The sequence below is a fragment of the Phalacrocorax aristotelis genome, chromosome 2 (assembly GCF_949628215.1).
Source record: "Phalacrocorax aristotelis chromosome 2, bGulAri2.1, whole genome shotgun sequence".
Taxonomy (NCBI): domain Eukaryota; kingdom Metazoa; phylum Chordata; class Aves; order Suliformes; family Phalacrocoracidae; genus Phalacrocorax; species Phalacrocorax aristotelis.
The window spans coordinates 95,890,928-96,026,224 of NC_134277.1; the positions used below are offsets into that span (position 1 = coordinate 95,890,928).

The 135,297-nt window shown below is 39.7% G+C and overlaps 2 protein-coding genes across 2 annotated transcripts; both read right to left on the reverse strand.

Annotated features, from left to right (window-relative positions):
• Positions 1-13,097: 13,097 nt before the first annotated feature.
• TMEM245 (transmembrane protein 245) lies at positions 13,098-101,711 on the reverse strand. The gene is made up of 17 exons (XM_075084409.1): positions 100,965-101,711; positions 89,904-90,021; positions 88,582-88,683; positions 87,521-87,628; positions 80,000-80,212; positions 74,063-74,232; positions 62,664-62,768; positions 61,279-61,361; positions 58,999-59,089; positions 58,111-58,209; positions 54,652-54,783; positions 47,139-47,261; positions 40,299-40,444; positions 22,060-22,160; positions 20,037-20,211; positions 17,025-17,219; positions 13,098-16,083 (listed from the first exon to the last, which is right to left on the reverse strand). Exons 1-17 carry the CDS (start codon positions 101,583-101,585, stop codon positions 16,038-16,040), a joined length of 2,628 nt encoding a protein of 875 aa, XP_074940510.1. The 5' UTR covers positions 101,586-101,711; the 3' UTR covers positions 13,098-16,037.
• Positions 101,712-113,221: 11,510 nt separating this feature from the next.
• Positions 113,222-121,463, reverse strand: FRRS1L (ferric chelate reductase 1 like). Its single transcript, XM_075084410.1, has 5 exons — positions 121,256-121,463; positions 119,405-119,489; positions 118,783-118,921; positions 115,381-115,627; positions 113,222-114,910 (listed from the first exon to the last, which is right to left on the reverse strand). The coding sequence occupies exons 1-5, from the start codon at positions 121,461-121,463 to the stop codon at positions 114,738-114,740; spliced, it is 852 nt and encodes a 283-aa protein (XP_074940511.1). The 3' UTR covers positions 113,222-114,737.
• Between the last annotated feature and the right edge of the window lie 13,834 nt (positions 121,464-135,297).

Genomic DNA, 135,297 nt, shown 5'->3' on the forward strand with positions numbered 1-135,297 from the left:
TCGGGGAGATGGCAAACACTGTTTAGGGTGTCGGAGGTGGCTGGGAGTGAGAAAGGCGTGTTGCAGGAGGCCTCATCCGGTTACACCTAGAGGGCTCCTTCAACCCCTGTTAACGCATCTACCCAAATCACTCAGCTTCACCTTTACACAAATCCATGTTATCCGTTGGAGAGGTAACATCCCAAAGTCTGTTTCAGGTAAAGTGGCCTTGGCCTTGTAGCAGGTACACGTAGACGTAGCAGACATGTGACAAGTGGAGTGCATAGGAAACCAAAATCCCTGATCCCTTCTACCACTGCACCACCGGCTCCCTCCATCTTCAAAGTGAACCGTGCAGGGTGGGATTTCTGAAAATCACTCAGTACATTGGTTTGACTCTGATGCCACTGAAGTACCCGACTAACCCCCCACTATTTGTAGTGGAAAGCACAGTTATATCAGCACTGTTTATCTCACCCAGAATTTCCCACTACCTAATTTTATTGGTGAAAAATAAACAATTACCAACAGCCTCCCACTTCTTGGTAGACTGCGATGTACTGTTAACAAGTTACCCAAACATCCTCATCTGGAAAGAAATAAAAGAAAAAGAACTGTCTAGCCGTAGGAATATCCATCTTTTTCCACAAAGGACTCCATACATCAGAAAAAATATTGTAATTTTTTTTTGTAAAGTACTTGAATTATGAGGGGAAAATGGTTTTAAAGATAAGAATTGAAGTCATTACTCTTGCTTGAAACATATGCAAACAGTATGTGAAGAGAGTCAGTCCCCTTACAAAGATAGCACCAATGCCTGTCTCACTTAACCATGATAAAGTGGCTGCAGCCAGCAACAGTTTACCCCATTCCTCTTATGAACTGGATTTCATAGGGAGAAAAAAACCAAAGCCAACAACAAAAAAAACCAACCACACAACAAAAATCAGTCTGTGCCAGTGGGACTTTCCTATACTTTTATCAACTTGGCAAAGCTACAAGGTCATTCTTGTGCACCCTAGAGCATTATGGATTAGACTGCTCCTTTGCTAAAGAAAAATTAATACTTGGTGGATACTACATGTCATTCCAGAAAATGTACTGGAAAACGAAGCAACACCTAAGCAAGCCAGAAAACTTGACAGTATTTTCCAGCACCACAAGAAACAAACACTGCTATTAGGAGAGATCAAGGCAAGGCATCATTTTTTTAAAAACAAGACAAAAAAAGCAGAATGTTTTTTCACTCAACACCACAGATATTTATTTGGAAAACATAAAAGTCAACAAGCTAACATTAAAGCCACACAGAGCTGAAAAATTTATCTGGCTTCAGCATGACTCGTGAACCTGTTTCCAATCCTAAATCCCCAGTAAAATGCCTTCTTGCAGCCACAGTTTTTGTGTCATAATAAAAAGATACATTAAAGGACAAAGATCAGTAGAATGCAAGGAATTATCACAAAATTTCAGGTGGTGATCCTGCAGCTGCCAAGACAGCAGATGTTGCTTATCTTTGCAGACAACTACAGATGCTTTAAGTACATGAGGGGGTTTAACTGAATGAAACATTCCCTGTTTTAAGCATTCACAGAATTTTGTGACAAAGGAATTGTTCTAGCCCCTATTTCCCATCCTACACAACAATCCTATACAATAGAGGGCATAGGATTTTTTCATTCAGAAACTCATTTGTCCTAGACAGTGTAATGAATGATTTTAAATCCTCATGGATGATTAATACCTTCATCAGTGAGATTTCTCCATTGGTTAATTAGTGTTAAAACATGTGCCTTAACTCTAGTCCAAATTTATTTAGAATCAACTTCCAGCCATCTGATATTGACATTTTTTCCTACTTCAAAGAAGGACCCTTTGATTTTTAAATTTGCTTTTACTCAGAGTTTGATCAGTTCACTATCAATAACCACTTTCTCGGCTGAACTCCAGAGATTGAGTTTCTTTAATCTCTCATTAGAGGGAAAATTTGTCAGGCCTGAATCAACATTTTCTGTTGTTTCAGAACTTCTACTATTCAACCTCCTTTTCAATGCATGAGCCTCATGTCTAGCCCAATTATTTTCTCAGTTCTCCTGTTAATGTCACAGACATATACCTGGTGCTTTTTTACACGTCCAAGGATCATATTTGTTTTAACCATCATACAACACCAGGAATTTGCAACCTGTCAGATATCTAAGGTGGACCATAAACACTTTAAGGAGGCACTTGTTTCCAACATATAATCCTCATAACAGATGTATAATTTTGAATGCATCACCTTGCTTTTCACTCTATTAACTTATACGTTGTTAAAAGTAGACCAGTTTGGCAAGAAAGCAAGATTTCTCAGAAGGTATTTCTACCCATCATTACAAATGTTGCGTGTTTTTACATTTAACCTTCAAATAATTACAATTTTTCTTCCTATCTTGATATACATCAACAATATTGTGATAGACCAAGAACAGTTTTTCACAGGAACCTATTGCAATGCTTTCTAGAACAAGTATTCTCATTTATGTTTTCTACAGTCACTCAACTAGTGTATAATCCATCTACTTTTCACGTGTGTTACCAATTCTTTTATTCTTGATGTTATTTTTGACCTGGTGTTTGTCAGCTCTCACAGGAGTCTGCCAGGTCAACAAAATTCTTCAGGGTCAATCAAAAGGAAAGTGTTTCCTTAGGCAAGACCTGCCATGTGCATGACGGCCCAGAAGACAGGAACCCCTTTATCAAAGGATCATTTCAGTTTAGCAAAGAAAATAATTTTTCATATTTTATTTAATTCATATGAACATCCAGAGCACATCTACTTCAAAAGATAGGACATAACTGTAGAAATAAGCTGCTGTATCTAGGAAGAAGTGAGTGTCTATGCTCTGTGGCCATGGATATGGTGGATTTTTCCCAGCTGGGAGAACTTAAACTCAGAATAATCATCTTCAAGTATTTATTCCTGAGAGATAGAGTGAGTAACAACACTTGAAAGTGCACAGGCAAATCTGATGTTCTCATACAGACACTGAGAACTTTCCACTTAGCTGCTTAATAACTATCAGTGCAAGGTAGTTCATTCTGACCAGAAAATGAAATATATTGCAAGTTTTTGTCACCACAAGACATTCATTTGTTCTCATAAGAGAGCAGAAGTGCTTTGAAGGCAAGCTTTTTAATGCTTGTAAACCAGTGGTGATGGCAAGCAGAGAGTTCAAATTAATTGCCATCTCCATAGTTCTATTAGGAACACATAGGCATAAGGCTGACACACTCTCAGACAAATATGGCTAGGAAAATATATAGGACTTCATCAATTTGCAATAATTGGCAATACTCCAAAGAGAAAATTAAATTTATTTCATCCTCAAGACAAAAAAAAAATCTTTAGTTTCAATGTCCATAATGAAACTGGCTTTACAGTGTACAGGCAGCTTATGGTTTGTCAGGACGGATTAAAAAAAATGGGAGTAGACTAACCACCTTTAGAACGATTGCAATAGTACAGCAGTGACAGTCTAGCTACAACTATCTAACTGTATTTCATAAAGCAAAGAAATAACTTATTACATGTCAGTTACAGACCACTGAGAAGCATACAAGAAAAATATTTGACATTCCCAGTGTGTAAGCTTCTAAATTTCCCTGCCACTGTCTCAGTTCTTGAAAATCTATAGCAAAACCAGCATTTGATGAAAGCCAGTAGCCTTGCTCTTCACAGAACAGAATTTCTTTTAAAATTCTGTAGATTATTACCTTAAAGAAAAAAAAAAAAAAAATCTATCTAAAGAACAGGCAACTGTGATTTTTACTTGGCTGAGTTGAAATGAATACAATTGAACTGTCTTGACCAAGAAAGTTTCAAAACACCTCAAGAAAAGATGATTGCTTTTAGGATCTTTCTTTGCCAGGGATCTAAGCAACTACTTCCTCTGATAAAAATCAGATCTAGATTCCCCTTCTGAATTGCACAGAATGTTTTTTTGGAAATGCATCACATTTAAGCAAAATCTTATAAGAGAAGCCCAAACCACGTAGTCCTCTTGGAGCATCATACTGTTCTCACTGCAAGACCAATCACCCCATTACCACAAAATACTGCAGCAAACTCCCAACCAGCAAACATAAAATAATGAAGTTACCCTTTAATTATCAATCAATATTATTTAACTATTCTGTCCTATTTTTGGAGATCCACAGGCTTGTAACCTGTGTGGAGACCCTGCCTTGACGCCCACCAGATGTGGTATCATGACATTTAGCCTATAAAGCCTTTCTGTCATCAATCCAATGCCGAAATCCCTGGGATGGTTCTGGCTGGCAGGGTTGCCATCTCCTAGCTTTCCCATCATTACTTTGAGCACTAATGGTTCTGAGGGTAGGTCCTTTCAAGAAAGTTCAATAAACCTGGATAAGTCTCCCTTAAGCAGTACTTATAAACATATATATCATTACAACTCATTGACTGCGGCATCTTAGAAAAGAGGCATTATTTAAACTGCAGCAGGTAGTTACCTCTGCTGGTAAAACACGGGTAGAAGACAATTATATGGAAATACTTTTTTGCCACGATGCTTCTTTTTAATCTGGCAATCATTAAGCTGTTTGTACCATTAGTTTACATAATGAGTAAAAGTTATTTTTATTTCCAAAAAAGTTACTCGTTAATTTCCAAATCTCTGTATCAAATGCTCTTGGCTTTTCAAACCATAATCCCAGACTGGGGGCAGCAATTTTAACTCACCAGCATAAGGGTGAAGAAGTGGTTTCTTCTCCCCAGGAAACTGCTGAAGTTCAAACAAGCCAAAATAACCAAAGTATGTCTTTTCTAAACAAGCCAACTTATACTCACAATGAAGAGAATTTTATTTCTCCAGAAAACTGAGAAACACAGACTAAGGTGCAAGTCTTGCAACCTCTCCCCAGTTCTTAGAGAGATCAGTGTGTAGTCAGCAATGGCAGCGCTGTAAAAAGGCTGTGCTCAGTAGGGTCATGCACAGGTTTTCAATTAAACTTTTTTTTCTCCCATAAAAAAAACCAAGAAGGCCTTAAGGCAGGCCAGCCAAGATTATGTGCGAGTTTCCCTAAAACTTGTCAAACAACTTCAGCTGAAATACATTTACCAACAAATTACAAAAGCACCAAAGGTTCTTACAAGTGCTAGCACACTGGTCTTTTCTTTGCTGTTCATCTTCTTAAGTAAATAAAAGCCAGCGTGTTTGCCCCCCAAAATTTGTCTTTATTTTTTATTAATAAAAAAACCTAGATTCTTGTAAGAAAGGCAAAATTGAAGCAAAAAGCCTGTTGCAGTTATCTAAGACATACGGATTTGATTCCACCTGTGAACCAGAATGCAAGTGTGCGCACACTGTTCTAGGTCTACGAGAAAAAAGCCAAACAAAACCCACAAACCCCACCCTGCACAGCTGCTGGCACTTACCTGGCCCCCAGCTTTCACCTGCATGCATTGCAAGTGTCTGCAGTGTTTAAAACCGAGTTATACTGAATGGAGAAGGAAGTAGCTGAGGGAACGGATGGAGTTTTTTTTATACTTGTTGCTGCAACAAAGAACCATGTAGAAACAGTGGAAGAGTCCAGTGTGCTTCATTTTGGTTGTGCCTCACCCAGGGGACTGATGCAGGGCTCCTGCCAGGCAGACCATCAGCTCTATTGCGTTACGGTCACAAACACAGTTTTGGACAGGGTGACAGTGAGAGCGATGTCTCCACAAGCAGCTTTCAATAATTGTTGCTGCTTCCAGGCTTTTCCAGATACACTGCCTGGTCTTGGTGCTACTCATGCATATTCTTAGCTTCCCGCTGCGCTTTGGTACTGTGCTCCTAACCTACACACCTATGCTCAAGTTTATTCTAGTCTTAGCACTGGGGAAGAAGGTGCAAATCAAGAACATGAAATAAGGAGCCTAAGAGACCAGTAGGGAGTTTGGGAAACAAATACAAATTATATTATTCCTTTGCTTCATGGCTCTCGTCCTATCCCTTTCTCTGCTCTTCTCCACCCCAAGACAACAGAAGCCTATGCAACACATTACAAGGCATAGCTCTAGAGAGCCTAGAACTGTTGGGATTTTGTTTACTTAAGACAAGCACAGTTTCAGCCCTACACGAGGCTATGCGCTCCACTGCTGCCACCAAATCAGTAACCCTCATGGCAGGTTGTAACTTCCAGAAATACACCCCTCTTTAGTCAAGCAGAGCCATGAGTTTGCTGTTCCCTGCCATTATGCTCCTGCTAAGCGCATTTCTTGTGTCTTCCTTGAAGCACCTGGTATTCACCAACTTGTCCAAAAGGCTTGCAAGCGTGCACGCTCAGAACTTCAGGGAAGTGGAGCCGGGTCCTCAAAGAAGTCATCAGGGTCCATGACAGCACAAATGATGACACCATTACTGTAATTTCAAAGATTACCTCATTTAAAGAAAAAAAGCCAACCCTAACTACTTGCTGTGACGTGAAAAGTGAACTTCTTTGTGAAAAGTAATTGGCACATAGTAGTTTCTGATTTGGGACAGTAGAAGAAAGCTATTCATTGTTTGATACAAAGCTATGTCAAAGGATTTAAACATCCTCAGACAAAGGTGAGAATAAACAATGCTCAAAAAGGAAGCTCAATTCTTTTTACATTTGGTGTGTTAGGATTACATATTTCAGTTGTAGCATGAGATTTTATATGGCAGCATGAGAGACCATCTCGGTGTTTTTCTGAACCGCTTTCATTCATCATACTATTTTCTTTGTTATCATTCATTGTGTGTCACCTAGAGGTACTTGAAAGTCCAGGGTATTTTTTTTCTCCAAATGCTAATTGCTATTTTTATGACTGGTAAAGCCGAAAGACTGCAACTGCCTTGTGAACAAGGGACTTCAATGTTCATGAGATTAAAAAAAAAAGTCTTACCAACTATTACTTTTCAGTGCTGTTTAATCAAAGATCAAAACTTCAGCGTATCACTACAGTCTTCTGAAGCAATAAGAACAGTTGAAAGGAGCCTCTGGAAAATTTACCAGTGGTCAGTGAAAGTTTCAATCTGATTGATTTTTCAAATGGAAGGCATTGGCTGTGTCTATTCACTGTCTAGGAAAAGATACTCCCAACCTTATAAAGCAAACATCTTCACAGCTAGCTGTCCACACCTGAAGCTTCATAAAATGGTCTCTTGCCAAAATCAATCTTCACAAAACAAATGCACCTGAACTATATGCTTTGAGTGTACATAAATGTCCACGGACATACAGGAGAGTGCATTTTGATACAGGCAGACATGGCGTTTAGTACTGCAGTCACTTGCTTCTGCCTCACTGACCAGGGAGAGGAAATTCATGTGTCACTACCCACTTGAAAAACTTTGAAAGAGAAATTAGAAATCAACCTAAGATAAAATTTTGTTCCAATGTAGAACACTTACAATAATTATTTCCAAATGGATGAGAAAATGCAGTACATGATTCAGTTTTAGTCCCCACCAGTCCCCAAAACCCGACAGATTTATCTGGCAAGTAGCAACTAGCTACTTGCCACAGATTTCTTCTCACATTTTAATTAAGTGCTAACAGCTGAAACCATCTGATGGAGGGGCTTTTATCACCCCTTCCCCAGCAATTAGTTTTTAATGCTAAACAAACTGCAAAACGCAGAACCGAGGAGGGAACCAAGAAGGTGTAAGGCCTTCGCAAGGTTACATATGTTTAGTGCACGTCCTCCTCAAAAGCAACAGAGGCGTTGTAACAAACGCTGTGGTCCTGAGTAGGCAAAGCTGACTCTGTTCTGAGGTTAAAGACAGGTTTTAAAACCAAAAACAAAACAAAAGCCAGCAGCATGAGAGATAGCTCAATCTCCAAGGAAATCTACTACAGTATAAACTACTAAATATTTGCTCAGATTAACAAACCAATTGAATTCTCCAAATAATAAATTTGTAGTTTGGAAGCGATGATGACTTCTTACAATGAAACAATTATCTTTCAAATTTATCTCCAGATAAGCTCAAAATACATCGATAACATAGTTCTTCAGGCACATTTTTTGCCTATGTATCTGCCTGATAACTTTTCCATGTTCTGTACCCTCCCACCCCCAAAATATTAATGAACTGTACTGGACATATACCTCCTGAACTACTTTGAAGGAACAGTTGAGACTGAGCAAATAGGCTGCTTCACCGGTGCTACATCATTATAAAGCCTTCTTTGCTATGGGTTCTGAACAGAAATACCTTTTTTCCCTTAATAAAAACAAACACCATATCTGAACATTAAAACCGCTAAATAACACAAATGAGAGCTAAGGAGCTCAGGGAAGTGCACATGTGCTTGGGGCTGCCTGATCACAGACACATTTGTCTTTGTTCCAAATCAACAGAAATTCTGAGCATCCTGGAAGACGTGCCCCAATTTTCAAAAAAAATCATTATTACGTTACTAGCATCAACTGCTACAAAACCCACCTTGTGTGGACTACACTAAACAAGGTTTGACCACTTCGGAGAACCAAAGAGAAATTAGCTAAAATTGACTGTGCTTTATGAATTACTTCAAGGCAATGAGTCTGGTCATGGAACAGTGAGAGGGATGAGAAGTGGAACATCAGCCATCTCTCTTTTAAAAAGGTGTGAGCAGTCACGCAGGGAGGATTTGATCACTTTTGCTCTATAGTCAATAGAATGATCTAAATTTATGCTTAGACACTAAACATCCATTTCCATTTCAGAGAGTAAGCTGTAATGGAAGTAACTTGAATTACCTACAGCTGCTGAACGCAAGCTTTTGCAGGGTCTGGACGCGTGGTTGTGTTACTGCAGGCAGCGTAGCAAGTTGCCAGATGCCAGCTGAACCCTAGTTACTGCTGAGGCACGTCCTTCCTTTCACCGCAGAAAATGTGAAGAAAAAAAAAGCATTGCTTCTCTCAGTGAAATGAAGTTATGCTCCGGGGCTGCAGATCCACTGCTGTATTTGTACGTTGCCTCCAGCAAACCTGTTAGTTCACCGTATTAACCGTCGGCTTTGTGGCTCATTCCAAAGATCCCATCATACAAATCGAACTCAGCTTTCTTTACATGAACAGCAATTTATTTCAAAATATATTAACCACTCTGTGCTTACAAAGGACTGCAGTGTGAATACAGTATTAAGTTAAAAGCTTCTTAAACCTGCTACAAAAAACTTTATTAGGAAGAGGACGGGTGCATACAATCAAAATTGTTTAGTTTAAATACCTCTGCAGTCTACACAAGTACTTCTCAATCTTAACTCACACATTTTTTCCTGCCACAGATGGACACAGGGATTATATTTTCAATATTATACATGCAAAACCAGGTACTGTACCAAAACCAATTATGGTAACATTATTTTTGAACATAGTTCAAGATGTATCACACATACAGACAAAATTTGTGTCAACAGACAACAGAAGTTATTGCTCCAAATCCCCACTGGGTAGGAATGCATCCTTTAGAACAACCCGCACGTCATACTGCAAGAGATCTGCTGTTAAGTTTGAGTAGGGTCTAGCCAGTCTTAGGGCCTAATGTCAAAAGTTTCTTGGATTTGGTGTGGTGAAATTTACCAGAGGGGAAAAAAAACCTTCCCTAGTCTTCTGACCAAAACATCAAACACTAGTTAACATATATATGCGTGTGTGTGTATATATATATATATATGTAGGTAAACACCTAACCATTAGTATAAAAAATTGGTTTCCAGCCATCACTGAAGCATCGAAAATTTGTTTTTAAAGGTAACAATGTGAACAAATATTATGCTTGCAGAATATACCACTGATGACAATGGAAACTGAAAACATTGATCTACACAGCCAGTAAGTTATAAACACCACAAAAAAAATATCTTTTTTTACTGATAGTTCTTGAAAAAGCTTCAGTTTTGGGCTGAGACTAGCAGAAAGGAGGCCAAAAATTTGGATTTATTGTTTCCAACCTTCTGGCCTCGATGTCAGTTCTTAAGCTTAATAAACTTCTGTTCGGTGGCTACTTTTTAGCTTTGCGATGCCTCTCTACACCAATACCATGAAAAGTTACTTTGACTTTAGGTCCTCATTGGATCACTGTATACAACAGTCAAGTGGCAAAAAGTGAGGCTAGCAAAAGAAACCAATATTTTTGCATTGAAATCATGGTGTTGAAAATTCTTCAGAGATATACATGGATGCTAGAACACTTACTCTACCTTTATTAGCCTGCAAATGCATCCTGCTGCAAGCAAATATGCCCTGCTTCTAACTCAAACCTAGCTTTGGTATCGCTACATAATGCTACATTCAAAGAATAATCTCTAATTCAATGCAACATGAATTATGTTTGTCCAAGTCCATCCATATGCAGAGCACATCAAGGATGCATTTACTTGCCAATTAGCAATCCCTTCCTGAACTGGACATACTATTTCAGCATGGACTTGCAAAGCATGCCTTTCGGGTCCTGGACTGGATCCCAAAGGAGGATGAAGCAATACTCTCATGTGTTAAAACAGATTCAAAACAAGGTACCAGAGAAGGCATGAAAGAGGTTAAGAGATGGGGGAGCTGAGGACATATTCATTTTGGCAGCTCTTTAGTGCATGTGTGCAAAGACTTCCAGGAACAGTAATCTCTTAGCAATGGATTACTAGGTGGAAGAACAGCTTTTCCCAATTTAATATTAACTACAGCAAAACAGTTCTAGTCACCCTACCAGTATTTGCTTGGTTCTTCCCTGACATTTATCAAGTAAACATTAAGTCTAGAAAATGTTGCTTGTTTTCACTACATACAGGCACTGTTTTGTTTTCAGATATCTTAAAATAAAAAGATAGGACAAAATTTCAGTTAAAATCTGAATAGGGCAGACACTGCTCATATTTATATATTGCTGCATGTCAATATATACATTTACAAACCCAATGGAGAATCCCTGAAAATGCTCATCACTTCTGGTATTGTTTCTGGTTTCAAAATACTAAGTTCATCTTCCACATTGCAATTGTTTTTTTATTTCCAATTTTATCACTTAAAAGCAATTTTGGAAAATTTTACCATAAAGCATTAAGGTGTTTTCCTAATAGTGACAGATAAACTGTATTGGGTTAAAGATGAAACCTCCCTAACATTTGTTAAGAGTTTTAGGCAATTCTAGTTTTGTAGAAATAGAAATAAGAAGGGAAATGCCAGAGTACGCTTCAACAAAAGGTGTAAGAAATAATAACAAGAAGAAACCCTTTGAAATACAAGCCAAGATAGTTTATAAAGATGACACATCCAGGGAGTTAAGAGATGCCAGCTGTCACTCAGTGAAAATTATTTAATTGAGAAACTAAGTTTCTCTTGTAAAATTGCAAACTTCAAGGCAAATCACTGCACCTCTAAAAGAACGCTACCTCTATTATTAAGTGTAATGAATACTAACTCCAATCCCAACAGCTTTCAGCACCTTCTGAAGGAAGTTGTAGCTGTTTTCAGAGGTAGTATCCATAAAGGTGGCACTATCTGTAGTCACAATCTTAAGCCAATATAGTATGAACACTGTGTTTGAATAAAGGCATCTCTGGGAGCATCTTCTACCACTGATGCAAAGCCAAAGAGCGTCAGTAGAATAATGATATTTTCCCATCTTGAGTGCATCAGGTCTGTAGGAAAGGCAGCAGTCTTTGCAGTAGTCTGTCACCAGTACTAGGGGCTAGCAGCATAGCAATTCCGCTGCTGCTTTTACTGGAGAACAATTTTATCCAGTTTTGTATTGTCAGGCTTTCTGAAAAGCAATGCTTAACACTCAAGCCATACACCTGTTTCGGAAGTTACACTGATACCCACAATGTATAATACTGGAGACAGCATCCCATTTTCCCTACACGCTTTCTCTCTTATTTAATTAAGCAGATTACGGATTTCTTAATCCAGTAATCACTGACAAAATACACATCTTCCTCCCCTAAGTCTTGAACAGAAGCCATATAGTCTTTGAAATCAGACAAGCCTATATGTGTACCCTAGATGAGATGCAAATACATACCATTGCACATGGAAATATCTGACTGCTGTCTCCATTGTTAGATACATGGGTATCACCTTAATTTCTGAAAAATGTATATTCTATACATGACTATAGTGTTAAACTTAAAAAAAAAAAAGGCAGTCTCTCAAAATAAGTCATTACTGCTCCAAGTTGGTCATGGTGCATCTGTGCTGAAATTCACCATATTGTAGTAAGGCTGGCAAAATGAACGTGTGCCAGATTCTCATCCATTGCAATTTCTTGCTTCATGTATCTAATTAAGCCAGTATTTACACTGACCTGAAGTCAACATGCTGGGCTGTGCACTGGCACACATTCACTTCTACCAGCTCTGCTACAGCACAGTAACATTCAGCTACGGTACAGGAAGGGGAGGAAGGGCTCACTTAGTGCAAAGAACAGTTACCACTAGCCCTTTGGCACTACGCTTATTTGTAACAAGCCTGATTTGCTAGAAAAGAATGATAAAAACCAGCACAGTTGTACTTTACAACCCTATGACAGCACATTGTATTAGTTTAACTACAGGCATTCCCTTCTGAATTCTGAATTGTTTTCCCTTCAAACCGAATACTAAATGTACTAAATACAAGTAAGTACCTGCTCCTGGAATGACTGTTTACAGGAACGTTAAGGTCCATCAACTTCCTGCCCATAAGCATTATGAAAAAGATGGTCACTCCTAAGAAAACTGTAATTTAATGCCACTACAGAAAAGGCTGTGTGAGAAGTTCCTCCCTCGCCCCTTCCCCCCCCACCCCGAAACCCACAAGCCATCTAAAAGCTTATACCAGAGAGCTGCTGCTTGCTTTTGCGGGTGAGGTAACATAACCTGGAACTGGTGCGTTACAATGACGAGACGTCAAAATGACTAGTTTGATTATTTTCACATTAATGTGAGATTGATCTAAACAAAACTGTTCTTAAAGAGGCCAAGTCTCTGCAGAAAAGAATATGGATTGTTAAATACGCAAGGGTAAGTTTTTCTATTTCTACTGGTAACTAAACACTAAAGATAAACCCTAAATAAACAAGGTGTGCTCTTCCATAAGGCGGTGTCCTTTGCTTTGGGTTGTTTTTTTTTTTTTTTTTTTTAACATGGCAAAATTCAGTGTATATTTCATATCATAAGAAGATATTATTGGAGGTTTTGTTTCTTTTTTTCTTTTCTTTTTGGCAGTATACTGTGACCGCACCACCACTGAACCATACAATTGTTTCTTCAATCAGGTATGGCACATAGCATGAACTCCTTCAGCTACATTTAGCAAGAAAGACTATACTATGGATGGTTCTTCATGAATTCTTCCAAATTCGATGAATTTGGAACAGGAAGCATCAATATGAAGCCTTGTTTAAGAGAAGGGCAAACTAACAAGACTACATCAGATATGAATTCTCTATACAAAATAATTTTTCTTCACATTGGCAAAGGAACATTTCAAAATAGCAACATATCTTCTTAGCTGCTTTTACTGATTTGCCATTATTGAAGATAACTGTGTGTGAAATACCATTTTAATCTCCAAAGCAGAGACCATTCTTTGATCTAAGGAGTCTGGGTGAAGGGGGAGAGAGAGAGAAGAGGAAAACTTCAAAACAAACAAAAGAATGCTTTAAAATGACTCTTTAAAGTGACTTTGTTGAGTACCACAGGAATCTGAAAGATTATCTCAGAAATAACTGGGATAGCAAATGTGGACAATGTACATATGATGACCAGTGAGTAAAGAGGAGCTATGGAAAACGGGAAATATATTAAAGATGCATATTGCTTGCGAGCAATCTTTAAATGCTGCCTACAAGAAGCCATAATGAGAACAAAACATTTCAGTGCAAAATTCCAAACTAAAAAGTAATATAATAAAGAAGTTTCCTACGCATCATGGTGGTCTCATTCGAGCTAGCTAGAATGTTGGGGGAATAGTCAGGGACAGCCTCAGGTTCTTTGTCATCCTCCACCCTAGCCAGCAACAATTATAAAAATGTGTTTCATTAAAGATTTTAAATGATCCACAAAACCAAGGAAATTAAACCACTGGACAGTTACTTAATTCAAGCAATACATGCTTCCTATTCAGTTAGTTGGAACTGATGTGTAGGTGTTCCAGAATTTAAAATGTTCAAATAGGATGTTTCTGTATTTCAATGAACTTGAGTCAAAATGCTAAATTAAGCCTGAGTCTGCCCTCCACACCTGCAAGTTTGCAAGTGCAAGACCAGCATGCTTGAAACCCTCCATTTAAGCATAAAATTTCATCAGTAAAATTGCAGCAGCTAATTTCAAGAATCTGAGGACTAGGCTATTTGTGTCTTAATAGGCAGCCTGTTTATTGCAAACCTATACCAGGAACTTTCTTGCTTAGTAAGTATCAGAGTACTTTCCAATCACTTTCTATGGCAACATAGTTTTAGAAACAACACAAAAATACATGCAATATCATGAAAATAGGAGCCTTCCAAATCTATCGGCATTTCTGCAACTCAAGTAAAACAAACTTCTAAGTTACTGCGAGCTGTTTGCACACAAATCTTAGGTATCCTTATCCCTAGGTAAGAACAGGTTTTTGTTCCAACAGTTGCATTACCATCAACAATAAATGCAAGGCATGCCTGTATTTTGTTTAACTCAATAATCAAACTCTGAAATAAATGCAAGAGAAGTTACTAGAAACTGAAAGGTGGTTCTTTGGTTAAGCATGTGCATCTGCTACTGTGTACCTAGGGCCTCGCTGTATTTGTGGAAAAGCTGTTCAAGTATGAAATTTCTACCAAAAACCCACACTTCCTATTTATAAAAAGCATCTGTTTATAAAGATTCATTGTGTCCAAATATTTCAACAATCAATACAAAAGGCCTTAATTGTCACCAAAACTGCAATTTAAGCAAAAGTATGTATGGAAGAAAAGCACTAGAGTGGTTTGATGCTGTGACCTAGGCAACACACCATTTCAGGAATTTAAGAACTCTGTTTACCAAGATATATCTTAATATATATGATATATCTTGTATCTTATTAAGATATCTGACCAGAAGCTTACGGGGGCAAAAAACCCCAAACTAACCTAAAACAAAATCCATGAACTCTCCCCTTCCTCTTCGGAAATACATTTAGATTTGTTTCAAAAGTTAACTGAACTCAGCCACAGCATTTGAAACATTAAACAATCCCCATTCAACTTCTTCCTATTACTGGAAGCAGACATTACAACCGTACATTACCTCTGCCTGAAAACACTTAAGGCCTTTGATTAAATTTAGTTGACGACTCCACTGGGATGGTGGGTGAACAGCAAAATACTATCAGATTTCACTGCAAATGAGGGCAAGATTTAAACTACTTAAACAGCTCCTCCTATTTCAATATGAGGAAAACCCACACTTACCAATCTGCATGTCTACTAATTTCAGGAATATATTAGAAATGCCAGTCTCCAACAACATTAAATTTCAGTGTGTATAAGAGGATAATATTTACATGTTATTATAAGTTCCAGACAATGGTCAAAGCCTCTAAAGAAATACTTTGAGGAGCAGCAAATAATTATATTCTACTTTCATTTAACGATGAGTGGTTTACACCTTTTTTGTCACCAGATTAACCGAGAATAAATATTTTGGAATTAGCTTTCCTTAAAGCTACTACAATTTAATAACACAAATAACCCAATAAATAAAAGCCAAGTTAGTCATTTCAGCAGATAAGATAATGACTCCAGTGGATATACCTGTCCTCTTAACCCATTCTTCTTATGAAGGCAGAAGGTCTTCAAGGTCTTCAACAAGGCAGCTGAACTGTGTGTTCGTATGCAAAGCCATGGGAAGTAGACATTCTCTCCTGAAGTGGCAAAGTGCACAATAATGTAAGGCCAGCAGATGTTCGAGAAGCGGTTTCTCCTAAAAACCCAAGCTGTGCTTCCCTGTGAGCTGCCCCTAGGCACAGCTAGAAAAGGACACAAGGCCATGGCTGTTGTGAACTCAAGACAGAAGACAGCGACTCGCTCGTGTTGAATAGGTGCAGCACACCACCTTCATCACTCTTCAGCTGTTTTCGTCTCCTCAGGACTCTCTCTAGATGACCTGGGGGGCAGGGAGGGAAAACAAAAAGTAAGACTCAGATCTGTTGAGTGATTACAAATGCCTAGTTTCCTACAAATGAAGCCGGAAACAAACACACATGCAGATTTTTGTGCGTGCTGTGGGAAGCTCTCTCTATGCCGGAAGTCTTGGAACACAACTTCTACAAGTCAGAGACTACAGACAGGTCCAATTAGTGGTTTTTCTCCTAAGTACCCATATGAAAGACGACAACATTACTCATGTGAATGAAGCAAAGGATTATTTCTGACAAGCACAGAATCCTCTTTAAGGTATCTGTATAATGAGCTAACCTATATAATTGAACAAGACAGTAGAGACCTTAAAATGGCTACTGCCATTAATAACTTCACAATATGACTTCTAACGCTAATTAAGTACTCAATTAGGAGTTTATTCATCCCATTCCTTACCTGTACAGTTTAAAGATACATTTCTATATTCCATGTTGGTAACTTCAACACTTTTAATGGAATAATGGCATATAATGTTATCTTATTTTTTAAATCAAGAATGCTTATTTATAGTTTGCAGTATTGTACAGTAACACATAAAAATGCAGTTTTTGCAGGCAGACTTCTTAAGGACAATGAACACTGACTATTATATATCCATGAATAATAGTTTTACACACAAAAAAGGATGTTCAATCATTTCCTAGCACAATGGCAACATAGAAATTATAGGATACAAAGGTATTATCAGTGAATTTTCTAAGAGCCTTCTGTAAGAAGCTGAGAGACATTAAGCAAACATGTCAGTGAATATTTTACTTTACCATAATCTTCATTTCTAGAATACAAGATAGCTGTATGTATGCACGCTCACACATAAAACTCAAGCACACATTCTCTATACCTATATGTACATACACTGATCCATGTAAAAACATAATGCATACACATGGGACACTTACAACTTACCGGTAAATCTGTAATGGCCATGCTGCTTGTGATGGAGTGGGCACTGAATTTGTTGGACTCACCAACATGGCACTATATATGTTGGAAGCAACCACAAGTATACAAAGTAGAATTGGTCCTATGATGGCTCCTTCCAGTCCCAGGTAATATGCTCCACCAGCTACTGCAAGACCTGTCAGGTAAGGATGACCACCTCTGGAATTATGGCACAAGCAGAATAAAATTAAATTAAGAACAACAAACAAGACTACTATCAATTATGAAACGTGAATAAATCATAAAGTTTCATTAAGCTTAGAAAATGACATACCTAGCTACAGATACCCATATTTACACTACAAACTGCTGTTTGAATGACTGCACATATATCCCAAGCTGTATTCTGTGCTGCATTTGCACAACAGATCAAACAATGTTTTATAGCATATAAAGCTGGTAATATCCACAATGGAGTAGCTACTTTATAGACATCTGCTGAAGAGTGTCTGAAGGAGTCAACGGCAAAAACACTTCCATTTTGAAAATGGAAAGATGATTGATGGCAAAGAGCATTCATGCTTTATGATCAAAAAGTGTTAAATTTTAAGACAATTAGCAACATGTACTATGAGTGCCCCTGGGCAAAGACATGTATTTACACAATGATAGCAACTTGCATTGCATCTTTCAAAGAGTGGTTAGCATATATTCTTTAAATGAACAGTCGTGTCTTCTCATTTTGTTACAAAACAACCTCTGACATTATTTGCTATCATTAGCTTTTAATGCTTTCTGATGAAAAACAAAACCAGATTTTTATGAGCATATTAATATTTACTGGGAAGTTGGAGACAATGGAGCTTTCAGTAAGAGCTATTACGGCAGGAAGTAAGCCACACCATTGTTCTTTTCCACATTTCAGTTCAGATGCACGACACTAATCCTATCAACAGCATTTATACAAAACTTGCTCATCATGCTTTATCTTTATGTCTAAAATAACAATGGTAATATGGAATTATGTAAGAAAAGCTACAGTTGAAACTTAGCACCCAATTTTCAGGAAGTTGCTCTAAATTCTGAGTGTACTGGAATGAAGATACCACAGCTAGTCAGTTTAGAGCCCTACCTGTTTCTGCCAGGTTTCTACCGTGGTCCTGACTTCTACCCAACTCCCACATTGGCAATCTTTGCCTTCATCACAACTGTGTGCAGAATGAGACTATGAAACATGACCTAGTACATCACACACACCTCGATCATGTCTCACCTAGATCATTTGACCTACTGGTAGAGCCAGATTTTTTTTTGAGGGGACAGACTTGACCTTAAAGTTTTATGTTTCTCCAACAGTAGACACATGATTTATGTCTAAACCTTTAAAAACTTCAAAGAGTTTTTTATTCCAGCATTTGCATCAGTCTAAATGTTCTTCTGGCTAGTTTGCAAAATTAAGCAACAGATCACCTGATGAAATAGGACTGCAGTATAAATTTAATGCATTTGGAAAACCCTGCATAACCTAATTATAGTTATTTCAAATAGATTTAATCTAATCTGCGAGACAGCATGGTGCTTACTGTTCTATTTAATGGGAAGAATACAATTTTGCTCCACCATCAGAAAAATCTATTCCTGCCACATATATTTTCTGGACAGTAAACAGAACCTGCATCCCCTACAGTCAAAAAAATGTATTCTAATAAGTAGAAGAATTATTGGCTGGTTAAATAGCTACCAGCCTTAAATCTAGCCACGATTTACTGTTGGAAAAAAAAAGGTAATTTGATTATACTTCACCTGTTAGCTTTAAATCATGCAAAATAACTTGTGCCACAGCCTACAAAAATTATTATTAATATTGTGCATATTATCATTATGTTCTCTCTGTTCAGTGTAATTATATTTGGTGATCAAAAATATTAATTTCTAACTTAACACAGAACTGAAACACTTAATGTCCATTTTCTACATTAACTCCACTATAATAAAAATCAGCACAAATAAGGGACTTGTACCAGCACGTACCTAAGTCTGAACCATGAAGCTCTCAATTCAAATGGTTTACCAGGATCGTTTCTGATGATCAAGACTGAATTAGTAACTAGAGGAGTACAACTTTACAGCTATTTTGTACATAGTTGTGAACACGTCTTGCACATACGGAACTTGACAGTTCATATCTCTGCCAGCTCTGTTAAACAGCACTGCTTTATCTTCTAACCTGAATTGCATAAAGGGATTCACTATATATTTCAGCAGCAGAAAATTACAGTGGACATTTCAGTTGTGCTCCAGAGATAACTGCAGACGTTGACTTTGTCTCCAAAGATTGGAGTTTCTCTGTGTGCAAACTCCAGGCTGAAACCAGGAGATAAGTCAACAGAGGCAGCCAAACACCTAAAAAGATTCTTCACAAAATCTGTGCCCACCTCCCCCAACAGGAAACCTGCACTGGCTACTGTCTCAGTAAGAGCTTATCTCCAGTTTTGCAATTTCACCTGTCTCAACACATTTAAAGATCAATCCATAATCAACAGATTTTTACACTGGGATATGGTGACATAACACAAAGGCTGGCTTCAAAAAAGTCCTCGAAATTCTCACAATCCATTCTGAAAAATTAAGGTGGTTTTTTTTTCAGGTCACTATGTAGCTCATAGATTTCTTGTTTATTCTGCAGCATCATCCGGCATTAGGTGATGTAAAGGAAAATGCTACATGTCTTCAGTCAATGATTAGATAAATAGCAAAGGTATTCTTAGAATTACTCTAGCAGCCAAAACAGTTGATTTTGCTGACTTTGCGAACAAGTTCAAGACCTGTGAAGTGACAAAGTTCACAGAAAAGAAGCTGGGAAATAAAGGCACTTAGGCCAGTAAGACTTCTGACTATGAGGTGGTATCACTACACCTATTCCTACGCTTGAAGATACTTTTCTGAAGCATGCAGAAGAGTAAGTTTAATTGAAGGCGCTGATGATCGTTACGCATTTTTACAATACTAACTTTAAAAAGTCTTCAGTGTACTTACCCTGATATATCTGAATAAATTGCTGTATCTACAAAGTAGGTTGGCAAGAGGTGAAAAACCAAGAGCAAAATGGCTTTGCATCCCTGTCCTTGCACAAGCCACAAATCTAGGACCGCAGGGATGGCTGCCCAGTACGTCCCCAGAAATGGCACTGCTCCAAGGATTGCTGCTAATGCTAGAGCACGCAAAAGCAGAGGTGAGAAAAAGACCAGAGAAACTTATTTCACAAATATATTGACAGTTAAATTCTGACGCTTTTCCCACACCAGTACTCCCACTTCTATCAACTGTTGTAAATAAGACACTGAAGAAGTGCCACAAAAGACTCTTGGTGTTTTATAGCTGTGGTTTAGATGAAAAAAGATTACATTATTCCCCGTACAGAAAAGCTCATAAGGTGTTACTTCCAAAAGAGGAATCAGGTCAGAAGAATTTAAAGTTATACCAATCATGCACATTTCAAAATTTTATGTAACTACAAATTAGCAACTGTGAGCAAGAAAGTATATGAGCAAAGTCTCATTGTAACTTACTGGATCTCCTGCAGTCAACCATAATAATGTAGGTAGTACTGTGAGAAACCAGGCAAATATAAAATCCATTACCTTTGTATTTCTGTATGCACACATGTACATACAAGCGTACACCCTTCTGACTATGCAAATACCTGTTGCAAACTAAAGTGATGCAGTACAACTTTCTAATTTAATGCAACAAGAATGAATATAATATAACAAGGAAAAAGTAATTGGTGGGGACTTTTTCCCCTCTTTTTTGGTCTCATTAACCAGAAAGCAAAAACTTTTAATATTTTGCATGTAGTTGAAAGAACAAGAATTACTACCTTCTAAGCAGGTCTAACGACAACCAATGACTTTATGGTAGTTGCACTTTATAATACAGCCAGTTCCTATTCTATTAGGTTTTGTTGCTTTATTATGGTTTATGTTTCACCCTTTTGTTCCCTTGTACATGCAGGTACAACTTTTTTTTTTTTTATTACTACTATTATTACTATTTTTAGGGGAAGAGAGGCAAAAGAGGAACAGGTGAGAAGATTTTTCAGTGAAAACTGTTCAGCTGCTTCCAAAGCTAATATTAAAGAACACCAGAAAACCAGAGGCTGGTAATACAGACAGGCAACAGTACTGAGAATAAGAAGCACGCCTGTTGTGCATTTTCATGATACCACATCTTCCTGCATTATAGCATCTTGAAAAATCAGCACCTGTCAACTGTGGAAGAACTGAAAGCCAAGGCAGGCAGAATGAAGTTAGGACCTGCAAAGACTTGGACTGAATAGAAGGGAGAAAGAATTACATCCAGCAAAATAAACAGACATGACAAGTAAAACAGCTGTCAGGGGATGTGTTGTGAAAACAGAAAAAGGCAAGGCTCAGAGATAAGACAGCAATCAGGGGCTTCTCTCCACCCTACCCACGGCCATCCTGAAACACCCCTGGAATAAGTTTTCAGCAGTATTACATACATTCACAAGGTTTTGAAACTAAGAGCTATGAAAAGCTGTACAGTCTTCATAGAATAATTAGATCTATGGTAGTTTAAATTAAACTTGGAAGAATCAATCAATGCTAAGAAGTTCTTTGGAATCACAATGCATAGCACAAAAGTATTAAACTCATAGTATTTTCATAGTGGGGTTTGAACAATAAACAGGAAATAAAGATGAAGTTACATAATGAACAGGGAATACAGAAAAAAAAATCTGAATAGCTACTCATTAAGTTCATACCACATGCTGAGTTCATCAGTAGACTCAGGCGTTATGATTAAAAAAAGTAGCCAATCCTGTAATTAGAAACTGTCTTAAGACATTTGCACAAATCAACTGTATTAAGGTTGTCTATGCAACTCTAATTCTGATAGTTGCCAGCTTCTGATTTAATGTTCTCTAACAATAACTTCAAGACTAATCTTATCAGCAACATTTAATCCTACTGATCTTGTACAATAAATAATTAGGTAATATTATCTATAAATAGATAATTGTTCAAATTCTTACCAGATGGTATGAAGACTATGTTAATCCCAAATACAGTGTGAGTCAGCCAAGTGTAGAGTCCATAGAACCCAGCCATTTTGAGGGAAGCATCAAATACACCTCTAAAACAATCAAAGAAACTCTGTTAAAATTTATTGGCAACAGGATTCTGGGTACTATAAAGATATACACAAGCTGCTTTCAAAAACTGCAAAGCCATTAGTGCCACAAATAAAATATCTCAAAATATAACACTAAACTCTTTGTGCATTTGTTTCCTATCAAAAGAATAAGCATCCATCACATCTGTCATTTAGTGTATTTAGACGCTAAAAAACCCAGACTGTTCTTTACTGCACAATGGGTTCCAGGGATAAACTCCTTGAAAGAAACTGCTCAAGCATCAGACCACATCCTCTATCAAAAGTAACCTTTAATCTATATGAAGCAGTAGCATTCAACGTGTGAACCACTTTTTCTTTGCCCTTTTCCACTTCTACCTGTTCATTTACTTTCTTTATCTGCTTACAATTTTATACTGCTCATTCTCATTGGATTAAAACCACTGATCTGTGAAGTGAAACAGGATGCATAAACTCTTACTTTTCTACATACTTACATGGCTTTCCAGATGAAAATAAATGAGCACCTCACCTCATATTGAGGCTAAAATTCGGTAACAAATACCTTTATATTCCTAGCTTTTAGGCTGCTTACTAAAAACCAAATAGAAAGTCTGGTAATCTAATTCAGTCCTCCTGAATCTACATCCAACAATCTGGCCACAAAACAAAGTTCTCATCTCTTAAGTGTGACCACAGCTTCAGGAGACAGCAGACAGACAGCTAAGTACTGTATAATTTTTACAGCACTAGCGCACTTATGCGCGTGGAGTATTCTGTAACTGAACACCTCTGCCTTCGGAGTACAATCACAAAAATTATACTCTAAAACTGGTATATCTTGGCACTGTATTATGCCAGTCTTTCACTGTTATTTGTGAAAGGCATGAAGTTTCTAAAACCCACTATTTTAGCTTGGATCTAAGTAACTAAATTATCCCTGAGTGCCTCTCCTCAGAACAGTCCTAACAGTTGCATCACTGCAGAAGTGGTGGCACACACACCCTCTTAAGAAAGATAAATGCAAAGCTTGCTGATGTTAACTTCCCATTTTGCATTTCATGCTTTCAGTCACACTGCTTGTGTCTTTGAAGTTTTGGGAACTCTGGCAGGAAGGCAGAGAGGACAGGACAACATGCAACAGAAGTCACTGAGCCAGATGACTAGTGGAAAGGTTTTCATTGCGTTTTGAAGAGGAACACTGTCTGCACAAAAAATGGCCCTTTCTGGAACTAAATACTGTAGGAGTACAGTTTCTTTCCTCTGTTGAGTGGAGAAGGCCTTCTAGAAAATAAGCCTCTGCTATTAAACTAGTAGGTAGAATCTTCTCTTCTGAACTACCAGCAAGAATTCCAAGACTCCCAGTTTTTGCTTCTTTGGGCACTACCTTCATTATTATTTCTGTGGGAAGTTTGCATATTTTTGCCCTCCTTTCCCACCTAAAGGCACACATAAATTCCCAAATGACTGCTAAATCAAAATTATCTTATTTAAAATATACCTACTGGAAGTTATGAGTGCATAATAAACCTCACACATCAACACTGTTGTTCAAAATGTGAGAATATCTTAACAGATTAACCAGGAACAGCTGTTGTCAGCCATTCCCATTCCCCCCCCCCCACACACCCCCAAAAAAAAAAAAAAAGAGGGAAAGGGGAACATGGAAAATGACCTGAAATAGGAAATCCAACCTTTGACAGACAAATATGTGGGGCGTGAAGAAGGGGAAAGAATATTTACAAATATGAAGTGTCCTCAGTGAAAAGAGCCTGAATACTTCACAGTTTAGATAAACTTCTACAATATTAAAATGTGAAATCACAGACAAAATATATAGAATCTACAGATTTTGAAGAGTGAAATACTCACCTGTATTTTAGTTATAAGAAAAGTAAGCTTCTGGCATAAAAAAATTTGGCAAGGAGAGAAGACTCCGAAACCAAAGCCACGGTAAGAATGCTAAACGTGAGTTCACATAAAAAACTCAAGACGTTTTCATACTTCAGCTAGTCAAAAGTCTTGATTTTCTGCATTTTCTGTGACATTTAATTAATGTCTGCTCTTTCTGATATCAAAGGAGTATAATATTTTTGTAACAAGAACCTGTTTATTAGTTGAAACTGATTCTGTCAACCATCAAGTATAAACATCATATAAAAAGTGGGGAAAATAATCCATCTATCAACATTTTATTTAAGGATACCTTACAAAAACTGAGGGCTAAATACCAATTTAATCCATACATGCAAATTATCTGTGGTTGGATTTTAAGAAATTAGAACATGAACAGTTACAACATGGTCTTTGACAATGATCACAAGGGTGCAACAGAAAAAGCCCATCACTTCTCCTGGTTGCACCCAAGGTACGTTTGTTCCCAATAAACCCTTATGCTTTTGTCAGGCCAACTTCCTCAGCCTTGTTGGTCTCTTAAATCTTAGACCTGTCCCATAGAAACCTCTTTGCACTATAAGGAAGGTATCTCAGTTTCTGAAACTCTTCATCGGTGACACAAAGTTTTCAACTTTTTTTAATGCAATTTGTCAGGTCCTTCCAAAACAAAACAGAAAGAAAACCAAACCAAACATACCCAGAACAATTTGTTAGAACGAAACATTAACTCTAAATATTTAGTAGCATCTATGAGAACACAGATTTCAACATGCTAGAATTAAATCTTCGAGTAAATCTTTTTCCTATCAATCAAACAGGAACTGTGGCACAAATATATCTCAGTTGTCAAAAATATTTTAAAACTGTCCTTGAAGTATCTCCTTATTTTTCCCATAAAGAAGTTTTCTGTACTGTGGTAAAATTAACGAAGTATTAAATTCTGTAACTATGCCCCAAAATTACATTTCAGCATACAGGAGGCGAGGCAGGCCTCTGGCTTGAGGCAGTATCTGAAGTATCAACTTCACTTGAAATTAAAATATCCATCTGCAACTACAAGACAGACTTACTTTTTAGACAAGCAATCATTTTAGATTTTCCCACAGAGACTACAAAAGAAGGGAAGACAGTCTTATTATGGTAACCAAAAGAAAGACAACAAACCAGAAAAATTATTCAAACAGCCAGAATGAATTGCTGTGAATTTAACTAAGATAGGGAGTAACTGCAAAACCGCTTCTCATTCATAAGGAAGCATCCAAAACTGCCATTCTAATTTACACAGTTTTCACATTTCAGTTCATCCTCAGATTAATTTTATTCAAATTTAAATTCAAGTTCTGCCATGCCTTCTGCTGATGTAGTCATGCAGCTTATAAGAAAATTTTACACTGTTAACTCCATTACTCATTATAGATGCACTAGCAGAATAACAGAAAAGTCCATCATGGACCCACATGTCCTGGTCTGATGCCATTCTGCAAGTTGACATGTAATTTGTTTCAATAGCAAAATAGCATATACCTCTAAAAGACTGTAGAACAGTAGGGCATCTCTATAGCTCCTTGCATGTAGCGCACACAACTAAAAAGCTGAAAGGAGAAGACATCACACAGTGCTGAGAAGCCGTGAGGTGCCAGTGGTCAAGCAGGAAGCGAGAGGAGGCTATACTTGATTTCATTCTCCTCCTCTCCTTCACCTTTCTTTGTGACGGCCTCAATTAGTCAGAAAAAAATGCACAGGGTACCCTACTTTGTGGCAACTGTGGCCAAGGAGAATTCTGAAGTCTCTGAAGGCTTATGTTTGTTACTCCTGTCAGAAAAACTAAGAATCAGATCTTAAAGGCTCTAGAAATTCATATCCATTTGACTTCATGGTTAAAGCAGCTAAAAAAATTATGCTGAAAACACTAACCAGAATCTTCATCAACAGTATGCTTCAGCTTCTCTGCAACTGTGATACCAGATCTTAAAGATAATGCGGTATGCTAGTGCAAATGCTAATGAACTTATTACCATCTGTAAAATGCAGCCCTTCCTGATGAAATTATGACAGTAAATTAATTTCACCTCTTAATATGTTATTTGCACACATACAGTTTCCTTTTATATACAAAAGTAATTGTATGCTTCAGAAATCAGAAAATCCAATTGCTGCTCATGTCTCACTTTGGAACTGTATCTGGATGAACCACTTTACCTGCAAGAGCTGTCATCTGCAAATGTGCAATTTATGAGCACTCCATGGCATTTTGGTGTAAGGCATACTTAGACACACACACTCCATTTTACTAAGCTTTGAAAAACATGTAAAATTAAAAAAAATCCCAAGGACGTGGGTCATACTTGACATTATTCAGATTAAAAATGAAGAAACTTCTGTCAAATTGTCAAGTGTTTCTGCACAGCTGGCCTAAATTTTTTTTGTGAAGTTCTTTCTACTTCACTGAAAAGCTAGGGAATCTGCTTGTAGATATCACAAGCGAAAATGCCACCTTTTCATTTTATGGGTTTTGTGGATTTTAGTGTGTATTTTTTCACTTTTACTGATTTGCCATAAAAAGGCTACAGCTTCCCCTTTGCTTCTAATGAATTTTACCTTAAATCTACGTCCAACTGAATTCAGGTTCAATTCACAGAGCTTGCAGGTAAGGTCTGTTCACCATTAGTGACATGATGAAATCTCAAAAATGTCAGCCTAATGCTGCAACAACCCCAGTTCAAAGGAAAGAGGCAGAAAAGTGAAGACTCCTGCGATGCAGAACATACCTCAGAGCATTCATTTTTCGACCTCAGAGTTAATTTGATTTTCTAGATGTGTCTGTTCCCAGAGCACTGGAGGAAAGAAGAGCATAGGGGCTGAAATTATGAGAAAATGGAGTTTCCAGAAAGATAAGGGTAAGCATATAATAAGTTCAGATGAGAGGTTTTCTGGTTACTATACTAAATTTACAATGAAGGCATATTTACCCTGGCCGCTGAATGGGCATAAGAGTAAAAACCAGACAAAAGTGACATTTGTCTTTGGAAACGTTTGCAAGAATTAGCATTTCCCTAACAAAACACTTCACAAGACTTACAGTAGTTTACAATCCAGTTAGAACACAAGTTTGCTAACAGGAACACCCTAACCCAAAAATACTATCAGAAACAGAATTTCACTCTTTCATCATCTTCGTTACACCACTGATGTTTGGTATCTTCCCACATTCTCTAAGCAGACATTACAGGGACTGTACTGTATCTTTGTTGCAAAATATTCCTGTATACAGAGCTGACAAATTCAAAATTATGCTTTAAGAAACTCCAGCTGTTCAATTTCTTTTGAGAATACAACCTTTACATCTTAAAAGTAGAGGGTTCAAGGTACAAAAACAGATGCAGTGCATTCCAAACTTCACAGCACAGTTTCACAGTTTATTTCAAACCAGGTTAACTCAACACTACCACAGGAAAAGAGCCCTCCCATTCCCCTGTTCTCAAGCATTCATTTCTGCCCCAGGCTACCCTTCCTCAGCCTACCTGCCAGCAGAGTCTCTTTTGTGTGCCATGACAGTTTCTACAACTAATTCAGCCAATAATTTTTTTTTTTTTTTGCACTAGGTCAGTTTTAACTAACTAGCTCAGATCTCTGCTAGCCATCCAACTCATAGAGCAGTGGCATAAACAGCTGTGTTCCGACCAGGAAAGAAGCCAGCAGGCTCACGGCTGGAGGGCAGGAACTCTTCTTTGCACAGTAGTGCTGTCTTATCCCAGCTGAAACGAAGAGCCGCTGTCACCAGAACTTCAAAACCAAATAATGCATTTTCTTCCCTCAGACACCACCAAGATGCATTGTAAAAGACAAGCTACCACTGACAATCAAAGGGAAGCTATTATCTTAAAAAGACTGAAGTATTACTCTTCTACAATGATCCCCCAAATTTCAAGGGATCACCAGGAGAACACTGAAGAATGAAATGACTCAAAGAAGTCCTTTTGCAAAAAACCTCTTAAGCTGTTCTTTGACTTTCTTTAAGGGTTCTGTTCTTTTAGGAATAAAAAAAGACCCTCATTATTTTTCAGTTTCAAATGACACAGGAAAATAAGCAAAGAGCACCAAGATATATTCCTGCTATGAATAAAGCAGAAGTGGCAGTAAGTGTTTCTTGACAGAGTAAGATCATCTCAGGAGCAATACAAACATACAAATGATTCAGAGATGACTCCTTGACAAGTTTTCAACAGTTTTTGCCGTTGAAATGAATTTCTCCGTAAGAATGACAGAACTGAACAAATAGAGGTAACAGCTCCAACATATGAAAGCTAGTAATGACACTAATCAGATAAAGTGATATAGTTTTGAATAAAGCATAGGTCCTTGAGATGGTGTAACTGATGCAAATATTATACCTCTCAAGGTAAGATGGTGACTGTATCAAAACTTCAGACTTTTAAACGATGACAACTAGCCCAAAAGACAGAGTGGCAAACTGACTTTCTTCTCTAACAGAGAAATGTCTATATTCTCTGGAAAAGAACAATTAACATGTAGTCCAACCTGTAAGGAATTCTACATCTGATTATTTCTTTGCAATGCTTTCATATTCATAATATTCTTAATTATTTTCTAATTACTATTTTGGCCTGTTTTAGTCACACATAAACTTACAATTATTCTGAGAAGCGTACTTTTGAAAGCATTAGTTATTCCTGAATCGAACTATTTCTAACATTTCCAGATTTTTATCATGAGACGACCACGACGCTTACTAAGGTACAACACCTAACTCTTCTTAAAATGGATCTTGGAACAGAACATACAAAAGCGCCAAACTAGTACAGACCAAAGGTCTGTCTACCCAGCATCCCATCCCCAGTAGAGGCCAGAAGCAGATGCTAAGGGAACAAAAGAAACAGAACACACACACTTAATCCCCCTGAAGATTTTTCCAGCCTCTATTTCCACCTCGGGGATATCACGAACGTGATGCAGGCTGTCTATTTAGTAATCCTCAATTAATATCTGCTCTTAGCTCTGTCCAATTCTGCAAGTTGCTGCAACTCCAACATTCTTTGGCAAGACCTTCCCCATGTCTACTGTGTGTTGCATAAACCAACACACCTTTCTTGTTTTTTGAAACTGCCTGCTTGCTTTTTGACAATCCCAAGATCTTATGTTGGAAGAGACCATGAGCACCCCAACACCAGTCGTCCTTTACACATGGGTTCTGATTTTGCAAGCCTCAATTGTGTAACATCCTTTTTCCAGGCTGAAGGGTCCTAACCAGCTGAGTCATTCCTCGTACAGAAACTGATGCATACCTTAATTCCCCTAGTCAGTCTTACTGCCCTCCTAGCTTTCTGAGATGCAGGAAGCAGAAAGGTGCACAGTAATTCAGGGTATAGGCAAACCATAGATTCATACAACGGGAGTAACATTTTGTGTTTCTATGTCTGTTGTAACAAATCTTATTGTTTGATACGCCTGGCAGATGTCTCTAAGCGTTACCAAGCACTGAGCTAGCATGCCTACCTGAAAATATAGCTCCCAGGTGGTAAAAGTCAGCACAGAGGCCCTCAGTTTATGTGTGAAGTTACGACTGGTTTTCACCTGCATGCATCACTTTCATTTACACTGCTTTTCATCGGCCATTTTGTTCCCCAGACACTGCTGTCTTCTGAGGTTATCTACAATCCTGCTGCAATTGCATAATCAGTCCTCATTCTTACTAGCTCAAATAGTTTTGCAGCATCAGTATGGTGTCCCTTTCTAATTCTTTCCCAGGACAATTATGAATAGATGATAGTAGAGGTCCCTACCTCAACACTATCATTTATTCTTGCCCTCTTTTTCTTATCTTTTTAACTGACTATTTATTCATGCAGAAACCTTCTCTATTATCACTACTTAATTTCCTTGAAAGTCTTTGGAAAGACATGCTGTAAAAAGCCTTTATGAAACTTCAGTAGAACATAGCAGTCTGATCAACTTAATGGCCTTGCTTGCTGACCACTTCAAAAGACATGAGATTAAGGCAGAACTTGTCTCTGTGAAAACTCCATCGATTCTCTGCAACTAAATAATATTCTCCAGGTGCTGATATGTCCTTAACTTCAATTCCTACTAAGCTGCACAGTACTGACGTCCAACCCACATGCCTGCACTTCCTGGAACTTTTTTTTAATTTTGCCTTTGAGTTTTCTTTGGTGAGTTAATATAATCCACCCTCAGCAATTTGCTGTTGCTCATTTCATCTGTTTCTTCTACAACGTCTTCTACAGTCACTGTAATTTCTGAGAGATCCTGCTGCAGCTCACCCAAAAGAAGGGTTTTACAATGTGACTCCCTCCACTTACCTTCACAGCAATGAACAACACAGCATCAATTTACCTCCCCCCACAACAGCCTGCAGCAGCCTTGTTGTTGCTGAGTACTCCTTGTCATCCCTCAGCCCCCAAGTGCTTCTTGCTTCTGCTGCATACGAAAAATGTTATTTTGGTTTAATAGCATTTACTGGAGCTTTGAGCAAATGAATCAAACTCCCCCCTTCCCTCCTTAGGCCTATTTCTAATCTGCTAAAGTTTATGATCCTTCTGTTTTCTTCATTTAGCTAAAAATTCAGCTTTGGAAAGGACAGTTTTTCATTTCCTGTGGCTTTTGTTACTTTGCTGTTCCACCATGCGGTCTTCCCTTTAGCCTTACTCAAGCCTTTCTTAGCTGTTACTGTACATTGAACATTTATTATTCTCCACACTACTTGTAAGGATGTAATTCTTTTAGATCCCTGTTTTAGCTTGAAAAGTTCGTGAATGAGAGCAACAGCTAGCTGGACTCAATAAAGCTCAAAATCCATTGCAGTCTTTTATTAAGAAACTCCCATTCTGTTCAGATTATTACTATTATAAAATTATGAATCACAAGCACAGAGAAGAGGGTAGTTTGACTGCTTATGCTGGTAGAGAGAACTGACCTTATAATTCGACCTAATATGACAAAAAAGCAAAGAGCTAAAGCTGCGATGTGAAATCTTTGAGATGTCAGGAAATCCTTTTTTATATCAGACTTCATGCTGCCTTCTTAGACAACAATAAATCTGTATTTTGAATAGCAGAAATCTAACTAAGGTTATAATAATATATACTGCAACCTTAACTACACACATAAAGAATTATTAGACACGCAAGCATAGACTCCTGCAATATGTTATATTAAAATTAATTCTTACAGTATCCCTTTATTCTTAGAAATGCCTGATAATAAATATATAGGGAAAAGATCTAATTCCTTCAGCAATCCTTGTCCTTCCATCCCTCCCAGTTAGCTACTAGGCCTGCCTTAGAGGCAAAGAGAAAAACTAACTGGCTGAACTGAATTCCAGGTGCAAGTTAAGTGTCACTGTTCTTAATGATACAGTCTGTGTCACATACCAACTAAACTTTCATTCAAATAAAGATTGTAAGTCCTGACATACAAATAACTGTTTTTAAAAGTTGATGTTGTAGAAAAAGCAGCCTATATGTGTAATTGCGTTATGTGCAATATGTAATTAAAAGACTAGTATCTAAGATGCGGTGTAGTTACATTATTCTTAAAGATTGCATGCAAATCGGCCGATGTGTTTAGAAGTGCACACACAGACACACACAATAACCCACATCCTCTACACATTTACAGATACCTTCAGTCTTAAACAAAATGTACAGTCACAGAATTATAAACTACAAAAAAGGCACTAAGAGAAACTGCTGTTATAACATACAAAATGTGCCATCTGGAATATGAAAGAAGCAAATGGCAGAATATTGGCACTGCCTGATATAAAACAAGGAAGCCCTCAATAACCAGTCAATGCGTTTCAAAATACACTATATCAGTCTGCATGGTGTACAGAACAGAACTGTGTGCTTCAGCATCACATTATGCACTTATATAACCTTGTGAATTCAGGGTAGTAAACTCTAAAATTCCTACAGACTTTGTAACATGCATGACCCAAATTATGTGTGTACAATAACAAACATTTTTTCACAGTTTCAGGTAAATTGGGAAAAAGAGTAAAGATTAAGCATGAGCAAATCAATTATTTTCTAAAATTTTCTTTGGATACCTGTTTTTCTTTGAATTATTGTTTGAATAACATTTTAAAGTCGTGTACATAAAGCAATATACAGACAGCTGTGTTTAATAAGAACAAGTATTTTCAATATAAAAGAAAATACACACACCCCGAATACACACAGGTTGGAAAAGACCCTTAAGATCATTGAGTCCAACTGTAAACCTATCACTGCCAAGTGCACCACTAAAACCATGTCCCTAAGCACCACATCTACACGTCTTTTAAATACCTCCAGGGATGGTGACTCAACCACTTCCCTGGGCAGCCTGTTCCAATCCCTGACAACCCTTTCAATAGTAGTATTGAAATATTGACAACAATAGTAGTATTTCCTAATATCCAGTCTGAACCTCCCCTGACACAGCTTGAAGCCATTTTCTCTTGTCCTATCACTAGTGATTTGGGAGAAGAGATGAACACCCACCTCGCTACAACCTCCTTGCAGGTAGTTGTAGAGAGCAATAAGGTCTCCCCTCAGCCTCCTCTTCTTCAGACTAAACAACCCCAGTTCCTCTCCACCTCTTCTCATAACACCTGATCTCCGGAACCTTCACCCTTCTCTGGACACGCTCCAGGACCTCAATGTCCTTCTTGTACTGAGGGGCCCCAACACAGTACTCAAGGTGCAGCCTCACCAGTGCCAAGTACAGGGGCACGATCACCTCCCTGCTCCTGCTGGCCACACTGTTCCTGATACAAGCCAGGATGCTGTTGGCCTTCTTGGCCACCTGGGCACACTGCTGGCTCATGTTCAGCTGCCTGTCAACCAACACCCCCAGGTCCTTTTCCGCCAGGCAGCTCTCCAGCCACTCCTCCCCAAGCCTGTAGCATTGCATGGGGTTGTGACTGAAGTGCAGGACCCAGCACTTGGCCTTGTTTAACTCCATACAGTTGGTACGTGTACATACAAGTAAAGACAAATTTTTTTTTTTTTTGGCTTATAGGAGAATATTTAAGACTAAAATAGTGGTATGAGCAAGTCGTGGTTATTGCTACTGAAACAATCAGCTTATAAATACTGCTGTCTATCCCACTAGGATAATCAGGTTACAGTTACTGTCAGTTTGGTTCTGCAAACATGCTGAAATATTGCAGGACCTCTTCTATATTTATAGACAACATACTTTTTTTGTCAGTAACTCAACCGAAGCTTTCCTTTCCTCCATGTAATTTAAAAAAAGTATCTGTTATTCCCAGTTTTAGACTAGAAAATTATTCCATTAAGACAGAATAATTTTCAATCCTATTCTTATCTCGTAAAATATACCATGAGTAAAGCCTATAACATTTCAGTAAGGTCTTATTAAATGCATTCTTGAGACAAGAGATTTCTGCAAGAGATACTCCTGCTCCTAAAGAACATACGTTGCATGCAAAAATTCAGTCAGAACGTGATCAGTTAACAGTTGTCTTTAAAAAATTAATCTGAAAGACATAATTAATGTTGCAGTAAAACAAACAAGATCGCACATTTTGCTTTTTCTAAGCATTAGCTTAACATGCTGGAAGATTATTGTTTTCTGTGGGAATTGTATCACCACCTCATTTTCTCCATCATTACTGCTGGGATGCCACAGCAAACCAGCTAGATGCTTAAACAGCTGAGATTTTTTTACTTGTTTGTTTGCATGGTAGCTCATTTCCGATCTCTTTAAATGTTAATAAATAAAAGTTGAAAAACCCATAAGAACCTATTTCAGCCATCAAGGCACTGTAGCTTTTCTTCAAAATCTCTCTTTGACTTTCCGGTAAACTTCAATTAAGGATATGATTACTATTTCCTCTTTAGAAATACCTAATATTTTAAGTAACTTTTATATAACCAATGAAAAATCTGATCAAATTTGAGGTGCACATGGCAAATGAAGAAAATGAAGCAAATAATGATAGCCCTTCTCAAACTGAAAACAAACAGTACTCATCTTCCTGGCATTACAGAACAAACTTCCACTAACACGTTTCAAGGCATTACTCAAAATACTGATCTGATTTTAAGGCCATTTTACAATGTAATTAGGCCCCACCAAAATTGAAAGCTGCAGTAGCTTTAAGCCACAGCCATACCCGTGTGCATGCACTCATGTGAAAGTATCGCACACACTAAATTGCACTGAGGCCGTGACAACATGCAACTTAGTAATGTGCAATATCTCCACCAGAGCAAGCAGAATGGGAGCTTCAGGGAAGAAGGGTATGGTGCATTCAGGAAGAGAACGACATGCTGCTCAGGGAAAGGAAAATGGTTCAGGCAAAGGTGTGCATGCCACTACTTTGGATACCTGTGAATTGGAGACTTACTACTTCATCCATTTGGGGGGTGGGGGGTATAAAAAAAGGAAGGAAGGAAGAAAAAAAAAGATCCAGACAAGAACACCACCTCCCTATTTCAGGGGTAAAGGACAATTTTCCTACTTATGCAGTGAGGTAGGTGACTTATGAACTAACTTGATTTTACAGAACCATTCTGAACAAAGCAAATTTCACACTGATATGTGCAGCTAACAATTTCCCACCAACCCTCAAAATACTACATTGTTGATATAATTATAATTACAATGAAAAATTTCACTAACTAGTATTGAGAACTAAGATTAGCTAAATCCACTAAACCGGTCCACATGGTTCTCACATTCCTAAAGCAAGTAAACTTGCTAGCCCTGACCAAGAGTGCTGCTGAAAATTCCTGTGGCTCAACCTACTCTGGCATAACCCTTCTGCCACAGTCGCCAGTCGCCTCCCTATTCCCCTTTCTCCACTGCTTCCTGTAGATGACTTTTAGTAGTTTTAGTGAAAGAAAATCACGTATTTACTATATTCACAGGCTGCTAAACACCACTGCCAGTTCAAGGGAGACTTCTGCACACCATGACAGTGCAACACTACTGTCACAATTCTTTGCATTCTTGTGCTGATACTCACTTACGTGTTATGGAAAACAGGAAAAAATAAAAATTAAGAAGGAAAAGAGGGACAGAACATCAGGAGAGACAAAAGGCAAAGGGCAAACAGAGAGTTTATGAAGGAGAAATAGCAGAGTGTAGCCACACCAGGAGAGTTAAAATTGGACTGAGAAAGACCCGAGATTGATTGCAAACCAAAGAAAAAGAGAGATAAACCAGCTCAGCGTGAAAGACCAAAACTATTAGAGAACAGAAACTGTATTGCTACTGAGACATTAGCAGTATTCAGGATTATTAACGTTTTCCTAAATTTTTATTTCCCACCTCATTTGCGGGCAATGGCACATCAAATTCCTGCATGGAATTTGGCATTGTGAATTCTGAGTTGCTTTATTTGAAGTAGCACCAGTACTTCACACATGAGTCAGAAAACTGTGCGGTCACAGGTGCCTTTGGCAGTGATCCTCCTCTCAGGCTTTTTACTGTTTTTTATGGAATCATCACAGAAATATTGATCTTCTCTCTCCCCACACAGATTAAGTGCTGCTTTCCCCAACACACAAGCGATCAGGAGGAACAAAGGTGGCACATGGCAGCAAAGCACAAGTGTTTACTCTAAAATAATAGGAGCATTTTCATCGTGCAAGTTACTCAAAATTGGGAATTTATGAACAGTTTGCAAAACAGCATTCGTTCTGTAGTCCAAACACTGTTGGTCCCCTCCCAGAGGGTTGTTTGGAGGCCAGCAGGACTTACCTGTGATAACTGGGACAACTCCATCAAAGGCAGATATCTGGGGTAAAGGCAAATGCCCGGCTTACAAACAGAATCATATTCACTCGCAATGTGGGGCAAGACCAAACCAGCAACAGGCCATCCCTTCCATTTCCCTTTGCCTCCTTGTCCTGGGAAAAGCCTAAAAAAACTGAATTATGCTCCCAAGTGGAGAAGCTCACCCTGAGCAAAGGCACTTCTTGCATCCCTCCCTTTCCTCTGCCTGTCTAAAGTCTTAGAGGAGCAATAGGTTCTTGAAGATGAAGCCAGGCACTCCGTGGCAGTGCACAAAGAGTAGCAACAGATCAAGCAAAGATGTTAGAGAGACAGCTGTTGCTTTGGAAAAGCAAACTAGGGCTCTGCCAGGAAGAAGTGCTGACTTCACCCTTAAGGTACCTTCTAGGTGTTTCATTAGGAATTCTTTCCAAGACTGGACGATAAAGAAAAAAACTCTGAAAAATTAAACCAACAACAGAAAGAGTAAAAATGCCTCCTCTCTTACTTGGCACTTTGGAAACTTCATCTGGACTCCTTTGTACCCTCCTGGGTCTCTCCACAGTCCAGGAGAGATTTGTTATGGGCCCAGCCCAAGGCCTTTGAGATGGTGAGGGGCACACAAGGGCAGACAGAAGGAGCTGCCTCTGGTCTGCATGAAGAAGGGAAGGCTTTGGCCTGGACCCGACTGGTGACTATGGCTGAACAAGTGGCACTAGCCCCAGGAGAAACCCCAGCTAGACAAAAAGAAGAGATTGTCACCATGAGGCTGCTCAGGCCTGGCACAGAGGCCCAGAGAGAATGTGGAGCCACCGTCCTTGAGGGTATATAAACATGACTGAACAAAGTCCTGAGCCACAGGATCCAACTGGGCTGCTCTGAGCAAGAGCTTGGACTGGAGACCTCCAAGCATCAATCCCAACCTCTGTGCTTCTTTAAAAATGAGCTGTCCTGCCTTCCCCAGACACGAAGGGACACCCACAAGCTTGCAGAAGGTGGCCTGTCCCACTACCACCCAGGCCCTTACTTCAGACCATCACCAGCATCAGCCCTACCACTGACCTGAGGCACACCACCACAACCAGCTGCCCCATAGGTGGGATTTGTCCTGCGGAGCACAAGGCAGTGGCCCTTCCACTGTGCAGTCCCCTTCTCCTGTCCACGCCTCACCCATCTGGATACCACAGAGGCTGCTGTGTCACAGGCCTTCCTAAAGTCAGAGTAAATGGCAGTCACTGCTCTCCCCCATCCTGCTCGGGCAGTCACCTCCTCAAAACAAGGCTCATGTTCATCCCAGCACAACTTGTCCTTGGTGAAGCTGTGCTGGGTGTTCCCTGATGTCACCTTGTCCTTCCTGTGCCTCCAAGTGATCTGTCATTCACTGCTCTGCCCCTGTACTGCTAGGCTAGCAAAGCAAGCTCTCGGGTCAGGCAAGGCATGACTTGCCCTTGGCTAACCCCTGCTGGTTCCCACCACCTGATTCGTGCCACTGGCATTTTGCCTCCCTTGTGTCCTGGGTGAACAGATTTCCCATCAGGAAATGCCAGGAGGGCATTCCATCCCATGGCTTGCAGCAGGTAACCCTTAGATGTCCTTCAACTTCTTTAAAACTCCTGCAGCGTCACCACAGCTGCATCATTTTTCTCCCACTACTTAAGTGCAAATTTAACACAGGTATTGTGATAGAAACAGTCAGATTCAACACTTGGCTCAAAATAGGCTGGAAACTGTTCTTACCCCAACACAGCTCACAAATCAATCCGTGTGAACAGAGAACTGTCACTGCCTTTGCAAACTCAACACCAAGGGAGTTAGAAAAATATTTACAAAATCCATAGCTACTTATATTCAGGACAACAAAAGTCACAACACAGCTCCGATGAGAGAAACTGCAGTGGGAAAAGGTCTTAGTTTCATTAGGTGCTTGTTGGATAACAGCTTCAAGTTAAGGGATTACTTGAGCTACAGAAACCATTTGCTGTTTGTCCTCCTCTTCTTTCCCCCTTGCTCTTTTATTCTCACAAATAAATGGCAAAGGACACAAAAGGAACAGACTTCCTTGATTGTACCCAAATTCCTATTGCTTTGCATGAACACATTTTAAGTGAAAGAGCAACAGAAGTGACTGACAACATAGAAGAAGAGTATTTGTGTCATTTGGTCCATGAACAACAGAGATTTAAGTGCATCTCTTGCCAGGAAGATCCCCTGCACTCTTAGCTTTGTGCACATGCTATGCCCTGCTGAAGAGTGATGCAAGCTGGAACACAGCTGCTGACTTTCAAGATTTATAACCTTATCTTTCTACTTTTGGTCAACTTGAATGCGTGAGTATTTTGAGGCTGAATTCATGTTGTGTAATGATGTCATAGTTTAATGATTAAAGTGTCTATAGTATTTTCATTATTTGATAATTCATAATACAAATAGAGCATCTTCCTCCCATCCTACCACCAAGCATTAACATCCATTTTGCATATCTTTTATAGATGAGGTGAACAAGCCATTTTTAGGTTCCTACCCCTCTAGCAACAACTCATCTTCAAAGACGAAGGATAGCTGCTAATTTGTGACAAAAGAAATGGCTTGCAGTAGCAATTCTTTTTCATATGGTAACAAATTGGGCATGCATAAACTCAAGGGCATTTGTTACTATACTCTTCATATTTACATACTGAAGATCACAGTGAGTGTTGAGTGGGAATGCAAGCTAATCTAGAAGCATTATGATAAATCCTTAGGTACAACTAAGCAAGAGAGAGGAACTTCTGCAAATCTCAGAAGAAGCATTCCAAATAATTCATCAAATAAGGCACCAAGTACAGGCTATTCCAAACAAACAAATATGGATGATTGATTCAGGCTACCTTAGCATGCTGGCTCTTTCCTACTCATTTTCCTATGGCTTCTCTAACATTATTTTCTTTCTTTCTTTCCACCATTTTAACGCTGACAAATATCTTGGGATCACATGTCCCAGGCCTATAAACTTAAAATTGCATTTAATACAATCCTCCTTGCAGAGTATCCATGCCCAGAGAAGCCATATCCTATTTTTTGACACTGTTCCCCTCTGCCATGGGCTGGAGAGAACGATTTGTGAGACAAGTTTCAGTTTTAAAATCTGCTCGCATTCTTCAGAAGAGACAGATATTAACCACATGATCAATGAAAACTCAATAGCAGTCACTCAAGAAAAGGGTTTTATTAACTTTTTGGCAGAATTCCGAATTTGTTGCTTTTTACCTGGATTGTCCCTTCATTTCAAACAACTACAGTGGTTATCCCTCTTCTTCAAGATCTTACATAGCATGACATGACCCTCTCATTCTTAAAATGTACCCAGAAACAGCTTAATTCCGGCAACAGATAACAACGCTCACTTGTGAAGTACACCTAAGAATGAACAATGGCAAATATTTTGGCAATGAGTTTAGAAAGCAGTTTTAATACAGCACCGGTTTAAAGTCTATTCATGTTTTGTATGTATGCACACGATGACACAAAACACAGTGGTGTAAGAGACAATGGCTATACAAAATTTAGCATGGAGTCTGTTGACTTTGCCCAGTCCACCTGGTTTGTTTTTTTTAAAAAAATGAGCTATGACTTAAATACCTTATTTAAAATCAATTTATTATGTTACCAACACGTGAGAGTTTCAAGCTTCTAACAGGTGAAAGCTGACAGTTTCATTCATCTGTGATGAATGAAATACATTACTGTACCACCCCAAAAATTGCTTTTTTTGTGAAATCTCAGCGAACCATACTTAAACACACAAAAAAATCCTCCTTCAGTTACTGTAGTAGTTTAGAGGTGGAACATAAGAATGGTAACTAAGCATGAAACACTGTGGATGAACTCTGGAGGTGCAGTACAGTAGTGTTTTAAGTGGGATAAGGAGAGCGCGCCCCTGTTGTTCCCGTCGGTGTAATTTGGTTCATGGAGATCATGAACTAGATTTCTCTGATGAAACTGAACTGGAAAATGCACTCCAGGAACATATGTAATACACTCCAGCTGAAAATGGCTACTTAGTCCCCAGGATTAGACTAAAAATAGTTCAAACTAAATAACTCTGAAATAAGTACAGAACAGGTGTCAGGTCCTCCATTTCAACTGTTTGCTGTATGAATCTGCTCCTACTGAGCTGCACTAGCTGTTAATACCAACATAGCTGCAAAAACACTGCTTCCTGGTGGGTTAGGGATGTGATGGGTGTGTCAGTTTTATAAAATACTAGTATTCACTACAGCACAGACCTCTGAATTTTTTTAGGTGAGTACAATCAAATTGCTATTTCAACAATCAAGGGGAAAAAAATCATCAATGATAGGTTCTTGGAAATCTTTGAGATTTGCAACTCACCTCTGAAACATGAGCTGTTACAATTGTTAAATGTTTGTAGTCGAACACAAAATTTAAAAAAGAATTTTCCAGACAGTGGAAAAAAAAAAGTCAACAACATACCTTATTGCTTCCTCCACAGATTGGCCAACTATATTTGAGGAAGGACCTGGCTGAGACAAAGGTGTCAGGCTTATCACCCACTTTACTGGCTTGTAGTACTCATCACTGGAACTCAATAGGTAGAACAGTGTGGTCAGAAAAATCACCTACAAAACAAATTGGAGTTTTAATTTAAAAGGCAATAAATACTTTCCAGAACTATGGTATGAAGCTATGCTTCAGATACTGAACTTCCTTGGAAATGCACAAAATACTATTCCACAAGCTTGGATTTAGAGAAATACACAGAGCTAGAAGAATAGTTTTCTCTTCTGCTCCACAAAGGACTTAACAGTTACAGCTAAACATTAAGACTTCTAGCCCCGTTCAGCCTCTTCCCGAAGTCACATCTAGATCAAACAACTAGAATGTTGATCTGGATCAACATTCTCATTGGTTTTTTTCCCAACATGCTTAGCAGATCAAGGAACTGAATAGTATTATCTATTCTTAAAAAAAAAAAAAAGAAAAGAAAAGAAAAAGAGAAATCTGAGCTGTCTCAAGAGTCATTATGCAGCTAGATAGGAATTAAACAAGAACTCATAAACAGTAAATTTATAATATTTATTAGGCTAGCAATCCTGACTGAAAACTCCTCTGGAGTTTGAGGATGAGACTCAGCAGAAGTGATGGCAATTCCATCTCTTCAGTTTAAAGACCAAAAACATACAATCAGATTGTATTAGTCTCCTGTATGTTGCAGTCTACTATGTTTTCCTTTTTTTCATGTTAATGGGCTCACCATCTTCTTAGGCTAAGCATACATCACAGAAACACATCCAGCTTGAAACAATACCTCAAACAAGGAAAATCCATTCTATACACTCCAGTGGTAAACTATGGCTTATATTTGCTTCATCTGCAAGCCTTAGATCCTCCTTTCTACCCGAGATGAAAAATAATTCTTTCACTTTCTTCTTTCCCACCTACCCGTATGCTAGAATAAACCACATCTTAATCTTTTTATAAGCCAAACAGCCCGACCTCTATAAATCCCTTAATTTCAAGCATTTTATGGAGTCTCCAGACACCTCATGCCCTTTTCCTGTATTCTTTCTGAACACACTCGGGGGGGGAGCAGCCAGCACAATATGCAGTATTCCATTAGCAGTCTCAAGAATGCCATCCATTTGTGTCTGTTCCCAATTCCTTTCTACTCTATTCCTTACTTTTTACAGTGAAATGTTACTACTACTTCTCCCTACCCTTCCAGCCTTTAACTTGGAAGTCACATGCAGCTGTTTACCTACTGTGACCCCTTTCCAAAATTACATATATAGGTGTAGGCTGTATTCCATCTTCCCAGGTGTTTAACTTCTGCCCTGGGTGACAAACCAATCTATCAACTAAAACAAGTCATTACATCAGCACATTTAAACAGCAAATTGTTAACATTCTTTTTGAGATCATTGGTTTAATGAGAAACAATCCAGTGCCAGTAGCAATATCAGCTATGTTTTGTTGCAATTTCAGATGAGTAAATCTTAAAACCTGAACCAGATTTTAGCATCCTCTGTAATGCTGCAAGTGTGGTTATTTTCTCCTTGATAGGGCCTGCCATTTCTCCTAAGTTACTGCAATATTTCCTGATTTCACTACAAAACTCCCTACACTGAAGCAGGCATCCAGGTGGTGTTTTGTCTTCCCTTCACTGGGAACCACCTACAGATCCTTCTTGCGGTGCAGTTTTCAACGCAGAAAGCAGCATATTGCTCTAAGTACAATATCTGCTCATCCTGACACTTACAAAGAGCAAAGTGAAAAACTGCTCCACTGGATCTTGTTTTATTAGGACAGCCTCAGTTAACTTCTGAGGATATTTCTTTTGAAAAGATTATGGCAGCCAGCGAACAAGCAAATTAACTGCAGCAAACAGGCAAAGTTTGATTCCCTGTGGTATGAGAAACATATAGGGCTGACTTGAGGCAGGCTATGAATAAGAGCTGGGGATTAGTTCAAGTGGCAACGCACACGGCACCTGTACAGACTGGAAAAGCTGTTCTTCCCCAGTGTTTACGGAAGAAACTTGATTTCTTAGGGAGTAACAAGACTCCAACATACACAGACCCACCTGAACTGGAAAAGCCAAAGTGACAGCTGAGGATGAACAGCAATGGAGTCCAAGGTTCTGAGCATCCTGACCTAGTTGAAGATGTCCCTGCTCAATGCAGTGGGGTTGGACTAGATGACCTCTAAAGGTCCCTTCCAGCCCAAACCATTCTATGAAAACACTGTTAAATTGAACTACAAGCTAGACTAGGAAAAGATACAAACCTAACTAAATGCCTGTTAAAACAAGATGCATGTAACCACAGCACCATACAAAAATCAACTGAATTTTAGATTATCGGCATTTTGGAAAATTAACATATTTGCTTTAGCTCAATAGGTACAGAAATGCAAAGAAGCAATAAATAATTTATTACCAAGTAGCTTGCTGACTCTTCAAACAAGTAGAATAGCCTCAACATTCAGCAGCAAAAAGATATGTCCTACCCTATATGAACTGGAGTCTGAAAGTTTTCAGACCTCTTTTATAGGATATCTGAATTTTCAGACATTACCTAAATTGTTTCCTAAGCAACAATTCAAGATCCTCCTGATGACTATACAGGGAGGAATTCACCAAAGATAAAACAGTAAGATCTTTCCATTGTTAAATAATTGCTGAATTACTATTTCTTGATGTAGAATTTGTTCTGTAGCCCAAAACATTAAATACTCTAATTTGAGGGGGGGATAGACTGAATTGAGAAAGCTATGGGTAAACACTCGTATACTAAAAGGATAATTCAGCATTTCCACATATATCAAGAAACATATGACTTAATTGCTTTTGCATCAGGTCCATAGAGATGGGAAATATTTTTGTATCTGCCTTTCATATTCAATTTTCTGCCCAAAAGCTTTGTTCCTGATGGTTTAGTTTTGTGGTTTGTGGTTTTTTTTTTATTACAGCATCAGCAATTTGCATATTCCCTGCAAGACTGTAGATGCCCATCACCCAAATGGAGCTTTTCTGTTCCAATCTTAGTAAAAGTAGGAGTAGTGTGTGTGTGTGCGCACACACGCATGTGTGAGCGTACGTGTGTGCCTATATATAGACACATACACAAAGGCATATACATACATCCACGTGCATGCGTGTACAGACAGGAACTTGTATTCAGAAGTGAAGTAGAAGTGGTACTCTTGTAAATAATGATCGGTTTTCAAACATCTGTTGAAGATGTGAATAGAGTCTTATTGGATCATGGATGGATATGCTACACAGACTACTTCCTACTGAATGTTTTGATGGAAGATGTACTTTTCAAAACAGAGGTTCTGAACAAAGTGTCTGTTATTTCTGTGTTTTAAAGCACAACTTTTTAAACCATTTATCAAAATAAAATTCACTATTTTAGTTTTTATTCAAGATGACTAAAACGGGACTGAATTGTAGTCAGTTGAAAAGCTAACCACTTCATTAATTATCTTGTTGGAAAAATTTAAATTAATTTGTGCCACTTCAAACTAGTAAAAACTCTTCTGTAGCAACTAAGAATCCTGCAAAATGAAAAAGTAAGAATACAGTTAAAGCTGGAAGAGTGCTTTCTTTCAAACACAGCTCTACCTAGGCATAATTTGAAAGAATTCCTTCTGTTTCACATTTAGGAAAAAATCTCCCTCAGTTGCCCATTAAACATATCTTGTCAGAAATGGCATTTTCAAGAGAGTCAGCTTTTTCAGCTGATACTGCTGGCTGGACCACAGCAACACACAACTTGTGCTCAGATGCTGCCTACCTACCTTTGGGGTTCAGTGCATTCAAAACGTAGAAATTGCATTCCAAAACTGCATTTAAAAATAATTAAGAAGGAGATGGCCCAAAGCATATTGGGCCAGGTATCAGTCAGATGCAGAAACTAAACTAGAACAATCAAAAACTGTGAAATTATTCACATTCAAAATAACTCTATACAAAAGCTCTGTCTCCTTACTGCAGAATAGTGAAAATTTTCCCAGGAAACCATGAACTTCTTAATTCAAGACTTTCCAAAAGAGAGCAGAAGGCAGATCACACTGAGATCTCAGCTTACAGAAAAACTAAATTGTAAAGATACCCACCCTTGGAAAGCAAATTATTTAAAAAAAAAAAAATCACTACAGCTGAAGATGCAAGTATGCCTTGAGACCCCAGAAGAACAAGAACACTGTTACGGTCACTTCTGGTCATCATCTCCTCACTTGGAGAGTGGTTTTCTTTAGCTCTGAAGGAAGGAACGTGAATAGCAGGCAAATCTAACAATGACATAATACCAAATGGGATTCAGTAACACTGGACAGCACAAAAGTTAAGAAAGCGGCAGTGATTTATCCTAGGTCCACATCTGGATTTTTTCTGCTTATTGCATTAAGTTGCAGCAGGGAAAGAGGAAAAGAAAAAGAACAAGGAAAAATTAAGAAGCAGTTATATTACTTCTACATGGACTCCACAACAGTTAAGTTATCCTAAAAATTACTTTAAGGCTCAACTAAATTCTCACAACTAGCATTTTAATTTACTTATTGCCCCAAATAATGGCCTGTATTAATCTTTATTTAGTGCAGGCTATTTACTGAATATCCTAAATTTAAGTCCTTTCTCTTTCAGTCATAAGCTGTTAACAAACTCACACTAAACATTATTAAAACAAGTTCCATTAATCTATCTTTTTGCGCTTTAAGAAAATCTGTTTGGTTTTTTTAAGGAAGAACCTTTGCAAAAGACTTCCATAAAGATGAGAAACCACGCCTCCAAATAGACACAACAGCCTTTGAAATGTACAGTGCAAACAAGTCTAAGTTATAGCACTCTCCCACAGCGTTTACCAGCATTAATAACCACTCTTCAGGTAGGCATGCAAATACTGAATGCCTTCAAAAGAGGTAGTTCATACAGGTACAAGAACACCAATGCTTATACACAACATCATCTGTGCATAGAAATGGAGGCAAGCATATCCCTTTACCCTGGCATATTTAAAGTACAGTTAACAGGACAAAGTTGTTCAGCGACTTTTTGCCTTATTTCTTAGAAGTTGAAGTATTTCTAATTCATCAGTTCTTCTGCTTGCATTTCAAAGGTATGACTCTCAAGAATCTGCAGAAAGAACTTACACATGTATTAAAACAAATCTTTCCTATAGATGTAAGATCACCAGGAGTGCAAAATGGAAGCTTATGGTCAAATTCAAAAAACCAAGAGCACCTGACTGATGTGTTTTGGTGGGGAAAGCTTTATATGACCATTTTAAGTTACATGTTCAACCTACAACAGAAGTGGAGGGAACAGAGTAGCCTTTATGGCATCTAATCTTTAAGAGAATTCCAGCACAGCGATATCCCAACGAGCTGTGCTAAACCAGCTGACTGCACAGTGCCCCAGCAAGTGGCAGGACCCTGCTGACAGACAAAAGGCAGGATCACGCATCACAGCAACAGCGTGTAATGAACTTGGTATAAGCCATTATGCACCTAGAGTGAAATTTTGTGTCTGAGCAATGAGTGCATTGAAATTCTCTGCGATTATTATCCAAACTTGTAATTTTTAAGCATACTAACTTCTCAGATGCTGTTTTCAATGTGTCATCATGGGTGAAGTTGTGAACTAAGAAGAAAAGAAATTAAATACCCCCGTGCAGTCTTTTCTTTACTAACTGAAAGATAACTGGAGAACAACAAAATTAAGTGGCACTGATTTTCTTCAGTTCAAGATAGCCATTTGATTAAGTCTTATTGGGATTTGTTCTTTCTTAAATATTGAAGAGAATCCACACAGCTGCCTTGAAATGCTGTTAAACATTGCTTCAGTTCTGCAGCTTTGTCTACAACAACCTCTCTCCTGAGCAAGCATCAAGGAAGGCAATAAAGTTAAACTGGCAAAACACTTCGCTTTCTAATAAATGTTTTTGAATCCTGAACTAAAAACCACTACATGGATTTTGGTCAAGCTTCCAAGATCAGTATTTGTTTAGTTAAAACAGGAGAAAGTCTCAGGCCAGTGTTTTAGGAGATTTTGATCTTTATTTTCAGTAACAGCTGTCACAGCAAATATGATGAAAGAAGTTACTTCAACCATTATAAATTACTCCGCACAGCTGTGGCACTTTGAAACAAAAGAAACTATAAACAACTACCTCACATAATACACTAAAAGGTAATACATCCTTTAAAGAAAACACCTTTAATAAAAAGGTTTCAGAGACTACTACTCAGCACAGGCAATAACATTAATAAGAACTAACTTTGTGCAGGAAGCATTCTGCAATTAAGAGCTCACAGAGGTTAAATAAAAACAATGCAACAACCCCCTCTCACAGATTTGCTGAAGATACTTCATTAAAAGATGGAATATAAAGTAATCCTGAGAAACTAATACTTATGCTGACATTTCCCTGTAACAATTCTTCCCCTCTTCTGAGAGCATCGGCTTGTTTAAGGATATGCATATGAGGACGTGCCATACGTTTTCAGTAGTTATGTAGGATATCACAAGTTACAGCTCGGTATCTTCAAGGCCAGAAACAAGAGTTTCCCATGAACAGAATAATAGGAAGACTGCCAGCTCCTTAATGTGGAAGCTACACAAATCTTGCATTTTACCTAGAATATCCCCAAACAACAGATTTGAAAGTTCCAAAATCTTAAACAATTTTGGTAATAGATAAGGTTAGATGATGTTTTCTATTCTTCAGGTTTGAGTTTTCATTGTTTGAACATGTCCAATTTGTTTCCTTCAGTAAAACTGACCACGTAAACTGATGACATACTACTTACCACTGAAAGCACAAAATTGAGTAGAGCTGTCCCGCTATGGAAGAGGATTGTCACTAATGTTGTAACTGTAGTAAACAAGAGGCTCACATTGCGACTCATCACTATCCACAGAGACTCCAGGATCTGGAAAACGAGAGGGAAGAGAAGACAAAGTCAGGCATTGGATGGTATTAGCTAGGACAGAGAACTGCTTACAGAGTGAGTCATCTCCATCACAGCATACAAAGACAACATTTGAAAAAAAAAAAAAAAATCTTGCCTCACTCCTAAATTACAGCAGGTAATACCAGGTGAAAACATCTACTTTACCCACAACAAATTTCTAGGTAGATTATTTAGTAGGTAGGTAGTTATTAGGTAGGTAGATACACGGTTTTAGAATTTTTCTCCCAATGCTCAAAATTATTCCATTAGGCAAAATTGCAAAAAAACCTAGATGCAGTGACAATTGTTTATTGCGATTAACATCATCAATTGCAAGCAGATCTTATCTTGGGGGAGAAAACTCATCTTTTTAAAAGTAGAAATGCTAAACCACAAAGAACAAGGAGTAACATCACAAGGTAAAAATAAGTCTGAAGACAGCTTCAAATAAAAAAAAAAATAGAATTATTACTTTAATAAATCTGTTTTAAAATATTTGATGGTAATGAGATGCATGATTTTTATAATGTCTGCAGACAACTATGCAAGTTGTGATTTTGAGTAGGGATGCATCAGTTAGTCAAGCAATTATGGAAAATAAATCAAACAATGCTAGACAATCTATTAAATCTTGTACTGGCTTGGGGAACTGATTGCTTATTAGTTACAGATAGTAAAGAGTAGTTTTGAGACATGCCTTTAAACACTACAGCCAAATTAGTTTATGTCTGAATTATTATCATCTGAATAGGGTAGCAACAGCAACCTCATGAGACGTTAAGGACATAAAGGCATGGCACAACATGCACATGGAGGCATCCTAAACACAATGCACAGTAGTTTCATAACAAATATTTCATTCAGAAGGCATACAGTAAGAATGTATTTGCCAAAGTGATTCAAACATACAAAAGAAGCAGGGTTACAAACAAAAGCCGTACCTTCTTTCAGACTAACTAATATAACTAGAAAAACGGTAAAAGCTCTGACACAAAAGCTCTTCTCCAGGTTCAAAGCAGTAAGTGAAGACTTCAAAACTAGCAACAGTTACTCTTGGTTTAATGAATATATTAATCATTAGACTGAATTAAAACTAAACAAAACAAAATAAAACCCAAAACCCCAAACCAAAAAAACCCCCAGTAGTTGGCATTTGTAGCGCAGTCAAAGGAGTGAGCCATGTGATTGCCTTTCCTTTTGAATAGAATGAAACATATAGAAGATAATTTATTAAGCATAAACTTGGGAGAGAATAAGTGCTGGGGGAAGTGACAGAGAATTACAGCACATAGTGAAAACAGAAAGATCTACTTAGTTCATGCTTCTTACAATTTAATGGGAATTATGAATGTTAAGGCTCATCTTTTGAACAGATTTTATTAGTCCCTCTTGAGAATTCAAATGAGGTTAGAGGTGAAGATGACATTCTGCTGAAAAATACTCTCCCACTGGTATCCATCCCTTCCTTTCTTCTACGGATTAAGAATTCCTTCTGGGAGTGCAGCAGTGGTACAAGTTCAGGCAGCCGCCAGGTAACTTTATTAAACGTACATTACACTATGAGGGCTGTAAACACAGAGGACAGTGATTTTTGTGGGAACAGTTTGTAGCTAAAGCAGAGGCCCTTCAGTTGGTATTCAGTAAAAATTGACTACCATTGCTAATAACAGACCATAAGTCGTATGCTAATCGTGCAAGGCTCCAATCCCAGATGTTACCAGAACTTTGTGCGTGAACAGGAACTTGGTGCGACAGGTCTCCTGTTATGATGTGGAGTTCAATCACAGAACAGCAGCAAAGGCCTTGAAAAAAGCAACACAGGTTGAAAACAAAGGCCCCTGAACCACAAGCAGTTCATTGAGGAAGAAGGTGTTGAAGATGCACAACCTTAAGAGCTAGGAAAAGACTGCTTTTGCTTTAATAAAATGTGGTAGTAACTAAGGGATGGGGGAAGCCAAAGAGGCAAGCAACTGGATATGGCCATGATCTGAAAAAGCCATGGCATATAGCATACAGTCCAGGGCGGAGGTCAAGGGGTGGGAGCTGTCCAGAAACAAAAACACGTTATAAAAGGACAAGGTCCTTAATTTGAGGGAAGACGATGTCCATTTCAGTTCCGGCTTTGTTTAAGAGCTCTTGAGCCTGCTCACTTTGACTTCTGTGGCTCAGACCATCAAGAATAGTGGCCATTGGCGCCAACTAGACAGTGCCACCGAGACGGTATTCTATCCTCACAGCTCATGTAGAATCACATCCTGTTAAGGACTGACCACTTTGAATACATAACATAACAATTAATAGATTATAAAACAAACCATTAGCATGAAGTGCATTGTTAATGAAAGTTGGTCTAGTAAAGTTTTGATTTAAAAATTAAAACTAGCCTGATTTATCAGCCTTCTAAAATACTAATCGCAGCAATTTTTAATTCCCTCCCTCACACACCCTCCCTTGCAACACATCAGCTAAGCTGATAACAGGGAGCAGTTCACAAGGAGATGGGCTTGGTCCATCTGCTACAAGACAGCATACATCTAGTGCAAGCTGTGAAAATTTCCTTCGGTATAGTTATGCTACTCCAGCATAGGTCATATTTGTTTAATACTTTCCCTAGAAGCTTTAGCCTATAACCAGGTGTCATGGCTAGGATGAGAAGACAGACATAGCAGACATTAATCATAACTAAATACAGTATCAGAAAGTGCTCAAATATTTCACTAACGGTGACAAAAATCTGAATACATGCACCTGCACCTAACAGTTCATAATGCTGTTTGATTCCCAGAGCATACTGCAGCTGAGTTAATGAGCTCGGTTACTATGCATAGGCAATTTCTAACACCTTGCCAGCTGAGACCAGTTCTCAAAAACACAACTATGTGTGAACAGTTATACAATAATGATACTTTTAACATTAGATATTAAATAACTGAAAAACACACCTCCTTCCCCAAAATACTGCTTTGTAAGTAGTCTTAAGAGATCTGTGTTTAAAAGAGCTACAAAGCTGCACAGAATTCAAGAGTCCCTGTGCATCACACCGTGATGTGTCACCATCAGCATTGGCTGCTGTGCCTTTCTAATCTGTAACAGACAAGAAATCAAAATTGCACTTAATGTTCTTAGCCATCAAAGGTGTCCCACTGGCCACTTAACCTTTGCTTTCAGGTACTGGTCAGTTTAAAAGGCACTTGACCAAAAAAAGTTATTTGCTGAGAACTCCAACTCAACAGACTTCTGGAAGCCAGGTAAATTAATATACCTAATTTGACTATAGAGATCATTCACAGATTTATAAAGGGAATAAAAATGGACACAAAAAGGTATTAGGAAAAAAAACTTGTCCTTCTGTATGCTTTTAATTTTTTTCTGTTCAGAAAGATGTATCATTCTGACAACTCAAAAATTACAGCAACAGAACAAGTCAATAAACCTTTAAGGTGAAAGACAAGTAATGGACTTTGTGAAGAATAATACAGTATGCACAAGATCACAGGCTTTCTGCTCCAATTAAAAGCTGATTTCCAAATAAATATTTACCCATAAAGTTCTGGGCTAACCCTTCAGGGCTCAACAGCTTATTTTTAAAAACATCTTTGCTTGACCTTTACATGAAATGGAGACAAAATGGCAACAGAGAAAGGACTGTCCTCCAGCATCGTGCCTTTGACTTTCTGACTGTAAAGAAATCCACTCCTCCTCTACAAATATATATCAGGTTGAATGTCACCTACCCTGAAAAAACCAACACCCGTTGTGAAGAAGAGAACATCAAATCTCTGAACGCCTACCTTACTAGAAACAAAAATTCAGTGGTAGCTGAATTATATACTGAAGAATGGACTGTATTAGCTATAAACTTAGGACACTACTTGAAATTCTCAGGACCAGAGAAAACATTAGGATATGTAGTAACTCACTGAAACATTTGAGAAACTGACTTGATTTGGAACACAGATCAGTCATGCTAAAGGCATGGATACAGAAGGCTAACTAAGCTGAAGCTCACTGTGTATGTCTTAATGGAAGGTCTTTTGTCTTCCCATCTGGGAATCTCTGAACGACATACAGGCTGCTGGTGGAATGATGACTATTCTTGTGCAAGAAGCAAAAAGATCAATTTAAGGAGACATTAGCAATGTCTCATATACCATCAAGGGAGTTCTGAGTCATCACTCACAGATTTAGCCAGCAGTAATTTACTTTTTCAAGGTTTCAAGCCTTTGAGAAATGGAGGAAAAGGGTATGTATTGTATATTTCATTCACCTGAAAAACTACCTTAGAATAGAGCATGGGGTGCAAAATTTGAGGCAAGGCATAAGTGAGGATCCGCTCTAGCTCTCTCCCCAAACTAAGAATAGGATGAAATAAACCCCACTTCAGAAGCATATCACTGGATAAACTAGTTTATAACACTACTGCTTCTGAACAATACTGGAAAAATCTGAAACTGAAAGGCAGCAGTGCTGCTAACACCAAAGCTTTCAGAAAAAAGCAAACTGATGATTTGGAAGAGCTTATCTCCATATTAAATCTTCAGGCAATTTACATGTTTATATAGTGAATTACTTTAAAATAATTAAGGTCTGTCTATATCAAACTAGAGCTAAGTACAACTGCTACAATGAAAAGCACATTTTGAGGGGGGTACAGAAGCCTTCTGTGCTTTATCTGATCCTCATAGTTAAAGCACTGAATCAATGCATATTGTTACAAGATAAATGAATGCCAGTAATTCCCTAGTATAGCTATACCAGTGATTTAATTACATGCTTTCAGCTCTAATATGAAAGCTCCTTCCAGTATGGGAAGAGCCTGAAGTGGAACACTTGCATCTATCTTCTTTTAACATTTTTCTTACAGCAAATGTTCCTTCTTTTACTAAAAAGAATGAACACCTTCTATGACTTCCATCAACAGAAAAGAGGTTTTCTGCTTATGATTGCAATATGACACTGTCAAATAGCTGTATTTTCAGAGAATGCAGAGTCACCTGAACTATTGCAAAGCATAGTGTAATCTTATTCTTTTCCAAAGGTGGAGGAGGTCTCACTATAGCTGCATATTCACACACACAGTTCTTTACAGTTATTTGTCTTTAAATGGTTTGTGTTTAAAAAAAAAGAAAAAAAAAACCACCAAACAAACAACTGTCAAGGCAGTTTTGGGACATACTGTGTCTTGCTATATTCTTAAGAATTGCAGGTTAGCATTGATTTCAAGCATCCAAATGCTGAAACATCCAACAGTTTGAATTAGAGCTAACCTATTTAAACTCCCCCACCAACTACCCCTACAGCCCCCCACCGTACATGACACACAAGAAACACCTACCCAAACTCCCACAAAACACAACAAAAAAAACCCCAAGAAAAACCAAAACTAAAACACAAAATACACCCCAACAAACAAGCCACCTCAAAAGCACCCACATAATTTAAAACATTGATCTTTCCCAATTCAACATGCCATTCTAATAACTCATTGTTCCTTTTCAAAATACCACGAGAAAGATTTTCATTCTCTGATAAAAACATAAATCCTGAATACAGTAAGCTTCTGTTGTATCCTAGGGTAGGTAAACAACTTGCTTAGAAACACCAGGCTTAAGTCAAAACTATTCTTATTTTCATCATCTCCAAGTTTAAATGACCTAGACAGGCAGAGAAATCAGGTTTTCATCAATTTTAATTTGAAATATCAGTGTGAGTAATATTTACGCAACGCATTGTAGATCAGCAAGCCAACAAAGAAAACACTGCCCAGTAAGGATGTGAAATCAGGATTTATAGCTATATACTACGCTGACTGGTTTACAGTCTGTCATTAAAGATGAGTGAATGGAGAAAAAAGACAGGTGTTTCCCCACAGTTGATGAGTAATGAGTTCATGGAAATAAACAGGAAAGCAAGTCAGCTGCTGGCACTTCTTCCCTTAACTTCTAAACTGGATTTCAGAAGTAAAGCAAAGCATGCTAGCTAAATGAAAGTTTTAATATTACATGTATTTCAGTCTTAAATATTTATTCTCTTTACACTATTTCCTGCATTATTCTAGCCTATTTAGATTACTGAAGTAATCATCATGGTTTCTGAGCACTGTGCAGCATTTTTGTAAATGACGGGGATAGCACCTATCATGCAGTTTCTCCTCATTCTCTCCCTCTTGCCTAGAAGGAAACTCCAAATTGATTTTAAGTGATGATGTGGTGTGCATTTTTGTAACTCTGCCTCAAGCATGCATGGTCAACTTCGAGAAATTATTACGTAAATTTCACTATTAATTGAAAAAAGGTTCACTACAATAACAAGTTTCAGCTTTTCCTTGTCTCACATCATCGTCTATGACAGAAACTGTAACCATTTAAGCAGCGGTTGAGGGAGGACAGAAAAAGCACACATGCCCATCAGTCTAAACCAAGAACTGCCTCGAGGCAAATACTAGCTTAAATTGCATCCACAGAAATGTTATGTTGTGAGTTACATATAAATAATGTTCTTCCAAAACAGGTAAATAGTAACCTGAAGATACTTCTGGCTTATGACAACAGCTCAAGTCAAAGATGAACTATATTAGGGATTGACTCTGTATATTAAGCATTTCAGACTTAACATCACTTTTTAGAGGTAGGTAGTTGCTTCAGTCTGGATTGCTTTCAGTACTTTTTCTCCTCATGAGGTGAAAGGTCCAGTGTATTGGATTCAGGAATTCACACAGTATAAAATATTAATTTCATTCTCCCCAGGACTTTCATAAAGTAAGAGAGAAATAAGCTGCTTTCAACTCAATGAATAATAATTTGAGGGAAAAAAGACTACAAAAAAATATTTGGTTTTCACAACCTCTTGGTCAATAGTTTCCTCAGTTATAACTCAGACAAATTGGTCCCTTTTTTAAAAAGAAAAGCCACTAACCCCACACTTGCCAAGCATTTTCAGAAAAACAAGCCTGAAGCAAATTAATATTTAGCAAACACCACAATTTTCTAGATAACACAGATGAAGTGAAAGAAATTCCAAACAAATGACCTCCAAGAGCAGACTACATCATATGAAGCATTTAAAACCAGCTTGCAAGTGACACAGGTAATCGTACAGTAATAACCCCTCTCAGGAGGAAGTCTGGAAAGCTAGTATTAATGAAGATGCTGAAATCAGGACAGTTTCTTCACCTCAACCAGTTCTGTCTGTAGTATGGTTATATCCTTAGTAGGCTTAAAATAATTGCTTAGGTAATTGTAAGTAACACTAACAATGTTTCCATTATTTTCCATGTACTTGAAATCCATACCCTTACTGGTAGTCCAAGGAGGAATCATCAGCAGTGAAAACTAAGACCAATTTGGTAATAAGGGCAAAAAATACATACCGAAAGAAATGTTTCAATGTTATCATGAACAAATGATGCAACATCTTGCCAATCCAGAATATCACCAAGCCAGCTGTTTTGACGGTTTATGTGCCATTTGTGTCCTTTGTGTCTTCCAGAATGTGTTACATTCTTAAAAAGAGAGACAAAGATGTAAAGAAACCAGACATTTTAATAACTTACAGAAATGAGACAGCTGAAGACTACTGTTTCCTTAATGAGGAACAGATTCAACATGCACCCAAATACTTAGAGCTGCTTTAATTGGCATCCTCAAAAATACCTGGAATTACTCTGTCCACTGGAAAAATTAAAACCTGACAGCAAACCATGGTTAACTATCCCATATAATTAACAGTTCTGCATATTGTACTATTCACCTCAGTTAAACATTAGCTTTACTGCTTGACTGATACAATGGTATCTATCTTGCTCTTTATGAAAGCACAGAAGAAAGAGGTAATGACTTCAGTTACTGCCTACAGAATTTACCGTTCACAACATACAACTTTTCCCAGTGCAATTCACAAAGGAAAATACAAGCAGAAGCCAAAACAACTAGTTTTCTCACAATTAGTGTCTATTTTTCCACTGGTAATGCTCAGTCACGTAAAATCTAAAAGCTAAACTGGAAGCATGGAGGATTTCTTCTGACCGCACAGCTTTGCAACTGCAACACAACAAGACAACAGGAAATGGCCATAACCACAACTGCTGTTCCCTTAAGTGGCTTCACCCTAATGATGAAGTTGCCTATTGTCTAACTGAATCACACCTCATCACCATCTAGCATGAGAGTATTTGACTCAGTCTGGTGCTGTGACAAGTGTTTCAGAGAAGCATGCCGAAATTCCAATGTAAGCAAGTCTAAGCAAACCCTTTGACTACAACAGATCTCATCTTAATCTTTAATAGCAAGAAACTTCTCAAGTTCTCAGCTCTGATATTTATAAGCGTCCCACTACTTCTGTTAGGATTTTCCAAAAACTTTTAACCTTACCAGCCTGCATTCAAAATGCCAGCATCTTTTTTTGGCATACATAGCAAGTAGTATTCCAAGTGAAGTCCATGCACTGATTTATCCAAGAGCATTACATTTTCTGCTTATTACCAGTTCTCCCTGGATGCACTGTTACACTTTATGATGCGCAATTTGCAATATTCTTTAACAATCCACAGCAACATGGAGATCTTTCTTCTGAGCTGGCAGTTTATTTATAGCAGAAACATGAGTAGTCAAAAATTTCCCTCCAATAGGCCTTTTGTATTTGTAAACTGTATCAAGAATCTATTTTCTGTTCATCTAGTTCTACTTTCAAAGACAGCTCTCGCTATTAGCTGCAGAATTAGGTATCACTTGCAAATTTTGTAATCTTGCTATTCCTACACATTTCAAGTTCGTTGTTATTCAGCGACCATACCGTTATAGCACCTAAGGTCTCAGGTATTGATAAATCAGGGATTCAAAGAAAGTGTCCACTGTTTCCTCCTCAACAAATTCACTAGATCTTAAAAACAAAAACAAACCCCACACTTGAATGGACTGGGAAGAGGAGATTCTTGTCCTTGAAAAGACACATTGATTGCAGAGTTATGCCATCATCTTCCAATGTTCTGTTCTATTTTACTTCATTGAGTACATAGACGCAATGGGAACTGATCTATTGCAACATCTCTAGAACCTTCTGAAATATACACCATTTGGTACTGGTGATCTTCTCAGAAAGTAGCAGTTAACGACTGAATCCATATTTCATTGGCAATTCTTCCTCAATTCTACAGCTTTCATGGAAGAGTATCACCTGAGCCTGGGTTCTTCAGTCACCTACAGACTAGAGCTACACTATGCAGGCCTCAAACTGAGGTGTAATTATTACGTTCATACAACTGAAATAGCGAGGAGCTGAAAGCTGTACTGAGAAAGTTAGACATAATTGCAGTGTGGAGGACATCTGTACATCACCTAGTTTACCAGTCTTCAGATACACTGGAGAACCACGCAAGCCTATTGTAATATTAGAGGAGGAAATAGCCAGGTGGAAAGTGCTCAGATGCGACATTTACGTGGATATGGAGTGTGACAGAAGGGGCAAGATTAGAAATAGACTCTGGAGAAGTTACCCACAGCCCACAGATTTTTGGTTGCAGCCCAGCACGCCAATGGTAACGTAGGGAGTCTAGTATGCAAACAGCAACCAGGGGAACAGACTTCAAGACTGCAGGCAGTGAGCATCAGTGTGTGCTCCTGAAGCTCCTTCTGCCGTTTTAATTGTTAGGAAAGCTATTTCTTACCCTACAAGAAGAGCATCTACGAGAAAGAAGCCTCATAGTATTCCCTCAAGTAACAGCTGCAAGAAAGAAATCACGTAACACAACAGACGGACACAATCTGTGCTGCATACTGCAGCAACAAAAGTACTGATACAGCACGTGCAGCAACCCAGAGCCCTGCTGAACAATACAGTGCCACGAACCATCTGACACACAGGTTGTATTAGTAAAAGCAACAGGTTTATCAGTATAACTGTATCACAAGTAGGTGCTTTTCTTGGTCAAGCATTTAACACGGAATACTCCCAAGTGCTTAAGGCCAGCAAAATCTATTGTAGATAACAGCTTTAACTCCTCCTCACTGGGCCCATATGCCTCAACAGCATTGTGTTATCTCTCCACATGCTCTTCTACAGCATTATCTGGTCAGAAGAAGAAACTGATTCTTTCCCCTTCTATTTTGACTACTATACTGAAACTCTTACTTCTTTTAATACAGAGATTTTGGAACTTCAGAGGTACTTTAAACATGACCGTATGAAGAAAAGTGTTAATACACTAAAGTTGTAATTATTTAAATACACAGAAGTATTTCAAGGGTATGCCTTTTGGGTTTTGATATTTCCATTGCACCACGACTAATGAATTGCTTTTTCCTTTAAAAGGCAAACAGCATTGGCAGCATGGAAATGATTTAACTCTTAGGAATTTCTCAAGATTCATTGTGCAGAACCCATTATAGGAATGCTAGCAGAGTTGGCAAAAATGCATTGTAAGAAACTTTGTGAAAGGACAATTTCTTTGTCGTAATTTCAAATTAATAAAAATTACACAAATTGTGCAGAATACTACTTTCCTTTTCTTAACTCCTCAAGGTCACAAAAATTCAACAGAAAGCTCTAAACTATGAAACACCAAATATAAAAAGCGAGCAAAGTGTAAATTAAATGGCAAACATAAAACCACACATAACTACTTAGGTGAAGCATATAGGTCTGGCTGTACTCAAACAGCGACTGTGGAATGATCTATCTTATCCACTTGAAAATTTTACCAGCTTTTTATTAAAGACCTTTACGCAGCATCCCAACTTTCTGCTAATCTTTCTCAGAAATGCATACTCAGCATAATTATCTCAAAGCACTAAGTGACAGTTTATATAAATACCATTTAAATGAAGTCACCCACCTTCACAAACCAGGAGTGATAGAGCCTGTCCCAGAGTTCCAGCACTTGTTTTTCAATCACAGCGGTGTTATTCACTTTTTCTCCTAAGATCTTATGGAGCTAAAACATATAGAAATCTTTTATTATACAGGACAGAATGAAGCCGGCATCTACTGATGAACTCCAAGCTAGATGAATCACCTACGATTGTCAGTAAAGGCATGCCTCAAACCCAAAAGATTAGAAAAGCTGAGAATCAGTATGGAATACACACTTCAGACAACATGGCTCACAACATGAGAAGTTTTTCTGTAAATAAACCTATTCTGTTGCACTAAGCTGAGAACTTCTTTCTGCACTGAAAAGCCATCTCCAAAAGGCTTAATCTGAAAGCCTTGATCATCTTTAGAATAAGTATTTCCAATAACTTGAGATGTGTGCTAGATATAAAAAACGTATAAATAAGAACCTTGGCAAATCCTCTTGAAGAAAGTTAACTTAAATTATAATTTAAAAAAAACCTCCAATCTACCACATAGAAATTAGAATACCAGGGCAGGGGGGACTGGTGGGGTGTGTATGTTTCTACATTGTCTAAAATTGGACAGCTAGAGCCAAACAAAAAAACCTACTCATCTTTATTTGATGCATTTTCACTGGCAACCTTATTAAAATGACGACAGATTTTTCAGCTCTTAAAAATAAATACTCCTCTGAGCAGAACAGACTACTGAAATCACTCCCACCCTTCCTCCAACTCACAAACTAGAGAGTGGAAAGAATAGATCTGTCAACAAAACAGTTAACCAATCAGAAGTAAAAAGAAGTTCAAAGATACTTGTCAGTGATTTTCTTTTATGAAGTACAAGAAATGAAAACATTAAAAAAGGTGGGGGAGCTCACTCTTACCTTATGTGTAATCCATTCTCGGCCATATTGGTATACATTATTAGCTGCTGAATTGAGTGCCTTCTGAATAACCTGGGCTTCTGGGAGCCAGCTAGGTTTTTTTTTTTTAAAGAAGGAAAACAAAAGTTAACTGCTACGTATTTTACCCATTTCATTACACCCAAAACACATTACAAATTAACATTTGAAACAACAACAAACAGTTAAGGTAAAATACATACAAACTTCCTACAACTAAAATGTTTCCCTTTACATATCAGGGAACAGAATTTCTCACAAGCAAAGCACAATTAAATCTAGGGCACGTCACTGCATTTGGAATTCTCCAAGGTTCCTGTCCAAGGTTCCTGAAACCTTAGTTAAATTGGTATCTCAACTTTTGAAAAGAGATCTGCTCTTCAATCAGTATGCATGCTATTCACACTACATTCTTAGAAATTTTCCTAGCATTCCAGTTTTCCGAGTACACTCTATGAAGCAGTCTTGTCTAGCTGCAAAGGCAACCTTCTGAATTACAAGCTGAATGTAAATTGTTAACATAGTTTCCCTGAAAGAGCAATAAGTTTGGGCACCAGTCATTTCTAAGTCCCCGTGAAACTATCTGCTCAAGAATTTCTTCAGGTATTCAGGTAACTTTCAAGAAATGTACCTAGTTAGTTGACAGCATATCAAACACTTGTGAATACAGGGCACACATTCTCTGCTTTGACTTTCTACATCTTGATTCAATGGCACATGTTGGAGCCCTTCCAAAACAAGAAAGCATTCAGGAAATAAAACTGCTGCATTTGTTCACCTGACTGAAGATCAACGTGGAAGCTTTTCTGTCTGTACAACCCTTCAGAAATGTCCTGCACTGGAATTCCAAGACATTTCAGTCACTCACCTCTAAACACAATGTGAGCATCAAGCTCTGAAAGCTGCTGAAGCCTGATGGATTTGGCAAGAGGTATACTTCTAAAAAATTAAAGGATAGTGCTTTGGATGCTTCATATCTGGATGCAAACACTGGAAGTAAAAATTTTAGCTAAAATTCTGCTAATTACCTAACTCGTAATCCAGTATTTTCATCATGTGAATGAGCTCCTGGCAGTCAAATTTCCCTTTTCATTAATCCTACTTATTTCCATCTTACAGCAAAATGGAAAGGCCAAACAACACAAGAGATGCCATGAAGGAATAAACAACACATTTTTAAGTGGTTTCTGTTCTCTTGTTTGTGATTACTTAAGTATTGCTAAAGCACATATTACTACAGCATTTATTAACTATGTCATTTTAGTTCTGTTTTTGAAAATTTCTCTTGCTCTTATAATGCAGCATGCACTTTGTTTCAATTCTGTTACACCATCATCACTTCTGTTTAGAAAGTGCCCTCGAAAAAAGTCAACAACCTTATCCAGGTGACAATTCTTTTTTCCTGGGAAGTGTCTGGACTCACCTTTACTCAGTGTCTGTTTAGCTGAAGCAGAATGAAAGCAAACTGGGATGCTCTCCCCGCCCCCCCCCAAAAAAAAAAAAAAAAAAAAAAAATCACACTCTTCAGTCTCACCTATTCCCCCCTGTGCTCTTCATGCAATCACTTCTTTGCTCACCACTGTGCCCTTGTTTTTCTCTACAGGCATTTCTCTCAAAATCTTCTCTCTCCCTTAATATTTGCCTTGGTGCTTGCTTTAATCATTACATAGACCATATCTTACAATCTTCCCCACTGTGTACATTATACACACTTGCTCTTGATGGGAACAGGTCTTCCCCACTGATTCATACCAATCTCTCCCCACCCAGCATTCTTTTCACTCTCAAACTCTTCTTCAGTTCATTCCAAAAACATTTTCTTCAACAACTATTCCCTCAAAGGCATTCTGCAGCCAGCTCCCCACACTGAAAAAATAATTGAGCTCACATCTCGCAACCTTCTACAGAGAGCATGCTTTGCCATTACTTTTCTTTCACAGGTAAAAGGGAAAAGAATAAGGACCTCTTTATTCTCTGCAGTACGCAAGCTTTTCTGTAAAACTGTAACTAGAGAATGTTATAGAGCTGTCCTCCTCCTCCAAAGTTCAACCAGTCCTTAAATATGAGATACCACATTGACCGCCCTCCAGAGTAATGCATAAACACCACTGCTGCTGAGAGTTTAGCTTTTATATCTGCCTGCAATGGTCGCTCCCATTTCTGTTCACCTAGGGGATTTTTTTGAATTAAAAACTATGCATAAGAGCACCTGGAAGCTTGTTCATCCACCCTATACTATTCGCTTAACTTCAGCATTCTTACTTTGCCCATTCTGGGTGACTGGCAACTGTCTCATTGATCAAGCTGCTTGTGACTTGTATCATGTGAACACTCTCTTGATGTACCTAAATTAAATATAGAGAGGAGAAATGTTAGGCAATGCAAACGAGAACTCTTCCTACGTTCACAAAGGCTTGGGGGGGGTGGGAGGGGGAAGGGCGGGAATGGGGCGGGGACAGGACATGGACATGGGAACACCAGTTTAGACATTTAAAGAATAATTCTTCCAATGCAGACAACCCATTATGAAGAACGAAGTGCTGTTAACCCAAAAAAGCAGTCAATAAAATAATCTTCAGTCTGTTCTGAGCATTTTGGTCACACACTGTGTGACTAGTAACAGCAAATGGAAATTTAAACCTTATCTCATCAGTGGAAAACATTCTAACAATACAGCAGTTCTGTCAAGGGAAGCACTAAAATACAAAGCACAGTTTCAGATATATCTTTTTAAGCCATGGATCAAATAAATGTAAAAATTAATGAATGCTCAAATCTTAACATGACCAACCATGCTATGAAGTGCCTCACCAAATTAATTCTTCAATAAGAATGATAAAAGACACCTTTTATAAGCATCTTAATGTTCCTCTTATGAATATAAGGAAGCTTTAGGCAGGAATGGTTGCACAACTTTTAAAGCTTTCGATTTTAAGTACTCAACATTGTATACGCCTATATTCTGGAGAAAGGAGACTGACATCAGAACCCACTGATTTTTGTTCCGTAACTGTATTCAAAGCTAAACATTCAATCTCCATTCATTGTTTCAAGTATGAATACAGCTCCATTAAAAAAAAAAGTTTAAAAAAGTACATGAGTGACCTCTTCTGGTGAGCAAAAAAAAAAACCCAACCACAAACCAAAAATCAGTTTCAAAGAACATGTGATATGAATCTCAGCACATTTAAACTCAGAACAGGATACCATGAGGTTATTATAGGCAATTACACAAACAAACTGACAAATACACCTTAAGCATTTTGCAAATACATTTCCGATGCAAGGTAAATCAAAAAGAAAAAATTCTACGTGGCTCTACTGTTGAGAGGAAAAGTGTAACAGGATGCAAACCAAATCTGTTTCTGTAACATAAGCTAGTAATTCTTTTACTAAATTTTGTATTTCCGAACATCTCTATATTAGGTTTGTCATATAGGTAAATAAACATACAAATACAAATAAATATAAATATATAGATTTTTATATATCAAAGTCTTGGAATGGTATCAAGTTCAACTACAGAGCATTTAGCTGCTAAACTTTTCAAAAAATTCTTTAAGCTACACAATTTTAATTATATACCAATAACTTTCATTCAGCAATTAAAAATGAGCTCTATGATTACATTCCTTAGCACACTGTACCTTTGCAGTAAGGAGCAGGGCTAGTAGAAGGGTTCCTATCACTAGCAAAAATATTATGAAAATGCTGATTATTTTATCTAGCATTTTCTCCAACCACACGATCATCTGTGCAGAAGAAAAAAAAAAAACAAATCAAAGCATATAAATCAATCTTTAATGAAAGCAATGCTACATGACAGTATTGTTATCTTTATTTACAACCAGAGTGCAAAAACAGGCTCTAATCAAACAGCATTTATGCCCAAGCTTGGAGATGAACAATTAACAAGCGATGTTAGCATGATTAAGGCCATGGTATGACATGTGATTTTGCAAACAACATTTACACGCTACCACAAGACACAGCAAGCTCTCTGCAAAGCAAGCAATAATTCAACATTTACTCACTAGACCTAAAGAAGCTAGCGTTTGTGTCAGCTATGAACCTAGATACTTGTCTTTGTTTCTTGTCCTTCAGCAACTTGGAAACTTAGATACTATCTGCCCAGGACTTGGAAGCTATCAAGGTACACCCTAAAGTACAACCATGACTTTCGAATTTGAATAGCTAATGGCTGTCTAAATTACAAACGACTTATTTCTGCAAGGGACCAAGTTTTTAAAGCTGCTTGTCACCTTCTGAACTGAAATGGGGTTGGTGGTTTTCTGCGTTATTGAACATCAGGCCAATTATTCAGCACCGGCTATTTCTATCCTCTCTCAATCTTGAAAGGATGCTCAGCATTAAAGATGCATGAGCTGAACCTACTGATACAGGAAACAGGCATGTATATTGTTCTGTGGGTTTATGGAAAGGCCCATTCTATACATATCCACAAACAGATGATGACACCACTTAAGATTAAAGAAATTCTGATAACGTCATTCAAAATAATAAAACTGCTCAGCCACGTGCCTATGCAGAGTGCTCTAGAATAATGCAAGCTGAGCTTCATCTCATACACAAATTGATTGTTTACATAAAAAGCTGTGAAAGCCTATGCAAGTATGACCAAACAAATTTTCCTAGCTTCTACGGTTCAAATACCAAGGCTATTTCTTCTCCCTCTGGCATTACTGCAGGAAAAAGCAGCAGCAGAAGTCCAGCTGTAAAATCTGTGCTTTAAGAGAACTGAGGTCAAAGCCAACGTGCAGTAGATGAACTGTTTCCAAGTGAGTACAACTTATGTATTCGGAGATTAGGCTGGTAACTTCTTAGAGATCTTTCAAAACTACTAATATGCTTGCAGGTTGTTTACATTAGTTCTTTCTTCATTATTTACCCTATCCTTACATGTGAAAATTGCCCTGGAACAACTAACTTCTACGGACAGCTGTGTGACAACTGAAATGGGTAACACTGAAGCTATATCCCCTATCTGAAAAAAAATAGTAGTAAGGATTTTTTTTTTTTTGGCTGCTCATCCTGTATCATCTGAGCAGGTAATGTACGTTAAGCGATTACTTTTAACCTTCAAGTTCTTTTACAACCAGGTCCTTGTCTGATCTAAATTAACACAAGAATCATATCCAGCATTTTAGAACTGTTCAGAATTATGAAGAAAACTGGAGGGAAGCAAAATCCTTTTAAAAGAAGCAAGTGTTGAGCCAGTAAGTTTTATTTGTAACGAAATCTGTATTATGACCTGCAAAAAGGAATTCATAGAACCTGGAACGACCTGCAAAATCTTTTGTCTTAGATATTTTTAACACTGCTGAAATATTTCAGCCGTCAGAAATGCCTTGCCAGTGCTAGAGGGAGGCTGGCTACCTGCCTGCAGCACTACTGCAGCTTTCTTGAGTAGCCTCTATGTAGGGCTGTTACCTCTTTAGAAATAAGACTGAAAACAGGGTTTGCTGTGCCCTTCCAAGCCTCACATACATCTAAGGATTATGCAAGAGAAGCATGAAACGTAAGTCCCTGTTTTAAAGGTCAGAAATGAAAACTACCACTGAAAAACACTGGATGGCCAGGGGATAGAAATTTCATAGCATGGGCTTCAAAATGAAGCTATTAAAAATTAAATCTGCCCTTGTTATTTCTTAGTTAAAGTTCAAACTAATTGTTATTTACTTTCTAAGTTAGAGATAAAAGAAATCTGCCAGCCAGTCTTACATATAGCACCTTAATCAGACCAACTGAATCCAAGAAATTGGAGGTACTGTCAGAGATTTCAAAAAAAGCTAGCCTCAATGATTGTGTGAGTGGTATCCAATAGATGAAACCTCAGTGCAGCTGAAGCTGGATGCTTTAGGTGTTTCACCGTGGTACCAACTAATGGAAGATCAAGCTCCAAAAGATCAGGATGAGGACTCTCTCTGAAATGGAACATGACCAACAGGGGATCTTTTCTTGGCACTCTTACTGTGCGTTGGAGTATGCCTACAATACCATCAAGGTGCGGCTGCAGTACACGAAAAGCCTGAATTACCTTTAATCTAGTTAGTAAACTACTGGCAGCACTGATGTTGTCCCAGTACAGGCAGCAGCCTCAGCCACCCAAGCCCACCTTGTGTTTATTTACTTGGGCAGGTAGCCCAAGCAAGACAGACTAAAGCCAACTCTGGTATGCCTACAGGTACTGCAATTAGATCTCTCACCACAGTCTTAGAGAAATCCAAGTTATACCACTGGTACAGACAAATCACAGGAGAAGACTGAATTGGATTGAGCATTGTAAAAGTAAAAGCAGGTTCACAACTTTCATTTAGGGCTATATTTACTCCCTTCCCTTTATTTTGCTTGCTATAAACCTCCCTTCCTCCTTCTACGTTTACCCACAATACTTCCTTAGGAAGCACTCACCTTTGCACGCTCCTGCTAAATAACGCATAGGTGCTCTCTTACTGCAGGTAAGCTAGACTGTTAAATCCCTGTGTGCTCGTACTTACCGCTGAATCAGGTCCAGACTTTGTTCTTACCCCAACCCTGTCAGACCTCCCTTTACATCCTTCCTGTAAACCATGGGCATGCACACAGACAAACATATACTGACTAAACACTAGTGATTAGCCAGAGATCATGAAGTTTTAAGTTCAGTTCCAAGCTTCTAGTCTAAAGGTTAGTCAACAGCGGGAAGCTGATGCTGCCACAACATCCAAAATTACGCAAAGGTAAAGGAAAGCCAGGCTCCTAAGCTACAGAAGGTCACACTTGTAAAACCAAACCAAAACATTACTGACTTGTGATAGGCTGTCCACAAAAAACTATCCATAATGGTCACAGTTGTGAAGGGAAAGTTATTAACTTTTTTAAAATTTTTAAAATTTAGTTCACTGTAGGAAGCAAGTTTTTAGAGATGAGTTGCATTCTGTTAAAATGCTTCTCAATAATTTGCAAGTACTCCCTGCTTTCAACTTTTGGGTGATGATACAAACCGTATCATGCCGAGCTGTAACAGAACTACAGCTCATGCTTAACAATCAGGAATCCTGCTATCTAGACAGGTTCTCCACATTATGCAGTAAGACATATTCATATTTTCAGATGTTTCACACAGCATTGCCATCAGAACACTAGTTTTTCTAGTATGTTTTATCTTCTGCATTACCCACACAGTGAAGCATACCTGGACATTTACTTCATTTTCAATTAAATCTACGTGAAATTACCAGAAGGGACCACTACTTTTATTTTTTTTTCTTTAAACAGCTTCAGTATCTATCAGGATTTTTTCCAAAACATTTCTTAGACTTCTTGACATTTCCCTTTATCTCAGCTAATGTTTGAAGATATCTTATTTATATCATCTGATGAGAATAAGGGGAAGCCTGTAATCAGGACACATCTCAGGGTTACGTTGAAATGAGTCAGATAAGTAGTTAAATTAGGGAAGAACAGTGCGTACGAGGTCTCAAGTATCCTCACACCAGTGTCCTTCCAACAGCAACAGCAGAGTTGAGCAATTCTGTCTAAAGACTCCTGCCATAGACTTTATAAAGAACAAGTCATGCTAGGCCAACTGAATCCATTCTATATTTTGGACTACATATACCATGTTAAACTATATGATCATATACTATTCTTGTTTGGCAAAAAAAAAGTTTCAAGCAGGTCTTTGACAGAAGCTCCTAGAATAGGAAGAAAAAAACCTAAGGTTTATCACTAGCAGCCATAATCAACCACCATTTCAAGCTGTGCTATCTCTAGGTGATGTATTTTTAGTTTCTTTGTGGATTATCAGGAATTTACCTTGATGTCCTCACAAGTACTTCCCTTCAAAGACAGGCAAAAAGGAGAAAGGTGCAAAGGAAGCAACCTTTTAACTGCACCCAGTGTTCTGTATTATAAACCTCCTCCTTTCTTTGCCTTTAGTAGAGTATGATTTTTTTAAATGTAATTATTTAGAAAGAAAAAAACCCCAAAACCTAAAAAACACCCCAAAGCCTAAGAACTTGATATAATTTGCACAGTATTTTTTTTTTTGCCTTTTTTTCCATCTTGATTATAATCAATACTTGCAGTGCTGACTCCTGTGCATGAGCATGTAACACTACCAGACTTTCAGGATGTCTTCCTATGAAAATGTAAAGTAAAATGGTAGTTTTCAAAAATAGCTCCTAGGAACTAAGAAAAAAAACAACCCTCTGTTAAAAAAAACTATATCCACAGGGTTTTGCCCAATAATGCAATTCTCTGAAAATAAAATCCAGACATTTTAGAGTACAAAGTAAATACAACGAAATTGTTTTTGCAACCTATCAAGGAAAAAAACATTATCTACATACATTAATTTTCAAACAAGTAATTGACAAACTCAAAGCCAGAAAAAAAAGTAGTTGAGATTAAACTTTCACCTGAGGCTTACTGAGCTCAGCTCTTTACCTACACTGTGCTAACAAACCAATACCTAATAAAAACTTTATGAAGGGTTATGGCTGCACATGTTTACTAATCATAAGTCAGTCACATATCACAAACATTTCAAAGTCAGGAAATAAAACATAATTTTAAAACAACCAAACTATATTCAAGGGCATAAGACTATTCAAAATTTGCCCTCTTAGTGGACAATTCTAACCAAATCATGAAGTAGAGCAACTCTACCCCCTTGTTCAGAAACACAGAAAGCCCCCCCATGATACAACCCTGAGCTCACCCATTAAATACTGAAGATCAAACTTTCTAAATTCTTTACAGCTGCTCAGCCTGGACACTTCATGCAGCATATTCCCCACCTGCCACCCACAGCAGATCCTAGCTGTGCTGCCCCATTTCCCAGTTTACAAGAAACTTTTTGGACAGTTGTGCCAGTGTCCCGTGGCCTGCACGCTCTGCTCTGTTCTGCTTGTTTTCAACAGCATTCAGAATGACAGTATTTCAGGTGTCTTTCAAAACATGCAAGGCAGATCTATGGTTTCGACTGTAATTGTTAATGAATGGAAAGGATGGGCTGTTGTTTATAAAACCACAGTAACCATTCTGACTGTCCCACTAATACTGAAGTGGTGAGCTGCTGATGGAAGCGTAACCCATTTCCAGATATGGTATTTGATTTTTTTTCTCTTTCACTTAATGACTTGGTTTTCATATATTTTATCACATACTAGATTTTCATCTCTAAAACTCTGAGGTCCTGCAGATGTACACAGGCTACAGGCATCTCCCTCCAGCTCTGTGCTTGTCTGAAGCAATGACACTGCCCAAGTCCCAGCGAGATATCACTGCACTGGGGAGCTGTCCAGATATCAGTCACACATGAGGCCGAACACGGACTGAATCAGTTTTAACTTCTCTTGGGAAGACAGCTCCCCAAAGAACAATAGTTAACTCTAGTGGAGCAGGATGAACCATGGGAACCGAGGAGAAGATTTCTTACAAAACACATCACACTTTTAAAAGCCACACAAAAGAAAAATTATTTTAGCTATACCAGCTGCTTTAATTTTTTTTTACTTCTGTTTTTTTTTTTTACTAGCCCTCACTTCCCCTAAGACTGTCATTAGATTCAGCAGTTCTGAGACCATGAGTATTCTCATTTCACTCCTGCTACACTGAATACCACTGAGTATCCAGGCCAGTTTGATACTTCAAAAGTGAAAGAATAACAGCACCGACTGAAGCCAGTCAACGTGCTACTTGCAAGCACTTATATTCATAGCTTTACAACTGTGCTTCACCCTCACTGCTCCCATCTTAATTCAGTTAACTGATGCTTTCTCTGAGCAGAGCGCAGCTCTCCAGTCCAGGAGATAACTGGTTTTGTTACGCATACAAGCGGAGACCAGGTGGAAATGAACTGTTCTTAAATAAAAGTGCCACTAAATCAAACCACCCCTTCAAAGGCTAATGCAATGTTCTGCTGTACAAAACATTTTACTATGTGCATTCATTTTAGTAGAAGAGATCAGGCAGAATTATATGACCTTCAGTAGCTTATATCAAGAGCTGGAAAAGAGACACTTGGGATAGAAAACTAAGAAACAAGGCATGTTAAGGAGTGATCATGCTGGAAAATAAAACCTCCCCAAACCACAGAATCCATTAGTTGGAATCACAATTTTTCTGTTTATTTACCTTCTTATTAAGCCAGTGCCACAGCTTGTCAGTGGCAGAGGGAGATGGAAGAAAAGGGAAAAAAAGACAAGAACACAGTGGAAAATTATTGAAAAATGCAGTAATAGAGCGGGGAAAAAAGCAATGAGAGGCAGGCAAAGTCATCCACAGAATGAAAATGAAATTGTTCCAGACACAAAGGTAAACTGCAATAGGAAGAAAAGATCGTAACAACTTCTAACCCAAGAGTCTAGATTTTACTATTAACACGTACTTTTTGAAACAAAGAGGGATATAAACAAGTAAGAACAACTTTAGTGATATTAACAGAGCTATCAGCATAATCTGGGCAGTTCCAGTTGAATTATACTGAAAGCAAACATTTCAGACTTTAGAGCAGAACTTGTAAAAGTAGTCTGAGGCGGGCACTTTACCGAAACATCAAAACTTATCACAAGACACTTGTTTATTGCATTAACACTCCCATTCAGGCAGTTTCTTATGTACTTTGAAACATTCTTACTATGTCAACCTCTGTTAAACAAATTTTATATGCTTTTTTAGTACCACATTCATATGATGAGATTCACATTCAATGGCACAATATCAAATATATAATTAAATTTGAGATACACACAACAGCAAATTGTAGGTCAAATAAATGTATGGATTTCATATAATTTTATTGGTTGTACAGAAGGCTCTCTGCATGTCTCAACAGTCAACTTCTCCTTTTGTACTGCTGTTATTTTTCCTTACTAGTTCTCAGCCGTACTGCTCAAGTACACCCATTTTAGGACCTAGTTTATGTAGGACTGTTAATTCTAGACAAAAGTAATCAGTTAGCATAATCACAACAGTGAAAAGCTTTAATGTTATTATTCATCTGTGTTAGAGGTTAGGATCAAGTAAGTGAAGTTTGTTTCTCCCTGTAAACAAGATCACTGAGAGCTCAATAAATCTGGTGTTCTTACCAGTTTCCAGAAATTGTATTAGCTCCCAGTGAAAATAAAACATAAGAACCTTTCAAATTTTAAAAATCTCATAGTGTTGATTAAGTTGTATCAGAAACAAGAAGCAGATTTACTAAGAAAAATGAACATCAGGAATCATGAAAATAAAATATGTCACAAAGCACCCACTTCTACTAGCTTTTACTACTCATGGAAAGAATCACAGTAATGGAAAGCAATGACAAAGCTTAAAAAGCTTCAAATTGACACTATAGAATTTGTTTCTATTTTACATCTTTGCCTATGGAATATTTTATCAGTGAGAAAAGGTAAAGTTCTTTACTATTTAACAACATACTTTTGCCTTTAGCTTTACTTCTGCGTATTAAAACCCACTAAACATTAGGTTCAGTTTGGAAAAAAACATAGATCTCATGGCTGTATTTCTACTCTATTGCAACTCCAACACAACAAAAGCTAGGGCTCTATTGTTAGCCTGAGATTTATGCAGAATGTGAAAGGAAGTCTTTGGTATTTTTCTATAATTTCCGCCTCCTAGAATTGCATGATAAATACAGGAACTACAAAATAATACTATATGTCAAAAATAAACATTATTAAAAAATTATTGTTAAGACAATATCTGGGAGGATCTACCTGCCTACTATATTACCAATACTGATGTTTAAGTAGTTCTACAAATGTAATCAATCTACATTTAAAAACAGGCTACAGATTATTTCTAATCTTCAAGTCATCCAAAATTAATACAGCTACAGACACTTCTCCAGTATTTTATTGGAAAACTATTTACATAAGACCTTACGAGTCTATGGAAGTATTTCCTAGAATAATATATGCAATGATAGAGATTCTTCCCATTTTCTGTGCTTGCTTTAACTATGTGCTAAACTTGGTACCAGAACCACCAAACCTTGGCTTTACCCAACGTCCAAACTATATATTACAGTCCTCCATATATAAAATTCTAGTACACTATACCTAGAAAAAGCATATAACAACTACATGATTCTGAATCTGTTCATGAAACCCCTAATCAACATAAAACTGCAGTGCCCATATTAAAAGACAACAGTCGTCTTTTAAAATATATATAAATAATCAGTGAAGCAAATTATTAGTTCTCGACTGTTGATAAAAACATGCATGATACCGTATCTATTAAGTTTTAAGATGACTTGATGGATGACAACAGAAACCTCCCTACTCTTTCCTCCAGGAAGTCTCTCATACTTGAACTGCTGCATCTGTTGGCTCCATGGGGCAAATGCACAACCAGGGAATAAAGAACACAGTACCGACATCCCGTTTCCATAGTCCATCTTTAATGCAGGCCTGCACATACAGGCACAGCTTGACCTACTGTTTACAAGGAAAATGAAAAGCAATGCCCTACTTTCTTTCCTCTTGATCAGAACTTCAGTTCAAATTTGTCTGCATTTCCAAGGTAACCAGAGGTTGATGAGCAGTGGGAAAGAAGATCGCTTCTTTTCTTACTGCTTTTATTTAAGAAACAGACATGATCAGTAAAGCTCAAAGATTTGCACGCATGAGCAGTACTCTCCCATAATTTCTCACAATTAGTTATTTTCCAGACCATCTACACTAGCCTCCTAAACTTTGCTTGGGAGAAAAAGACATGCCACTCTAAGATGCCTTCCTTGTCCTCACTACCTTTTACTCAAAACTGGAACTATTCCCTAATCAGGCATATCACTTTTGAAAGACCAAGGAGTACCACTAGCTGTTTGTGTGAAACTGACCTTGTCAATGGCTTGTACTCCGCTAAGAGCCCCAACACATGCTGATGCCGAGATTCAGTCTCCAATTAACTCAGTATACAAAAAAAAAACAAAACCAAAAACTAAACCAAACGATCACTAGGTCACTTCAGCTCCCAGGAAAATAAAGTACAAATGAAATATTAAAAAATTAAACATCTAATCGCAAAGGAAATGATCCTTCAATCTTGGTTCCTTACACACACACATATATATAAAAGGTAAGCTGTAACGATTTACTCCATGAATTTCTATTTTGTGTCTGCCTCTCTTTACTTCAACAGTGCCTACTGAAGCCAAAATGTTTGGTAATCCAACTTAAAAAAACCTCACCCATCCTTTCTAAAAAAAAAAAAAAACCACCTTGCAAGGATGTAATTTTCATTCCTCTCCTTTCCCTGTCCTCACAAAAATCACAATTGCCAATATCCTATGGCATTGCTTCCCAAATCTCAGAAATAAGATGCATCCATGGTCCTACAATGCACAGAATAAGCATACCCAGTAGAACTTAAAAGATATAAAAGCACTAATGTGATAAGCACTGGAAAGCCACATATAATTCCAGCCACCCATGATAAAGCCAGGTGAACTGTAATTAGAACAGTCACAAACAAGGACAACAGAATCATGCAGAGTATCAAGGGTCCATCTTATAAAGGCTAGAAGAGCCTGAATTGCTTTAATACACACAGCACAGACTCAGAAGGAATATGATTGTCACCTAACGAGGTGCAGAGGAGAGGGGATATGGAGAAACGAGTTGTGCCAACACTGTTCTTATGCTTAGACAAGTACAACGTGAATATAAACTGACCTTAAATACACTTAAGCTGAAGAGTAGGAAGTTCTGCTGCACATTATGACAAAAACCCTACCTTCTTTAAGGAGAAAAGACTCAGTGGGATTAGGAAGGATACTGTATCATATAGTCATGCAATACAAGGATACTAAACTTGACAACTCATGAAATACAATACAGTGTTGTGTCTAGAGAGTCTTCCTACTTACAAAACAAAGGCTTTTAATAAAAAGCTTTGTATAATGTAAGCTTTTATCCTAACATGTTAATACTTTTCACTGCCTTTGGAAACCCCTTTTATCTTGTTCATAGCTATATTCTGAAAGGCTTTTGCCTTTTTCAAATTCTTCCTCAATGAACTCTGAAATCGTTACTTGTTTCCTACAGCCATTTTAATGCTTTTGTTGACCTTTTGACATCCATTTTCCTATTAGATCTGCGCTTAAGCTCTTCCTTCTCCTGTAGGAGTTCAAATCCATAAACTGCAAACAGATCTGCCAAGGTACAGATGCTCTGACAAACATACTTACAAGGGTTCAGTTCTTCAGTTATAGAAACTCTGAGGTAACAGCTTTTTCTAAAGCAGAGAATACTTCAACGACACAGTTACGGAAAGCACATTCTTAAACACTGGCATAGCTATTACAAACAAAATAGTCTATCAAGTTAAGTCAAAACTTGCAATTCTGATTGGAGCAGCCTTCAAAAATTGGATGGAGCTTTCCAACTCTGCGATTTGCAATGCAAGTGTGGGCACATTTTGAGCGGGGGTAAAGGGAGGGGAGCATGGAAGCCTTATTCTATGACACTTCCCAAATACCTTATTGCACATATTTCTTCTCTTACAAAGGGAAGCCTCCCTTCTGTACCACCATGCCACTGCGTTGAAAAACTATACTTCCACACAGTATAAACAAACGTGTTTGAACTAGCTCAGGCCCTACTTATAGAATATAACAGGTTGCTTTTTAAATTAATGTTTCACAACAGAAGTAGGAAGGTCGCATCCTTCAGATTAAAGCTCATTACATTCAACTTCAAAATCTTCGTAATCAGGTAAGGTGACTGAACCATGAGAAGTCTGCCTTACTCAGATAAGGAATCTTCTACAAGCTAACTCAACATTTAACAAGTGACTTCTGTCAAGCTTTGCATGTAATCTTTTAACAAAGTTTAACTGTGTACTTAAATGTGAATAGTGACAGAAGAGACATGGTTTAAAATACACCATAAAACAGATATAGTTTTACATGAGAGACATGTCCATTAGTGACAGACATTTATTTTTAGAATTAAAGCATCTCAGCATACAGTGAACAGAGAATAAAACAAACTTTCAGGTTGCTTAAGGAAATAAGTAGAAATACCTTACTGTCAAGCTTTAGCACGACTCTTCCGAGCCCTCTGATGGGCCGTGGAGCAAGGGCTTCCTGACGTTCCTTTACAAAACTTTCAACAAGTTGCCACCAACTTTTGCAATGGTTTGCCATGAAGTTCAAAACTCCAAAATGAACCACGATTTTTTTAAGTGCCCAAACTGTAACCACAAGATGGAAATTTAAGTATTAGAGATTTCAGAGGAGCACCAAAGACTACACATCTATTCCATTCTGAAAGACCTATGAAAAAGAAAGAAAAAGATTCTTGAGTTTTATTTCCCATTAGAAACCACTTCCAGAATTTTCAAGTGGTTTTAGTACTAATCTCCTCACTCACTTTACAGATGTGTTTACTCACGTGGAATTTAGATGTCAGGAGAAGAAAGCTGCCGGCGCACTACCCGATTATGCACCTACCAGACTTGAGCTAGGCCTGGGATAAACAGGTACCACTCCATAACGTCAGTACAGTGGATTTATCACATCTTCACACAAACACCATGACAGATGACTACATCTATAATACCATATTCAGAACTTAACAGTATGCTGCACATAAAAGAAAATTTTCAGTCTCAATTCTTAAGTTTTAGGCTTTCTATACTGTTAAAGCTCTATCTTTCCTTTAAGAACTGACAGCAGATCATGCATAATTTCACAGTGAAGAAGTGTTCATTTAAGCCTTGAGCTGAAATACAACTGCCAATTAATTTTGCTATTAAACATCAAAAATATTATTTTGAAAGCAGCTTTTTATCGTGGCTTGAAGATGATCACACAACGCTTCAGAAAAATCCGTACCACTCCTCAAAACCAGACAACAGAAGAAATATTGACAACTTCCCCCCACTCCACCCCCGCCAAAAAAAGCATTTTGCTACCAGAAACAGCTTTTCTCCAACACTCCTAACACATACCCACTATAAAATAAAGAGCTTCTCAATAACACTAGAAATGTCTAACATCACAGTTACAGAAATAAAAGCTCATATCTGTTTACTTGCTATAAAATAAAGCTCAGAGACTTTTGCATAAGGCTTATGGTTTCAATTCTGCGATGGCACTGCTCTCCCTCACTTACTGAGTATACATGCAAAACTCGTGAATTCTCACAATGAGAAATATAAAAACAAAAAAGCATGATACATATAGAATTTACCTCAGAAGCTACTAGAACTTTAATAGTCATAAAATATTTGTCACATTCTTTTTTATTCAACAAAATGTTACACCAAATTATCTATCTCCTCATCACTGAAAAGAAGAAAAGCGAGTAATCTTCCAAAGCCACTAGCAAATTTAATTAACTGCTCTGTTCTGATGTTAATTCACATTATAAACAAAGATTTGTATTACAACTGATTTTACTGGAGTATTGATGCAAACATACCAGTCACAAAAACATCACTACAAGAGACATAAAGGATCGTAATTATTAAGTTGATATGTAGCAGTAACAGACTGAGAGGACTCAAAACCCAGTCCTGCCATAAACTACTGATACCCAAACCTCTAAAAGTTATGCTGCATCCCCAAAAACCGGAAACTATGGTTCTAAAGGAAAACAAAGTGAAACTAGTAGCAACAGAATCACATAATTCTCCTACTTTCAGATATAGAGCCATCTCAGACACGTGGCTGACAGTAAACCGCATGGAACAGTATCAGACTGAATACAGAGGAGCTCTATTTTGGATAAAAGATGTGTCTCAGGAGCTGGATCCAGATCTTTATAAGCAGATGGAAAAGTTCAGGAAGGTATGACGTTTCACAGAAGGGGATAGCTGATGAATGACAATGAAGCATGTTTTTGACTCTTCTGAGGAAGACATAATTCAACACTAAGGATGTTGTTTATCATAACTAATATTTTCTGTGTGACAGACAGTTAGTCTGACATGGAATATAGTATCCTTCACAGAGTGGGCTGTAAGGAAAGATACAGTAGTAAGAAACAGCATTCAGCCTAGAGAAGAGGAGACTGAGGCGAGACCTCATTGCGGTCTACAACTTCCTCACACAGGGAGGAGGAGAAGCAGGTGCTTATCTCTTCTCTCTGGTGACTGATGATGGGTCCCAAGGGAACGGCAGGAAGATGTGCCAGGGAAGGCTTAGGTTGGATATTAGGAAAAGGTTCTTCCCCCAGAGGGTGGTGGAGCACTGGAACAGGGTCCCCAGAGAGGCAGTCACAGCACCAAGCCTGAGAATATTCAACAAGCACTTGGACAATGCCCTCAGACACATGGTTTGAATTTTGGGGTTGTCCTGTGCAGGGTCAGGAGTTGGACTCCATGATCCTTGTGGGTCCCTTCTTACTCAGGACGTTCTATGATTCTACGATTCTAATATTTTTTTAAACCAGAATTTAGTAACTGTGAACATCACATGCAGGTCAAAAAAAAATTCAGTTGTTAAAAATTCTACTTACACAATAAAATAACTTTCTGTGAAAATGCTAGCAATAGTCCTCTTATTGTATCATATTTACCGCAACATTTGATACTGAACGCCCCATCATTATATTCAAGAGTACTTTTAATAAAGCTTTTTTAATTATGAAAGACTATTCTCCAGACTAGATTCATTACTTACTGCCATGCATCAAGACCACAAGAATTCCCTCATTCTCAGAAATTCACATCATGCTTCTACTTGTACATGTGCAAAATGATGCACATAGCCGAAAAGGTTAACTTTAATATCCACAGCGCATTTATCCAAGTTCCACAAGAGCCTACTCTCTGTAAGCCACTCCTGTAACAGTTGGCATTCTTGTTCATGGAAAGTGCTTTCAACAATTTACTGATGCTTGGTTTACTTACCCTCTGGCACCACCATGTGGCAAATACGGGATTTCTTCTCTTGAAGAAATAGAATAATAATCTTTCTGCTAAAGATAATATGGCAAACACACAAAAAAGGACAAAATACAGTGTGAGTGCCCGCACCTAACTTACAGGCTTACATTTTGTATGATGAAATGCCACTCATGGTAAACACACAAACTGCTCAGCAAAACAGGGCAAGCTTGCATTTTACAAGGTGAACACCATATCTGAAATGGCATTCTAACCTTCTGCTATTATTTAAAAGTGTTTAAATAATATCTTCTAAAATAATTGAGCATACACTCATTGCAAAGGTGATCTCGGGAGGTGCTACAGTCAATCACCCAGCTGTAACTACATTAGGTTAAAAAGAGGCAAGAGAGAAAAAGCTAAAGAAGGACTGTTATTAGGAAGCTGTGAGCTAAAGAAGAGAAAGGCTGCATAATAAGAAATTCTAAACATCTCCAGGAAGCAGAAAATGACCTGAAGACAAAAACAGAATTACAAAAAGGATGCAACAGAACAAGCAAGGAAGTAAACGAAAGATCCTAAAAATAGACAATACCAGGATTCCCAGGCTCACATCACTGAGTAAAATGCTACAAGTGTTCCACAACCTGATTTATTGCTTATCTTTTGAATTCCAAAGCCTTTTTTTCACCTTCTCATTAAGCAGTTTTAAAAGAGCATCTTATTCTACCAAAGTACAAATGCATTCAAGGAAAAAAATGTTAATGGTACCACGATATTTCTAATAATCTAAATGCTACTTCATGTAAGCCCTGTCTATCAATATAAGGAACTATGGTGAAATTAACACCTTTCCATTTAAGGTTTGGGGGGGTTATTTTATTTTTTGTACATACTAGAAGCATTCTCCTTAAGGTCTCAGAAGTGCTTGAAGTTATTAGTCTCCTTAAACTTGAACAGTTGCAAGGAAACTTGCTTTATAAGCCTTCCTATTTTCCAGTACTAAGTATTTTTAATACCACCTCTTTTTTAACAATCCAGGTTATCGTCATTCACCTTCTGACACTTAATGTGATCCGCTGTTCTAAATTTGGCTCTGTTCATCATTTTATTACCTTTTTATATGTGGTGATCTAGTTATACTCAGCTACATGCCAAGACAAAGCACTTAATGGCCAAAGTGTCACTGCTAAGGCAACAAGTCAAAAGTATTCTCAAAATTATATTTTGTCATATCATTTGGGGACCTATTTCAGACCTAATGACTGGCAGCAGCAGTATTCATCCATCTCAGCTATAGATTTGCACTTTAATCTAGATTTGTCTGGCTCAAGCTTAAAACCATTCATTTTTGCCTAACTGCGAAACTATTGCATCCATATTTCCTCCCACCCAAGCAGGTATTTCTAAATAGTGGTTAAGTCACTCCTTGACTTTTCTCTTCAATAAATTAAGCCACTTAAGCTCGCTTCTAGTAAGTCTAAAATTTATTTTCTAATCCCTTTATCATTTTTGATTTGTTTATGAGCTCCAACGTCCAACCTGCCATCACCATTTCCCATGATGCCCAGACACCAAAACTGGGCAGTTTCTTCTGCAGCAACTACATTGGAATGAAAAAAAGATCAAACCCCTCTCTCCTCTCACCCTGTATTCAGCTATTTATGTGCCTAACCATCACATTACCCTTTAGCTGCTGCTACAGTGCCACAGTCAGACGTGCAGCTGCTCCTTCCCCCATGCCTCGCAGAGTTCACAGCCTCTTGAACCCATAAGCATGGCCCCACAGTCATGATTTCCAGATGCACAACTAGGCAATAACAGCTTTGTGTATTGGGTGTAAATTGCAAGGTTTTGGGAGCAGGGTGGCCACTGGGGTGGCCTCCATGTGGAGAGACCAGGAGCTGCCTTGTGCCAGACACTGCTGGTTCCAGGTGGCTCCACGATGGACCCACCACAGGCCAAAGCAGAGCCTATCAGGCATGGGTGTGATACCTCTACAAAAATATATTTAAGAAAGGGCATAAAACACTAAGGGGGGAGAAAAGGAGGGAACACAGAAAGAACAAGTGTATAGAGAGGAAGAAGAAACAGAAGGAATAAAAAGGCCAGGGGAGTAGAAGTGCTCCATGGTGGAGTAGGCACACCTCACAGGGGACTGTGGCCTATGGAGGACCCATATAGGAGCAGATGGACCCCTTGAAGGGACTGTGGCCTTGGGACAGGGAGATGCCTGAGCTGGCACCTCCCCAAAGGGACTGCAGCTCACGGATGAAGCCACACTGGAAGGCAGGAAAAGACTGGCTCCGAGGGTACTTGGCCACTAGCTGGGGCCAAGCCACCAGACATGGTAAAAGGGAAAAATAGCTACATTTACATGTTAACTATATTTAAAAATGCTGAAAAACAGCATTTTAACTGAAGTTTAGAGAAAGCCTAAGCAAATTAGGAAACTCACTTTGTTTACAGTAAGGGGATGTGAGGAAATGCCTTCAGATTCATAGTAGCTCATGCATGTTTTCAGAGTTCCCATCTTTACTATTCATCCCCCAAAACAGTATTGGAAAAAGTGGCATTCAGTTTTAAAATAACCTCTTTAGGTAGCTATCATAAGTACTCTATTCTTGCTTGATATGTAAGAGAACAGATGCATGTAGATGTTAAGCAACAAAGCTAATTAACCTCAGAGCTAGAATTAGAATGAAATTTACCTTGTGACTTGTCCACAGAGCCTAGCAACTCATTTTTAATGGAAATTAAAAGTTAGCATGAGCTAAAATATTCTTTATCTAGGGGTGCAAAAACATGAAAGACATGACATCAAGAGAAATAAAAATAAAGTACTCTAAACCAGAAGTCTTCTTACAATGTAAGGTATGGCACTAAATTATTCCAGGTAACTACAATAGTCAGCAAAGCAATTTTACAGAGGCATCTACTACATGGCAACAAACAGTGCACATCAATCTTCCTCTCTGAAGCTGAAATTTATCTCATCTTAACTAAAAGTCTTGAAAAGTTTGAAATTAAAACTCATACAAGCCTTTCCTTCTATTTTATTCGACACAAAGCCTAAGGCTATCCAAAGTCATCATTTAACATATATTTCTAATAGTCGGATTATTACCTGCAAAAGGCACTGGCAATAGCTGCACAATCCAGAAATTTAGCCAGATCTGAACAATGACAATGGCCCACACAAGTGCAACAAAGTAAATATCACTAGTTTTCTTTTTTCTAAGAAAAGATCCAGTCTCAGGTCTTTGTCTGCTCCCAGAAGAGGATGAAGAGGAGGAGAAAGATGATGAAGCATGTGGAGGCTGATCACCTTCTGTTGCTCCTAAAACAAACACAAACAAAGGAGTGGAAGTTATCACATTAATGTTCACCACAGAATGGAATATACTCCCTAGTCCCAAATTAATCTTTTATTTGGTTTATTTTTGGTTTTGGGGGGGTTGTTTTTTTATTTTGTAATTTCTCTAAAACACAGGTACAGCCCTGGCACTGATCTGAATTTTGAAAGCTAGAACAGGGCTGCGTAAGCTCTCCCACATCATGCAAAACCATGCCAGGCAGTTCTGGGAGAAGGAGAGAAGAAAAGATGCTACAGCCTCTAAGAGGCATTCGGTCACTGTATGTAAATTACAGGCCAAATGTGTTTTATCAAAGAACTGTAAAACCCTGTAAAACAAAATGTAATTCACTTCTAAAGGAAATATAAAGTCTTAAAAGAAATCTGTGATTTCTCTTTACGTCAAGTATTCAAAAAGAAAGCTTGGATTAGCTCAAAGCTCATTTAAACAAAAGACAAATGCAGCATACATTGAAGAGAAAGCTTGTATCTTACAGATTTCTTACTTCACTTTTTCTTTTCCTGAACACTCAACATTGCAAACACAGCACTCACCCTGTGGTCCTAAATTACTTGCTTGCGTAACATATTTTAGTAACAAGAGCAAGCATAAATTACTGGGTAACAAATGTTGTCCTTCTCTCATTTATAAGTTAGTAAACATGAAATTAAGTTCAAAAATGTGAACTGATGTGTTAAAGGCACTTATAAATAAACAGTAAATAGTTATATCAGGCAAAAATATTATGTCCAAATTCAAATTCTTGTATAGAGAACATAGTAATTTATTTATTTAACTTTTTATTTGGTAAATCTGCCTAGTACGGGTGACACCAAATCCATCTTCAGTAGCTCCCTGAGAACACTAGCATTAACTTTTACTGAGGCCCCATGCTGGTGGCAAAATGCACACACTTCCCACACACCACTACTTGAGAAGAATTTGCAGCCATGATGTAAGAATGCACACACAAGAAAACGTGGAAAGCTACTCTCTGCTGAAGAATAAAAGGCAATTTCTTATGTTGGTACATACTGCAGCAGGTAAGCAATGAACACAAGTCTTTCACCGAACTTGTGTCACATCAACACCAACCACTTTCCTCCCACGAAGAAAAACTGCTATAAAGACTGTATTATAATATACTACATGCATATCAGTCAAACAGCTCATGTTCTACACATGCGATTTCAGCTGCAATGTGTCACTAAAGCCATTCCTAGCCTAAAGCATGACAGCTAGAATGCACAGAAAGAGAAGACAGATTTGTCATACGTGTACAGTAGTGGTAAGTGACAAATCCTGCAGCCTCACACACTGGATGAACACTCTTTTGTTGTAGAGATATGCACTGGTGTTCTACAAGTAAGGGAACTATTTTTAGAGCTTATAAACACTTCCCCACCACACTAATACAGTACGGTTGATCAACAGATTCTCCCAATTGATATACACCGAGGTGATGCCAGAAACATCAGTTGATTGCTGGTAACATATTTGGTGGAACTTCAGAATACTCCCGCAGGAATTACAGCGTGCAACCTGAAAGAAGGAACTCTGCAAGCAGCTAAACACAGCAGAAGCTTCAAGTGGAGTGCTTCCTGGCAAATCAATTCGTGTCTTAAAAGCATGAAGGCTGGCCCTATCATATACAAACTACACTCTGGAGAAAGAGACATGAGTTAATTCTTCATAAAGGGAAAGAGAGTTACCTGCAAACAGAAACTTTCCTAAAAAGATAGACAGAAGTGGTTTTGTCATAAGAAATAGAGGGTCTATCATTCCCCTGTACTTCTCAGTCTATTTTTAACTAAGCAGAAGAGCTCCAATAGAAACATACAGTTCCAGCTTATCATGCCCTAAAGGCACACAAATATGAAAGCACTACATCCACAATTGAGAATTCTCCCCTATCAATTGAGCTTACTCAATTACTTTTCACTTTTTTGCTCCAAAATTAATATAATAAACATAAGAAGTAACATGACAACAAGCAGAAACTCAAATATTTATCAAAGGGAAGGAAGAGCTAAAAGCCAAAATAGAAAAAACAGAAATTTAATATGCTTAAGTCTATGCCTCAAGATTAAAGTTATCTGACACTCTTTGCCCCAAAAGCCCTGAGGACATTCACTTCTTTTGGTAATGAAAAATTTGATCAACGCATTTTTGCAATGAAAATACTTTAATTAAATAACAGCAACAGTAATGTCAAGAGTAGTACCAATTAAACTGCCTCATCCTCCCACAGTTTCCCTATTAACTTGAGGGGACTGTACACAGAATGCAAAACAGAGATGGGAAAGACCTGACAAGATCAAAACAAAAAAAAAATATTAAAAAAGGGAAGACAAAAAGAAAAAAAAAAAGACTGTAAACTCCTCGGGGATCCCAAGACAAGAAAGGTTTTTCAGAATCCAGTTCTGCAACACTTGAAGCCAAACTAACTTGGCACTGCCAGTGACCCAGTATTCTCCCATGACAAACACAGACTCCTCAGCATCAGAACTGCCAGTCAGATGACTGTATCGGAAGTCAGTTCACAAAGTTGATCCACCTGAAAAAAACCCACCAGACTTTGCAAATTAATAGTCACATTTTGTTGGCAAGATATGCTCTGCAAACCTTTGCCCTGTCAAGACAAATAGGAAAAAAAGGACTATGACAATACTGATTTAGAGTAACTTCAGGTTCTGTAAAGCCCCATTTAGGGTGCTTCATGATATGTTTAGAGATGGAACCTGAAAAACATCCATCTTCCAACCAACGAAGGCATGACAGTCTTTCCCAAATAGCTAACATAATACCCAGTAAAGTAGTCTAGCAAAATCAGAAAGTATGATCCTTATTTGAATAAAAACAACAAAAGTAAATTTTCCAGGCTGTCTTAAGACATGTTCTTTTCTTCATACAATATATTCTCTGTCAAGTCAACTTCTTGCTGGCATAGCATTTTGAATTATTGTCCTCCCCTTCCTTAAATAAAAGGAGAAGGAACGGCAGCACAAACAGGAAGGCAAGTGTCTGTATCTCTATAGAGCAGAGTATCAGAATAAAATCTTCAGAGTTAAATGAAACAGTGATATTTTTTTTTCTTAATCATTATTAATGAAAAAGTCTTTCAGAACACCAGGCCGAAAGTAGTCCTTCATGAATAACAACATCTTTCTGTAATTTCAGGAGGAAAACTGGGGGGGGGCTTTTGTTGGGTTTTCTTTTTTTTTTTTTAAAGAAAATACAGTTTAGGGGGAAGGGTGGGTAAGAGGCATGACTACATTTAAGGATTTCAGTATCTATCATATTTAAAACCAAAAAGACAATAGAATCTTGCCTACAAGGTAGCTAACAAAATACTGCAGCAGTATCTGCTTCTTAAGTTGCAGGCTTCTGATTTGCTGTATACTCTGGAAATTCTTGGGACACCAGGAAGGACAAGTCAGGCCACCTTCACTGATATCATTAAATTTTTCACCCCCAACACTAAATACCATTATTCAACAACAAAATAATTAAAAACATGAGTGTTCAGAAGAACCTATAAAATCAATATGGCTTATTTCCCCTCCTGACTTTTTTCATGAACAAATTTAGGGAGAACAGTGAAAACATGAAGCATTGGTTGTTCTACAATTGCTTTAACACAATATAAGCATAGTTATTGCTACTGACAATCAACCTGGACTGACATATTTAGGATAGATACAAGGAAGACCTCCTCCTGAGGTCTGCTCTCCACCTGTCTGATTCATTTCGAAATCTGAAACTTTGCATAAAATAGATGTGTGCTGCATTACAAGTTCCAGAGCAAGATAACAAAACATCCAAAAAACACTGCAGAGGAAAAAAAATAGAATTGCAATTTCTTAACCCTGCAGGTAAGCCTTTTGCTATAGAAGAATGTTTCATCACCATTCACACAGAAGTTCCAAACCAAGGATGACCAAAAGGATGCTTAACATGTATCACAGAATAGAACGCTAATTCCCAACGGACTGCTGGAAGATTATTTCAACTATCCTTAGGAGTAAACAGGAAACTCCATATTTGTTCTTTTCCTGCTGCGAAGGAAAACAACAACGGAACATTGTCAGGGTATGCAGAGACACAACAAGGAAGGCCAAGGCCCACTTGGAACTAAATCTGGCAAGGGACGTCAAGGATAACAAGAAGGGCTTCTTCAAATACACCAGCAGTGAAAGGACGACTGGGGGAACTGTAGGCCCGCTGCTGAACAAGTTGGGGACCCTGATGACGCAGGATGCAGAGAAGGCAGAGTTACTGAATGCCTTCTTTGCTTCAGTCTTAGCTGCTAAGGCTGGCCCTCAGGCATCCCAGCCCCCAGAGGTGAGAGAAAATCTGGAGGAAGGAAGGCTTCCCCTGGGTCGAGGAGGATTGGGTTAGAGATCACCTAGGCAAACCGGATCCTCACAAATCCACGGGCCACGATGGGATGCATGCATGAGTGTTGAGGAAGGTGGCAGATGTTCTTGCCAAGACACTCTCCATCATCTTTGAAAGGTCATGGAGAACTGGAGAGGTGCCTGCAGACTGGAGGAAAGTAAACATCACTCCAGTCTTCAAAAAGGGCAAGGAGGAGGACCTAGGAAACTATAAGCCGGTCAGCCTCACCTCCATCCCCAGAAAGGTGACGAACAGTTCCTTCTAGAGGTCATCTCCAGGCATGTAGAGGAAAAGAAGGTTATCAGAAGTAGTCAACATGGATTCACCAAAAGGAGATCATGCTTGACCAACCTGATAGCCTTCTATGATGGCATGACTGGCTGGGTAGATGAAGGGAGAACAGTGGATGTTGTTTAGCTCAACTTCAGCAAAGCTATTGACAATTTGTCCCATAACATCCTCATAGACAAGCTAAGGAAGTGTGGGCTGGATGAGTGGACAGCGAGGTGGATTGAGAACTGGCTCAACAACAGAACTCAGAGGGTCGTGATTGTGTCCCTGTACTTGGTGCTGGTGAGTCCACACCTTGAGTATTGTGTTCAGTTTTGGGCCCCTCACTCTAAGAAGGACACTGAGGTGCTGGAGCGTGTTCAGAGATGGGGAATGAAGCTAGTGAAGGGTCTGGAGAACAAGTCTTATGAGGAGCAGCTGAGGGAACTGGGATTGTTTAGTCTGGAGAAGAGAAAGCTGCCATGCAGCAAGACCTGGACAGGCTGGAGAGCTGGGACAAGTGAAATCTGATGAAATTCAACAAAAGCAAGTGCAAGGTCCTGCACCTGGGGAGGAACAACCCCATGCACCAGTACAGGCTGGGGGCTGACCTGTTGGAAAGCAGCTCTGCTGAGAAGGACCTGGTAGTGCTGGTAGACAGCAAGTTGACCCTGAGCCAGCAATTGTTGCCAAGGCGGCCAAAGGTATCCTGGGGTGCGTTAAAAGGAGTGTGCCCAGCAGATTGAGGGAAGTTATCGTCCCCCTCTACTCCATCCTAGTGAGGCCACATCTGGAGTACTGTGTCCAGTTTGGGGCTTCCCAGTTTAAGAAGGACAGGGAACTACTGGAGAGACGTCAGCAGAGAGCTACAAAGATGATCAGGGCTGGAGCATCTCTCTTAATGAGGAAAGGCTGAGAGACCTGGAGAAGAAAAGACTGAGGAGGGATCTTATCAATGCTCACAAATATCTAAAGGGTGGGTGTCAAGAGGACAGGGCCGGGCTCTTTTCATTAGTGCCCAATGACAGGACAAGGGGCAATGGGCTCAAGTTGGAACACAGGAAGTTCCACCTCAACATGAGGAAAAACTTCTTTACTTTGAGGGTGACAGAGCAGTGGAACAGGCTGCCCAGGGAGGTTGTGGAGTCTCCTTCCCTGAAGACATTCAACACCCGCCTGGCCGCGTTCCTGTGCCCCCTGCTCTGGGTGGCCCTGCTCAAGCAGTGGCGTTGGACAAGATGATCTCCAGAGGTCCATTCTAACCCCTACTATTCTGGGATTCATAAGACAAAAAATACATCTGGTTAACTGTCTCAAGAAAGTAAGTCAAAAAACATTCACCATAAAAGACACCTTTGTAAAACCACTGTGGTTTTACAAAGTGACGTTACAACTTAAAAACATAAAACAAAACTGTCTTAAGAGAAAAAATTAAAACTGGTGTGTAAGTTAAAAAAAAAAAACACAAGCAACAAACAAGAACACAGCCACTTACATAGCACATTTGTAGGAGACCGTTGTTTGACCAAGTGTTCAAAATCCAGCTAAAAAATAATCTAATTTCCAAAATGAAATATTAGAGACAGTAATATAAGAGAACTGTCACCATGATGCTCCACTCTTGAATTTCAGGACATATGCCCATAGGGTTCTGTATATATTTTGATAGTAGTCATGTAAAATGTAGTAACAAAGATAAGAAAAGAGTAAGTTGCCTAAAGCTGTCCTTTTTATATTTAAAAATGAAACATGTTTTGAAGTACAGCTTACACTGACATACTTAGAATTAGGAAGTGCGTTTATATTTCATGGAAAGGTTTCTGAAGAGCTTGTTCTACACCATTTCACCTGGTGTCTGAAGTTACTTTTAACTTTCACAAATGGTGGCATTTAGGGAGAAGTTTTTAATGCCACATGCTCAAAGAATTCTTTCCTGCACAATCACCATTTTCTCCTCTGGAGCACAATTTACACATTACAGACAATATTAAGAACATTCTGTCTTGAAGCAGACGACTCTCAGACACAGCCAGTTTCAAAAATGAAGTTTTATAAGTTCACAGTCTGTCAAGTTGAATGACCTGTTTTGTCTATTTGCAGGAAATAGAAGAAACCTTTCAATTTCCAGAGATCCCGGTAATAGCTTATTTTTTTAGTATGCCATTCCATCAAAGGCATACCCAGAAAAATGGTGGTAAGGTTCAAAATCAGCAATGGACATCTAAATACCTTCTTTGCAACTTTTCCAAGCCATTTCTTACAAATTTCTAGGTGTGTTATTGCAAGTGAAATTACTGTGATTCAAGCTACAATGTCAAGTAAACTCACTACAGGAAAGAGACCACAGACTACTCACTACAGGTGGGGTGGGGGAATTCTTACAGCCAGGACTTCTAAATGTACAGCCAGCCATGTAAACTATCATTTGAAAGATAGCTTTTATATTATTGTCTTTTTAACATTTTTAAAAACAGATAAACCTGTTTCACAAGGTATGTATAAATGTGCTGTGTTGGACAGGATGAAGAGGATAGGGACTACTCTGAAATTTGTTCTTAATTCCCTCCGATTTCATGCCTTTAGAGCAAATTCAGATGTCTTCTTACAGAGTGTTCAGTCACCTGAGGGTTGTGAGGAACGTTCATTACTGGACTCATCTTCTGTCATTGAAATTGCCATGGCAATTGTTGAAGCAGCTATGGAAATCATCTGCCCAGGAAGCTCTGCCCCTGTAAAATATATATGTGTATGTAAATAAAGAAAAGCTTAAGTCTTAAAATTTTTTATTTGTTGCTTGATATCCACTGAAGCTGTCAAGCAATAGAAATTCTATGGATAGACACTGTTAATTTTTAATATGTATTATAAGTAGTCAATATGATCAAGCAGGAATGAGTGCTATCAATTTTAGTAATACAATACACCTGGAGCCAAAACACAAAACCAGTTATTTGCTTAGCACTTTGCTTGCTAATGAACTATTACTGACCAAGTCATTCGCAGCTGCTGGTAGTCTGATTAATCTAGAAGTCTCTATACCAGATAATCAAGTTAACTAACCGAGATTATGACAACTTTCAAGTAAACTAAAGCAACAAGACAGGAAAGAAGTTTCCCAAAATAATCATACAGCTCATACTAGAAAGGAATACGTGGCATTTGCTTTTATGCAAAATCAACCCACAACAGGCAAACCTAATTTTCTCTAAGTCTAAACACAATCCAGAGTTTTATGAAACTGATATTTTAAAAACAAAATGGCTAAATGCAAGAAACTTGCTGGATGGAGTTGCCCCAGTTTATCTCATATTTAATATTATAGGAGCTACTAAACCCACATTGCCCATTTCTTTCAAAATTAGCCTCTGATTTCAAATTTCCTGGGCTTGCTTTATGCTTGAAACTACATACAGGATTCTGTAAACAATTGGGCTTGATAATGAGAGTCACTACTTTGCTACGGAAAATAAACATCAGTTCATTGCAAAGATTTTCTGTAAAGAATCAAAGATCTACTCCGGCATGCCTAAACCACTTGGAAACAAACATACTAAAAATCTTCCTGTAAATTCTTGCAATCTGTATGATACTGAAATTTACTGTAATACTGTCCAGATTCTTTCACTTGACTTTACAGAACTTTTGCCTCCAACAATGAAAGAAATAGTGACGCATTTCTTACCAGAAGACTCCTTTCCATTCTGCTGTTCATGCAACATGCCTATGGTCATCAGAACAACTATAACCAGAAACACAGGAATTCTGCAGGAACCTGCCACAGAAGCTGAAAGACACAGGGTTGTTTTTTTTTTTTTACAAGAGAAATTGCACCATTAACAAACCCTACATTTAGCAAAACCAAGAAAGGCACCACGTCAATCAAGAACAACATGGGCAGAAACTAAGTGTCATAACGAAAACAAGTTTTCTACATTCACAGAAAGGAAGAATAGAAAAAAAAGAGACGTGAACAGGTTTCTCAATGAACAAATGAAGTCGCTACCATTCCTAACTTCAGTAACTTTAAACAATGCTGGTTGACTTTAGAGAGCAATTTTAAAACCCATGTGCAAAATTACATTAAAATACATACAAAATAAAAACATTTTAGATATCAGAGGCAAATCAAGTTACCCCTCAAAAATCTGTATTTATGTTAGATCTCCACAGAGTGACATCAAACAGTGCCTTCTTGGGTTTTTGCTTTTCAGCAGTATTTCCAACAAATACAAGACTGTCAAAATGTAAGCAAATGCAAAGCCATTACACGTAGCTTAAAACCTCGGGAAAGCTTCCCCACATGGTCAGAACAACTCTTGAAGCCTGCTGCAAAAGCAAAGTAAATCATGAACTATGCTGTGAAACCTTACATCGTGATAGTCTTCTACCATTTGTATGATACTTCCAGCATGAACTCTGATAATATTATCTGTTAATGTGTTACATTAAATATGTAAAATAAAACTAACACAAATAGCCTTGTATTAACAGATTATACAGATTACTGGTAAGTTTATTTGATATTGTTATCATATCGACGTGCTTGTTGATTTTTGATAGATTTTTTTTTTGCTTCTGTTACTAGTATTAAATGCATTTTACAGCTTCAGCCTTGGTTAATGAAAGGCTCTCAAGAAAATAATACTACTATTAAAAATCATCGTAAGTGAAAGTCTAAATCCACCCACATGTGACCCCAGCCCTTCCCCACTGTCAGGGAGTCAGTACCAGGTCTGTAAGCCATATAAGGGAAAACCATGGGAAGTACAAACTGGGCAGGAGGAGCGGAAAACACATGTTGCTCAGCATCTTGACACCTTCCCATTCCCTGCTCCAATGCTCCCCGCTGGCCACATGCAGCCAGAATTACTGAACAGAGAAAACAGCCTGCATCTCAGCTAAGACTCCACTACAAAGATTTAGCAGAGAAGCAGACGAGTAGCTTTGCTTGCAAGACAACAGAATCCTTGTGGGCGCATAGAGTAATAACTTTTTGTTACTCACCTAAGTGAAACAGCAGCATAATCCAGACAGGGACGGAGATTGCTTTTAAGTAACGTTCTGTGCTTATAGTCCACTTGAATGAAACCATCAGCAGGTAACCAATTACCAACGTCCATATCTTTAAGAAAGAGATAAGCACAGGTATGTACACATACACAGTACAATACAGCTATATTCTGATGTGTGTGTATACGCACATGCATGCACCCCTAACTGCCATATCCAGAGAACTGAAGTCAGGTTCTAATTCTTTAAGAAGCCTACATTTTAGAACTGTCAATTAATTACAGCAGCTTTTGTTCCATGTAAGGGTAACGTCAAGTTTGCGCGAAGTATAAGGACAGGCTAGGTGTACCTTTGGCCTGCCTTCAGTATGGTTCTAACGTGAGGGGGTATCCACGCTTTGCCAGACACAGACCCTGAAGGAAGACGTTTTTGCAGCTGAGACCAAGCAATTACTCTGTAACTGAAAGGTGAGAACCTAAATGAAACCAGCGGCACCAGTGGTGCCTCTGGGAGACAGAGCCAGCAGAGCACCACTCATTCCAGGACAGAGCAGCTTGCCAGCTCCTGTGTTTCAGTCCAAAGAGACAAAGTGGGGTTTAAGCCAAAGATAGCCATGAGGAAGCACAACAAAAACTGCTGTTCCTCAAAAAAGCCATGCCTTTAAATGGCTTGTGGCATGTAATTTTATCAAATATTTAACTAAAAACACTAAAGAGACAGAAAAATGTCCGTAACAACGTATCAAGAGGCAGATGTGGTCATTTTGGTTTTGCTGCTTCCAACTGCCTTCTACAACTCTGCCCATCAGATGAATCACAGAGAATTCCAATTAAGAATCCTGAGCTGAAGAATTTGAGCTTGAAAATGCTGAAAAGAAGAAAGCAGAAACCCAAAGAGGCAACAGGAGGTGAAAAGCTGCTACTCATCAGATTATGTGAAAAGAGGTACGAAAACCTGTAAAAATAAAAGCTGTGTTGCATTCTTATTTAAAAAAAACAAAAATCCTCTAACATTTCTGGCTCAAAGTCAACAAACATTCCCATAACCAGTTAAGGCCATGTTCAGATTTACACTTATAAATCCATACATCCCAATGAATTTTAAACAGAACTTCTATTAAGAGCATTTGCTGAATCAGAAGTCACTGTAAGAAGTTAGAATACTCCGGCAGAGACACAGAACAAGCAGTTAGACACAACACACCAGAAGAGCTTTTACCTCTTCACTCTGTACTATATGACTTACGCTGAAGAGAGAAGAGTCCCTGTGAAAAGCAGGTTTGTGCAACTACTCCCATGTACTCAACTGGTGTAGAGGAAATCTTAATTGTACTGAATTCAGCAGACAAGCAGTGATGGACCCCATTACTTCAGAGGGAATGTTCATGCACATGAGGTAATTTGAAATGGCATAAAAATGTGAACAAATATATACCCTTTTCATACTAATCTTTCTTATCAAAGCTGATCAGTCCAACTTTTCACTGCTATCTCTAGTTTTGCATCAACAGCATGTAATGCTAATGGCCAAATGTGGACTCAAGACGAATGTCTTAAAACTAACACACTCTTAGACATTAAGACAAAAGTCAAACAAAACAAATTTGATCTGAAATGCACGGCAGCACTCCTTTAACAGTATATGTTTGTAACAAATTCATTCACAAGGCATGTTACAACACAACTGTAATTGCAAGAGGTAACTCAGGCTGAAGATAGCATCCTACTCCCTAACATCAGCTGCGCATCATCTTCGTATGAGAAATTTGCATTGATGCTGAAATTTTTTCTCTTTAGCTTTTAAATTTGATGATAAATTACAAATAGGAGACTCTAAGTTCAATGAATTAACCTTTCTGATTAAAACTATGCCAAAGGTAGGAGGCTAACAGGGCATAAGCCTATGTTTAACAGCCAACAAAACAAAACATGTTGCACTGCCTTTAGCCATGCGTGTAGCCGAACTAAAATCTAGCATTTCTGCATTTAGGATTCAGTAATTTTTTGTATTGTAAGTTACAATAATTCATCAAGTCTCATTTCTACAAGCTTAGCAAATGACCCAAGTGAAAGTATTTCTTATTTCTATTGAATATAGAAAAACAGCTCATTTTAAAATAAACAAGTCATCTTGTTTTGGAGATCAAACAATAACAGTTCTAAAGCCCAGTAAAAATCCTATGAATTCAACTGACTGGTTCAAGAAGTTTAATTTCAGTGACACCATGGAGTAATCGGTTCCTTATCAGATAATGTTACAGCCATGCACTTCCCTACGCTGCAAGAAATACACTGTATGAGAACCAGGGTAGCCTATGTCTCTAACTTGGGTAGCCTACTTCCAACAATTCATAGCTGAAAGCAACTGACAAAGCAAATTAACTTGAAAGGACACGGACTAGTATTTCATCCTATACTAACTTTGCAACAGCCTACTTTCCCGCACACATACCTTAACCCTTTAAATGCATGTTATATAACCTTTCCCGCTGTTTTTCTGAACGGTCTCCACAGGCTTTGGTTACAAGAGTGTGAAAATATTAACAGCCTCTTTACTATTACATGTCCATCTCAACAACTTGACACCATGGGAATAATGGATACTGCCTACGTTCATTAAAATTAAGCTACTGTAGTTATTGCAGTGAAACTAGAATGGATACAAATTCCATGCTAAACCAAAATGCCTATAAATTTGATTTATAAGAGTGTGCAGCTAACCAGATAACTAATACACACACTTCAGATACTGAAGAATGCATTAGCTACCATTAAACTATTTATCAAGTTCAAGTCATTTGCAGATGCCTAACTTTTACCATATACTCCAAGATTTTAAATGCCTATTCAATCACAATTACTATTTATAGACATGCATACTTCCCAGACATCAGAATTTTAGGATGGTTTAATCCAGTAAGCATTCCTTCTTCCCTCTTCCCTCAGTTTTATCTTCATTGTCTGAACAGATAGCAAAGACCTCTTTTCTCACATCTCCTTTGCATTTTGTAGCGTCCCTCGCAAATTGAGCAAAGAGGTGGTTTTGCGTTTAGACATACAAAATAAAACTGCCTGCTTCCCAGAATAAACAGCTACTAAGACTGCAGTGCAACTTCTTGGAATTCAGCATCCACTTTTCAGTTGCAGTGGTAAATTTGAAACGCCAGATTTAGAGACAGCTAGGCAAGCCTGAAGGGCTTAAATTGCAAATTGGAGGCAAAATTACACAATAGAAAGATGCAGTTTTTATGTTAAGTTCAAGCACCTGCTTCAGCATTTTGATTTTTCTTTTAAATTTCAGTGTTGGAAAGTCTAGTATTTATTGGCATGACCATATCACCAATGCTACTGAAAGTCTGTTCCCAGTTAAGTTGAGAGAATTTGAGAATCTGAGGCACTCTTTTGGCTGTGCCATGATTATTCACTGAGAACGTACTCTTTCGTACCACTCAACTCTTGACAACATTTGTATTGATTTATACTGAAGAGTAAAATTCTTTACACAGTTCACTCCCTTTTCTTCCTATCAGGAAGTTAATCTCTACGGGACGGGTTTTACAGATGAGCTCATTTAATAGCTCACTGCAACTGAAAGCGGCAGTTCATTCTCTCCCACGGCCAGTCACGCAGTCCCACCTCCTCTGCACACCAGCTTCAACGTTCACCCAGCCAGCTCAAGCTCCCTAAGCTGATAAAAACCTGGGGGGGGTGGGGAGTTTATAATCTAATTCAGCTAAACAGGCTTACAGAGCTAAGAGGGGTGCTGACAACAGGGCAACCAAAACATATGTCAGAATTGAGGTAAGCACAAACAGCCCCTCACAGCTGTCGGAAAGGCTCAGCCTTCCAACATTGCCCCAACAACAGCACATCCACCAGGGAACACATTTCCCACCTGCTTTGTGTAAACCACCTCATGGTAAACACAACAGTGAACACAGAGCAGAATAGCCCACAGTTACTTCTGTTGATATACACCCTGCCAACCTCCCGAGTTTCCAGTTTTTAACAAGTCAGGACCTACCAAATGGCGTGTTTCAACCATTTCAATCTCTAGTTGTAGCTCTACCCTCTCCCCTTACCATTTCAAAATGTTGGTTTTCTCCAGGCTGCTTTTTTCCACTTGCAAATCATATAGCAAAGTTTTTTAGGGTTTCGTTTGTGGGTTTTCTTATTTTGTTTTGGTGACTTTTTTGTTTTATTTTGTTTAGTTTTTTAATAGAGATTTAAATTTAAAGCTGTTTGATAAAACTATGGATCTGATTCAACCAGTTTCGTATTTTCCAGATTGCTTCAGGGTTAGGACAAAAAAAAAAAATCCTAACTATCTCACTGCTTCCCTTTAACATTTAAAAATAAAATTTTCATTTGGAAATAAGTTTTTCATTAGTTTTTCTTAGAATAGGAAATCCTTAAAAACATTGACCAAACAATCACATGGCACTCTTGTAAACTTCTAAAACAGTGCCACACCGAGTGAAGCTGCTCAAAGGAGTGACCTTAGGACAGCAGTTCATTATTTCTACCTCTTCTTCCTCAGTGGCAATGCAGGCTGGCGAAGGAAAATGAACCTACCACAAAAGCTGAGCAGAACAGTGTTGGACTTTAAAAATGAAGCAACACAAGGTGCTAAATGCCTCACTAAAAGTCAAATTATGTTTGCCATTATGAACATCATGGTGATTTCTTTACCTGTCTGTTCACTAGAAAATGGTTTTCTACACAATAAAAAAAGATAATATGGAGGCAGGTGAGGAATTATCAAAATGTAATTTTCATTCCAGTTTTCAGAACCAAAATTAATTCCATGTGGCTTTACTGTATATTCCACAGTACACAAGGGGAAATACCAGACAACGCGCAGAGTTTGGCAGAATGAAGAAAGTGTAACTGCCCGTCATTTAGCATGGAGACAGTCTTTGTCAAACAGACACCTCAGAACAAACTCAACCACCTCTTCCCTTCACTAAGGAAGCTGTCATTTACCTAAGCAGGTAAATGACACCCTGCTTTCTTTTCCTAAGTGCACACAAGTAGGCATAAACCTGACAGACTGGGTTATTCCTTGTCCTAAGCCCAAAGGTCTAGAACAGCATACCAGTTCTGTTTCTTCTAGAAACCCCAACTGTGCCATATATCCATGGGGATGTGATTGCCATTAACACGCCCAGGCTGCTAAACCACATGAAATGGACAGAAGCCTGGCCTTTAGTGAGACTACTCCTTTTTGAAGGGACGGAATTATGAGCTTGTAACTAGAATCCTAGGGCAGGGGGGAACTGACCATCAAAATCAACACTGCCACACACGGGTTAAAAATATTTATGTCTTGCAATGTTTCCTACACTGTGAATTTAAGGAAATCCATTACATCCAAGACATGCAGAAGACTGCAGCTATGGATGTTGAAAACGCTGCTCCTTTAGTTCACTTTTCCTGTCTTAATGCAAAAGTTATTTATGATAACTCTATTAATGAAAAGTTTTCTTTCTGAATACTGTTTTTAAAATTCACTTGTGAAAAGAGGTTTTTCAGACCACATCAAATTCCCTGCCGACAGAGCACCACTCCTCTGACATGCTTCAGGATGACACTTTCACAAGAGATGGCTCCTCAACATACACAACTTCTTCACCTTCTTGCTTTATTATAGAAAGCACAGTTACAACTTTGCTGGACAGTTCCATAACAATCATTCCCTTCAGAAGCGGTAGAAAAAGCAGTATCATTGTGTTCAAATAACTCATATAAATACTGAAAGATAACTAACTTCGTGTAGCATGTATCATTAGGCTCAAGACTAGCATCAGCTTAGTGCCTGGGGCTGCATATAAATCTAAACAAGCTCCTAAGCCTTTTCAAGAAAGGTACCTCACAGCAGGTTCTCCCAAATCTGAGGGTAGGCGTGGAAAGGAAAACCAAAGGTGGAAAAGAAAACACTATCAACATCTCAGTCCTTCTCTGCCCCTCCCCTTCTTGCTTTTAAATAGGCCACATGTGGTCTCTGCAGAGTTGATCTCTACCAAGTTGTGAAAACAAACCAAAAAACAGTGGTTTGGGGAAGATGTGTTTACAGTCAGTACCTGGCTGTACAATTTATAAGTCATGATACCAAATAATGAAAGGATTATTATAAACAGCAGAAAGAATACTTAAAGGCTTTTTCAGGTGTGGGTTTGTTTGGGTTGGTTTTTTTTATGCTGGCCAAGTTTTAGAAACCTGCAAGCCTGCTCTAAGAAGAATGGGAAGGAGAAAAAAAACAAAACCCAACACCTACCAGAAACACCCAGAAAATAGGAACTATATGCAACTCAAAAGTCAGAACTGTGTTTTTCTCATTTCTAGTTATTCTAACATAGTCAAACTTGACCCCTTCTTTTGCTAGAAGAAAAATTGCCTCATCAGGTGAGCATCACAAAATGCAGATGCTTTTTCACCTCCACAGGTGATATTCAATAGCACTGTAGAAGCCAAGCATCTTGGAGCCTGTGACCCAGAACGTTTGCCAAGAAGCATGCTTGAGAAGTCTAGTCTGCCCAGGTTACTTGAGGGACTGCTGACACCTAGTGCCAACACAAATGGAGGTTTCCCTGGTGGATGTCTTTGATAGCTTCCCTGACAGGGAGCCGACAGTCGACCAGCCAAAATAGACAACATCTACTTTGACAATATTCCAAGGCAGTGGTTATGACAAATGGTGTTTCTGGATTTGCCCAGCACTGCAGTGAGGAAAGGAACGATTAGGTCCTCTAACTGCATGCTAACTGTTAGGACAACCTAAGTTGTACCTAGTACAGTCAGAGATTTAAAAATACACCAACAAACACACAAGTACACAGTTCTGATCCTGATCAATAACTTGTGGCAAACCAAGGAAGAAAGACTGGCCATCAGGAAGATTTTGACAGCCCTGTAACCAAGTTCACTCCAGAGAATTCTGCCAGTTATATCAGATTTCATTTACAAAGATGAACTTCAGACTCAATGTACAGCAGCTGTATAATTAATTTAATCTGCTGTGATCTAAAAACTATTTTCTAAATAAATATGAGCATGTGAACCCTCTTAAAAAAAATATTATACAACCAATAGCTGGCATTTCCTGTTATTACTGTAAGTGTAAAATGTCAGGCTAAAGTAGTTTGAACTCTTGCCACAAAGCAGAATTTCCCATACCTTAGATACAGTGCTGGATACAAGCATAATCCCTACAAAACTACGACAACAAGTCAGTCCAAGATTAGTCTTCAGGAGGTATGCTAACTGCAAGCACAACCATGCTGAAATTACCATGGCGTATAAATGTCTAAGGATATGTTCAGTCTGCTATGGGACAAACTCCCCTCCTTTGCAAGAAAAAAAGATAAACATTCCCCTTCCCTATTATGCGTAACTTAAGTTCATGTAGAATACGTGCCCTCTACGTAAGACTTCTGGGAGTCAGAGCAAGGAACTCATCTGGAATTTATAACCTGCTCCTAGCTTTAAGGCCCAGCAGCCTACGACATTTCTTGAGCAGGCTTCTTCAGAGATGATGCAGGAACTGTAAAGCACAAAGGGAAAGAAAAGGAGACAGTGGGAACAAGATGCTTGTAGACTAGCCTAAGATCTTGGACTTAGTTCTTCAAATGCAGTGTTTTGCGATCACCTATCGAGCAGTCCTATGACAGAGGTATCTAGGATTCCTAACTCCTAAATTGCTGGTACGATTAATCACAGACAGGAATCCATCCAGACATTTCCAAATCTTCACTCATCAACACCACATATGGCTTTCCCAGATTTGAGGACAACAGTACAAGAATGCTCTGTAACATACTGGTGCCAAGATCGGTTATGTCATTATCGGATGCAATTCCTGCATTTGGAGAAGACTTTTTTCTGGAACTGAAGAGAATTTCTGTCTCTGTATCATGGCCTAGTAGATACCATAAAAACACCTTCAAGTTATAGAACATCAGATTGGTATCCCAAAACCCCATAATTGTTCTCAGTCCAATTCTAATGATAGGCATCCTCACACTTCTCCTGTACAGCAGAGGGAATCAGAAAGGGAGAAGACAACCGTGTATGTTCTTCCTTTCTATAAGCAGCGGAGGCACCCAGGTGGGCAAAGCTCCAAATAAGAATAAATACACTGTACATGTCTGCAGCCCAAGGTAGAATCATTGGTGGCTGAAGCACAAACATTCATAGTTCACAGGATGAAAATTACTATAAACCAACGTGCTACGCTAGTCAGACACTGGTCTCACACTTCAAACAAGCCATGCTTGCTCATCTCTTTTATGCTTTTAATAAATGATTCATATATCATTTTCTTGGCAAGAAAGTATTCCTTGCTGTCTAAGTGGAAAATTTACTTATTTTCTGTTAGTCAAGTTATTCGGTATCAAAACACAGAAATCTAGATTGGCTTAGTGGGCTGCTAAAAGAAACAGCGCAAGAAACTAAATTACCATTACTTTTGCTTATCACATAGACTACCTATAAACAAAAATAGCTGTAATCTTCACGCAAGATAACACACAGAACAAACCATGGAGGATTCAGATCCCAGAGAAGAACAGTACAATGGAGGAAACTGACTTGTAATATCCAAAATTCCTATGCAGCTAACAAGCATGATGTACACATGCAAACAGAGCCCTGCAATATAACATGGCAATTAAACGGCTTTAAAACACAACCGAAGTTACAGCAGATACTATTAACTGATCCAGCTCAAAGCTCCTCATCAGTATCGATAAAATTAAGTTATCCTGCTATGGCTCTGAGATAATACAAATCAGGTAATAGCAAAATTCAAAAACTGGAATAGGAAAACACTGTAAGTTATATAGCTGATGCCAGGCTGAGCTGAGGTTATTTACTAAGGGAAGCCCCGCAGTCTCTCCCTCATACAGGGCCCCAGAAAGAGGCATAGGCAGCTTGCTTAGAAAGCTACAGCAGCTGGTTTGCTTAAGTAAATCCGGGGTCAGTTATTTTGAAACGAACCCCAAATCTTCCCAGGGAACTCAAGTCAGAAGAGTTCTGGCAGCCTGCTGTCTTTTGCCCAGTTAAAATCTTAAGGCACTTCGGCAAACACAAGTGTCACATCAGAAACAGGGGCGCAAAACAAAAGTATCAGACACTGCTAAACAACACTGCACTGAGCACGCACAGACGTCCAGCACTGCTTTACGGCCACAGTTATGAGGTTAAATCAGTGCAACTTCCTTTAGTAACCTTACACTTACCCGGTGGAAGTATACCTTAATTAACCAAGTTTGAATAAAGGACCAGACTTAGGCAAGTTGGTTAGTGTAGCAATATTGCTGATTTGTTAAAAATAAAACAGGTAGGCCAATGCAAAGAAAAATCTTAGGCTTATCAAGTAAATTGTGTGGCAACTAATCAAAACTCCCCACCGGTACCAAGCCATTGTTAGATTCTTCTACCACTCAGCTGAAGGTAAAGAAGGTTGTATCTTGCCTCTTTGTAAAGAGTGTCTCTACCTACTTAGTCTTAATTATACTTCTGAGGACAAAACAGACCAGAAGCACATCTCCCCTGACGGTTTCCAGCGCATGATAACACTTCAGAATAGAAAGTCAAGAAAGTATTTTCTTCCAATGTTTACCTTCAAAAGACAAAACACATTCTCCAGTTCATCCTGTTCACACTAGGAATATCTCAAAATATCAAGAGAACTATTACTTCTGGTAAAGTTATCAAGAAAAAAAAACACCAGGAGAACTACTGTTTCTGGTAAACACCTCCAAAGTTGTGTTTGAGATATCAGCATGCACCGCCTCCACCAAAGGAATAAAACTAGTATTCAAAAAAAATACGTGTAACTCAAAATCAGACACCTGGACAAACTTGGGAGGGTGGGTTTTTCTTCTTGACAGTTTGTTTCTCTTGCCCACATAAGATGATCAGTTTTAGGTAGTTCCTCAGTTTCATCTCCACATATATCCCTACTAAACCTAGTGTATGCCATTTTCCACCCAAGGTGTATGTGGGGCAGGTGTCTTGTTTTGCTTTTTCTCTTCTTTTTAAAAAAAAAAAAGAGCTAGAGCAGCTTCAAAAAAGTCTCTGCCACTACACAGCCTGAACATGCCAACTGTACTTATATTAAAGTAGAACCATTTAATAAAAGAACACCTTACTGATCTTCTGTGCTTTCACATCTCCATTTACCTCAGACATGCAGTATTTTTTTGCATTTTCAATTCAACGTTTATAACTAACAGAGTGAAAATGAGTTCTGCCACAGGTTTTAAATAGCCTCCCTACCGAAGACAACACAGGGAAGAGTAGTCTCCCAGAATCTTTATTACCATAAGTAAAATTGGCAAGTTAAATAAACAGCTTTACTTTTTAACTGTCAAACTGAGTTTGCAGCGTTTGATACTTTAAGAAAAAAAAAAATCAGCACACTGATACTTTGATGAAACAAGCCTTATGATTCCTTCCCCACACCCTGAAGTCACTTGCAGAGCTGAACTGCTATTTCACAACACTTCAGACCCATCTTGCAACCCAACAGAGCCGGTGTTTGCCCAAGACCTCCCTTGAATCACCCCTGATTTAACAGCATCTCAAACACTGGGGCACGACATACCGCCAGAGACGACGCATCTGCTTCCGCTGCACCCACTCGATTACCCAGAGCACCTCGCCGTGCCCCGGGTTACGGCTCGGGAGGCTTTTTTTAAAGCTGTTTTACACGCGGTTTTACAGCGAAGGCTGGGTTCGCCCCGCACCGATGCCGCGACAGCCGGCGGCTTGCCGCCGCACCCCCCGAAACGCGCCCGGCGGCGCGGCTCGCACCCGCCCCGCTGCCAAGTGAGCTTCCGCGCCCCTCAGTGTAAAAACAGAAGGGAAAAAGAAAAAAAAAAAAAAAAAAAAAAAAGGCGAAAACTTCAAACAGGCGCGTTACGACTGTAAACGCTCGGGCCCGCAAGCCTTCCCCGCCGCCCGCCAGCCCCTGCGCAACAAGTGAGATGGCGGCCGGCACCGCGCCCCCTCCCCGCCCCGCGGGGCACCCCCCGGGCCGCAGGGCACTCACCCACTGGCTGCTGAAGTAGTCCAGCCCCTGGCAGATGAGGCGGGCGGCCTGGGCCAGCAGCAGCTGCACGCCCAGGGAGCTGCCCAGGCAGTACAGCCCGTAGAGCAGCGGCCCCCCGGCGCCCAGCAGCAGCAGGAGCCGCCGCCGCCGCAGCACCTGCTCGCCCAGCGCCTCCACGCCGTAGTTGGCGAAGCAGATGGGGAGGAGGAGGGCGGCCAGCAGGACGGGGGTCCGGGAGCGGTGCAGGCGGCCGAGCCAGCGGCGGCCCAGCGCCGTCAGGGAGCTCTTGAAGGGGTGCAGGAAGGTGCCGCAGAGCACAGCCCAGAGGAGCGGCCGCAGGAAGGCCTCCAGGATGAAGTAGACCAGGACGGCGGCGCCGCAGCACAGCCCCGCGAACAGCAGCGCCCCGGTGTTGTAGAAGGCCTGCTTGATCGGCTTCTCCAGCCGCGGCAGCGACATCCCCGCCGCCCCGCCCGGGCTGCCCAGCGGCAGCCGCGGCATGGCCGCTGCCGCCGCGCCCTCCGCCCCGCCGGCTCCCGCGCTGGGGGCGCCGCCCGGCTGCCTCCTCTGGGCCGGCGAGCCCGGAGGGGCCGCGGCCGGGGCCTCTCCGCTGTCAGCCATGGCGCCCGCCCCCTCCCTGCTGCCCAGCGCCGGGCACGGCCGCGCCGCCGGTGCCGCCAGAGGCGAGGGCGCGGAGATGCGGCCGGGGCCGGCGGGGGCTGTAGTGCCGCCGTGCGGCTCCGGGCAGGGGCGTGCGCCCAGGCCGGCGGGAAGGGGTGCTGGGAAATGTAGTCCTGCTCCGGGAGAGCCGCCGGCCGCCGCCCTCTTCCCCGCCGCGGGTCCCGGGGGACCTCGTCCCGACCCTCCCTCCCGGCGCCTCCGTTACTTTCGCCCAAGAAGAATTTCGGGAAGGGCTGGAGTTTGAAGGAGGCCGGCAGCACGCCTCGGCCCCTTCGCAGCCCCGTGAAACCCTCTCCCGGCCCTACTGCTGCTTTGGAAACTGAAAATATTCACAAATTTGCAGCATGGAGAGCCAGACTGGTTAGACCAGCTGGAGAATTTTGTCTTGTCCGAACCTGCTGTGGCATCAAATCGTTTAACAAGGAAGCACCTGGAATTAGGCCCACTGAAAAAGTAGTTTGGTCTGGTTTTTTACATCCAGCATTTGTGTTGTGATGTTATGTAGCATCAAATGTTTGTGGTTTGTTTTTTGGTTTTTGCAAAATATCTCGGGAGGAGCTAATATCCTGCACCTGGCATACACCAGACCTCTGTGTCCATGTGTGAGGGTGACACCTAACATGTTACGGGTGGTCTAAATGCCTCTGTAATTAATATGCTTGATTTAAACGACTCTTCTGAGGGCTGGAATGCATGACATTTGAACTAGCTCAGTGCTGGCGCTGTGCTACTCAAACACTTTTCCTTTCACAGTCTAACACAACCTTCCATCAGGTACTAAAGCTCTTGGTAATGCTACCATAAAACCCTCACAGGGATATTCCTCTTTCTTCTGAATGAGAGATGCAGCATATCATCTACAACCTATTAAAGAGGTTGTATACCTCTGAACATGTGAAGACTGCATAGGCAGGGGAAATTGATATTTTTTTTCTTTTGTTTTTTCCTTTTCAGGATTTACATGCAAGTTTAACATGATGTAACTTCAGAGTAAATTTGTGTCTGCCAGGACTCTGGTGGAGCATTTCTTGCACAGTACAGACGTCTAAAAGCTGAAATTACCCTGAGCACAATCGTTTTTAACTTGTAACATAGGAATACAACTGTTCATAGCCCAGCTTTTAAAGGCAGAGCAATATAAAGACAAGAGACTACAGCTGAGACCTATCCCTATCATCGTCCGGACGAGGAAAGAGAGGTTTTCCACAGACTTCCTGCATTGTATCCTACACCTGTAGGTGCGGCTGGGCCCAGCCAGTTTCCCAGAGCTTTTGCATTGCGGTTCTGACTTTTCCATGCTTCAAAGCTTTTCCTGCAAGTTTCACGCCCATTCGTGCTTATAGCGTTCCCTCTCGGCTCCTCCAGCTCCTTGTTTTCCACTGCTGAATAGATCACATGTAGGTTTGACAAAGTAGTTTAATTGCATTCAGTGGAGGTTTTTATAAGACCTACCTCATTTGACCTTAACAGGGATGAGGCATTAACAAGCAGTTGTCCGTATGAAAAGCTTTTATTGCACCTAAAAACGATACCGTTGCTCACTGCTCTTTGATCAGCTAGATCTGCCTCCTGGCAGGGTGTTGAAATAGGTAGCAAGTATGCATCATTACCTGAACCTTTTCTCTTTTACTTAAAGCAGAGGAAGCATGTCAAAAAGAGACTCTAATGCCTCATTATAATACATTTATTGCATTAAAGTCCAATTACCAAGTGTCAATTAAGATTTACACCAGGAGGGGGAGTTGAGAGTACAAATCCTTCTGTTAGATAAACAGATGCCAGCAAATCAAAGCTTCATAGGCACATCCTCATTCCTTTGATTTTCCTTAATGGACTCAGGCAGTCATGTTCTTCAGAAATAGAAATTAATGTCACCTCTTTGACTTGAGTGAAGCTACAAATACTGATTTACATAAGCTGAGAATTGGTCCTTACTGTAGAAAACCTTTCCAATTCTGTGTTTCACTATTCATGATAAAGAACTAAAATAAAAAAAAAAAAATGCACACACAAAACAACCACAAACCCACAATGCAATGAAATTAAGATTTCTAACTCGTGTATTACCACAACATAACCGCTTAAGAACAGGAACGTGACCATAAACATCAGAAAACAATCTCTGAGGTGACAGCTGAGGGAGGGTGTGTGATCTTCGCAAGACACACCTCAAGCTCTGAAGAGTTAATTCCACAACAGGTCTCAAACAGCGACTGTAGCCTTAACAGCTGGTTTTGCTTAAGATTTGAAAAGTTATGTGATTTTTAGAATAGGTGCCCATTTAAGTATAAATTGCACTCATACATTGTGGTTTAGGCATTTTTATGGCCATAGATAAGTAGTGCTCCTCAGGGTCTACGCTACCAGAAATTCTCCAACAATCCCTTTGGATTTATTTTACTATTAGTAATTGTCCAAGGGTGAAGAGGGCAGCAAAGGAATGCTTTTGTGTCAATGTAGAAAACACATATGTGCCTATAAGTACACATGTGCAAAGCAGTGATAGTCCTCGGTGCCCTCTTACCTATAGGGAAATATAAAATGAGGTATTAACTAGTAAGAGAGAAGCTTGTAACTTCTGTCTGCTGCTGCACTAGCACCCATGATTTTGTGCGCTGAACTGAAGCTTTTTGAGTCCCCTTCAAGACACCCATAGTTCTTATTCACTCAATGTGCAGCCAGCACAGCCCAAAGTTACAAGCGGTCTTACATGTGATACTAAAGTACTGGGTACTGAGGCGGCCATGAAGCAGAGGGACATACAACACTGGCAACACCGAGTTAATCATGATTTGTACCTGAAATAGCCATATGAAACTATGAGATAACTCAGTAACAAAGCCACAAGGTGTCAGCACTGGCCTGCGTATTTAGAAACTACCTACCTCTGCCTGAGAGCCTTTGCTTGAACCTGTGTTACTGAACACTTGTGAACATTTGGTTGAGGTTAATCTCACTTCATTAATTCACCTCAGTTTAATGACAAAGTAATGCCCTCTTCAGATGAGTGACACTCAACATAAACTACTCTATAGTTTCAATGGTAGCAGGACCAAAGGAAAAAAAAAAAAAAACCAAAACCAACCAATCTTTAATGTTCATCATTAAGATATAAACTTTGTGTCTTTAGGTCATCGGTACACAGCCTTATATTTTGGGCTAAAGAAAAAATTAATCTTTTATGCAGATCGACTGCTGAGATGAGATTCACTCCAAACTAAATGTCATTTACAAAACAGTGATAAAAAGATAATGAAAAACAGCTCGTGGGAACACTGGCTTTGGTTGTACCCAGTGATTATAGCAGTGACTGACTTTACTGCAGAAACAACTTTGTGCAATACCTCTGTTAAAGTATATGGGATTGTCAGCAGCGCTATACTTGAATGATTTATGGAGAAGGCTATCAATCTTGTTCAGTTAAGAAGGGGGATGAAGTGCATGGTCATAAGGCAGCGAAGTCAACAGCACCAGCACAAAGCCATTCACTCCATGGGTCAGCATGCAAAACACAGCACCAATAACACCTTGGGATGAACAAAATCCAGAGCACTGCCATGCAGGATTAGCCCACACAGCAGCTGTGTGCATGGAACAAGAGTTGGATATAGAGAGATCTGAGTAACAGAAGAACATTTTGGCCTCATCAGGTTTGTGTCAAAATGCCTTACCAATCCATCAAAGGTTACATAGCACAAACAGAATATAATTTAAGACCCTCTACTGAGTATATTTAAGGCCTCCATTGATCATGATCACTCCGACGGTGCACAACTGGCTGACAGACGAGACCCATCCTTTCTTGCAGCCTTCAACTACAGGGTAGCAACACCACAAACACAACAAACAGAGCACACAGTATAAAAGCAATACATTTCTTGGTGCCTTGAGCCAACTCTTCTTCTCAGTCCACCAGCAAGGTGCTGAAATACCTGCTCAAACCTGAGAGATCTCAGAAACTGAAGCATCCCTGTTTGAGTGACTTCTACAGCTCCTTTTGCTTGCAGAGTATTATGGGAGTTCCTCCTCTCTGTTCCCAATCTGATACAATTGCATCATCTTCTTTTCTGCAAAAGCCTGTTCCAACTGCTTCACAAAATGCTCTGTCTGGCCAAGAAGTGGGGCAGTGATGACAGTAGATAAGGAGCACCCAAATTTGTAATATTGGCAACTTGATTATAGCTGCATCAAATAGGTTACAAAAACACAGCACAGAGGTCACCACAGGAACATCTACATTCTACTTACTATAAGTAAGTGACAGTTGGGTTAATACTTTGCTAAATTACAGGTGATTACATCTATTTACAGCTTCACTGTGATTCTGATAGTGAAAAAGAAAAAAAAAAAAGCACCACCACCCCCCCTTTTATTTATTTGCTACTGTGACCAGCCTCACTGACTTAAATGGAATTACTCAGGGTAATAAATTCAAGCCCATGGCACAGGGAGGAATTGTTAACACAGGGCAGCAGCAGAGACTTCTTTAGCCTCACAGAGACCTTTTTACCCTTTTATAAATGCCACACCACACATTTTCTTAGACTAAAAATTCATTTATTATAACAGGTTTATAAATATTTTTGTCTGTCACTGTCAAATAACTAACAAGGCTCACTTGAACACCAACATTTAGTATAAAACAGATGTTACAAAGCAGTATTTTAGGGCATGCACTGATTGTAAAGTAGTCCCATAGGTCACCATAATTTCCTTATGTATTCAGTCAGTGCTTTCTGAAAAGACAAGTGCATGAATACAAAGAAGTTTGATGATTACTTCTGGACTACAAAACCCCAGTTCTGCACTCCTACCAGACCAAATGCTCACTGACTTGACATGGATGCCAGAACAGAGTCAAGCATAAAGAATGCAGAACACCACTTAGCACTATAGTTACAGGTTGCTTATTTGTAAGTTTCATCTATGTATTAGTCTTGAGGATGCTGAACAAAGTCAAAAGGTAAAGATGACATTTCAGGTTCAACCATTACACTTCATGTAATACAAAACAAAGTGGCAGCGTTAACATAGTTAACGACAGCCTGCTTACCTGCAAAGAGGTTAAAGGAAACCAGACCTCAGGATATATGAATCAGAAATACCAAAGCATACCAGGCATCTGTTCTAACCTAAGCAGAACGCATGGTGCTTCAAATATGCTAACAAAACATATCTGCCTAAAGAAAGGCTGGGAACATCGCACACAAATACCAGGGTCCCACCACTTCATTTTTTTATATTAGTTAATAGGTTTGGAATTTCATCTTTGACTATCTGCATCAAGACTTGAATGATACTTCCAGCTTCAGAGAAAATCTGTTGTGGTAATTTTTTCTATTTCATTTTTTATCACTTGTTTCATACCACCAACTGTGGAAAAACTGAAAAAGAAATCATTGCTTTATATGTGAGCAGTCCAATATTTCGTAAACAGATATCATATTTTGTACTTAAATAAGATTTTTTCCTGCTAGGTTTAAATATGTGCTTCCTTTCCTATTATCCTAATGCTCTATACAACAATATTTTCCTGACTTATTGAACTTTGAACTTGACTTTTGAACTCAGTCAATTGAATTGAGTTCAATTCACTATTGAACTTGTTTCATCTTGTTTGGAACAAAAATGTAAATATATACTGTAAAAACATTAATGTGAGGCTGATTTTGTACCAAAGGAGGTGACAAAAGGTTAGTATATAAAAACTGAAGACATAATACCCTAGCAGGTAATATCTCAGGTTTCTATATACCCTTCTGGATCACTCTGCCCCCCAAAAAAGATCAGCTAGGAGTCAGGGAACATGTAGGATTCTGTGTTTTGTCTTTTTTTACCTCCAGAGCAGAGTCTACCCTTTTTTTTTTAAACTCTCTTGTCTAATTCTCAGACTTAGACACACACAAAAAATACCTTCAGCAAATTTACATTGCCTAAATATTAACCCTGGGAAGAATATTTTTCATTAATCTAAACTTTGCAGATCACTGTTGTGAAAAATCAGCAAGAATATTTTTGTTCTTTGGCACACAACCTAAGTGAATTGTTCCTTTATTTAGTCTTCTACTAATACCATCTTATGAAATTGAACTGAATTATGTCAAGCTTGAGAGTGATGTGAAACTAAATTAGGCAACACATTGCAATCACTAGCTGCAATGAAATGCTCACTGCCCTGAGTAGGCACTGGAGCCATAAAAGATTTGCAGCTGCTCCACAGTTTTGAAACATCCAATTACTTCTTTAAAAATGTAAACATGAATTCAGGTAAGTATCATTTAGAAACAGCTCAGAAAAGCTCTGCTACCAGGTAATTCTGTAACGCTCTAGTCTATAAAGAGCACAACACCTTTAGAGAAAGCTTAAAAGCACCATATAAAAGTTCACCTTGTAAGGACATTCCTAAGTAGCCTCTAGTTGCAGATCAAAAGTAGCTGATACGAAGCAGCAGCTGTCCTAAAATACAGGCTGTGAAGTCCTGCACGTATTCAAACATCACGTTGGTTTGAAAGAACATTCCTACTTAGATAAGAAACACAGAAATAGGGCAAAAGCAACAGTTGTGAATGACTGTGAAGGTGCATCAGGGGAAGTTCAGATGGGACATTAGGAAAAGGTTTTTCACCAAGAGGGTGGTCAGTCACTGGAACAGGCTCCCCAGGGAAGCGATCGTGGCACCAAGCATGTCAGAGTTCAAGGAGTGCCTAGAGGATGCTCTTAGTCATATGATTTAGTTTTGGGCAGACCTGTGAGGAGCAGGGAGTTGGACTCAATGACCCTTACGGGTCCCTTCCAGCTTGATATATTCTATGATTCTATCAGTGCGATTCAAACTACTTAGCAACCCAAGAAAAGAAAAAATCTGCCCCTTTCCCATGGCAGATTCATCGCTATTGCCAATTCAAATCAGATTTTCAGAGAAAGTAATGCCTTTTCAGTCTGCTTTTTCACACCTATCAGCTCCACAAGCTGCACACGTCCTCCTTGACATTTCAAAATTACACTGGTTTTGCCTCACTGAGCCCAAATTAGATAAGTTAAATAACCAAGATCAAGCATACATAATTTCACCAAACCCACTGTAAAAATTAAAAAAAAAATATTAAAAAGAAAGTTACCTAAGAGGTTATTTCATACTAATAAAACAGGTTTAGAAAATGTTTACCTAGATCTTACTCTGTATCTGCAAAAATCAGACACCTTGCCATACAAATTGCACAGAAATAACTAGATACAAAAAAAAAAAAAAGAGATGTGAAAAGTTGACGTATGGTCACTAAATACAAATTATTTTCTTTTGATTAATTTTTGTACTCAGGAAATTAAGATTTTCTTTAACACCTTCCAGTTAGATCCATATCTGTGCTGGGCAGGCTGTGGGAGAGCTGCATGAAGCCCTAACACACTGCTACAGAAATACTGATAATGAAATTTTAATTAGGGAAATAAGCAATGTGCAGTGAAAGCTGTTAAGAAAAGATGTAGAGCCTCCATCTTTTGATACTCCAACTGCTGCAGCAGTAGTCTGTAAAATGGACAGTGAGCAGGCACTTACGCAGCAGCCGACTGCCTCCACTGCCTACAGGGACTTGACAGGTTTTCATACCTCTGAAGGCAAGACCAAGCCTCTAGCTCTTATCTTGGAGTTTGACTGTGCATCTCGAGGCATAGTCTGACCTTGTGCCCACATCAGCCCTTACACAGCTAGGGCCTGCATAAAAGCTACGTTCTCATTAAAGTCAGACTCTGTTCGTTCCACTCACATTAAGTAGTATCTGCTTGTGATGAAGGGCGCCAGACGTGCTCTGCCACACGTAAACTCTTGCAAAAACAGGAAGTGTACCAAAACTCTTAGCCCTTGTCATTCAGCCTTACTACCAGTCTCTTCACTCTTTTATCCCAAACTGTTCTGAGGTCACCTACGTCTCACTGTACCGCATTCAAGCGGACTGCTTCATCCGTTCATTACACGCTGTGGGGTCAGGGCTGAAACGGAGGATGCCAATTCATGCAAGCTATGCACATACACAGCCCCATGAAGCACAAAAACTACTGTAATATTTAAACCTGTTTCTAATTCTATCATAAATCTAAGGCTCTATACCAAGTTATACTTTTATATAAAATATTAGCACTCTTACAATAATTGGCTCTGAAAACAAGTGCTACTAGACCTTTCGTCATAGTTCTGTAATCACATGAGGTACGTTTCCTTCTCCTAAAGCTATTACTGAGTACTTTTCTTTGGGGAAACTAGTTGGAGATATTAAATAAAAAGCAAAAAAGTACTGCTACACATCAGTGTGGCAAACAAAGGCGTCACAACATGCAATTTAAGTGCTAATAAAAGTTACGAAGTTTGTGTATAAGCTTTAATTCTGCCTCTAGAGTAAAGCATGGTGCAAACTTCCAGTGGCCCCAGAGAGGTCAAAAAGGCCAAACAGGAAGTCTTGTTATCTAAAAAGGGAATAATTTGCTTTTTTGTAAATGTCTCGTGCACTGGGTGGATGGGAAAGTAAGAAGACAGACAAAAAATAGGGAGACCTGCATCTTCCCTTAAACTTCTAGCAGTCATTTACTTACAGATAACTGGAGTATCATCAATGACACAGATTTCTAATTGTGACCTCGATAATCACAAAGACAGCTGTGTGTCAGCCCTCCTTACCCACTAACTCCTCTTCACAGCTGGCCTAAGTCTTCTCAGGATCCTCTCCCTAAATAGCATAAGGCACCTGTGGAAACGGGGACAGGACATAGGCTAGCGACAGTGAGCACAGTACTTTTCGGAGGAGGACTAGACATTAATACTCACAGTAAGAACACCATCCACAGTTTAGCAAAAGAAGATACGCACATTTAAGGGATTTGGTGTAGGATGGGTTGTGCTGTTTGTTATTTCTGTTTTGCAGTAGCCATTGAGTACATGGAGGCAGCTGCAGGGCTCTTCCTGGCGCAGACCCAGGTTGTGGTGCCTTAAAGCAAACTTCAAAACCGCTGCCCGGGTTTGCTGATGTACACCGCGCTCCAGTCATTCTCTAATCCCTGTGTTGAAGGCTGGGAAGGTCAGTGCCAAACACAGTTTTGACAACTTTTAACCCAATCTGGGAGTTTCCTCAGACTAGGGCGGCCACAAGTGTTTGGTTTTGCAATACTTGGATGGCAAGAAAATAATCAAGAAGGCCACAGAGGGATTTAAAACTTTTCTCATCAATATGTTTTCTTTCAAAACGAGAGTACTTCCCTTATAACAACAGAACTGTGAAGAAAGCATCACCCTGTATCCAATGATATTATCAAATCAGCTAGGCTTTTTTTGGGGAAATCAATTAGCATGTAGGAGTATCTCACATATACATACAAATACACATAATTATTTTATTCCAGTGAAGAAAAAAAAATTACTTTCCAAAGCACGTCCTCTCCACTTATTTCTCTCCCTTCCCTATCCTTCTTATTATTAATGTCATTTCAGGCCTAGCTTATTATTTGTAGCAGGGTATCTGTCAGACACTACAGTCAAAAAAAGAGGTCCCTTTTCAATAGGCACTGACACAAATATAAGCAGCTGATTTCTCTTCCAACCAACTTACAAACTTTAAATATAAAGCATTCTAGAGTGAGCAGAGGGTGATAATGTGATTCACAATTGGTGTGGCAATGGTCACAACTGAATTTTGTTCTGCATGGAAAGAACATATTCAAGGACGTTAATTCATGCCTTTGCCAGTCCTATCTTTCTAATTAATAATCAAAGTTAAATTTCCAAAGGACACCAATACTCTAAACATGCCCCTTTTAAACTCTATGCCTCTGTATTAGGTCACCCCGCAACCAGTAATTCTCAGAATAAAAACACTTTGGAAATGCGTTCTTTAACAGCTGCTTGCTAGTAGTCACCATAAAGAAACTAAAAATTGCTTGATTTGGAGAAGGAAATGTCTGCCTCCTTTTCCAAAGGAGACCTCTTCCCCTCGTTTGTGGCAATACCTGCTAATTAGAAAAATCCCCAAAACTACCTGAAATGCCATAATCACTTAAAAATTACTTTGAAGAAAATTACTTTGCAGTAATTTCATATAACAGGGATCAATCCTGCTTTTCAATATTAAAAAGAATAAAAAAACCAAACCACATAAAAACCAAAATACCTTCCATGACAAGTTACTACGTCCACTCAAACATTAAGACTTACCAAGTATCATGCAAAGGTAAATAACACTGAGTTAGTGCCCTTTCATTTCTCTCATGGCCTTGTTTCCCTCGTATTTCATCCCAACTAGTAATTTCTAAAAACTTTTACCTTCTATGTTTGTCAACTTGAATCTCATATCTGCTGACAAACTCAGTGCTAAACTCAACCATTAGTTGAAATGCCAAAGAACAGATTGTTTCACTGCTCATTGTGGGCTATTTACTTCCTCCCATTTGATTAGAAATACTTAATTAGTGCTTATTAAGTACTTTGAAACTTGAAAGTTTTTGTAGAGGTGCATGCTTCTGCTAACACTCTAACAAGAGAAGAATACAGTGACAAAAACACCAGACAGCACACTGACAAGTAAACTGAAAAAGGAGCGGGGGGGGGAAAAAAAGAGTATTTTTCACCCTGATTGACAACATGGGTACAGCTGAAGACTGAAGCAGTTTACACTTTACAGCAGGCATGTCCTTAAGCCCATCTGCCTCTGCTCTGAATTTGCGGTTGTTTCAGAGCCCCAGCTTTAAACCCCATCTGACTCCATGTAAGTGGAAAGCAGCTCTACGAGTGTTACACATTTACCTTGGTATTATTATCATCATCATCATACCCCTGCACCTGGGTCCAGCCAGGCTATCAGAAATCCAGCAGTGTATTAAAAAAGAAACAAGAAGCCAAAATGGGTTTCTATCCTACTTCAGTACCTTTCAGTTATTAGATTAGCCCTTTAGTGGGTAATCAGGTAAATACCTGAAACTAACCCAGTAAATACAAGGCCATAAACTAAAGCACCCCTGAGGCTACTTTAAATAGCTGCGATCTCTGAGAAGGAGCTGCACTACCTACCTCAGCTACCTACAAATTAGCACAGAGGAGAAAGAATTTCCCCTAATGATTTCTTCACTTCACCTGGTTGCTGAATGTAAAACTCATTATCCAAGGCTTCAGCTCTCCGCTTCAGCCAATCTTAAGGCTAAATTTTACAGCCATCAGGGATCAAAGTGGACCTTCCGTATTAGGTGGTGCTCACCATGTCTTTCATCAGACGATGAGTAGGTTATCCAACTCGAGAGAAGTTACTGATACTAAATAAAGCTACTATATACACTTTTAAAGTTTGCTTCATTCCAAATTTCTCTTCCCCCTGCTGAACTCTAGTCCAGCAATTTTAAGTGAACAAATTCTTAAAAGGCATCAATGAAAATATATATTACTAAGCAATCTTTCTTTTGAAATAGGGATAAAGCGTTTGTGATGGAGATAAATCCCTCTTCAAACCTAATTAATATGCTTTAAGCATAGATTTGAAGAATGCTGAGCCTAAAAAATTAGTCTACAAACTTCAGTCTGTGAATAATGATGCAAACCCAGCAAAGCTAGTTAATCTTTTTACTCTATGCAGCAATGAAAATAGAAATAAGGTCCACCACATACTTTACCAGATCCTATGTTACAGAGTCCTCAGGCGTACCATATTAGATAGAACTTTGGCACAATTCAAATTTTAATTCTACTTATACAGAATTCTAATGCAAGTTGGGAGGTGAATGAGCAGCCTTACCTAAGCACATTTGACTACTACACGTATATGTGTCATACACTTCCTGTTATGTGAAGAACAGAAATTCTCCACAAGAAATCAAAGCTTTTCATAATACTCTGTGGCTCATAAATACCTTTTGACACTTTCCATTTCGGTAATATTTAGCACTCATCTTTGTAATATTTATTGGTGATAAAAAATATCTGATGTATTTCCTCTTTAGCTCACCTTTTTCCACAGTAACTACATTCTAGCAATGGTTTGATGACATTAAGATACCGCTCTTATTAATCCCTACCTTTCCTTACAAGTAATCTCAGTTATATTTCCATTTCCTTGTAAGTTAACACCAGCTGCCCATATTAATCTTTAACATGAATGGGATATACAGGCATACAACACAGAAAAACAGATTACTTCATACCACTACACAACTGCTTAAAAACATATTTACATGTCAGCAATATTACTGGGTTGTTGTTTTTTTTTTCACAAAAAGAGAAAAAATGATTTAATATATTGGGAGGACATCCTATGGCTTGTTGGGAACTTTTATATTCTCTATATTTTACATCTGTTTTTCCTATACATGGAGAATTTACACTACTATATTCTCCCTTCCTCTTGTTTAAGTAACTTTATATCTCACTCATAAAAGAAGTAGCCACTTCTTTCAAGAAGGCTGTTGAAATGCTATTGTTACAAAGATATTCATCACCTCTTTTCCATTGAAAAAAAATCATGTTAATGTTTGATTATGCAAGTTTAGTTTTGGAAAGTATCAGAGCAAGTAAACCTTGACAAATATAAAAAAAATCTGGGAGAACTGTCCATTACTGAAGGGCAGGTTTTATACCGCTGTGTGGGTATCCTCGTCTTAAGTTCAGAAACTGCACGTGGAGCAGTGCCGTCTGCACCAGAACTACCAAACAGCATTATAATGTTTTCCCAAATTTGCTTTTTGGGAGCAATTTGGAAGGCAATTTTGTTATTTGATAAGATGTCCATCACCTAAATTCACCTAAACACACATACAGACACCTCTCCCAAGCACACATACACACGCACGCACATTGATTTTACAAAAGTCTCCATTTCTTTAAGCAAGTATTCACAACACTGAAAGTATTCTCCTATGTGTTCACTGATTATTCTTAAATGATTTGTCACCACTCCGCCACTCAAAGAAGGTGGTTACTTCATTCTTCTGAGAAGCTAACTATGTTCAGAAGCAGCTAGATGATGATGGTGGTGTGATATAAATTCCAATAGAAAAACGCATTGTCCATCCGCATAGCAGTCCATCCTGAGAAACTTCCACTGACAAATTCTTGCTATTTTCCATCAGTCACGGGGTTCCCATCAATAAATAGAAGGTCAGTGCAACAATGAGGAGCAAGCAGAATGGAGAAGAGAAGGTCTGATAGGCAGCTGATGGCATGAAAATATCTTCATACTTGTAAATACTGACAACACGCTCTGATACGGGTGGTGAGTCTATATCATGACGAGTTATAGAACCTTTAATAGGTAAGGGCAGAAAGAAATAACATCAGATGCATTTTTTTTTCTGTAACTCTTATAGAAAAACAGGTAGAAAGCCAAGTAATTTTCAGATCTACAGGAGCATGCAATATTACACTGCCAGTGAGTAGGGTCGTTTCTCTGCTTTCTGAAATTAAACTTCTGAACAAAAGAAACAAAATTCAAGTAAACAATAAACATCCTTCAAAGGAACTCAGAACTTCTCGTTGTGAAGTATCCTTACCTAAACTTCTTTTTGGGGAGTGGGAATAATAACCACATAGCGAAGAAAAAACAACAGGTAGGACTGTTATTTGTTTTGTCTCCCTTTTTATCTGTTTTAAGCCTCATGCTGCCAGAATTTTAGTTCATTTTAAAAAAGGGGGGGTCTGGTACAAATACTGTAATTGAAAGACATTTATCAATTTTGGCACCCAGTTCTGTCAGAAGCACGGAAATCAACTTACCCTGAATTGCTGGACCCCAAGCAAACAGATAGTACCAACTCAAGTGCAGATCTACAATGGTTTCTTCTCGGGGAACATATACAGGACGCTTGAATCGACACGTCACACGATTGTTTTCAAAAACTCCTTCTTCATCTCTAGCAGGATTTCTCTGGATTTCTTTAGCCCACTGACCGACATTATAGAAGTGCTGAATTCGGACTCTCCCGTTATCATCATGAACACAAGCCATGACATCATCTCCTCCCTACACAGTAAAAACGTATTGGTAGAAGGAAAACAAAAGTGTCACAAAGCATCTCCTCATTTAGGTATATAAATGTAATTGTTAAAACTAATCAAGACCTGGGGCTCCATTCCTTCTTTCTAAGTTACATACGCACAAATACTTGTTTCCCTAACCACGTGTCTTCAACCAGCTTGGACAGCACAAAGTGGATAGCAATATTCACTTACCCTTACTATCTCTGAATTCTCTTCTGGATCTTTCTAAGAGTTATTTTACCTAACATACCTAACATATTTGTAAGACATGATATCACCCTGACATCACACAATTAATCGATCAGTGGAAGGCTGTTTTCTTTTGCAATTTGTGAAGTTCTGGGATCCTGCACCATAAACACTGGCGGTCTTGAATCCTTGATGTGCGCAAAACCCACTGCATCAATTCGTGGATGGAAATCCAATAAAACTTGGTAAAATAGAGGAGATTAATCTACTAAATCTGGGCAAACAATAGCATAAATTCCAGTCTGTTTTTCCTAATCTTTTCTCATGTTCACTTAAGGGAACATCGCTTCTTGTATCTCTTAAGAGAAAATGAAAAATGTGCAGCATGCAGTAACAGAATACAGAACACCGTAAGATACAAGAAAACAGTGATCAGTATGTGCTGCTTCATGTAGTATAAACAGCCACCAAGCATTACAGCCAAGCAAAGAAACAAAGGAGAGAAGGAAGTGTGAGACAATTGTCTGTAGAGGTCATTCATAGAAATACTAAACCAGTTGCTAGAAGAGTTACGCAAGGTCACTGCCAAAGAGGTAGAGCACGGTGTCACTCAGGGGTTAGCATTAATTTTAGGAGTACTACCTCATAGAAGCCTTAGTATCTAGAGCCATTAAAACACTGTGCAAGCTGGATGAATGGCATTTTACTGAACACCACTGCCACAGGTATTGGTGCCATATTAAATACAGGTCCTACTTCTCCAGCACTAATCTTTCTGATATGTCATGCTGGTTGCTTGCTAGTGTGATCATCTCCAAGTTCTTTGTTATAGGGAAAGGAGAGAAAAAGATGCAGTTCAGCCCTCTGGAATATTGCTATGTGGATTTGTAAAAGATGTGCCGAAACTGAGGGACAAAGGGGACAGCTAGGTAAAAGACATGCATGAACAGTTCCTGCACCTCAGTGCTGCTGCAGGCAACCTTTCCAGCTTCTGTCTTGAGCCTATCCTTGCTCTCCATAACTTATTGTCCAAGATTAATTTTTATACATCTGGGCAAAAATCCTTTGTTCTTAAGTTCCTAAGTCTATTAAGAAAGAAAAAAGCATTCTGAATCTCAATTAATAGAATAACATTACCAAATCCTACCTAGGCACAAAAGCCTGCAAGTGGAAAATCTTAGTGTTATTTGAGACAAAGAAATAGGTCATAGGACTTTAAAAAAATAAAAAAAATATTGAGGATACAAAATACATTTTTTTCCCCCTGAACTTCTGTAGCTATCCAGGCCACACCATTTTGATTAGGGCACAGCCCGCTTCTCGCAGCCAAGCTTTTGTGACCCAGCGTCATTTTACTATTACAGCCTCTGTACCCCAGGACACCAAAACATCCTGGAACTTATGAAAAAGGATTAAGTCAGCACGGGAACAAGAGAGAAAGACAGATGCTAGCTGATTTAGTCCAGCTGACTGATGGGCATTAGGTCACATATGCAGAAAATTTGGAAGGAAAACCTGTTACTTTACACTTACTTTATTCTTCTTACCAGAAGCTGAGACCCAACCTGCTGCTTGGTGTGCCTGGGACGAAAGGTAGCGCCTGCTTTCCAAGGGGCTGATGAGGTGCAGGTGGTGGGACCCTGGGATCTACTGCAGGTATATCAGAGTTACAAACTGGTAACACAATCTCTGATAGCTTGGGGCCAAATACTTAAATGTGCCAAGCTTCTTTGAAAACCCTGTTGAGTGCCTGCATTTCCAGGCATCTAAACTCTTCCCAAAATTTGGCTGTACAACTGTTCCTCACAACGTTAAAAAAAAGAAATGTTTCTTGTGACGTGAACTGTTCTTTATGACACAGAAGACTTCCATCTTTATTGTGTTGATTTAGAGAGTCATATTAAAATATACATAGTAATGACTGAAAAGCACCTGCCCTCAGATTTTCTTTCTGTTTCTCATTTTGGGTCTGACAGAAACATTGTTAAGTCAGTGCAAGTCTTCCCATTCCTTTCTCTGGGTCTTAGTCCAGGATGTCTAAATTCTGTATTTTTTCAGACTACTGCTTGCAACTGCACAAGAAACAGTCCTTCCCTCTGACTTGTGATTTAGGACATAGGCTCAGTATTGTTTTATATACTCAATTTCTGTATACGGACACCTACATTGTGAACTGCGTTTTAATCCTAAACATTTTACCAAGGATCACAGACAAAACATCTTTGCATACGTTGTCTATTTCTCAGGTTTTTTTTAAAGTTCACACAGTATGTGCTCCTGTTTTGCTCACTGAAACACAATGAAAAGTGAACCTTTTGAATGAAAAAGTGCAGGAATAAGCATAAAACTAAACCAAATAAAATCCAGGAGAGATCAAAGATGAAATTTTAACAAGACAGCTTTCTAGAATATGTACGTTTAAATTAGCAGGAGTCATTCTGTCACACATTTGTGGCTTCCCTGGAACAACACAGAGGTATGAAGGAAACAAAAAGATTTCTAAAGTTTAACAGTGAAAGCCATATTTATATTCCTGAAAGTCAGCTGATTTACTGAAGAATGAAATTATTTGCTGTTTAGTTTCTGACGTGACTTTTGTCCAAGTAACACTGACAAAAAGTGCGACAGGACACTTCCCATGTGAATTGGCTTAATGCTGTGGGCTTTTCTAATAAAAAGGCAAAAAGCTAATAACATTCAGAGCTGAACCAAAATACTGTTGTAATTCTCAGAGAAGGGAAAGGACATGCTAGGAAGGATGAAGCAGTTTTCTGGGAGGCAGTAGGCCTGGCTTCTGCACCGAGGGTGGCTACCAAACGGTGGTGCTTTGTTTTCAACAAGTCAGTTTTTCCTTGTATGCTCTGTTTCTGACAGATAAATATAAACCATTTATATCCTAGCATGTAAGAGTGTCCACACTGTCAACATGAAGAACTGTACATGTCTTACCATTTTCTTGTCTGAGGAAAATCCGACCGCCACCCAGCCATCAGTATCGGCACTCAACTCAAATTCAACATCAGCTCCTATTCTACGGTAACTTAGAAAGTAGTCACAAGTCTCCGCATTGCATCCTGGTTTACCGTACCTAAATGGAATTGGAAATATATGTACTTTTTCCTTGCAGTTTCCTGCTATGGAACTTAATTGCATTTCTGCAAGAAAAAGCTAAAAGAATGTGTTCTGGTATAACGGCAGTAAAACATGTTATAGTATGCTATACACAAAGTACCATTAATTGATTGCAATTATTACTCTTTTAGTGTAAGAATGTATAGTATTGAAACAGTACAGTATTACTTAAACAGTATTACTCTGTTGACCTTCCTAGCCCTGGTTTTGTAAGTGCTTCATGAAGACACAAGAAACATGAAATAACTGTAGGTCCATAACTATGGCAAACATCCCTAAATAATCTAGTTTCCTCAAATAATACAGTCCATAACTGCAAAGTATGTTCTTAAATAATAAACATTTATTAAAATTAATATGGAACATTTACCAAAGCCTCCAATGCAATCAGTCAGCATTTGCAAACATAAAGGTATCTGCAGTCTTATCTCAGACTGACCTGAAGCATCCCTTGGTTTTTCCACAGTCATCCACTCTGATTTTTGCAAATGGATCCACAGGAGGAGCAGTAGGGAAAGGGTAACCTGCACAACCAGAATAAATCATTACTAAACAAAATACAAGGAATGAAAAGCAATAATACTAAAGATTAAGGGTTCTGATAGCATTTACTTTGTCTGCTGATAACTGAGCTGTTCAGATGAGAGACTACTTTGTCCCATACACAACCCCTCACTCAGCCAGTCCTGGATCCAGGTACCAAAGTAACACCGATAACCGAAAACAAACATTTTCTCAGGTTTCCTGCATTTGTCAAGAAGGAAGAAGGATGCCAGAGCATGGCTTTGCTACACCGAGGGTGAAAGTTAACTTAAGGCAGCAGGAACACGGAGCAGTGCAGTCATCTAAAACTAGGGATCTCCACTCAGCTCTCTCTTTGTGCACTCTTAGCCCCCTCAGGAAATCCATAAGGGAACTAAATCTGACTCCTTAGCTATAAATGACAGCATGAAGTACAAATGCGGGGCACCAGGTTCTGAGCTGTAGGGAAGGATACTGAAAGGACCTTATAATACATCCTCCATTAAGAAGTAAAATAAAACATGCGCTGCAATAAAAGGTAAGAGAGTATCCAAACAGGGAATTGCCTGCGGTTATGACCTGCAATCACTTGTGAAGGAAGACCCAGAAGAACCGGACAATGAGAGTTATGACTCCGAGCAATCCCCTGTCTGAGGTACGGTAGTACACCAAAGACAAAGCGCCAACATTTCCAAACAGACCTCTACTGTCTTGGCTTGTAGAAGTTTGTGCCTGTTGCATGAACACCAGTATTTTAATAGGATGTTCTTTTACTTTAGGCAGCTGAAAACTAAAGTGCTAGTTGTGAAACTAGACAGTCCTCAGAAAGTGCTTCACTGAATAGGAAATAAACGCTGCACTTACAGCATCTGCAAAAAAAACCCCAAACATTTAACTTATGCAACTTTAGGCATTTGGGAGACCTCATTCACTTTCCTAGATTCCTGACGATGCAGATGGAGAGGGAAAGTATGCTGCAAACTGTGAATTACAGCCTCCATTAGCTGTACCAGGGGCCTGGGTAAACTACCCAGCATAAACCTATAAAGTTGGCAAAATTTCACTGCAGCCCGTAGCGGAGCATCACCGAAAGACTGGTTGCAGGACATCCAATCTTCTCGTTCCTTCCTTTTTTGCAAACGTATCAAACAACCGGCTTTCAATGCAGCCTAGCCACAAAAGTGAGGGGTGAACATTCTGCCGCTTGTAAGTTAAAACAGAAAAGCCACCAAAAAAAACCAAACCCCAGGCGCGACTACTGTATTTCTTACCGCTTAAGACATCACAGGGCATTTCGAAAACCACAAAAAACAGGACTCCGTTTAAGTCAGCAGCCCGGAAAGCCTTTCACCGGGGGGTTCGCACCTCGAAAAGCAGGTCGCCGCCGGCCCCCCCGGCTCAGGGGGATGGGGACGGAGCCCCGGCCCCCTCCCTGGCTCCTGCCGCGGCCCCGGCCTGGGGGAATGCCGGGCCCGGCGAGTCTCCCTGCGCCGCAGCCCGGCGGGGAGCGAGGCGCCAGCCCGGCCGCCGGGCAGGGCCCCCCCCGGGGCTCCCCGCGGCCCCGCTCCGGGCCCCCGCAGTGCCAGGGCCGGCGGCGGCGGCGGGCGGAAGATGGCGGCGGGCGCTGGCCTTCGTGCTGAACGCCGCCCGGCCGCCGGGCCGCCGCCACCCGCCCGGGCCGGCCCTGCCTCCCTCCCCTACCCCGGGCCCGGGCTCGCCGCGCCGCCGCGCCCCGCCCGGCCCCGCCGCCGGCCCCCGGCCGCCGCACCCTCCTCGGAGAGGTAGCGCAGGTCGTAGAACTCGCTGGCGAAGGTGCCGTACGAGGAGTCGTGGTGAGGCCGCGCCGCCTCCTCGCCGTGCTCCCCGCCGCCCGCCTCCCGCCGCCCGCCGCCCTCCTCCGCCGGGCTGGCGGCGGAGCCGGCCAGGAGCAGGAGCAGCAGCAGCCGCCGCCAAGCGCCGCGGCTCCGCACCGCCATGGCGGTGGCGGTGGCGGCGGCGGGGCGGGGAGGCGGCGGCGCCCGGGAGCGGCTCCTGCGCGGCCGCCGCCGGCGGAGCAGGGGAGGCGGGCGGCGGGCGGGAGCTGGGGGGGCCCGGCCCCGGGGACGGGCGGTGCCGGAGGGGCTGCGGGGGTGGGTGAGGGGACGGGGATGGGGGGGGAAGGTGTATGGGAGCCGTGTGCGTGGGGACCGTGGGCGTGGGCGGGGCGGCCCCCAGCCCCGTCCCGGGCAAAGCCCTGGCAGCACCGAGCCCTCCCGCCGGGACCGCTGCAGAAGGGGTGCCCGGCGGCCTTCCCCGCTGGCCGGCCGCCGCACGCCCCCAGCCCCACGCCGGGAGCACCCCACAGCCCACCCCCGCCGCCGGGACACCTCCTCCCGCAGGCCGGTGCGCAGCCCCCGGGGGGGCAGCGGCAGCAGCACCGGGCCGCCCCTGGCCGCTCCTGTGGCCTCGATTCACCAAAACCTCTCGGCATGTGCTCCAAGAGGACGTGATAAGTCCTGCTCGGTAGTCGCTGGGCGAGCTTGTCTCTTTTGTTATTTTATTTTTAATGACTTCTGAGGTGGGACTGAAGGCACAGCGCGACTTAGCATTCGTTTCAGGTAAAACCCCACGCTCGAGAGCGTTTGCTGTCTGATGGCGTGTTCTTTTACTTTCTATTTTATGCAATGTAACTGCAGCGATACGAATATGCTGAAAACCTGGCAGAACTGAAAGAAAGACCGGCTTGTGCCCCCAAAGTTTGCTTGGGCTCCTGTGACTGACGCTGGACTTGCAGCTAGGCATTACGGATACGTTTGTGTTCTCTCTGTGCTGTGGTATCTGCGGGTTGCTGGAGGAACAATGACCTTCCGTCCCTTCTGTTCGCTGAAGTGGGCCTTTTCTTGGGTTTAGATTGCTGTCTTCTGGTTATAACTGTAATTTCTTTTTTATATTGTTACGTACAGTTACATTCCCTTCTCTGAGGGTACAGAAGAAAATTCAGCAAAACCATTGGGAGGGGGAGGGAGACAGGCAGAAGAAGACACAGCAGTCGGCAATATTCTGAAACGTAAAATAACCCTCAAGTTAAATATTTTCTTTTTTTAGTATCTGTGACTGAACTGAGTTCCTTTTTGATGGGGCACTGAGACTGCCCGAGACCTAGGCTGCATTAGGGATGAGTTCATTCCGTTGAGCTGAGCGGTTGCTTGTACTGGACTGTGCTCAGCTGCATCAAGAGGAAGGTGTTAATTCACGTCTCCATGCTTTAGTCCAGTGGAGTAGCATGCTATCTCTCCTTCCACATAGAGGAACAGCCACACAGAGGTAAAAAAAATAAGCTGCAAAAGCAATTTCAATTGCATGCAAATTCAACATGTTCCGTAGCAACATATAGAAGAAGCTATGGGAGAGCAACACCAAGCTCAAGTGCAAAAGAATGAGTCCCTTCTTCCCACCTCGCTGAGCCTGGCAAACTTTACCAGGCCAGTAGAAAACAAACAAATAAACGGCAATAGAAAAAAACCTTCTAAATCAGGCTAACAGGAAAATAAGGCTGCAGCTTATTCTTTCTGGCAATAATCAACTCTGATGAAGGCCCCCTGTCTCCTTTTTGAAATAGCTAGCTGAGGGTTGTGATGCCTGTGAAGAAGCATTTGCTCAGCAAGGGAACAGCTGTCAGCTGCATGCTGTTTTTTCCTCCCTGGAAACAGGCTTTAGTGCACTGCGATACAGGCGATGCTTCACAGTAATAGTAACCACCTTGGATATTTATCATGTATTGCTTGTACCTAGGTGACACCTATCATTTTAAATCTGACAGCTAGGATAACTGTGATTACAGTGGAGCTACACTGATTTTCTAAGGTGAAGGTATGGCTGAGAGGCTGACCCTGCTGCATGTGCGTCCCTCCTAGTAAATCCTTAATAATTAAAATAACTCCAGACACATTTTTTTTTCCTCCCGTAAAACCTCTTGTGTTTTCCTGAAAGTTGTCCCTATCACAGAAATGGGTTGCTTATAGGAAGCAACATTGTACTGAGACTGCTGGAGCACTAATGAGTACCTTCGTTTTTCAACAAACAGGAAGGTCTACGCTGCAACTAATAGCGCTGCCCATGCAGCAGCGGTTCGGTGGGGAGGATCCTTATCTGATCAAGTAATTAAGGTTGCCATCAAAAAAACCATTATCAGACAGAGTCCAAACTACAGTTGCATGGGCAGCCTTAATCTTTGAACACCTATGCTTTCTGCGTGCTGTATTTTGCAGCTTGCGCGTGCTGGTAATGCCCTTCTTGGATGGGACATACATGTGCCACCTTGTGTATGAACCATGTGTTGGAAGGCATCGCCGTCCTCTGACGACAGGAGTCCTCTTGCTTTTGGTGAATGAGAGACGTGGTCACTTCCACCACTTCTTGTGCCATCACCTCCTGCCTTATGGGAATCCAGCAGTCAAATTCCCTGCAAGATGAAAGCCATTTCACTAGTTTGGGCAATTCTCTGGTGTTCAATCTAGCAGTGACTCCCCAGAGCTGGAGACTGGGATTATTCCCAGCTGTCCCCTGAGGCTCATCCTGCCTTCTCTCTTGGCTTTGTTTGTCACCCAGCATACACCTTTCTCCTGGAGGCTCACACATTTGGAGGTATTTGGACTAGAAATAAAAGCTTCAGGACTAAGTCATAGTTTACATATGCTTCTGAGCACAATCTAGCAGGTTTTCTGTATTTGATAGCCCTCTTATAAGAGGCTCAACTTCCTTACTCAGCTCTTGATGAGTTATTGCTCATCCCAATTCATCCCCAAAAGCCAAAGCTGGTCAAGTTCATACTGCCCTGCCTCTTCCCAGCTCCTTCCTCAGCCTATCCGTGCCTCAGGAACAGCTCCTTCAAGTTCAGTGCTCCTGGTTATTTCCATCAAATCAACATGTATTGAAAAATCAGTATGTATCCACCAGCACCGACTAACAAAATTACTCCTGAGGCAGCAGTTTTCTTGCGGTAACTCTGCAATAACTTGAACCAGAATTTGTAATACATGTGCAGTTTTCTCAAACCCTTAAGTTCAATACGATGAATGTGACTACCAGTAATTTCTCTTGGGCTTTCCTTTATTAAACAACAATACAAATTTTAGAAATGGAGAAATCACCCTGATTTCATTAATAGTCATTCATCCTGTGCTCTAGTTAACTACCTGTGACTCTACAAAAACACGCTTGCTGTATTAGTTACTTAGACTAAGATATTGGAGAAAGTATGCTAGGAATTTCTTGCAAGCAGAGCTTTTTCACAACGTTGCACAAAACTGATTAATGAAGGAAAAAAATGTCAAATACCAATTCATTAAGAATATCTCCTATGAGAAAAGTAAAAACTAAGTGATTGCCTTCGAAAAACCAAAACACTGTGTAGGAAAAAGATGTGCGCTATTTCTGAAAGCTACTAAACAAAAAGGCGGGTGAGCCTTTTGGAGGCACGGTACTGCTTTGGGTCTTCTGGAGAAAGGCAAGAAAATATAAACTCTAAATATGTTATCATCCAAATAAAAACTGCGTTAGATCATTAGATCATCTTTTGCTCAGCGCTGGTACATCTTTCTTTTTCTGCCTCCACTGAGTTATGTATCTGGTCTTGCTCCAAGGGCAGTCGTGCCTCTGCAGCCAATACTGCTCACAACAGCAGTCTTTCTATAAAATTAATCTAATGTAGGAAAAAAAGCAATGTCTCCAAGTTCTTTTCTGAAAGCATAATGTACACCAATTTAAAGACTTAAATCCAGCAGTCTTAGACACTAAATCAGCATCAGTTTTGCTTCAATAAGCACTATGGACCCCTCCCAAGGTATATTAAAACTGTGCAGCTTTTTTTTGTTGTTGGTTTACATCAGACAGCTTATGCCTTTTCTCCCAAGCTTGCATTGTTTTTACCTCTCTGGCACTCTTTTCTATCCCAGCATGAATACAGTGCTGGGAGGAAAACCTACCCTGAAAGCCAGATCTGCCAGATGGTGGCACAATGTGCACCAGGAGGTTTTGGAGCAAAACTTTTCACATTTTTTTAAAAAGTCCTTGTTACAAAGAGGCTATTTATAGTGTTATTCTAATAAGGAGCCAAAACAGAGCAGCCTTTTATTAGAACTTGCAATAGAGGGCATTACATTGAGGCCTCCTGTGCATAAATACCATTTACTTATTGTGCAAAAATTGGCCCGGAGAGCTGAAAAATTCAGCTCGTATTAGCAAAGAACTCATTTAGGTAGGAATGTTTTAAAGAGTTTAAGCAATACTCGCAGAATTAAATTAATTCCATGTGTGACAATGTCATTTCATCCTAATTAGTTAAGAACTCAGAAATAAGGAAAAAAAGAAAAGACAGAACCCTGTTCCCTCATGAGATTCCCTCCGAAGATTTATGATAAAAGGTTTGTAAATTCTGCCTGTTGGAAAACAGTTATTTAAAACAGCCTTTCCCCAGCCCAGACTCAGACTGCTCTGAGTCATAATAATGATGATGATGATAATAATAATAATAATAATAATGCCCTTATCTTCCAGGTGAACATAAGCTGGCAGGGGAAATCAGCAGAGGAGCTGCTTCTGGCCTGCCCCTCTGCAGTGAAGTTGCTCTCTGTTGAGTCCTAACTGAGGCAGGTCCTGCCCAGGAACCGGGGGACCATCGGTTATGCTTTGTCCCCTCTTGGGTAAAAGCTACATGATGAGGTGCTTTGCTTCGAACAGCCCAGGGAAAAAATTCTGAATTAGGAGAGTTTGCTCTTTCTCCTGGGAATGTTGCAGCCCAGGTGAAGGGCAGGCCCCAGACCCCAGGCTACAGGGACATGCTCCAAGTCTGGCTTTGGGCTGGAGCACCCCGGTCTTCCCCTGCTGCCCCCTGGCCCTGCTGGGGCCCTGCCCAGGTAACACCCAGTGCCTCCTCCAAACCTTTTTGGGCTTGGGTTGCAAGACATGCTCTCATAAATCTGCAAAGGAGATAACATGTTATCTTACAGCTACAAGTACAGATTTTTTCATTTGAGGAAGGGGGAAGAAGAGCAGGGGAGGAGAGAGAAGAAATCAGGGAGAGAGGCTAGTTTCCCCAGGGCACATCCTGTACCCATGCCTTCGTTGAGGATGGTGCAGCCGGAGAAAATGTGGTCAGTCACTGGCCAGGGCTGGCCTCCTGCCCCCTCTGCCCTGGCACCTTCCCCTGCAGTGGGGTGAACCTGTACTGCAAGTCTGGGAGAACTTGAGTCATCCCTGTCCATCCCTGCCTCTTACAGTCACTGAATACATATAAAACATACAAATACATATAAAACCACATATTTGTGAAAGCCATCGGCCATTAGAGGAATGGACTGAGCAAGACGTACACCCATGTGACCAAAAAACATTTGTGGGCCTGTAAGAGACAGACTTCTCTGTATTTGCACAGTAGTGAGGTAGAGGCTTCTCAGGCAGTAGGGTGAGTTGCACATCACTGAAAGGAAATTACAGCGCAAATGTTGGCCTTTGTCTCAAGCGTCTCTCTTTGCGTGTCATGATCTAAAGGCACGTCCATATTCATTGTCTGCACTTGCTTGGGTGGCAAAGAGTCAGGTGCACAAGTGGCTTCCCTGACTTCAAAACAGTCCGTTCTCTTGTTCATGTTTAAAACAAGTGGAAGTCAGTTATACTGAAGGCTTTGAGTACCAAAGGCGTACACTAATCGGGAAGAGTTAAGCCTCTCAAAAGCCTTACTGCAGGCTTTGTTTACATCCACAAGGAGCATAAGAGTCTTTGAACCTTGGATGCGGGTATGAACTAAGCATAAAACAATTTACTCTGATGTAGAAAAGATGCCACAGGCCTGCTAATGGCATAATAGCAGCAAGCAACTTTGGAGAGCTTGAATATATTGTTTTTAAATGCTTGTAAACTAAGTTAAAACCAAGAATTTTTAAAATATTTTAATTTACTTAAGTTGTTACTATTATTTAAATTCGCAAAGTCAGGTTTACTTCTCACAATGTCAATGAAGTTGGAGTTCAACATGGTTTATTTATCCTGAGGTGCTAGAATACAGGAATGTTTTATACAACACAGTGTTATTGAACAGAACAAAAGATCGTTTAATGGCCAAGATTTAGACACTTATACCAGTTAGTGCGGGGATAAAACCATCGTATTTGAGAGCTGATAAAGGAGAAGTTGCCTCCTTAAGAAAGGATCTCTAACCACAGTTGCATCTCTTGTTTTTACTAACCAAAACGATTGTAGCATTGATAAATGGTTGGGATATTCTTGTTAAGATCTTCATGTGACACCAACAATAAATAATACTAAACTTATCTTTTCTTCTTTCTACTGTGCAGCTACCTAATATATCCTAAGGGTACTTCAATGTTTTTCATACAGATGTTTACAAGGATAAAACTAATTAAAAACAGGTATTTAACTGGCTTATCTTCATTTGGCAGTCAACATATTCACAAAGGAAAGGTTTCCAACAGCCTAAGGTGCATGCTGTGCAAAAAGCCCTTCCCTTACACTTCAAATGACTATGAATTCTGAAGCCATTTCAGTATGTCATTAAGTCAATGCTTTTGAGTTTCGTTCTGATGCTGTTGCTATGCCACTCTGAGGCAGGAAAGCAGCCTTTACAGCATTTACTGAAAACAGTGCTCATCAGTGGGGAGAAAGGAAAACGGGGAAAAATATCCAGTCATCAGCCTGGTACTTGGAGAAAAAGCCCAACTCCCCTGGTTTGATGGCCAGTTCTCGCACAGGTGCACAGAGCCCTCTCCCTGCCACAGTAAAATATTCACGTGTCAACACCCCCAAAATGTAGCAGCAGAGAGCAAAAAAAAAGCACTATGCTGAGGCTTTCTCACCACTCTTCGCAGGCAGTCGCATTGCTCCTGTGCTGGCACCCAACAGCTTTACCAAGCTCAGGCAATGCTGGGTCCTTTTTCTGCACACGAGTAGCCATGCACAAACCCTGAACCCAAACGCCGGAATAGCAGTTAGGCTAGTATTTGCTGCATGACGTAGGTGCTTTACGTCTGCCCTCTGAGTTTTCTTCTGGACATCCCCAAGAGGTGTTAGTTTGCCCACTCCCTTAGCCCTTTTATACCCTGGCCACACACTGAAGAGAGACATCCCAGGTGGCTAGTGCTGTATGACTGGCTGAGGCGTGCCATGATTTCACTGCGCAGGCTCCAGGTGATGTGGTTGCTGTCAGGCAGGGACTGGATGCTCTTACAGTCCCTGCTCTAGGCAGCCCCTCAAGGACAGAGTTGAAGTTGTGTGGTACTAGTGCTTGTGAGGCAGCACAACTTTTTCTATCCATAGTGAATAATGCTTCTTCTTATGAAGTGTCTCAGCATTTAGTTGGAGTATTTTAGAAGCATTCACATTTGCTAAAACAACATAAAGCAAAAAAAACCCCTCAAACTCATCAAAACTCTCATGTAGGAAAGTAACAATATTGATAGTATTTTCAAAGTGGATGTCGTAAAAAGGGTTTCAGTTTTCTTATTTTCTTTAGGGAATCAGAGTTCTTGTTTGAGCCTAGCATTCTTCTCAAACTCATGACATAATACTGTTCTTATTATATTCCTATTTATTTTGTTTGCCATTATCCAAAGAGTTTAGCAGCATCAGAAAGCCAAGATCGGATACTTTGTTTAGTTTTATCTACAGGAAATTTTGGCTCTTCTTTCCCAGCTTGGAGGAAATTCTCAAAACACAAGAATCTCCTGCTTCTGACCAGCTCTCCTCTGAAGATCAGTCCATGCTGAAGCTAAGATTGCTGGCAGTCGCCCCAGCCCCTCCACCCGGCTCCCTGCCCTCGCATGATGACTCAACTTCTAATGACACAGTCCCACAGCACCTGCCCTGTTTGACAGCCTGCAATGAATGAAAGGGTTGGGCAGTGTTTATTTTTATCTTCTTTTTTCTATTTGAGCTCTACTTTGAGGGCAACTGTCAAAAGCATATTTAGCCACTTACTTTTGAAAACTTGCACGCATCCTTCCAGCTGTGGCCTCACACTTATGAAATTAACCTTAGAACTATAGCTAAGCAAAGTCACAGTTTCATAGTAGAAGACTATTTTGCTTTTCTTTTCTGGTTATGTTAAAGAAGAGACCCGGTAACATTTTGCATTTCCCATAAGGGAACTGGGAGACCTGTGTAGGCTTGAGCTGCAGTATTCGTGTTTCAACTTCGGGAGGAGAAGGGAGCTCTTCCAGAGCATCGTAGTTTTAACAGAGGGAGTCATCCTGCCCCATTTTGCAAACCAACACTGTTACAGGTGTTGCACATAAAACATTTAGCAGGACAGCTGGCCATGGGCCCATGGGACGCTCACACAGCCAGCACAGGCTGTGCTGACAAATGCTAGCTTAATGAGTGTGTAGGCAGAACCGCAAAAATAAACATATCTGGTGCTTCCTTGATCTTTCTTTGAACAATTGACCCTTACATCACTTCCCCTTTTCTTCACGGGTTCTCCTGTCATCAGAGGTCTCTTCTCCTTGTGCTGCTTTCCTTCTAACCGTTCCCATCCCAGGGGGGTTTGACAGGTACCTCACCCCAAGAGGGTGCCGGCAGAGGGCCTGATTGGATGCTGGGTGCTCTCTGTAAACCCTCAGCACCCTCTCCTACCCCTAAATTTCCTATTCAGTCCTGGCTGTTTCTCCCCTGCAAGCCCACCCGCCCCCTCCCACTGCTAGGTTACTGCAGGCAGGAAGCCTTCTTCCTCTGGCTGCACATGACCACGACAGGCAGCAGCTCACCCGGCTGCCTGCTCCGGCTCATCAGGTGTGCTGCTCAGCCAACAGAAAGAGCAAAGCACATAACCTTTCAGCATAAGAAAGGGGCAGCAAAACCTCTGCTACATAATGCTTGCATAGACGAGAGCATGACCATTTAGATCCATTGGCCAAGTGCTTTCACTTCTCCATTTTTCAGGAGTGGCTATAATGACCATTTGAAGGGTGTGCAGGGGACTGAACCTTTGGCGTTGTGTGCTCTGAAATAACAATTCTTATTTGCTCGTATCGAGTCCTGTTTACGGATCCGTCCCACAAACCTCTGTGACTGGGCAGTGGAGGAGCAGTTCAATCACAGAGGACTGTATCATTCATTAGCCCTAACCAGGTTCATTGCTTTCTCTGCGGTGATGAGTGAGGAAGCTGGCTGGTTTCCTAACAAACGCCATCACCTGTGGTCCGTATTTGCACAACTGTGTGTCCTTCAGGTGAGCTGCTCACCTAACCTGATGTTGTCAGACCCCTGAATTGTATTGCAGGTGAGTAAAAAGGAAAGTGGTCCTGGATGCAATTGTATGCAGGGCCACAGGACATTGAAAGTGATGCCAGTTGTGCCCTGCCTTGCTTTCAGCATGTGGTAGAAGAAAGTATGAAGCGAGTTAGGACAACATTTATGGTAGCCATCGGTGGAAAAAACTGGCAGGCTTTAGGAAAAAAACTCTTCTCCAGTTATTACTCCCATTGACACCTAACAGAAGTTTTTCAGGAACCTGCCTATCCTATCTCCCTTTCCCTTCCCTCGGATTTCTGCTCAGTAGGTACCACAGGGGTAATGTGGTTTTGAACCGAGATTGCTATTTATCAGCTATCGGTGGTTATTGTCATACGAGGCCCACAGATGAGACCAAGGCTTCACTGTTGCAGGTGATGCAACCACACAGATGTCACGGGTCCCTGCTGTAGGGCTGGCACTGAAATGCGGCAGCAGATCACAGCGAGCTTTGACATACTACCCCCAGCTGCTAGCTCAAGGTTCAAATAAGCCAGCGGAGTTCCCCAGAGAGTGACATTACCAGAATCTCTTGGTGAGCTGACTCCACAGGCTAGAGGGGAAGAATAATATTTCAAATAAAAGTGGACTGGCAGAGTTCAAAGGGATAATAATCATTTAAATTCAACATGAAAGACATCTTCTTCTGCAGAGCTTTAGGACCGAATATAGCCAGGCAGATAAACTATTTAAAAGCCCCTTTAATCAAGACTATTAACATGGAGATTTTTGTCTTAATTAAAAACATCCCCCTATTCAATCACATTAAAGAGAAAGTATTACAAAATGTAATTTATTTTCCTACTTGAATTTTTTCAAAAAAGAACAGTAAGAACATTTTCCCTTGCAAAGAAATCACGTCATCATTAAAAGTTATCTTTGAGAGAAGATTCATTCAATCTATTTCATTGCTCACGTTTTAACTCGGAGTGAACTGTTACACTCGTAGTTCAATGAAAAAGGTAGAAAGCCTACTTTTTGGCTTCCCAAATGTTTAACTTTCTGATCATAAGCAGTAGTGAGACAACCTAAAAGGAAAACTTTTTTTCTTACAAATTTCCTGGGATCTCAAAGGTGCTTTAGAAAACAATGCTAGCTCAGGTATAAAGCATGCTTTCTTTTTTAGTGTGTGCTTTTGGAAGCAAACCATGTTTAAAGGAGCCTATCCATTCTGCAGAAAGCAAAACAGCCAGAATGCTACCATGCACTTGTATTCAGCAAAGCCTTTAAGTGGGCACCAAAAAGGGAAGACAACACTTCAGGAGCCAGAGAGGACTTCCAAGGCTTTCCTCAATTTCCCTCCTTTCCTCAATTAGGGCCTCCAAGCCCTGCCTTCTACCGGGCTCCCCTCTTCCCTCCAAAATGGCTTTTGACTACTTAGCTCACAATGACAAAAAGCAAGAGAAAAATGAATAGGACCAAGAAGCCCTTACAGAACAGCCGTGGCAGGGGTGCTTCACACGGAAACATGGCATCTGAATGGAAATAGGCAGGCCTTAGCGGGCAGGGGTTGCTGTTCACTTCATTTTCAGCCAGATATGCAGACCTGTGTGTTTACAGAGGACGAGCAGCATATGGGGCATACATGAAACCTCTCTGAACCTCCCACACAGTGCTAAGCCTGCCAGCTAAGAAACCTAACCCTGGGCAGGGAAAATACCACCATCTGACAGGGCTTTGCCAGTATGAAACAGTATTTCTCACAAGGTGAGAAGTGGTTCACTGGGACAGCCATGGTGAAGCTGAGGACATATCCTCTTGGTGTTTACTAGACCTGAAGAGGCTGAAAGGTCATTTGCTCATCAATCTCCTATGGCTTTGCACTCCTCACACTTCTAGGAAATGCCTTTGCTGTGAATCTGTCTTCCTTCCCAAGTTGATACTGACTAAACTGGCAGATCCAGAAGAAGGAGCATATATGGTAATATATCAGATACACCAATGCAGAGCTACATCTGGTTTATAGCACAGCGTGTGCTAACTCAGCTACGTTGCTTTGACCTGGGACTTGGCTGGTCACCTTCTGCAAAAGAACCTTTTGTCAGATTGCAGAAAACCTAAAAATAGGTTTGAAAGTGCCCCATGTTCTCCATGATGTTTTGAGTAGCGCAATATCAAGGATCGTCTTACCCTCTCGTGGTGCCCAAAGTGATCAAACGTCCCCTTACCAGAACGGAGCAGCGCTGGAGCAGCAGCATAACCAAGCAGCTGGAACGTCCCCGTGCAACCACCCACCCGTACAGCCTGGTTCTTCAGACAACCTTTCCTTGAGCATATGCTTCTGGAGGAATAGAAAAGGCAGAAGCCACCTGAGGTGTTTGGACAGTTCCTAGGCATTAAATCTATTTAGCTGCAACTTGAAACTGAATCTATTTGAGGGATTTTCGATGACTTCAGTTAATTAACCAGGCTTTTATTTGATGCTGGTTACTCTTAAATTCAATGAAAAAAAGATTATTTCGAGTATTGTCTCTTCAGATAAGAAGAATTAGCTGCTTTTTCTGATATAATCACCTCTTAGTAAGTAGCCAAGAAAGATTCATTATCGCCTCTTTAAGCTAAAGAAACTCAAAGGTATTAAAACATTGACATTTTGCTGCAGTGAGGTCTGTGAGATCAGCCAGACAGCTGCCTGAAGGCAAGCTCCAAGATTACTTATCCTCTGATTTTGTTGCTGTGATATGGTGTTGTGGCACACAGTTGCTGTGACTCACTCCCTCCCCTGTGAAGCTGCACACAAATGGCTTTGCCCCATTTGTCGTGGTTATAATGGACTTGAAAAGGCTAGCACTAGAAACCCAGAGCTTCTTCTGGTCTTGGTTTTGATAATGAAATAAGAGCTTGCTAGAATCTGTATTTATTTTACCAGTGTAAAATGAAATGCTGCACGTGACCTGATCAGCAGATGCTGAGGAAAACAGAATTAAATCCTTTGGATGCAGGTGGTTTGGATAGCTCGACAATGTATAAATGCCCTAAGAAAAGATTTTTTTTTCTTCTAAATGACTCTTCTTCCTTCCTTCCTTGTACCTTTCCTCGTCCCATTTTCATTTTATTACAGTCCTTTGCAAGAGCATTGAGAAGACAAGATGAAAAAAATCTGTGCTTGATGAGAAGAGGTCGCCAGTCTGTGTGTCCCAGATGCTCATTCCTGGTCACCTACTGCAGGCTCTGGCTACCATGCAGCTGTAGCTCTGTCCTTCAACCTTGTGCTGGTGTCTTTAGACTTACCATTGCCCATAGTTTTGATCTTGCTCAGATTAGACCCTACAAAGGCAGACAGTGGTCATCCAGCATGTAGAAGAAGCCTTGGTTTCTCCACCTGGTAGCTAGGACAGCCTGCAGGATGCCCTCAGCTTAATTCACCAGCCTGAAACTGTCGCAGGTCACAGTGGGCCAACCATTTCACTAGAACATTTCTTTTGTCTGAGTATATGTTTTAGAGACACTGAATACTTCTGGACATCACTTTCTTTTTCACAGGAAGCAAACAGGATGATCAGCTTTTTGACAGTTTGAAAAGAGGGGATGTACTTGTCTCCATTTTTATGTTGAAGGAGGTGGTAAAAGGTATGCTCTAGCAGTACAGCGATGAGACAGCCGATGGTGTCATTCCTTCTCTTCTAGCCTACGATCTGGCTGGGCACAGAAAGCAGTGCAAAAGCAAAGGCCTGAGTAACATCAGGGAACACCTTTAACTAAGTTACCACTTTTGAATTAGAAAGGATGTTAAGGTCAAAGCACCCACCACTATCACTGCAGTCTTCACAGGGTAAGGAAAGTCTGCTCAAGCTACAAGCAAGACCTTATTGCCTTTTCACCCACTCTGTTCTTGGCTTTGGTGTTTCCACTGCATTTTGTGCCACGGTTCAGCACAGTGCAGTGAAGTCCAGAGAAACAGCGTCAGCCTCAACAGGGCATCCGCCTCATCAATATACCATGCATGTTTACTTTCTTTCAGCTGGAGGGGAGCACTTCAGTTCAAAGCTGTAAGTCCTGCCAAAAGCATCCTTGAATGCTCTGATTGCTGTTTGATAAAGGGGATGAGAGAAACCCACAGAATCGTAAGAAAGATTAGAAGCTACTGACCTACTGAAAGGTGTTGCTACTTAATACTTTAATCAACTGAGGTTACACCTGATGACCTCTGGCGATCCTTTCCAACCAATACCATCATGGCTATATCTTATTAAGGCCACTTGAAATATTAGAAGGGAAGCACTGGAAAATCAACATCAAATTTTTCTAAGACACCTAACTGTGTTCTCAGTTGTATCACAAGTCTCTCTAAGAGATGTTACCTCCAGAAGCAGATGAACTGGCTCCATGCATCCATGGAGGATGGTTTCATAAGTCACTGAAGCCAGTCTAATTCTCATGAGGGACAATTCCACATTGCTGTCTGCCCATTCAGTCCCACCAACTTCTTTCAGCTAACACTTGCATTTTCAAGTGTTGTGAGGCAGATGAACAAGGCAGTTGCTTTGTTACTGCATTAATTTTCAGGAAGATCAAACCCACTTGACT

Bases quoted from the DNA above. Each gene is read 5' to 3' on its own strand.
- TMEM245 (XM_075084409.1), bottom strand. From the start codon at position 101,585: ATGGCTGACAGCGGAGAGGCCCCGGCCGCGGCCCCTCCGGGCTCGCCG. The intron at 40,445-47,138 runs GTAAGTAGTATG...TTTGTTTTGTAG, and splicing joins TCAATTTTGTGCTTTCAGTG to GTGATTTTTCTGACCACACT. The intron at 22,161-40,298 runs GTATGTTGTTGA...TGATTGTTTTAG, and splicing joins TCTGTGGAGGAAGCAATAAG to AGGTGTATTTGATGCTTCCC.
- FRRS1L (XM_075084410.1), bottom strand. From the start codon at position 121,463: ATGGCGGTGCGGAGCCGCGGCGCTTGGCGGCGGCTGCTGCTGCTCCTG. The intron at 115,628-118,782 runs GTAAGACATGTA...TTTACTGTGTAG, and splicing joins TTTCCTCAGACAAGAAAATG to GGAGGAGATGATGTCATGGC. The intron at 114,911-115,380 runs GTAAGTTGATTT...TACCTATTAAAG, and splicing joins TTGGGGTCCAGCAATTCAGG to GTTCTATAACTCGTCATGAT.